The following is a 144,179-nucleotide window of genomic DNA, read 5'->3' as shown; positions in this document are numbered from 1 at the left end:
TTCTTAAGCAGCAACATCAGAAAAGGAACATAAGAGGGATAAGAGAAGAGTCAAAGGGATAATGCTATAGGGTTTAAAAAGAAAAGATGGCAAGGAGCGAGCGACAATGTCACAAAAGGATGGATTGGAGAGAAAGAAAAAGAAGAGAGTGTGTAGAGAGAGCCCTCCCACAGCTCTACCTGTGGTGGAACAGATTGGACCCGCCGCAGAGCGTTCTGATTGCCGTGGCGACCAAGCGTCAGCTGACAGATGGCTGCCTCCAAGCGTAGGGCACCGGGCCGTCCGCAGCTTCCACTGATTGGAAGTCCATGCACACACAACACTCCTCACACCCACATGCACAGACTGGTGGCCTATGAAAAGGGAGAGGGAGAATGGAGGACATGGTTGTTTTGATCTCAGAGGTGTCAGGCATTTCGACTGTTGCTTTATCCCTTAGACGATGACTGGCCAGCTCTTAAATAAACGTATCCAATCTGGGTCACATCCATGTTCACCATCATGAGTGTGTGTATATATATATATATATATATATATATATATATATATATATATATATATATATACCGGCCACTTTATTAGGTACACCATGCTAGTACTGGGTTGGACCCTGTTTTGCCTCCAGAACTGCCTTAATCCTTCGTGGCATAGATTCGAAAAGGTACTGGAAACATTCCTCAGAGAGTTTGGTCCATATTGACATGATAGCTTCATACAGTTGCTGCAGAGTAGTCGCTGCACATTCATGATTCCACCACATCCCAAAGGTGCTCTATTGGATTGATATCTGATGACTGTGGAGGCCGTTTGAGTACAGTGAACTCATTGTCATGTTCAAGAAACCAATCTGAGATGATTCAAGCTTTATGACATGACATACAAGGCAGGATGGATCCATGCTTTCATGTTGTTGACGCCAAATTCTGACCCTACCATCTGAATGTCGCAGCAGAAATCGAGACTCATCAGACCAGGCAACGTTTTTCCCATCTTCTATTGTCCAATTTTGGTGAGCCTGTGTGAATTGTAGCCTCAGTTTCCTGTTCTTAGCTGACAGGAGTGGTGTGCGGTGTGGTCTTCTGCTGCTGTAGCCCATTTGCCTCAAGGTTTGTGTTGTGCCTTCAGAGATGCTCTTCTGCATACCTCAGTTGTAACGAGTGGTTATTTGAGTTGCTGTTGCCTTTCTATCAGCTCGAACCAGTCTGGCCATTCTCCTCTGACCTCTGGCATCAACAAGGCATTTTCACCCACAGAACTGCCACTCACTATATATTTTCCCTTTTTCGGACCATTCTCTGTAAACCCTGGAGATGGTTGTGCGTGAAAATCCCACTAGATCAGCAGTTTCTGAAATACTCAGACCAGCCCGTCTGGCACCAACAAACATGCCAAATTCAAAGTCACTTAAATCACCTTTCTTCCCCATTCGGATGCTCGGTTTGAACTGCAGCAGATCATGTCTACATGCCTAAATGCATTGAGTTGCTGCCATGTGATTGGCTGATCAGAAATTTGTGTTAACGAGTTGGACAGGTGTACCTAATAAAGTGACCAGTGAGTGTATATATAGAAATAGATATAGATTATAGATATAGATATAGATATAGATATAGATATAGATATAGATATAGATACATACACACGCATCAGACAAAGGACACCAGAGTTTGAGATTTGGCTGCAGGAATAATAAACAACCACAGATCCAAACCAATCCTGGCATGAAAGTTAGAGGGAAAAAAGTTTCAGAAGACAGTCAAACGACAATCTCTCAAACACTTTCTCCGCACTCCTGTGCCTGTGTGTCTCTGTGTGCATCCTGTCCCTCTCCTGCGAGCTCGCAACATTCCCCAATAACATACCTGCTACTATAACATACGTAGATGTAGATGATCAAGATTATCTGCAAGCCACATGAGCTTTAAACCAATCACAAGCCACGCCTTTGAATGATCTTACCTTCATTCCTCAACTTAGACATGCCCCTGTTAAAAACACCCTCAAACAATCCAGTCAGCAAACTCACACAACTGTGAAATAGACAATAATATAGCATATCGCAGCAGCCATTTCCCTAGACAATTCACTTTCTTTCTGCACCATTTACTCCCTCTCTCTCTCTCTCACACACACACACACACACACACACACACACTAACACTGGCATTGGATCTCTGAGGCAAATGGGTTGCATGTGTCTCATGCCTCTCCTACACCTCCTGTTGCCATAAATATCTTGTTATGAAAGGCAGGTAATGAAAAGCGCTGCCTTGGTAATCCGTGACGGAAGGCAGTTTCATGCTAGTTTAGCTTCCATCACCTCCCTTGCTCCCTCCGCTGCCCCAATGAGACAAGCCCTCGTCTCCGGTATATTTGTCCTCCATCATCTCCTCGTCTTTGTCACTTTGCTGAGAAACTGCACGGGTCATCTGCAGAAACATTCACCCATATGTGTGCTCTTGGTTTGCTTTTATTCTGTTTTTCTAAGGTTGGTCCAGCCATCTGTCCAACACGGTCCACTGCCATGAAATTTAGAATGAATATTTTTGGTCCCCATAGGATGATTCCTAATGAGATTTGAGTTTATATACCATAAAAAAAATAAAGAATGCATTTATTATTTTGGCAGAATTATGACTCAGCCATGTGCACTTTGATTAAACTGTGCTATAAAACACGGTGTGTAAAGCTTAAAGAGCATGAGTTTATGGTTTGGCTGCTCATGCACACATATTATTAAAGAAAGTCCAATGCAGGTGTTCATGTATAGAGCACAAACTTCCACCTGAACAAGGGGCCCACAAAGCTGACAAACGAGGAACTGCAACATGTAAACCTAATCTCTTTGATCTCATATTAATGCTGTTGACGAAAAATGCTCCTCTTTTCACCTTGCTTCCTCTGCCCCTCAGTGAGAGAGTTGGCTTATCACAGAGCGAGCCATTGATCAGGGTGGATTGCAGGAGACAGCAGCTCAGAGCTGTGGCCCTCAGAGGAAGACCCTCTCACACATTCTGGCAGCCCTTCCAACAGAATAGATAATTCTGGAACAGCAGCTCCCACTTCACCTCGTGCCAACAAATTTACAATTCAAACATGGACCAAGGTGTTGAAGAGGAATGTTAGAAACACTCTGATCTGTTTTTATAAGAGATTTGACAGGTCGTATACACGGAAACCCCTACAGTGATGCTCTTGAAAGGAATATAAATTGCTTTTCTCAAGATTTTACTTTCTTCTTGTGTGGTGATTTTCATTTATGTCTATAGTTTTTATGGAGTGCTGATATAATATATGCCAAGTCCAAAAGTGAGTATAGCGTAATGAAACTGTGGTTATGTATCAAATCTCATATATTGTTTAAAAGTCAATACTGTCATTCTAATTTAACTGCTACAATTATAAGTTAATTATTAAAAACTCATAAACTAACCACTTGTTTAATTGCACATCTAAATGTTTTATCTTTTCTTAGAATTGTACAGTGCAGCATCACAGTACCTCTTCCAACCCTGGGAATCAATATTAAAGAACACAATATGGATACCTGTTTTGTCAGTTGCAGCTTAATTTTAAAAAAATAGAAAAAAATACATTCCTGGTGGCTGAAAAATATTGGAATAAGCAAGATTCACAGTCAAATTAAAAGTACATACTTAGACACTGGAGCACAATATCTTATTTTCCATGTTTTTCTCACATGCCCCTTGTCCATAGGGTTTTCATATAGGATTATCTTTGTTCCAGAGGCTGAAAATGAGTTAGTGCTGGGACTTTAAACTGCAGTATTGTGTTACAGTCCCAGGGAGATTGGCAGAAAAGACAATGGTACCGTACAGGCTGCTGTGGATACAAAACAGGGACAAGCAGATTGCACGTCCACACAGCTACTGGAAAATAAACGCTTTTGTGCCTTTGGTGCTTGAGTATTTGCAGGCTTTGTTTTCTTCTCACCACTTATGGATATATTACAGTTTATCTTTCTGAATCTTAATAATATTTGTTTATGGTCAAACCTCTGTAAGTCTGTTTAGATGTTGCTGTAGTCAGACTGCATCGTCCAGTTCTAGTGTTTGTATGCATATAGGCACCCACTCTTTCCAGACTATGTTTATCTCTTACTATGTGCCTAACAGCCTTAAGGCATGAGAGCTCAGGTTCCACTGCCCTCCCCAAAACTGAAAAGCTCATCAAGAGATAATTCTAGGAGCTTCAACAATGCCAGCTACGTGCCACTGTCACCTTATCTTCCAGGCCTTTTGCGCCCTGCTGCTCCTGCCCGTGCCCTGGGGAAGACAGCTTAGTACCCATTCTAGCTACAGCGGCAGAGGAGAGCAGGGCAGTAGAGATCACTCATTTTAATAGGCCTGTCACATCTGTTTTTAGAACCTGCGGAGGTCTCCTGCTGCTGGCCTCTGAATGAAGTGACCCCAAAATGATGTGACAAGCTGTGATGAGCTTGGGGAGGGGAGGCCAGAGGAGCAGCGGAAGGCATTAGATACAGGACGAAAAAGTGAAGAGATTACATTAAAGTCATAAAATCTATTTTCAGTGCACTGTGAATAATTATGAGTTATAATTTTTCTGTGTATTTTCATAAACTTAACTTACTTGCTTTTGTTAAGGAATTACATACTGTAGATTTATCATTATAGTCTCCATTCTTCTTAATAATATTTGGAGTTTGCTAATCGGGTCTAAAACCTTTATACAAAAAGTTATTTTACAATGTCAGTAAGACTTCATGTGGGATAATTAATGTTTGCCATTTGTAAGTACTATAGATGTTTTTAGATAAGACAACGATGCTGCACCTTGTTCCTCAGATGTATACGTTTATTAACCTGTATACATGTGAAGTTGCTGGACAAGGAGTTGCCTGATTAACAGCTTCATGCATCAGTTATGTGAGCATTTATACATTTTTGAACCTTGGGAGGACATGTTGTGAAGACGTCACTACTAACTTTGCATTCTGGTGAAGAATGGGATGTGAATGCTCTTATTATGCTACGTTTTCAGGATATTATCCTCAATCTGACAGCAAAAAATGACATTGATGTTCCACGTTAAAGCATCTGAACTGAAGAAACAACAGGAGCACGCTCAGGGTGACCAGCTTCATCAAAACACAATATACAATATACACGTGTATTCATTAATGTATGTATGTGCTGTTGGTCTGATTACAATTCCAATGCAGCTAGATACTATAGTGCTGATTTTAGTTTATTTTGGGGAGTTCACTTTGTCAAACAAATAAAAGTCAAGGGTGTTAACATCCCTAACTTTAACTCTAGTTGACCAAATATTGTAAACTGTCTATGCGCTCAGATATCGCTGTGGTTGAAGTGAAATGAATTCAGGGCTGAGCTGTATTACTCCACCCTCTCATGTCCACTGTTCTGATCACTGATCGTGTTTTGGCAGTATATTCCGCTAAGTAATGGATGCCTGAGCAATCCAGGAAATTTGTAGCCGTCTCCTTTACAAGGGCTTCTCATTCCAATCAGCAAGTGTCAGCTCACTTTGCTTTGTAATTAATAACTACTGACTGGCCACTAATGGTCCAATAAGTCTACCCTGTATAGGTCAAGGCAGCAAAGCCTGCAGAAAAAGAGAAGACTTGAAATGTTGATATAAGACAAATGATTAACTGCCAACAGTATTTTTCGGTGTGTATTTAGTCTTTTTATTACTTTGTTTTTCAGAGGAGAATGAAATCGCTACTGTATGCTTCAGCCCTCTACTCCTGTACTCCCCCTACTCCCCCATCATGGCCATATAATTCATTTGAATCCACCAAAGTAAAAATTTTACTTTCAAACAATAACAAACACTGTTGAAAGTCAGAATACTGAATACTTAGACAAAGAAAATGACAAAATACATGAGTACTGAAAATACATCTTGTACACTGCACATGTACAAGCACATGTCTGATGTGGTGTAACGTTATGATAGAGGAGGTAGCATACACTTCCTTCCCAGCCTGTGGCAGGTAGTCATTATCTTTTTTTTTTCCTTCTCACTTACGTGATACTTATGATACATGGTCAGGTGGTTTGATAGAAATGCATTCTTTATGTGATACAGGTGCAATATATACATATATCCATCCTTTACCATTTCAAAATAAATGGTTGCTTTTTCACAGCATCTCCTTTTTTTTTTAAATCCACTGCAGCCTCTTTGTTCTGTGTTTCCCTGAACTCATAGCATCTAAAGATTTTCAGGTTGTTGTGAGTGCGCCCACATTAGTGCATGTCCTCAAAACATCAATAAGGGTGCTCTTATCTTTGTAGGGTTAGGAAAAGTGCACACAAACATGTCTGTGCAGGTAGAGTGCTCTCAAGCATGCAGAAAGCAGCACAATGAGTGAACGAGTACCATGTACAGACAAATGCAGTCAGGATGTAACAAACTGACAATATGAACAACACAATGATGAGTGCAATTATTCATGTCAGACTTAAGGCTCTTGCCAGCATTATTAAATGCCATTCTGCATCTTTAATAGTGGAGCATTTTGATGCGTATCGCACATTAAAGCCACTATCATGTTATAATGGCATATTTGCCACAGAAGCATGGGAGTGGAAGGAAAAGCTTGTCAAATAGCTATTCTAACTTCACTGCACACTCCAACAACTCCTCCAACTAAACTTTACTCTATATGATTTTTCATTGCAATCGAAATGACACATGTTTTTCTTTCAGGCAGTGCCCTCCCAAACTGTTCTCAGTTTGCAAACATCTGACTTTTCCAAAAACTATTAATATGACTGTTTGCTCATATGCTAAGTTGTTAAGATTTGACTAAGTTTAGTCACAAAACCTACTTGGTTATGATTACTGATTTTGATTTTTTTTTTTTTTTTAATTGTTGCTTAACTACGTTTTTTCCGCCTTAACTTTGGACAGAAAGTCTTAACATGGCCACTAGAGATAAATGTAAGCATAAATTGTATTACACATTTGGAAAAAAAAACAACAACAACAAACGCTGTTGTTTTTCTCGTGAGCACAGTATTGCATATACATATAGAAATCTTTAAAACAATAAAATGACTTATAACAAGAAACCGAAATGGACTACGCCTAAAAGATCATTTCTCATGCTTATAAGGAAAATATACCTTCTTTTTGTTTTAGGAAATTTATTTAATTTAGCTCACACAACAGAAATATATGACAGTACTCTTATATCACTGACTTTAAGACAAATAAAACTGGATGAGACCAGCTGCAGCCACATGTACTGTCAATGTCCTTGAACAGAACACTGAACAGGCTCACTCAACTGTGAGCCACTTTAGAAAAGAGCATCTGCTAAATGCCTACAACATCAATGGCTTGTTAAGATGGACATTTTATGCTGCATACCATGCCTCTTGGTGATCTATCCATTCAACTGGAAGGACAAAGTTATCAATCATGCGTTGAAACCATCGGCACAGCATATTCATATGCGTACCTGTGCTGGCAATTATGTGGGAGAGTGTGTGGTCTGCTTCTTTCAGGGTCAAGTAAGCAGCCATCTGATAAAGGCAGCCACTATTTTTGTATCATCAGCAGACAAGTGGCAAAACAACTTTTGTTTAATCATAGAAAACAAAACATGAGGGGAAGGGAATGACTACTGATGATCTCTGTGCAACAAGCACATATCCAAGGGCAACGGTTCATTTACATCTAAGCCTGGGATTTGACAACAGTAAGACACATTCCAAACATCGTTGTACCATTTTTGGTTAGCACTGTTTTAGGGTGTGAGCAGCAATGAAATGATGCTTGTTTGCCAGTTCATCTGTCAGAGGTGAACGATGGAGGGTGGCGGCCTTATCTGTCACAAAGTGTGAAGTGTGTCTGATCCTTTGGAAAAGCTAGCTAATTGGAGTCTGGGGGCATGCCATTCTAAAACAGTTGCAACATTTGGTGCAGGATTTCTATTAGGTAAAAGATATAAAACCAGGTTTCAAGTACTTAAGCAGGTAATGTCTGCAACTAAAAATTCTTTTCATAACTGATAAATCAACTGATAGTTTTGTCTGTAAAACTCACAAAACAGTGAGAAATTCCTATCACAACAATCCAAAACCCAAGACTCAATTGACTGTCGCAAATTCTCACACCTGAAAAAATGACTTAAAATGATTAATCGCTTATCAAAACAGTTGGCAATAAATTTTCTGCTTATCAGTTACCTGACCATCAGTTGTAGCTCAGCAAAATACATTACAAAACCTAGTGGCTCTGTAAACCTGTACTTGTACTTGTACTACCTGTACAGTACTTTGAGCCAAATGCTAATGACAGCATGCTAACATACTCACAATGACAATGCTACCATGTTGATATTTATCAGGTATAATGTTCACCATGTTCAGTATCTTAAATTATTGTATTGTATCGTGTATATTATTACTATTTGCACCTATTTCTTTTTGCATTTATGCTCTACTTAAATCCTATATGATCACCAAGGATCTATGTTAATGCCAGGTGTACTAAAGTTTCAGAATACAAAAAGATCTCATTAGTCATTACTCCAAGGTAATACTGCAGTGAATCACTTGAATTAATACTTTTTAGCAACTGATTGTTCTTGCAGTTTGTCCAACAAACCAATATTTGTTAAAAACTCTGAAGTGCTCTGGGATTAATTTAGCATCCACTAATATTAGAGGTTTTATCTTGGCAATCAAATGCATTTTATATGTAACCAGTAGGTACAAACATCTGGAATTGATAAGCGGAATATAAGGTATGTTTTACTAATCGCTTATAAATTTAGAACTGGTTCCAACTCAGAACTGGTTCTCGATACCCAACCCTGGTGGCAAGTCCAGGCTTGAATTCCTGAAGGCAATCTAATCTGGGTGGTGAAGACGAGACAGATGAGAAGAATTTACAGACCAAAGTGGGAGGTGACCAGTTTGTTTAAGGATTGTAAAATTCATCTTTCATCAAGGTTAATACCATGACTACTTTAAAAACAGAAGAAACTAATGTTGTGCAATCACATCAACCTAAAATTGAACCACATTAAGATGCATTTCACTTTAGTTTAGTTGCATTAATTAAAAACTTTAATGGAGTTTAATGGATAACCAACTGACCATTTTCTAAACAAAAATCTGAGATAGCTAACTCATTTTCTAAGTTATCTTTGTGAGTTATCACTGAAATTCTGAAGTGATGCATGTAAAAAGTCAAACACAAAACTGAAGTTTTAATAAATGATGACAAGCACTAGGGTTTAGGTTTTCCTGAATATCAAAAGGACTGGCACTCTTTTAAGATGCAATGTTCAATGACTTTTTACTTTGTTACTTCTGTGTATAACATCTCATATTCACAACTGTGCAGACTCTCCACTATATGTTAATATGAAGTGTGCTGCTGTTGCACCGCTCAGACAATATACGTACCAAAGAATGAGAAAGCCCCTGTAGTTTGTACTTCCTGTGCGAGCAAAAGGAGGCTCAAGATAGCAGGAAGAGGTAGGTTGTGACAGCAAGGAGAGGGGCCTTCCCTGCTTTGTGTAACCTGTGGTTACAGTGGTTCTGACATGACAGGACTGAACATGGAGCTGGTGCAAACTACATAATTAACTAGGAAAGAGCCATCGCATTTCACAAGACTGACTCTACCTGGCTTTATTGCTTATATTTTTGTCTCTCTCTTTCTCTTACACCTGCAGGAAAATGTTACCTACAAGTAACAAATGCTGCTGCCTGGACTTGCCAATGAGTCCAGAAAATATAGTTGTGGAGGTCTAATTTATAGCCACTCCTTTTTTCCAGGAGTATTCTCCTTTTCTTCATTAGGCATAAACACACAGACCAATACATATGGGCCCTTCCTTAAAGCTGTTTTCCTTTCAACTCTGTTTTGGTCACCACCTACTTCTGGGGGACATTACCTAAATGGTCCACTATGTCCATCACATAACTGCTAACTTGGTCTGTCTACCATTTGGTGCTGAGCATGTTTTTGCTGAAATGCTGGTGAAAGTGTTAATAGTAAACACTGAAGCTGCAGGAGGGACAACCAAAACAATGAGCCAAAACAGGCTGCTGAGTAGGGTGGATTGGAAGAGGTGGATATGAGATGTTGTCATTGCAGTGTATTTAAAGTGGGCTTGGTATTGAATAATATAGTCCTGATTTGATTTCAATTTGTGGTGAGCTCTTGTTTTCCAAAAAATACTAAGATCCTACCTTGATCTTGGCAAGAAAAAGAAGAAGTACAAATGCAGCTGAAAATGAACAACGTAATCTAACAAAATGAACAAAAGAAATCCACAAATACAGTCTAAGAGATCTCATGAGGGTCACTGGAGGCAAATCTCAATTCCATTATCAAAAGTAACACATACATACAGTGTAGGTACGTTCACAACTGCACAGTTCATGTAACACACACACCTACTACACAGACACACAGCTTAATCCATGCAAACAGACTTAAATGTATTCTCTCTGAATCTAAATCAGTGTTCCTCCACTGATGTTTTCACACCCTCAAATTAATGCTTAGATGCACTTTAGTCACCATATTAACCTGACCTGCCCCCCACTAACAGCAATATGCACTTCTTCACCCAGGGAAGAGATACTTTTCCAGTGACAAATCAATTTCTTACACTCCCTGTCAGCTCTCTCCTCCAAACAGGCACCGGTTTTATAAAAGGGATTTCCTATAATCCACAGATATCTGGATGCCTGCTATCTTCACATATTCCACTCAGTCCCCAAAGCTCCAGTGGTGCTGAGAGGCGACCAGAAGACACTTCCAATCCCTCCTTGCTGTCTAATGATGATGAGCTAAACTAACAAATGGTAATCCAAGTAAACGTGACTTTGGAGTCCCAAATGCACATGTTATTGCTTTCTGAATGCACACTGTAGCTATACTGAGTTGGTATTCAAATTTTCACCTGTAAAATATCTCGAATTCTGGGATTTAATTAGACAAAAGTACAGCATATGGAGTAACTAATGCTACAATATTTCTTCCAGGTCAATGCATCAATAATGTAGGGCCGAAAGGAGACCACTTGCCACAGTGAGTGCTTTATTTATACTTCTTGTGCAAATTAATTCACTCGCGCTGACTTTAACCGCCCAAGTAAAACAAAACGTGTGCTGTTTAATTCATACTTGCTCTTTGAATTAAACAGCAAGCTCAATTCAGAGCTTTAAAATTTTCCATTGTGCTATTTCTACTGTTAAAAGATTCAATATGTCCTCTCCTTGCTAAAAAGCTGCCCAGCCATTAATGCTAAATATACCAGAGGTTGAATCAGGACTGCTTGAAATGTCAATTTTACCTGAGGGGTTCAGGGGTTGAGGGGTGTATTTTGCAGGAGTGCGACCAGTAGCTGCAAGGGAACAGGGTTTCCAGTAGTGTATTACAGTAAGAGTCCCAGCTAACATCAGAAAAAAATATTACAGTTTTGTGAATCTTTAGGGGGCTCAAATTCAGACTGCAAGTGTGACATACTGAAGGAGCGTCTCGACGAGTTATACTACCATCTAGTACCTAAATGGCTCATAAGACAAGATGTGTCTGGCTCAGTGGATGACACTGATCAATACGTCATATTTTCCTCACTTTGCAGTAATTATCTAGAGCAGCATGAAGCAATTTTGGAGGAAAAAACTTTTTTAATGTTTATAATTTGGGAAAAGGCAAGGCAAATGGCTCAATCAGTCCCAGTCAGGTGGGTAAGTGAAAGGGAAAACTCATGAAAGGAAAGACACAAGGCAGCACTTACAACCACTAACCAATTTCCTGGGGGGAAATCCTGCAGTATATTTTAGAGGACAGCTATTTACAGAAAAGTCACCATGTCAAAATCTGACACCAAACATAGGACTGAAATCATTTTACTAAAAAGGAAAATAATTCTGTTACCACAGTGTCCACGGCTACATAATTCTATGTGCAGTAACATAGCAGTTCACTGCACAATACAGCAGTCTCTTCCAAAATAACAATGACAGGCTAGAAATGACCAATTTGAAAATATCAAACCACATTCATAATGCTGATCAGCTGACTGATTAACAAGCATGAAATAACATAACAGTTATGTCAGGTTCAACTCCCAACACTTGTATCAAAATCTGCACACAAAGAAGACACAGAGAATTGAGTATATTTTACTTGCAAGGAGAGTGACAGGAGACTGCTCAGTTACAATCCTCCAAACTCACTCTTTCTTCCTCTTCCTGCAAGCATAGTAAATACACACATACACACAATATGCAGAGCAATAGTCTAACTACAGAAATAGATGAGTATATAGTAAAGAGTAGAATAACTTATGTACAATTTCTCTAACATTTCCCTCCTGTTTATTCACTTTGCACTATATCTCATTATCGTCTAATAACTGCTTCTTCTCAGATTTTCAGTTATAGAGTCATGTTATAGCATCAGTGTTACACTCAGAGGTCAGTGTCATCATCGTCTGGTTCACCATAGTCACCTGGATTAGGAAACAAATCTGGAAAACGTAAGGAAGCATCATCATCATCATCATCTTTCTGAGCTTCACCATTTGGGGTAAGAAGTGCATACATTTCTGATACCTCTGTCTTAACTGGCTGGATTGCAGTGGTAATCATTCTGGTGCATAATGCTCTAATGCAGGGAATACAACAACATCCACATAAGGTGAGGATAGCTGTAAATACAGCGATAAACATTAGAATAGACAACACCAGCTGTTTATATCTACCAAACATGTCTCCAAACTTATCCCACATTGATGTGTCAACTCCAGAGTGGTCTTTCATTTTGCTGTTGAGGGACCTGAGTCCTTCTAACGCCTTGGTGAGACTCCCGTCGGCTGCTGTATTGTTAGGGATGAATGTACAGCACTGATCACCAAATATGGCGCAGACTCCTCCTTTCTCTGCTAACAGCATGTCAACAGCAATTCTGTTTTGGAAAGCCATAAGAGAGGTAGCTGACAACTGCTCGTGGATGGCTGAGAAGCCTTTTTCAGTATTGTTGCCTAGTCTCTGCACGTTATAGTGGATGTAGTTGATTCTGTCTACATTTTTGTTTATAGTGCACCACCAACAGAGGATAGATTCAAAACCTGCTGCTACTTGATCTGCTAATTTGTACTCGTCGGGAACTCCTCTTGGTACCCCAATACTGTCTATGTAAGTGGGGTCATTGTCACTCCATCAGTAGTATTGCAGGGGTTTTTTAACTTTTTTTTTTTTAATATCTGCTCCCAATGGGGGTGCTGTTGGCATCACTATGCCTACTCCTCCTGTGAGACGTTTTTGTATACTGAGGTTTTCCCACAGCAACAGTGATATTACTATTATTACTACTATCAATCCACCTACTGCCACCATTTTCCTGTGCGTCGGAGTGAGCATCTTGCCTGTAGGCCTGAAACCCCTCCTAGCACTTCCAGAGTTGTGGACAATCTTCACTGGGTTTGAGACGACTGCAAACTGTAATTGCAGCCCCCTTTGTAGCCAGACTTCCTCTGGAAGCTTGTTAAGGAGTTACAGTACTACAGCAGACACCACAATGCCAGTATTGTGACGCAGATGAGGACGGTTACAGTGTATGCTAGGATAGAAATAGCTATTTTAGTCATAATTAATCACTTTCTTACAGTGTGTCAAATGGACCCATGTGTTTCGTTCTGATTTGTCAGTTGTTTTTGTTGTTGTTGTAGCATTTTTCTCATATAATCAGCTAAGGTACTTTCATCATCAGTTTCCCATATGTTCTTAAAGAATGGTAATCTGTAAGGTCTGCCAAATATTACTTCATATGGTGTTAACCCATTTGAACTGGTGATATTAATGTATAGTTTTACTAAATCTAAACATTTAGTCCATGGTCTTTTAGTTTCTTCCATACACTTCCTGAGTCTATTTTTTATAGTTCCATTCATTCTTTCCACTAGTCCTGCACTTTGTGGGTGATAGGCACAGTGATGTTTTAGGTCTATATGAAATGCTTGACCTATTTTAGTTATTATTTGATTTACAAAATGTGAACCATTATCACTGTAGATCTTTTCTGGAATCCCATAACGTGGAATTATGTCTTGGCATAAAGCTTTAGCTACTGTTAGCGCATCTGGGTGTTTTGTAGGAAAAAGCTCTATCCATTTTGAGAATGAATCTATTATCACTAAACAGAACTTCTTCCCTTCACTATTGTTAAGTTCTATAAAATCCATATGTATGTGTTGGAATGGATAATCTGGTTTTGGAAACTGTCCTCTCTTTGGTCTTAAATTACCCTGAGCATTATGTTTTGCACACACCAAACATGCTCTACAAAAATTTTTTGAATAGGAATTAAAGCCATAGGTAGCATATATTTGATTTATCAATCCCACCATCCCTCCTGTTGAGACATGTGTCTTCCCATGGCATGTGTCTTCCCATGGCTCAATATTGCAGCCCATTTGTATAGATTTGGTAGGATTGGTTTATCTTCTGGTCATCTATAGATTCCATCTTTTAGTTGTGCTCCTTCTCTTTTCCAGAGTTCTTGCTCTGGTTTAGGTGATTGCTGTTGCATGTCCTGTAATATTTTGTCATTTAAAGCAGTTTCTGTTAGGCTTAGAACTTTTATTTCTCCTTGTGCAGCTTGTTTTGCTATTTTATCTGCAAATGCATTGCCCTTTGAAACTGGGTTTGTTTCTGGAGTGTGGGCCGCACATTTGCATATGGCTAACTGTCTTGGCAGCTGCACCGCTTGTAGTAATTCTGTTAACAATTTTGCATGTGTTACTGGTTTTCCTGTTGATGTTATCATGCCTCTATTTTTCCAATGCTGTGCAAACGTATGAGTTGTTGCATAGGCATACTGGCTATCTGTATATATTGTCGCTACTTTATCTTTCATAAGCTTGCATGCTTCTGTGAGAGCCACTAACTCTGCAGCTTGTGCTGAAAAATGTTGAGGCAACGCTTCTGCTTTTAAAATTTTATCATGTGTTACTACAGCATAGCCTGTTCTTGTTTTTCCTGTTTCATCTTTTTTTAGAGGAACCATCTACAAACAGGGTTTGTCCTTCTTCTAAAGGAGTGTCTTTTAAATCTGCTCTGCTTTTTGCCGTCTGCTCTGCTAGTGCTTCACAATCATGAGTTTCACCTTCATCCTCTGTGGGAACCAGTGTCGCTGGGTTAAGTACTGTGCATCGTTCTATTTTTAGATGAGGCTGGGACAGTAGTATTGACATGCAAGATAAATGTCTTGCTGGGGACAGGAAACTCATTTTTGTTTGTAAAAGCAGAGCTGACACTGCATGAGGGACTTTTAGTACTAGAGGGTGGAAGAGTACTATGTCTGCGCTCGAGGTTACAGCTAATGATGCAGCAATTACTGCTCTTACACAATGCGGTAGGGCGCATGCTACAGCATCCATTTTAGTTGAGTAGTAAGCTACAGGTCTAAGCTTATTACCATGCATTTGTGTCAAAACTGAGGTCATAAAATGTCCTTTGAAGTCTACCATTTGTACAAATTCCTTTTGGTAATCAGGTAACGCCAGTGTACAGCTACTAACCATAGCTTGCTTTAATTTGCATAGAGCTTCTTCTGCTTCAGATGTCCATTTTAAGTTGTCAGACATTTTCAGTTCTTCTTTGTACATGAGAGACTGCAATGGCGCTGTTAACTCTGCATAATTAGGTACCCAACTTCTGCAATAATTTGTGAGTCCTAAAAAAGACATCATTTGTTTCTTTGTCAGTGGTTTGGGTGCCTGTAGTATGGCTGTTTTTCTTTCCTCTAGAATAGTTCTTCCTCCTGCACTTAGCTGATGACCTAGATACTTTACTTTTTCTTGACAGAATTGCAACTTGTTTTTGCTTACTTTGTGACCTTCTTCAGCTAGGTGTTTTAACAATGCTATTGTGTCTATTTCACATCCTTCCTTGGTTTCTGATGCTACTAATATGTCATCTACATAAGTTAGTAGTTGGCTTTTATTTGGAGGCTCGAAGGTAGATAGACTTGATGCAATCACTTGAGAGTAAATTGTTGGACTTTCACAATACCCTTGAGGTAATCTGGTATAAGTATATCTTTTTCTTTTAAACGTAAATGCAAACCAGAATTGACTGTCTTTATGCACTGGTACTGAGAAGAATGCATTACTTATGTCCACTACTGTGAAATACTTAGCTTTTGGGTTCAGAGAATTTAATAGCGTGTGTGGATCTGCCACACATGGAGATCTCTGTATTACTGCATTATTTACCGCTATCAAATCTTGAACCATCCTCCATCCTGTTGATGGGGGTGCCTTTTTTCCATAAATAAAGTTCACAAACATTCATGTGGTTATATACTCATCTGATTTTCTTTTATGAATGTTCGGTTCTTTGTTTTCCTTATTCTTGGATGTTCTTGTTTTATTCATTTTTACAATTTATTTTAATTTATCAGTTTTCTGCTTATCAGAAAGGCTTGATTTCCTATTAGAAAAACTTTGAACAAGGGATTTATACTATTTGTCTTTCATAGTACATTTGTCTGATTATGCAATCCTACATACTTATTATACTTATTTTTTTATGAGTTTACAGGCCTCAATTAGTGCCACTAATTTTGCAGTGTTTTGTGCTGAAATTTGTATGGGTCTTTATTGTGTTTTTCTCTCTTATGTTTGTACTGTCAATACGTATTGTTATTCTTACGGTATGTATATTAATCATCTTCTGTTAATATTGTCCTGTTTTCCTATTTTTCTACTTCTTTCCTTTTTGTACTTTGCTTAAATCGTTCATCTTTTCTTCTATCACTTATTTGTCATTCATTTTCAACTTTTCTCATACTTATCTCATTCGCTTTTTGCCCTGTTCCTTTGCTTTTACACCTACTTTTCCTGTTCCTTTTTCTTAACCGTTATTTTTCCAACCTTTTGATTTTTGCTTAGTTTAACATTTCACCTACCTTCCTGATTCTCCTGATTTTGATGCCCTTCTAGAGGACTTATTTTCACATTCTCTAGCTAAATGACCTTCCTTTCTCATTTTATTGTCTTTTTGTTTACATTTATCCCTTATTTTTTGTTGTAATTCTCTAATGCCTGCTGTGGATAATTTTCCATTAAAGTCATATTGTTTTATCCAATAACATAGGGGTTCTACCGCTGAGGCATTTTGTTTTAAAACGACCTTCCAATCTTTGCATGGAAGTTCTTCGAGGATTTTTTCTCTTTCTTTACTTTGTCCCTTTCCCATTTTGAACTAAATTTGGATCCAGTGGTTTTTAACACCTACTGTATTCTAACACTGGATTTGTCTTTCAACAAGATGGTGATAAATAACCTTTTGTGGTAAAACTCGCTTCGACCTTTTCAGGTGGAGTTTTCTTGCCTACATGCATCCACAAAGGCTCACCATTTGTTCCTTGTTGCTTTGGTATGAAATACAATTACCTAGTGGTAATAGTATTTTCTTTCACACACACTTTCACACCTTTTTGTCTTATAACACGCAGAAAAGACTTTCGTAAACAGAGAGGACTCCCTTGGTCCTTTCACTTCAAAGACCTCTAGTCTTTCTTCACTTTAGAACTCCCTTGGTTCTATTTTATGACAAACTCCGTCTATTCTTTCTCCTTTCTACGGACCTGTTTGCTGAGACTTTCGTCACTCTTTTCTTTACCTGATAGTGTCTAGAATTGTCAGGGTTTTGATTTAACTCTGTTTACTTTTTCACATACATTCCCTTTTAAACAAAAAGTTCTACTCACAATTCTCTGAGTCCTTGGATTTTCCGTCAACCCTTGGATCCCAGCCCGCGAGGGAGGGACCAGTCCCGGAAAGGGTCTTAGTGCTGTGGCCACAGTCTTGTCTGGATCTCACTCGCGCGCTGGGATCGTCAGGTATCTTGGAATCCGGCTCGAAGGACCATGTAAATGTCAGGTTCAACCCCCAACACTTGTATCAAAATCTGCACACAAAGAAGACACAGAGAATTGAGTATATTTTACTTGCAAGGAGAGTGACAGGAGACTGCTCAGTTACAATCCTCCAAACTCACTCTTTCTTCCTCTTCCTGCAAGCATAGTAAATACACACATACACACAATATGCAGAGCAATAGTCTAACTACAGAAATAGATGAGTATATAGTAAAGAGTAGAATAACTTATGTACAATTTCTCTAACAAGTTATAGTTAATCTCGGTCATTATAAGTGTACACTCTATGGCTAACAACGCATTGTGTATAAGGTAGATTTAGGATAGACAGTGCTGTGTACAGCTAACATCAAGCTCCTCTTTGTGTTGTGGTTTTGATGACAGTTCAAGGTGTTGGCTAAAGCAGAGCTGTTAGGAGAACTGTCATCTTGGGGACAATAGAACTATAAGACTCAAACCAATTCTCTCAGCACGAGAACAAATCTTTGCCTGTCAGAGAGATGCAGGGAATAAAACTTCATCCAGCTGACGGCCAGAGTGCTCCTTAATGGCTCTGTCCTGGTTGAAGAAGGCAGAATAAAAATACAAGGGCTGTTCTATTGTTCAAGCATCCTGCTCAGATAAACTTGAGTGTCTGCTTTTAAGAAACAGAGCCTTGAACATGCACCTGTGTCCACCGACCTAAATATCAATTCTCCTGTCAGTTTCACATGTCTCACTGACCTGAGAAACAGCTGAAACTGGAACTGTTGCATCCTATTTATTGTGAAATACAAATTATGTTTGATCGATTGATCATGGAAAGGCAGCTCCTGATAAAAAACTCATGCAAAACAAATCTAGTGACAGTTCTTAAGATAACAACCTGAATTCTGCATATGCATGAAAATACTATGTAGCTGTATAGCTGTATATTGCAAGCAGACACAATATTATGTTAGTAGAATTAGAATGGAAATGTTGTATCACATTATATTAAACCTTATTATCGAACATTTGCTCAGGGCTGATTCAAATTACATCAAACTGTTGAAAGCATAAAAATATATCTAAAGGTAACGTATTGTGTATCCAAAATGAATCAAATCTGTCTCAGTGGGTGAGACATACACAAAATAACTTCAAAAACAGTCAGTCCTAATGGTTTGCCACAACAATACCAATAGCCAAATGGAATTAAGAGAACATGGAAACATTTAAAGAGTTTTTTTAAGGTTTTGGCTGAAAATGCCTTGGGACTAAAAGCTATTAGAGCCTGAGGGAAACAATTTTGCCAACTTCCGCTTCTAGTTTGTGCATGATTGATGACCACATAATTTAACAATAAGAGCTTTAACCCAGTTTCTCCCAAGAATGCCTTAATTCCCTCATAAAGCTGCAAAAGTAGTGAAAATGTAAAATTTTGAGAGTGTTCTTAAATATCCAAGATGGCTTTCCACTACACCTTGTTTTCACCGCTACCTGAGGAGTAGTGAGGAAAGAGGTTGAGAAAGGGTCGGGATTGACATACAAAACTGCAAATTCATAGCAATTGGAAAACAATGTGGTTTTTAAATGGTCGGTTGAATTATATCAAAAGAAGAGAACAGTGTCAAGAATATGTCAAAACTGCTGAAAAGGAAAACCATACATATTATCAACAGAAACCACTGATATATTCATGATGTACCCTCAGTTTCTAAGGAAATATGGTCCAATGCTGTTTCACCTTCAATTTCAGACTAATCATCCAAAAAAAGCAAAAGGATTAGAGTGAAATCCCAGGGAGAGCAACACCACGTATGCAAAACGCCATTCCAGGAAAGAATAACTTCATTGAAAGCCAGAAAAAGGGAGCAGTGAAACATGGAGAAAAGTATACAGGCACACTTAATCACCCTCTTCCTGTTGAAACCACTAATAACATCTAAGATACTCACACGGCATGAAACCCACCCAACTCTCCAAAAAGAAGGAAACGAGACCCAAAGTGTGATTGCTTTGCGCATGCAGCATAAGTAGCAATGCACTTTCCATTAGTACACTTAAATTCTCACACAAATCTGAATTTCTTATGGAAGCCAAGTGGGACAAGGACCATTATCATGAAGTCCCTGAAGAATTGTCACAGCCTCATCATACCAAGCACCACTTTAAGTATATGTATTTTCCTTTTTTTAATAAGGACTATTGGGACCATTTTTCCATAACATAGTAATTCCAGTAAAAACTGTCCTCAGTGGTGTCTGCGGATTATCCAAACTAACTGCGACACTGTTTTTAAGACACTTTGTTGCCGGTTTCAACAAATGTAATTCACTACAAAACAAATTCCATAAAATCTATATAACTTTCAGATGCAGTCTGTTAAAGAGGAAGTAAAGAAAATATAAATGCAAAACAAGTCCCTTCCATGAAAAGAGAATACTAGGCAGTGTGTAACTAAATTAGCAAATGATTAACAAGCTGTTTATAATTAACTTAGTCTCGGGGCTTCTAAAAGACCTCAACTTGCAGATATGTTACATCTGTGCACCACAATGTCATTTTGGCAATAATTAGTTAAGTGAATATTTTGCTGCATTTATGCATGGCATTAACAATTCCTTAAATTGCAGTCATTTGTCACTGGTTATACACTAAACTGCACTGGATGGTTATTGACACTAGTAACAACCTTCATAAATGGTCTGAATTTCAGCCAAGCATGCCACATAAAATACAATTTTTAGTCACTCTCCGTATGATGCCATTTAACAGATGACTTTAGAGTATGGTCCTCATTGTTGAGGAGCAAAAGCAAGCCGACATGGGACAATAACAGCTGCCTTGACAAAATGTAAGCCATATAAACCCTACAGTAAAATACCAAAACGAACAATGATTTGTAAAATGCATCATTTGAGCTCACTCTCTGAGAAACCACCCCCTCACATACAATCATGTTGGGATGGTCCCAATTCTCCATGTGATAGAGTCTCCCTGAAGAGTCCTGATATTTATATCCGTTGTCAGTGCAGAGCTGGAGAGCCTTGCTGGCTCATAAATCTGGCCGTGCTTAGCAAGCACAAATTTCCCCCTCATTAGAGCTCCACACCCTGTGGAGGGACCTGAAAATACACACGTGTGTCAAACTAATGCCAATCAACCAAGAGTAAGAGCCATAAGAGAAGCTGGGGGCTTTGACCTTACACAGGTCTAACTTGAATATGTCATTTGCATACAACGCTATTTAACTGAACATTCAATGATCTCAGGATAACATGAGGGCAGAAGTAACTACCACTGCATTCGGTGTGTTTTTAAATTAACCTGTAATCATGCATTTGTCCATTAAAACAAACAAACATGCCAGAGATGGTAGACGCAGCTAATACTAATTAGCTGAAATTAAGCCTGAGAGACAATGGAAATATAATGTAACACTATGGAGTTTTTGGATTGTGTATTGATTTACATGTAAATTGTCCTACTATGCATACTCATATTGTCTCTCTCACATCAAAAAGAAACAGCCCAAAATTAGTGATCATGTTCTGAGGAAGATCTGCACACCACAGTAAGCAGTTGTTCTTACTATCAATATCAATGGTGGATGAAGGATTCAGAAAAATGATTTACATCCTCAACACTGGTTACAATCTTCCCTCAAGGGCCCATTTCACCAAACTGATGGAGAGGAAGAACAAGGAGACATTTCAGGACATGAAGAAGGCCACCAACAGCAAAACTGTTCTGACTTTTGATGTATGGACAAGTGTAGTCACTGAAGCCCACCTAAGCATTACATGCCATTACTTTAGAGACGACTGGAACGTGGTATGTGGTAAATGTGCCTTACCACCATGCCAGGGGAAGACAGACATACAGCATCCAACATTGCAGAGTGGTTGGAGGAGGTAGCAGTCAGGTTTGAAATTCCTCCCTGCAAAATTATCGCCTTTGTGCAATAGTGCTAATATTAAAAAAAAATGGAGAAGCATGGGTGGTCCGGCACTGGCCACACCTTGCAACTGGTGATCAATTCTGCATTGAAGCACTCAAGCACTGAAAAAGCTATTGGGGCTGCATATTAGGCCACATGTCTTGTGGAACATTTCAACAAAGCTAGCGTCCAACAAGCTGAGACAAAAATAGTAACATATGAGCTGGAACAGCACATACTTTATGATTAGCTGACAGCTTGAGCAAAGGTGGCTAGTAACAGAAATGCTGTCAGACTCAACTGTCACTGTGTTTCACTGTTAAAAGCCAACCAGTGGAGCCTGCTGGAAGAGCTTTTCACAGCCGCTAAATGTTTAGGGACCCTATTTTTCCATGTGTTTGAGTCCAAGTGTCTAGTGAGTGTATGTCCCCTAAAATACACTTCATTCAAACTTGACAGAAACAAAACAAAACAAAACTCACCAAAGCTATCTTGGTTCATCACTGGACAGATTTACCCGGTAAAAAATGGTAACTACCAGATGAATGATTTGACAGGTAGCTGTAATGTAGCGTTGGTTTGTGAGAGCTGTCTAACAGTTTGTGGTCAGAGCTACCCTGTCTTCCATGGCTAGCTTGACTTTTAGCTCAGCCCTAAAAAAGTTCCAAAATTATAGTTTTTGCATTTTTGATGAATTGATGTGTTGTTTTTTCAATTTGTTTGAAATACCATTGCACAAGCTAATGTTTTGTTCTTTGTATAAAATGCTGGTAATAATAACATTTTGCTTTTCATCAGATTAATAATTGATTAATTAAGTAATAATCAGCAGTTTATTTCATTATCAAAATAGTTGTTAGTTGCAGCCATAGAATATTCTGATATATATTCCAATCAACAGTGAACATCCAGCTACATCTTAATGACTTTCTTCTGGTATCCATTTATATAAATTTAAACACATTTAAGGACTGTGAAAAATTCACAGCTCTGTGATGTCCACTTTGGTTACCACACCCCCTTTTGGCTTTTTCCTGTGCTAATGTTGCCCTGTGGGTGGATACACCTCATCTTTGAAGCCCAAACTAGAGCCACAGGGAGGTCTGGTATAAAATAGGCTCAATCTGTCTCCCCCTCTCCACCTCCCACACCAAGCCTTAGCCCTTCACTCAAGCTTCACTCTCTTCTCTCGGGGGAAACATGTATGTCAGAGACAGCAGGTGTGAAGTGAGATTAGAAAGCACAGGAAGAGGAGGAGGGGGGGAAGGATGATAATGGGAAGGGAAGGGAAGGAAAAACACAAGGATAGTGTTGTACTGAAGTGGTGTATTTGCTGGTGTCTCACTTTGTATGCAAGCAAGTTATGTTTAAGTTAATTCTGTATGCTTGTGCAGCAGCTGTGCACATACACTGCTAATAGCCTTTGTTTCTCCTCAGAGAATGTCAGTCATCAGGCCCATATGATGGACAGCTTGGTGGCTGGCACCAGTAGATGAAGAAAGCTCCAAGGCCAGCCACTCCTCAGAGAAGCAATTATCTCCTAGCCTCAGCCCCACACCATGGGCCTGCATGAGAATGAGCCCAAGGCCATGCCTCAATGTCTGGCATTCTCTCTTCGGAGATGCAGACCACATACACATACAACACAGATAGTGAAGGATGCACAGCCCAGCTCACACATACAAAAAGCAGGGAGGCAGTCAGACTATAGGATACTGGTACTGTCCTCCAATGTTGTAGGTTGAAACTGACCTGCTAAATGCATGAGAAATACAGTGTGTCAGCACAGGTTTACAGCGGGAGGCCTGGGGCTAGAACTGAAACTACAGAAATTGACAGGTGAAGCCCTATGGCCAAGAGCAAGACCAGGTAGGCATTTCTGTAGCAGCCTGAGGGTAAAATGAATGCAAAATATATATGTCTGGGAAGTTTTCATATAGAAAATTAGCGTGGCCTAATAAGCATTGTCTGGTTGTTAAACTCCTCAGGCCATAGCAGCTCAAGAAGAATCCCTGATGCCTGTATATGAACACAAAAAGCAGCATTGACTCCTGCTTAGTAACACTCAGTAACACATCAGATGACAATTTTGTTGAGAACATTTTTAGGTAATTCATTATATTAATCAACAATAACATTGGCACGATTCAGGCTTTGGTGATAAAATTGAAAACTTTTGATGGAAAAAAAACTATATACACAAAATCTGAGATAAGTCTTGTTTTGCATGAACAGCAGGCACATATGGCACATACCAACAAACATAAAGCTATAGTCAATATTAGCCTGTTTGTTTATTTGCTTGCCTAGGCCATCACTTACATTGGTGTTTTGTGCCTGTGCCCAGAACAAACAGTATTTCAATAGAATGCGTCTCAACCAGCTGAAGACGCTTGTACTTCCCGCCCATTTCTCTTGAGACAGAACTGCAAACATTTTCACAGCTGCTCTCTCCATCTCTTCCAACTGAGAGTGAACAGCAAAGTTCTCCAGAGCTGCTATTCTTCCTATAATATGAATGAAAGCAGCTGGATACAAGGTGTTGGGTATCATGGCAAAGTAACCAAGCAACAAAACATTGACAGGTGTACATTTGATTCATATCTATTCATGAAACCTATTCATTCTAGTGTTGTTTGTATTACCACAGAGCACACGGACAAAAAATAAACTAAAACTGTATTGCCATCTGTACAAGGGTTAAGCGATATCTTTTTCCAACCAGCTGCCGTCAGCCAAATTATCAGTGCTTTCTTAGTCTAATAAACAAACGAAATAATCTCAAACCCAATTTTTTCTCTTTCAGCAAACTAACATTAATTACTTAATTGCCAAGTTAAACACAATTCAGTCAAACTCGACAGAAATAAAAGAAAAGAAAAATCACCAAAACCATGTTGGTTAGTCTTTCGACTGTTCCAGCAATGAAACGAATCCTTAAACTCAACAATGCCAACAATCACACCCATGGCACATTTGACTTTTTTGTAAATTGCCGCCCCGATTCCAAAAATATTTAGGATGCTGATGACAGAACTCAGTCATTTACAAACAAACTGTGTTCACTGACCACAGTTTTGTTCCTGAGCCCATGTATTCATCTCCCTTATACAATCACGTGTTCACAAAGTGGTGAACCTCGCTCCATCCTCGCTTGTGAACCACTGAGCCTTTCCAGGACGCTCCTTTCAAACCCAATCATGATACTATCACCTGTTACCTATCAACCTGTTTACCTGTGGAATGTTCCAACAGGTGTTTTTGGAGAATTCCACATCTTTCCCAGTCTTTTGTTGCTCCTGTCCCAACTTGTTTGAAACACATTGGTGACATCACACTCGGAATAAACAGATATTCACAAAAATCAAAGTTTATGAGGTCAGACATTAAATATACTGTCTTTGTGTTTTTTTCCACTGAGTATATGTCAACAAGGATTAGCAAATCATCCCATTCTGTTTTATTGATATTTTGCACAGTGTCTCAATTTTTTGGAATTGGGGTTATTGACAGGTCTTGTAAATAAGAGTTTTAAAAATAGGAATGTTATATCAGCCATTTTTTTATAAGCACACAAGATAATTAAAGGCTTTCAGTGAGGATCCCTCAAATTTGTTTTTCAAATAACTATTACCAAGATATGTATTGAGCAGGACATTTTACTGTTGAACTAGAAGAGCGCACAATAGAGTACTGATCTCGCCATTCTTACATTCAAGATGGTGGCAAATATTACAAAAACAGGGATTATTAATCTTATTGTGCCTATTGTGCTGGAATTGCCTTTTACTACATTGTCCTTTACAGAAACTAGATTTAAAATTGAAGCCGTTGTTGATCACTTGCAGCCCCTACTGGCTTACCAGAATATGAAGTACTGCAGACCAGAACATTGTAACGAAATAAAGTACGTATGCGAAGTAAGTAGTAATAACAGTGTTCAAGATGAAATGAAATTCATCTTGAACACTGAATTCTGAAATTCTTATAATCATTAGCAGTCACAAATATAAGCTTAGTAACAATTACGCTATAACAAGTCATTAATAAACTGCATAAATGAGCTCTATCATCAAAATTGTATTCACCAATTTCAAAAGCGACTTTTTACGAATGGGCAATAACATACTGACAGTCATGATTCAAGGTAGACTGTTTCCTTTAACACCTGATGTTTGACTTGCCACTAAACAAACGTCTCCTCAGAGGTGAGTAAACAAAGCCATTTCAACGTTTGTCATGGCAAATTACCAGAGAACATACAGTACCGTATGGAGAATCAGCTATCAGCGAGTCCTTGACTTTGCTGATGAACTGTCGGTCAGTGACTTGTTGCCCAAAATCTTCAACAGTTGAGCAGAAGCTGCAAAGAGAGCTTTTGTCTACACAGTGGCAGCGCTGGTCTTGTTTATGTAGGCTACCATGTGACTTCTAGGAACAGACTGTTGGCAGAATAAATTGACTTTTCTCAACAAAGCAAAGATGTTAGCATTTTTTTGTGTTAAGCCTGTTAGCATAGGATTGCACTGGGAAGATAAAATGTTCAACAGCTGCGTTGATTTGTCACAATAAGTGTAAGGCAAAATAGACATAGCACAGATAATGGCAGGAATATGTGACTAACACTGATTGCAGCAGAAAGAAAACAGCTAATAATAGAAAAATGGTATGTCTTTCTTTGTCAAACAAGGAACTGCATCAGGCCAGAATGAGCCGAATTCCTTTCTCTTTGTTCTTTCTTCCCCTTTCTTTGTCACCGCCAACTTTATTGTTGCTGCTGTGTACTGTGTAGACATAGCTGACAGAGAGACGACACTTAGCACACAGATACACACATAGCAACTCCTGCTTCTCTGTGTGCTCTGCTAATATTTACACTGCCAGGCTGAACACTGCCACTATTGAGTTTGGCCATTCAAAATAATGTTTGACTAGTATTAGAACAACAGTGAGGGAACAGTGTCTGGGCAATAAGGCCACTACCCCTCAGGTTGCGGCCCAGATAGAAAGGGGAAGACTGAGGGTGTGGATTGATGTCATCTTTTCACACTAGTTAAACATTTAGTGAGTCAGTGTTTTCTGTGTTGTTGGTTTTTCTTTGTTCCGGCCTTTTGTGTGTGTGGAGGTGTGAGGATTGACTAATGTTATGCGTTGATATAGTATCTGACATTTGCTTTGTTCCTTGTTCGTCATGAGCAAAACAAAGTTGTGAATGCTAAAAGACAAAGTCAGAAGAACTGGTAACTATCAGATTTACATATCTCGGGTATTATTCACAGAGTAGGTTTACAAATGCGAAGGCTATAGCAAAGCCCTGTGTTTGTGAGGAACACATTTCATCGGCTTAAAGAAGACCAGCGTTGGGGGTGAGCACTCCTGCTGATTGGAAAAGTGAGATTTTGTGGAACAACTCAATCAAGAGGAATTCCTCTGACTTTGTGAAACATTAGCCTGATTTTGTGTTAGTTCAGGTTAAGTGTTTGCAGTCTTTGATAGCCAGCCGGCGGAGTTCACTGTCCATAGGTCTGTCATCATCATCACTAGAGCAGGTCGTAAAAGCTCGCAAACAGGTTAATCAGTGTCTAGTGCTTAAGTGTGACGCCAACACAGTGTGTCCCTGTAACATCCATGTACTAAAACACAGAAACCTGCTCATTTTTCAACATACTGCACACACTGTATAATGACAGCTAGGATGGATAAAGAAAGACTGAAAATGCAGCTGATGTACAGACAGATCAAAGGAAAAAAGCACGGTGTGTTTTTAATATAGATGAGAGAGGAACAGCGGTGGGGGTGGGGCAGGGCAGGTACACAGCATCAGCTACCAAAGTGAGCATCTTTCATGGTTAGTACTGCCATCTCCTGGTGATAGATATTCAGTATTCATAAGAGCTTTGCACAGTATGTCAGTAATTATGTTTTTTTTCCCAGATTTACCTGAATGAAATATTCAAACTGACATTTAGGGGATTTTATCAAATATCTGTAGGATTTCACTTTGGTAAGGGTGTGTGATGTTCATTTAAAAAAAAAGATAAAAAGATAATCCCTGATAAAAAGGCACTGGTGTCGGCTAAATGTCTGCCAGCGCAAGACTATAGTGACACATGTTTCTCTGAAGTTCTGAAATGTTCAGAGACAACACTTTTATTAAAAAACACATACTGTATTGGATGTTAGTGTATGTACTGAAATCAGCTGAACTAACAGGTGAGAATTAAGAGGTGAAAACAGGTAGGCGAACAGTTGTTGTCTAAGCCAGTTGACGGGTCAGCTTCTCCACACCTCACAGGTTTTTGACGTCATTTAGATTTTGACAACCAATGCAATGGTTTGCTGACATTACCAGCTGCTTTTTAAAGAGTGCTCAGGGTCACCTTAAACTTCTATTTATTGACCAGGAGGAATTTTTTGCTTGTACTCTTGAAAAGTTCAGTCTCACTTTCCTCTGACTCTTCCTGCACCTTTTATCATTCAGCCCTCTTTCATCATGTTGGCCACAGACGGTCTGGGTTAAACAGATTTACGTATCTTACCTGAGGGTCAGCTTCAATCTGTTTGGCAGGTGACTAAAGGTGCTCTCTCTTTGGTATTTGAGCAACATTTGATCCCAGACCAATTGTTTGCTTGCTGCCACATTCTGAGAGCTCAGCTACAAAGCCGTGGGCCATGAACATCACAGTAACATTTGGTTTTGTAGAAACATGAACACAGATCTCTCTGAGTGGACGCTAGGCCTTGATAATTGGTTGTAATATTATATCTCACATCTCTCCTTCTTTTCCATGTCCCTTGTTGTAGACAGTAGAGAATTAGCTGTTTTCTGTACTCAAAAGTGGTAGAAAAAGTGGTGTTTATAATGTGAGCCATGTGAGGTAATGAGAACTATCTGATTACGGACAAAATATTTCTAACTCCTAGGAGGTGGTAATGATATTGATGATCCAGTGATTTTCTAGGTGAACTAGGGCATAATTAAAAAACTGCAAGAATGCATATATTTATCAGGGATGTGCAAGAAGTCTGATAAACAGGAGGACTATCTGGGGAACTGTCATCAAATATGTACTCGCTCTAGCAATTAAAATTCCCTGCATCAACTTTAAGGTGTTTTTGAGGGCCTCTGCCAAATTCAACCTGGTCAGTAACGACAATGTCACTGCTCAACATCACTTCCTCATATTAGCTGAGGCAATTATCCCTCTTTGGCACACAGCATGGCGGTTAACATTTTATTGTTGGCGGAGTCCTTTTTTTTTTAAGACAATACCACCACACCATCTTACTGTTTTCAACCTGCTACTGCCAATAAAATGGTAGACTAATATTTGCTTTGGCAGGACATGACAGCCTATCAGAACAGGGAAAGTCATTGGCCATATTAAATGGTTTATAGATTCAACAACTGAATGGAAAGAAAACAGACAAAGGGCACAGAAGAGAAGGGGAGGTTCCTTGGAGGGTGGAGTACACTGTTCACTGTTAAAATGTGTTTCAGCAAATAAAGGTAATTCAGGACAAACATGGGCACTGAGAAAGTTAGGCTGGCAAATCTCGCATCTATAAAACAACCTGGAAATTAGGATTTTTTCAAAAACATATCACACAGTTACCAGCGAGTACACAGTATTAATAGGACGTGCTGAACATTTATTTGAGTTTTAGTTTGGCTAAAAGTGGGTCAGATGAGGTGAGAAACACGTCAGTCAGATGAACAGACATATTGAGAACAAATTTGCCAAGCTTATTTTGAAGAGTAAACAAAGCCAAACAACAAAGTTGTCATGCAGTTACTTTGTAAGAATGCAACACATTTTACAGACCAACATACTGTGGGAACTTCACCTACTGTACTTCAGTAGTTAAGATGGCACTTCTTAACTACATTCATTTTGCAGGAAATTTTTGTGTGCACTCGGTGTTTTCCTGTGCCAGGAGGGAGTATCACCTGCGTTACAGGTGTGCTCCCTTTCAGTTTTACCAACAAAGTCGCACCCACGCTGGGAAAACTATTGGCTTGTTTACCATTTGTCTGATCTTACAACCACTCATGTTTCTTGTCTCCTGCTGAAACTCTTGAAGTGAAGTGAATTGATGTTATTGCATTTCAAGTTTTTAATAATTACTTTGGTAAATGACAGAACTGACTGCCAGAGATTCAAAATTAAAACTCAAGTTGCTGTACGATTCCTTAAAGGAGGCATTAATGAAAGAACCACAATTCCATGTCATCATAGAAGATCGGTTGTGCTCAGAGTTGCAGTCCTCTCTTCTATTCCCATCTGAAAAATGACTGTAGCGCATACAAACTTCTGCTAGCAAGAAAATAAATACACATGTTAGCATTCACACAGAGCCTGTGATGTCTGACTAATGTGGCTTCCAGCCTAACGAGAGAAAAGGTGAAAATGGCTCCTTTCATTTCACAACTAACAGATGTATGATAAGAGCTTTGAAACAAAGCACCTTACATGAGTCAGTGCTAGAGGACCAAAATGGTTCCTCCTCAGAGATCTTACGTCTGTCTTAAAGAGCGACGGTATTTGTTCAAACTTGAAGATACGATTGTAAGGATCTTAAGTATCTGAAACACAATAGAATTTATTTCTGTAGCTTTCACTGGACAAGAACTATCATCAGCTCTAGAAATATATATTTTTAAATTCAATTGCAAATGTTGTCTTAGAAAAAGTAGCATCTGACATGAAAGCTATGTCATTGTCAATAGCTAATAATAGGGGTTATTGTGTGATTTCTGCTAATTACATTCAATGTGACAATGTCAGCTTTGTTAAAAAGAGCTTCTCTAAAATACGCACATACACACGCACACACGCACACACACACACACACACACACACACAAAACAAAAGACTCAGTATGCTATTTTCTTGTAACCAGTGTGAGCTCAGTTGAAAAGGAAAGCAATTATGTCTCTTTTGAAAAGCCACTTGGACAGCTCTTGTGGCAGCCTGTGAGTAGCCCCACTCATACATGACTCATTTCTACTCATTTTCATCCAGTGACTGAAAATGCACCACACTCCACTGCTCCTGCCAGCTTTTGGTGCAATTATGCCCGGGCTCCTCCGCACACTTATCTTCTCCATCTGAGGTCAACTCAGGCCCTAATAACCACATGTTTTAGAATCCAGTGTCTTGAAATAGTCTAGTGCATTTCAATAAAAAAACAGCGCTCTTATTGGGGATGTAAATTTCAGACCAGGTCCTTGCCTGATCAATCTTAACCTGATAGATGCATGCCATGCCTGTCACACAAACTAGCAACATGTAAAAATGGCTAATTCTAGACTGAAATTTAGCAAAAAAGTACCTTTTTTACAACCAATTTTAGATCCCAGTGGACAGCAACACATCTAACAAAATTATCTACAAAACAGGCAAGGTAAGGAGGATCTGAATGCAAAAATGCACAGTCTGGTTGGGTGATCAAACACTGTGCACATATAAACACCTACTGTGTCTCTTTTTCCTCATCCTACAGTAAATGACACCAGCAGTTAATAAGAGCAAAGGTGCAGAGGGCCTTCATTTGCAGCAGTTTCCAAGAGGTGAGTTAAACATTAATATCAGCTATGGCAGTGTTATCTTGGCCAAATGACTTATGATCCTGCCTTACGCTGTAAGATAGGCCAGTCTCAAAGACGGATAAGGGGGTTATTAAGAACATGAAGGTATTTAATAGGGATGTTAAACAATACACTGGAGAGGAAAGCAAACAGTGGTACATGAAATACCAAAGTACAGGAGTGTCCTGTCTACACCAACAGGTGGTTCAGCCATGAAAACAGGTTTCTTGAAAAAAAAGGGGGAAATACAAATTAAAAAACTGATATAGTTGTCAAAAACAATTAGGGGAACAAGCCCTGAGCTGGTCATATTTTCTGTACTAGCACACTAGCTTATTTGGTAAGTAAGAAAAAGCAATAGCGCAGAGGCAAAGCAAACAAACGTTTATGACACACCAACACTTCACTAATTTCTTCTAAATGCTAGATAGTCAAAGCCTTCCCAGTATCCTGACCTTGTACATATCTTCACTTTTATTAGCTAACCAACAAAAGGGAAATGATAAATAAGTGACTTATTCTATAATTACACAGATGTTGGCACATTTTAGCCTTTTTCAGAGACATAAGCCACATCAAACACTGTGAAACACAGACACGGAGTATATTATCTTGAGCTGTTTTAGTGGCTACAGCTAAACTTCTTGAGGATCAGACAATGGCTGAAATGTCAATGGGTGTCTGCTTAATTCAGAAGTGTTGCAGTTGAGTCTAAACTCATCACTGCAGCAAAGGGTGTCCGACAGTGTGCCTTGTATTTGCAATTATGTAATTTAACTTCTAGCAAGACCTAACCTTCTTAACCCCTACTTCTGGCAATACTCAATACTTTCACAGATAAAACGATAAACTACTCTTGATGACTAAGACAATGACAAGCCATTTCAACTTGGAAACGAAAATGCTCCTCTCGCTTCACAGCCAAACAATTCACACCAAGAATGGTGTTTTTCTACATCTAAAAAAACAAGCTTCATACCGTCTGAATCTGAAAATATTGACAAGGAGAACAAAGTCTTTCTAAAATCTTGTGTAGCATACATGAGTCATCATAGACGTGTAGCAGTTGGGCACGTTAAGAAGACGTCTTCATGCAGCTTACAACTCTTCAATGTATGTCTATCTCACAATACAGGCCTCATCAAGCTTTACTGTTGTCGTAAAAGCATAACACTGTTATTTGATCAACAGTCACAATGCAGCAGCTATCAATGTAAGCAGCACCAGCTTCTTGTTGATATAACCTAGAATGTAATCACCAAAGGTAGGTTTCAAAGTAATTCTGCCAAACAGAAACAGCTGACACACACACACACACACACACACACACACACACACACACACACACACACACACAGTCAAAAACTAGGACAGCAACAGTGTTTACTATCCTGTAAAGCCCATAAAATACACCTCAAAATCAACACCACCTCTCACATGACATGATCGACAAACCACAGGCTTCTTTTTTAATATCGACCCTTTATGTTTTGTTGCAAAAATATATTCCAAAATTTGTCTGTTTATTATACTATTTTTCAGAATTAGTGAAGCTGGGACACTGTCACCCTTACCGTTGTTGTGCGTGTGTGTTTGCACATGTCTCTTAATTTTTCATTAAATCAACTATGTGGTGTAATTACAGAGCATCATTATCACTGCAATCAAAAATGATTAAAACACAACAATCATTCTGTCATCTCTGCAACCAAAACTGGTGGGTGGCTGCCAGTCTGGCATTAATTTCTATCAGCTACTTTTGGGACCTGGAACATTTAGCACAAAGCCTTTAGCCATTTTCTCAATATCAGGAAAAACCTGGAGCATAGTAAGTACTGTCACTGTATTGCTTCTTTCTACAGAGTGCCTTTTCTTTAATGTGTCTCTCATTGCTGTTTTAACATAACAGAGCCAAAGACAAGACCTAAGAATGGTAACACTTCCCTTAACACTGTGTCCTAAGTAGAGTCATGGTTGCAAGTGCTGAGTGACGTTACAGTAAAAATGGTTGAAGCTTCTTCTGTGTGTAGTGATGCAGATGGATAATTTGCATTAATATAGTGTCAGTAGATGTAAAAATCAGGGCATGACTTCTAAATTACTTGCCACAACAGCATAGTAAAAAAAACTCACAAGCTAAAAGCAAAAAGAGCCTGGGAGTTTAAAACAAGGATGATGAAGAGAGAGAGAGAGCGATAGAAAACCATGCATACGAGACCTTAATGAGTGTGGGTGGATGGAGATCAGTCTCAACATTGTCATCACAAAGACAACCACAGCCAGTAAAAAGTCAGCCTGGGATTCACAGCGCCTTAGCAAAACCACACCACTGACAGCTGCAGAAACTGAGGGCTGTGCCAGGAACACAAGGAAAACATCCAACCCACTTTGGCTGAGAGTGTTTATCCCTCAACAATGCCTTCCAATATTTTTTGTGGATGCAAAAACCCAGAGCTTTCATTGTTCTTGGCAGGGACCTTCATGTCCTGGTTGGTGTTGACGAGGAACCAGCTTAACGGTAATCACTTGCAAATGTATTTATCTTTTATAGCTCATGATTGCAACTGTTTTCCGCCAAGGCTGAAGCCAGGGAGTGTGAGTTAAGGCCTTTATTTGGGATTCCTACAGGACAATTAATTTCACTTCCATCTTATCTGTTTATGCTTTAACATGGTTGGAAACGGGTAACAACCCAGGTGACCCAGTGCATTACAATGAGCTATTTTAGCAGTTGCTGTGCTTTTGAGCCAGGGAGTCATTACCCTAAGACAGAGCAATGGGATGACAAATGAGGCCTCTAAGTGAAACAAACCCAGATTAGCACATTTCTCTCCTATGAATAAATACAGAGAGCATCTTTTTGTGTGGATAAAGGGTACGGCCTCCTGTAATCTATTTATAGTATTTGCTTGTATTATGTTTGTGCTGTGGCAGATGGTATAGTCCTGCTCGGCAGTAGCATTCCTGAATGGGATTTTGTACAGTCAAATTCAAAGTTATGGATATGGTATTACGACTGTGCCACAAGCGGATGCATTTTAGAGTAGCTTGTATTTCATAATGCTACCAATATGGTAGTGTATAAACCACAGCACATTCAGTAATGTTGGGGATTATGGCTGCAGCAAGGTTATGCATAAATCCAAGGATGGAAAATACTGTCTCAGTTTACCTTTCTGTGTTTTGCTCTTAGCCTGAGCTGCTGGTCCCACTAACATTTTGACATGATCGTGGAGCCAAATGAAAAGTCAGGGGATCATCCATTATTGCAATTCAACCTGAGGCTGCTGAAACATTCCACTCAAGGCTGCTGAAACATTCCACTCAAAACAAAAATGTCAACCTCACGGTGGCGATAGATGGAAAGTCAGGGGATACATATCATTAGGATTCATCCTCCAGCCTCCAAGGATGTCTGTGCCAAATTTCATGGCACTGTATTTGTTGAGATATGTGAGACGGGACCATAGTAGTGGATTGACAGACCGACCGACCGAGTGATCGAGTGACCGATCGAGTGATCATGGGTAAAAAGTTCAAATTGAAAGGAGGCATCGTGGCCCATGATTATCCAAGATTAACCACTTGAAAAGCACATTCATCCCTTGGCTGTATTGTGTCCTTTCTCAGATTAATATGAGACTTTCCTACTAACAGACAAGCAAAATTATGAATATCCAGCCCAAGAAGAACTTTCTCCTGGGGCTGCTTGATTATGGCAAAATCAACATCATGACTATTTTGGTCAATATTGTGATAATGGTTATTTTTCATGATTACTCACTGACTTCGGAAACATCATGCATTTATTTTACTTTTTTCTTTAAATTGTCAGTTAAGCTGTCATGTGCATAGGCATCATCTACTAACTTATTTGTTTCTGGACTGCCACAGTGCATAGTGACCATCGCTGGCTGCTGTCCCAACACAAGTTCACCGTGTATGCGTGTGTGTGTGCTTGCTGTGTGCACCCACGCGCCATGTGATATCTTCCTCTCTATCAGGTGAATTGGGTTTACCTTTCTTGTTGAACAAAGACTCTCTCTCCGTCACCTTGGCTCAAGCTGAACTAAACATGCCACAGCCTGGCAGAGAGTGAGTTTGGACTTTTAGGGAGGGGCGAAAGCACACAGCTGTAAAGGAAGGCAAAACGAGAGCATCATTGCAAAACACAATGTGGCCCAATAATCATTTTATCTCGATTATCTTATTTTCATAATCATTGGAAGTCAAAATCATAACTGAAAATAAAATTTGATTAATCGCCCAGCCCTACTTGCTCCTCTGTGTTAAATGACAATGCTCTAATTGCTGGAGCTTATCTGCATCCTAATGCCCCCCATTCCAACACATTAGCTCCCAGACAGCTGTAGTCCTGACATATTGAGATGTAGTGCAAGAACTGTGCTCTGGGCACCAGACGATGTGCAGCTAATGCACTTTGCTAATGTATTATTTAGAAAGTAGCCCTGCTAATTGAGTTTTAATGTCAGTGGCCGCTCTCCCACATGTGTTTGACCAAGCACAGGGGAAAGTTTAGATGTTGATAAATTACAGCTGGCGAATGGTGGCAGCTCCAAAGGTCATGGGCAATGCTGGGACGACCACCACGACCTCAGCTGTTTTTAAAGGAAACCTTCCTGCTTTATTCATACCTATGACTATTTTACTTGTGTTTAAAAATGCATTAATTATTAAACAAGTCCCCCACTTGATAAAACAAAGTGTGTTATATGAAAAACACCTTTAACTGTGCCTATTTATAGCTATGTTTAACCCAGCACAGACTAGGATGCCTCAGAGATAATTCAGGCATCAAGTAAATGGGAAGGCTTCAAATAAGATAATCCACAAACACACAAACCACCCAAAAATATTAAAGTGTTACCGCAATCACTGACGGCACATATGTGGAAAATATGAAATGCTCATTCAGAGAAATGATGATTATAATGTCATTAACAGAAAGAAATGAAAATGGCAAAAGCACCTCTGCAGGGCTAGAGGAAACTGGTAAATGTTAGTGAGCTAAACTGAATGTAGGTTGAGAAATAGCATAAGGTTTGCAAGTTGGAATTTGAATATGCTCCTTGAATAAACAAGGATAAATTTGCATTTTAAACACCAACACATTATGCGCTGCAGCTTTGTGGAAATCATTAGTTACACACTTCCTTGCAATTATTTTGCAAGTTCACCCCACACGTTGCCTATGATAGGAAGGCACAGAGAAAAGCTCTAGTCTTTATGAGAATCACTCACCCACAGCACAAGATAAAGCAGAGCAATAACTTATTTCAAAAAATCCCAACTGGCTAATTAACATTGTGAATTCAACCAGAAAGTCAGTATTCCTCTGACGAGTTTAATTGCATTGATGTGTGAGCCACAATTTAACGGCTCAAATAGAGAGCTGCTTTGGCTTCCATAAATGACGGTATTTCCTCACCTCAAAGGCTGTAACAGGATTTTTTTTTTTTGTAACATAATCAAGTTTAGCTTTACCTGAGCTCATTTGATGATTTAATAGACTTAAATGAGTTTTCCTCCCAAGGTTAATTATGAAGCACCGAATTAAATTTCCCACTGTGCGATTGCTTATTTATAAAAATGTCTTCAGTTCTGCTCGGTGGTAATGTGATTATTGGATTGGACTGAATACCAGCCAAATCGTGTTGTGTGCTTAAGCTTGCTGATGAGTTTGAAGGGTCACTGAAAATAACAGCCTAGCAGGCTGCAACAAACAAGATCAGATAAAACTTTTGGTCTTACCACTACATTATAAACTTTTAAAGGTTTCATGGAAAAACATGAATCAAAATTCTATTCATTACAAAAGGTTCAGTCGCTGTTTAAACTGTGTAAAGAATTAATCAATGTGTAATCGGTTGCTAAGCTATGATTAGCTAAACTTGGCACAGCAGGCCTGTCAAGCTTTGGATATCTTCGCATATCAAAGTGGTGTGCATGGGGATGTAGCAAGAGCAATACTCCGCATTTGAAGAGTTTGAGGGGTGATGTCTTTTCTTTAGTCTTTCCAAAACCAAAAACAAAGGAGAAAAAGTGTAAGTAGTGGACTAAACAGTGCACTTATCCGCTCTTAAAATAAGCTGCAAATGTTAACGTGTCTTGTTAATAGCTTACTACCTACAATAGTAACCAAGCGTTACTTCCAAGGTCAAGACGCACATCATTAACTAACTAGGTTATATTGGTTCGTTACGTTAAAAGTTCCCCATTCAACACTGGCACATCCACTGTGTTACATTTTCCCACTGCGGGGAAGCTGGTCCTGGATGCGATCAAAGCCTAGGGTAACGTTAGCAGCTCTGTCCTGCTCTTTATTTTTATTTAGGGAAATCCACACTCCAACAACCCCAGCCACATTACCCAAGATAGTGTTTGCCAAACTCATCTATTAGTACTAAGGATAACTTCTGAATTTTCGGCTGGGACATGAAGCTTCAGCCACAGTCATTTAGTAGAATATCATGTATCAAGTGTTAACTAGCTTATATTTAAGACTCTCGTTAAAATGAGAACTGAATTTATGAGGCTAATGCTATCTTAATTAACTATTTAGCTAAAGCAGAAAAGAAATCTGCCAACAACAGTTCATATTTCAGCCAGCAAGAAATGAGAAGCCTGCTTTGGTCTATCTCTGTCTGAAATCAAGGGGTAATTGTTTCAAAAATTACCAGAATATGGATTGGTTTTGCCACTGTTATGTTAGCTACATATGTGCCATGCAGGAACATGAAGCTAGCCATAGCAACAGCAAGGGGACAGGGTTTATTGAATAGTAAATTGGATTAAAAGAATAAACTAAAATAATAACCAAAGAAGCCAAGTTAGCTATCTATGTACCAACAAGACCTATTGCAGATGCAAAAGCTCAACTGCTTACACTCCTTTCTATGACAGCTTGACTAAAATTAGATTTCAATCTCCCCACTTATCCTCGCCATCCCTTTTATCAACATCTTCTCTTTCAGCCAAACAGGGCTTTATCTGTCTCTCGGTGATGGATTTTTTTTTTTTTTAATCTTGGGAGTTTTATAACACCTCTAACATTGTGAAGCACTGCTCACAAAGGCCACCGTGGTGCAGAGAACAAGTGATTATATTATGGTGCAGCTCATCAAACACTACATGGTCAAAAAGCAGAGCACTTGATATCTCAGACAAGTGAGTTTAATGGCTGCCAGTGCTTGACCTTCTCCACAGGGCCTCCATGTTAGTCACTCTCCAGCAATTCCAAATTAAAACAGAACTATAGCAGCTACTGAATATGTGCAGAGAAGGGAGAAATAGAAAGCACGAATGAGAGAGAGGAAACACTTTGACAATATACTTCATCCACTCCCTTAGAGTCTCTCTCTTCAGTCTATCCCTGGTATAGTCGACTGACTTGGGACTGGGTGTCCCAACAGGGTGTGACAGTCTCTCTCTGAGTATTTCACACAGCAGTGTTTGTGGGTACAAGGAAAGACTGCAGACCACCTCAATCAGGGTTTGTCTGAAGGCTCCCTCAACCGTGGCCAGCCTCAGTGCTGAGGCTTTTCGCTATCCGGGGCACGGGTGTTGCTGGAGATTGGGCTTTGATGTTCACAGTGACAGCGCATCAGAGCAAAGCAGCAGGTGAAAATAATCTATCTTCCAGTCTGTGATTTATGGATGTAATTCCTCTGGTTTGACACCAGTTGCATTATCACCCTTGGAGTAATCTGTTGGGGATAATAGACTTTGGAGGAGGACCAGAAAAATGAAAATGTTGACGCGTATACCTCATGGCCTTTTTGACAGTTTAGCATGAGCCTTTAGAACTACATTGCAAAGAAAATAATGAATGTTTTAGGCCTAATGAGTTTAATAAAATCTAAATAGAATGCTGTTTAGCCTACAGAATATTAAACACGTCATCTCATTAAATGCTCATTCAAAGTGAACCTCCATCTACTTCTCATCATCACAGTAACCCCCTCACCCTGAACGACCTGCGATTACCCTCATTCTCCTCGTGGCCAACCTGATGTTCATAAACGAATCTATGGATGATTACAATTATGGAGAGTGACTGAGCTCATCCCTCAAGTTCTAGCACCTGCTCCTGAAACATGCAGCAGGTTCTGCAAATGGAACAATTAAGATAATTGACTGTACAGGCCCCATTAACAAAGCCTGCTTTCAGCTCAGAGCTGCAATTAGATTAATTCTCATAATGGAGAAGCCCTTGTTCCTCGATTGTTCTCCATTTGCCCTCTTCAGTCCAGGTGCCAGTCACATCCTGTGAGTAGGGTTTCATGTTATACTGGGATCATGATGTTTTATTGGACATCAAGGTGAAGGACAGCAGATCAAATCTATGTAAAGGTGACTGGGAGAGGCACAGAGGATGTCTCAGGCCTTGTTCAGACTGCTAGCCCAAATCTGTTTTTTGGTATATTAAGATTGTATCCAGATTTATTTCAGACAGTTTGGACAGCAAAAAACCACATGAACTGCTATTCTTGCAAATCGTCTCAAAGCCATATTTGGACGTGATTTGATATGCAATTCCAATCGGATTTCTACAGATGTGTCTCCGTCTGGACACTTTGGCCACTCAAATTGGATTTCAAAGTGTTGACGTCAACGTCAAATCCGGAGTGATGGAAGTGCATCACAGTGGCTGAGCAGAATCCATGCTGCTACAAAAAGAGCAGTATGGTGCAACAGAAGAGTTCCCTACCACAACTTGATAGCATGATTGTTTGAGATGATGGATCTCCATTCCTCATGCTTCCGTGTTGGAGAGCTGCATCACCAGCATGCATAGTTACTGACCCCTACGTCGTTACCACAGCAACCCATGCAGCTCGGTCGATGATGTCTGGACACACAAATCCAATCTGATCACGTGCAAATAACAGAACAGACAGTCTGTCTTAGAAATGAGATTTGAGGAACAAATCTGATTTGCCTGCAGCAAAGCCTCACTGTCAAATCGGATGTGCCTTGACTAAACAAATCATTTTAGCAATACTACAGCAACAACTGCATGACTCTGGGTTGGACTTTATTTCCACTATCAAATACTACGAAGTTTATCGTGTCGTCAAAAAGGTTTTCTGCACATAACAACAACAACCTTTTAAGGTGAGCAACCACCCAAAACAGTCATGACTAGCCTTAATGGATACAAAAAATACCCCTACAATCCTGCTTTGTTGAGAAGGTGGACAAGCTCTATAACTAAGGAAAAAAAAAAAAAAGGCATGGAGGTGGCAAGTGTGTCCTGATGGTAAGGACAAAAACCCTCTTGAAAAGGTTTCGACTCTGCTGCCACATTGAGATAGATATTCTGGTTGGGTTGGTTGCAAGACTCATTTAACTTAAGTTCTATTTGGTTTAAAGGTATCCTGCCAAAACATGAAAAATAGAATGTATAAAATTAATGCTGCTCTTCTGACATGCATGATCAATCCTGACTTAACGGCTGCTCTGGCTCAGTGACTCAATTTAATAAAAGCCCATATTAATAATAATGATAATAGTGAAGTCAGATTGTGCAAAGTTAATTAACTATCTATGTGGTTGATTCACCAGCTATGACAAAAACTAGACTTCCTTGGCAGCGCTTAAATATTTGCTCCATTTCTACTGAGTGGCAATACTAACTTTCTAAGCCAGCCAGGTAATATCTATAGACTGCTTATCTCAGTACTGTAGTACCCAAAATCAGCACTGGATTATTCACATGATGTACACCTATATAAACTTCACAAAACGAAAAAAAAAAAAACCCAAAACCTGCAACTTTAAGATGTTCCATATAAAATGTCATAACGTGATATATGCGGTGTTTGTTAAGACTTGTGTCGCCTTTTTCGCCGACTTAACTAATAAAAATTCATTATAGGATTCCATAAGAGTGACTCAGCATTAATGTAATAATATAAAACGGTAAACCAAACAGTTTATCTTACATTCTGTGATATCAGGGTGCAACACATTTATAGTACAGCAGTGCCCTACACAAGCATCAAGTAACTAATGCAAGGATGAGATGATGGGGGTGTATGTCACGAGTGACTCTTTTCATGTCTTACATCTGCATCTTGTGTTTCTAGTGATGCACTTAGGTTACAAAGAGTCAATCACGGCCTGTGTGAGTGGGGGGTCATTATCTTAGTAATATGAGCTGTGTGTGTGTTTGTGTGCACTTCACCGGGAGGGGAACTAATTCTGTCATGCTAGTTCCTATACCTTTCTTTTCATTTAGTGTTAGACTCAAAGTTTTATGTTACAAGCGCTACACATACACATACCCACTATGGGTCCCTGTGTGTTAGGCCACCCAGAATATCTGTATGGTAGTTCTACACCCTTGAATACCATTGCCTCTCAAGGCCTGGCACACATCTCTCTTATGTGGATGGAGGATGGAGGTTCGGACTGAAGCTTCTGCTATTAAATTTTCCTTTTCTTCAGATGTTATTCTACAGAACACCAGGCTCTCGTTTCTGCGGTCATTGCCTGTCCAATTCATTCAAGAATGATATGCATTCTTCAGCCGCTTACAACCAGCCGCACTCCAACAGCTCAGGGCCAGGCAGGACAGGTTGCACTGCCAAAAGCAAGATGGCTAGTAAAGCAGTTATTGGACTCTGGCTTAGTGAAAATAAAGATAAAAAAGCCATATAAAACACAATACCACAGTAGCAAATTATAAAGCATATTACTTGGCAGACAGACAACTATATTTTTTTCTTTCTGAGGAAACAAGAGTACACAGCTGCTTCAGGTTTGTCCTATTTCTGACCATCTGCAGTAAGAGCCCCTTCATAATGTCTGTAACAGAAGACAAACCAAATACCTTCTGAGTCAACACAACCCTGATCCCTCCTGCAGTTGGAAAACAAATAAACATGGGCTCACGCTAGGCAGCCCTGGCGAATCCACTCAGGAATTTCAAATACTCTTGAATTTATTTTCCATGAGGTCTTTGGAGCAATCTTTGCAATCAAAGAGGTCAATTTTGCTTGGAAAGAGAAAAATATTAGGTAAATATTTTCAGGGAAACCAGTCATATTTGAAATGGAATGGCTTCCCTCACCGCCTGCCCCTCGCTTTCCAAACACATAAAGTGTACAAACGCAAACACACACCTTCATTCTGAACATATACACCAAGTTACGCTGGAGACACAGATGCACACACAAATGGCTTTTCTTCAGACACAGTCCAGTTTTTTTGGACTGATCAGTGCTGCTCTCCTGCCGCCAGACCGACTGACACGCTTGTTTATTTTTCCCATGCCCACTTTAAATTCCGACATTTCCCCCCAACTGAAAAGGCCTGTGTGTGCCTGGCCAGCAGCACAAAAAAGGTAGGAAAATATCAACAAGTCGTCATTTACATCAGAACAAAAACAAACAAACCTAGGAGAAAGGAGCTGCTAAGGAGGTCCAAGGCTTTTTTGCACCAGAAATCCTTCTCATGTGGCTTCAGGCAGCCTGCCAGCCAAATCTAATATGGATTTATATACAAAGAAAGTGCTTAGTTTAACATAATGAATATTTAATCATGCATGGACCCTGTAAAGCAATTTTGCAGAAATAATTGAAAGCAGACTTTGTCTCGGGGCTTGGAAAAAAAAAGCAGCAGCTAAACTGTTGACCCAAAGGAGCACAAAAATCTCACGCTGGATTAAATGTTTACACTGCTGGCATACACTCTGATAAATGAGGTTAGGAATCTGGGGTGGAATCAACGGGTGTTAAATCTGCTGATTCTGTCAGGGCGAGAGAACACACAGATGCCTGGTTTTGCACATAACACATGCACTTGTTGGGCAGCTCGATCTCACATCCCCCAGCTGTCTTTCTAACACTTTGACTATTTTACACTGTAACTGTTCGATACTCCTTCATTCAGTGGGAATGAGTCACCACCTGGGTGAAATTCAAATTAACGCTGGGGCTGTACTGTGACAGAATAAGAGCTTCAGATACTCTGTTTTTTAACACCGTCTATACAGCCTTATTTTAATAAAGCACACAATAAACAAAGGTAATCGTTGCCTGCCACTCAGCCCAAGCTCCACCAGACAAGTGAACAATTTTCATTGGGAGAGCAAAGCACAAGTCTATCATATAAGCAATATTACATCATAAGAAACACTGTCCACAAGCATGACTTGTGCCATTCATTTGTAAATTATTAGCTCTCATAATAGTATTAACAAAGAGACTGTGACAACAAGGCTGCACGGCCTCAGGTCACAGGAAAATACAAGAAATAGCTAAACGTATAAAAAAAAGTGGGGGGGCAACATAAGCGGATTTGAGGGAAAGTGTTCACTTATGCAAAATAAAACAGGTTATCAGGTCTATTTGGTGATTCTCTGGCACCCTTAATAAATCAGCTTAGGGTGCGGCCTAACGGCTTCATTCGCCCCACAAATCTCTGCACTGCAATAACATGCGCCAGCGAGCACAGATTAATTTAATAACTCTTTAATATTCTCCATGAAAAAGAACAGGAGACTAGCGAGTCCGGAGCATATGGGTTGGTGGTGAAGGGGGCTATCTGTGGAATAGGATATTGCTGCAGCAACAGATTGAATATTACATAATGATGTCATTTATATTCCATTCGAAGTACTAGCTTCCCAGACTGGGGACTCAAACAGAGCTGGGGATTTGTCTGTGATAGAGAGCAATAGGGAGAGAAAAAGTTTGTGGGTATAGATGGCATGAGTAAGGACGAAGGTGAGCAGAAAGTGTTGCAGTGCAAACATTGTCTGTCTCACATGTGAATGTGCCGGACCTGAGATGTAAACGCCTAACTAAAAATGTCAAAAGTATACATACTGTTTACTGTATGAGTCTGCCATTATATAATTATACCAGAGTACAGTAGGTGTGCATACATTCACCTTGATAAAATAATGCGTTGAGCAAATGATTTACTACTTCAAAAACAATATATCAGATCTTTTCTGGAACAATGTTTAGTTTGCTCTAGCAGTTACGTCCACTTGTTTGCTCACAATCCACTCTTGTAGCTGTAGACTCCTACAACTATGCAGCATCGCTGTCCAGTGAAAACCCTAGTTGTGTTTCCATCAATATATTTTTATGCGCATTTTGAAGTACTACAATAGAAAAGGTTGATGGAAAGTGCAAAAATTGTAAATAGACAATTTCTCAAAACTCAATTTCGCAAAAAATCTTTGAGGTGGTTTTTGCCTTTTTTAAAAGAGTTAATGCACTTTACTAAGAGATGAAAACATCTTTTCCAAGTAAGTTCTGACTAAGCAAACACTTTAACCAATTTGACCAATATGAAGCAATATCTCCCCTTCATTTAGGGGTTTCATGTTTATATGAGCAGTCCAGTCCAGAAAAATGATTTCCCCCTCTCAGTTTAATCTGAATCTTTTACGGTCTGAAAGGGTAAGACAACAGTGTTTTACAAGAAAGAAAATAAATAATATTGTGCAGCAGAATTTTGTCTTATCCTTTTGCCTACCTTTGCCTACAACACCTGGAAGTGGTCTCGACCATCCAGTTGGGAACCACAGCCTAAGCAAAACAAACCGCTTAATAACACAATGGATTAGTTAAGACATGCATTGTCATGATGAAAAACAGGGTTGTTTTCTTGGCTCACGAAAAGCTGGTTGTTTTGAATCTGCATGGTTTTCACAGGACAGCTGCACAGGTCACTGTAAGCAGCCCTAGAGAAAAATGATGTCTTATGTCTGTTTCTCATTTTGTACTAAGGATGATAAATATCCTGTAATCAGCAAAACAAGACATATCAAACTGACACGTCTGCATCGGAAACAAGTGTTGAACACATCAGATGGCAAAATGGTGGGAGGGGTGGAGGTGAAGCTTGGAGAGAATAAACAGAGCTTGCAGACGTTGTAATGAGAATTTGCTCCATTTGGCAGTAGCCCGCAGCAAAGGTCTCCCATCTGTTTCTTATTGGAAAGGGAGTCAACAGTTTGGAGGGGGAAGGATGAAAAGGGAAATGCAAGAATGAACGGACCACAGTGACATCTTACGGCAGCAGCTGATAACACAGGGGAGGGTGTGCGTGGATGTGTGCATGTATAGACTTCAGTTCATGTTAAATTAATCAATTGGTGATGCAGTTCCTTCTTGATACTTTAACAAATTAATCAATTAATTTGCATCTTGTTTCAGCTTTGCTTGTGTTCATATAACAGGGTAATGAACGGGCATCTAAGTGGAATGTGCATGCTGTATGAGTCCCTGAGATCACAACACTTGGGTAGAATATGCGGGCATTTTTAACAGAAAATGACAGACAGATAAATAAGAAGATATATATCTAAATGTCTCTTGGAAGAGAGATGTAAATGTTCCTTGTTACATTGGAAAACACTGCAAGGAGATTAAATGTTGCAACAGCATATTCAAGCAAACAGGGCAACTTTACTTTTCTCTGCCTCTCAGCCTCTCCTTTGCTCATATCTCTTATGTACAGCTTTCTAACAACAAAGCTTCTAACACCACCCTCAGGCTGACCTCAACCCCAAAAATAATTCAAAAATGAAAAAGGGAAAGCAAAAGACAAAAAAATCTGAATGACTGAGGTAGAACCTGTTCAAATGTGTGTAATGTTTGATGAAAAACATATGAATTATTCTAAAATGAACTTGACTCTTATGAAAATTCTGGCCCTGCTGTTTTTAGTTGACAAATAACTCCAACAGAGAGTCACACAATAACTTCTATTGGCTTTTGAGTCTAATATTTTAATTATCTCAGGGCACACAATAGCTTTGTCCTTGTGTTCACCTTCTGAAAAGAACATGGGAGTTGGCTGACAGTGACAAAAGATTTGTTTGCATATCAAGTGACGGCCGTTTGTGCAGGAAGATTAAACACTAAGGTCAATGTTGAACCTGTAAAAGCACTTGACAAAGAATGGCATTACAGTTGTTATTAATGTGTGTGTTTTAACTGGGTACACACACTCGTGTTTAGTGTGTGTGTGTGTGTGTTTGTGTGAGAGAGAGAGAGAGAGAGTGTGTGTGTATTAAGCGGGTGTGAGAGGCTTTTAGCAAGATCAACAGGCTAGGCAGGTAAACAGGTTCAACAGTGGCTATCACCTGTGGAGGATGTTATAGCTTTGCCTAGCACACAAGCCCTGCCTTTAATTTTCAAACTGTGAAAGCAAGCCACTGGGGGGTTTTCACAGGCCACATGAAGCCTTATCTTGGCTACTGTCACAACAACATACACACACATACAGACAGGTGACAAATAAAGGAATGAATAAATGAGTGGAGAAACATAATGAATACAGATGCTTGTGGTCGCTTTAATCCTATGATGAAACATTCATACTCTGGTGGGAGTGGTCTCTTCCAGGATGACAATAGCGCCATCCACAGGGCAAGAGGGGTCACTGAATGATTTGACGAGTATGAAAATGATATGAATCATGTGCTATAGCCAGATCTCAACCCAAATGAATACCTATGGGAGATGTTGGGGAAACATCTTAGACAGTAACCTGATGCGCCAGATGGTTTGTTACACAGACCCATCTGGGAAATCATCTTTTGAAACTGTTTTTGAAATTTTCACAAAATCCTTGGCAGGTGACTGGACAACCATCCATTATGTCTATCATGGCCTAACTTCAACCAATCAGATCAATGAACCATGTGGCTTAAATCAAACTCTTGCCAAAGCCAGTTGGGATTAGGGAGAAAACATATTTTCCACTGAGAAAAGGCTTCAGTACCGTTCTTTCTTTCAATTAAGAAATGCTCTACCGGTACTGATATAAGTGATGCTGAAGCAGCATCTAGGCTAAACTCTTTTTCTTGGCTTGCGTGATCTAGTGATCTTGTGAATCCAGCTGCCTCGCAAAGCAAGTCGGCCAGCGCTCTCCACCACTATCATTAAAACACAGAATGAGGGAATATATTTTGGAAAAATGGTGTTCCATCCCTCCGGTAGAGTTCCTGAGACTTGTAGGATTAATGCATTTGGTGCATTGAAACCATTCTGGCAGCACAAGGTGACGCAACACCATACTAAGACACTTTATGCTGGTTTTTCCTTTCATTCATCACCTGTCTATATCAAACCTTGTGGGTCAGATATATCACAACACCAGAAACTGCTGCTCACAGAAAAACCCTGGTCATTGGCAGCAGCCAGACTGGGTTTTGTTATGCATCAAGCTGTCTAAAAGGAGTTTGGCTGTGATAACACTGACAACTGATACATACATACAGTATATGCATTCCTAGACATAAATTCTTGTGAAAAGCTGATTTTGATTTATAAACAGTCAGTAAGAAAATTTATGGAAATGATCCAGAACTACCTGACAAGAAGGCAGATTTGATAATTCCTTCACTAACATCAGTCAATGCTTTTCAACAAAATCTCTTCATTATTCAGGTCAGAAATGAATTACTACACTAACAACCATTAACAACTGGGTCTTGTCGTTCTGCAACCACTTGTCCTAGAAATTACATTCATATTCTAACCATTTTCAACAGCAAACACTTTTCACATATGATGCATTTCATTTGTTTCACTTACAGTTTTGCTGATGTCAACTAAAGCATAATTAACATTTTAAAGGATACTAATATATCTAGGTTAAACTTGGAGGAATATCATCACCTTAGTTAAACATTGAAAAAGTCGACAGTAACACGAGAGAGTAGGACTAGAAGAAACTACAGTCTATGGTGTCAAAGTCATGTTCATTGTATACCCACCATTCCCTTTACTACATTCCAACTACTTCTGTGTGATACAAGAATGTAGTACTATTTGCCAGTGACTGTAATGCATGAGACAAAATCATTTAGTAGTCTATAAACATAATTTTTAGGAGACAGAGTTGTATTTTGAGGTCATTCCTCAAAAAGCCTTTCTTCAACTGTGTTGACAGTTACTGAACAAGGTAAGGTCTAAGGCAATATGTATAGACACCTGAGGTGCGACCTGAAAATTAAATGGGAAACAAGAAAATTCAGTACAGCTTCAAACCACCATTGTTTACTCTGAACACTCACACACACACCAGGTTGTGTTTCCATCTCTACAGAGGACATTACATTGACTTACATTAATTTCCTGGAGACTTACCCTAATCATAACCATAACCACTACTAGCCAAACTCTAACCCTTCCCCTAATCTTCACCATAAAATATTAATTTAATGATTTACGTTATTGGGACTTGTGTTTTGATCCGATAAGGAAGGCCAGTCCCCACAATGTGACCGTGTAAACAGATTTATGCCCCCACAACATGAGTAATACACATACACACGGCTGTACAAACACTGTTTGTTGACTCGAGAGGGGACACAGCAGGTAGGTGGAAAGGAGGAGGGGTGATGTAGAGGAGGGCTGTCATTTATTTCCTAAGACAATGGTGGCAGAATGTGTAATTCAGAAAGACTAGAGGGTTCAATCTACATATTTAGTCGTGACAACAATTTTTCATCACAGTGCAAAAAAATTGCCTTTGTTAAATACAAACACAATGGCAACTGACACCGGTATCTAACACACTGGCCACATCTATAGATGGTTATATCTACATCGACAACTGTATAAAGCCAAAGATGAAAGAAAAATGTCCCTTATCAGCACAAAACAATAGAGTACTTATCAGCCAGAGCTACCTAATTTACCCTCACCATTGTGTTCACAAGACAAAGCTAAAGCACAATAAAGGAACAATTGACAAGCCACGATTCAAAGGAAAATCTTTCAGAGCATTCAGATCAAAAATAGCCCTGCATTAAATAACACAGGGGCTGCAATGGTGTGGGCATGTTGCTACAGGTACCAGTGGGAAGATGAAATACGATCACGAAATATAATACGAAGGAGGAAGGATTTTACAAAGGTAAAGTTATCACAGCAACAATCGTTTTATCCTGTGTTGCTATGCTCGCAAAGTAAACAGCAGAACTATGCCGTACACATAACAAAATAATCTCCCAGGAATGTGCTCTTGTTGGTTCTTGATTGATCATCATTGTCAGATATCACCGCATTGTGTTGCGACAAAAGTTGAGCCAGGTTCAACTTCTTTGCTAGAGACCTCTGTGTCGGCACCCACACTGTTCCAAAGCAGTACACCAAGCACACGAAGCATAACCAACAACTAAGCAAATCTGAATGTGACCCATGGCTTCATCAGGAAACCAGAGACATTTGTGCTCCTTGTCTACAGGCCGCCTGGCTGTTTGACACCCTGTGTCAAATGGCTCACAGAAAAAGTGTACAAAAAATAAAATAAAGTCAGATATGAGAGGAAAAGGGTCTTCAAGTTCATTTTGGATAAATGTGTTGTTTTTCTGCATTCTGGTAAACAGGTTGGTTGGACAAAATAATTTCTTGCTCCAAAGACATCTGGCTCAAAGCAAAGTCATTGATAGGGTTAGGGCTAGGGTTTACACGCATACTTCCTGGTTTAACAACAGTCTCTAAAAAATGGAGTCAAATTTGCCAGACTTCATAATATCGTTCTACAACGTGTATGTCATTATGGTTGCGAAAAGTTTCATTCGTCTTCAAGCCTGTTGGTCAGTTTGCTAGTGATACAGTGTGTATCTAGCAATATTATTTTAGACATGGAGGCCTGATTTCTGGAGCATTTGGCCATAAGGGTTTCTGATTGTCTGTGTCCATTAAGCTGCTAACAGTAAGTTAGCTAATAATGATACCACGAATTTAAATCACTACATACTGTACCTACCTTCAGCTGTCTTCAGTAAACATCATTAGATGGTGGGCGGGGATCAGGTACTTAAGTCTGTAGATGTTTCTGGCGGTCATCTGCTTCTAAACATTGTTTACTTGGCCTGAAAGTAACAGATAATCTCATTGGAACTCATGAAATGTCATACTCATCCTGCTTAAAGGCACATTTGTGTACTCAGTGCTTCATATTGCTGAGGTCTCAATCCCACCACCACTGCACTAACAGCTAGTTAGACTTCCAAACGGCATTTTATTCCAGAGAATGTAAACCCAATGTCCTCAAATCGCTGTACGCCAACTGCTTGAAGCGTAGCTAGCTAGTTTACGAGATAACCTGAGTGACCTGACGTTAGCCGTACAATTTACCCACCACAACAAATCAGCGAAGTTAGCTAACGTTACCACGAAGCAGTCGACTGTTATCTGTACATTAACAAAATCACCTTTTCTGTCAGAAATGTGTCGCCTGTTGCTCTCCTGTAACGTCACTTTTTTCTTTCTCTCGTCCTAATGTATTATTGTTTTAACAACCTGACGGGACTTCGTTCTCTTGGAAACTTTACAGACATTATTTGTGCTAGCCATGATCTTGACCGTTGCCAAACTAGCGCAGGTGCGGACTAAACCATTTCCGCCGTAATTGGGGGGGGGGGGGGTCTGTGACACATTAGAAATACAGTTTTAAGGTGGGATTGGCCCATATCATATTCAGAAGCACATGCAAAACACTTAGTTGCTATCACTGGAAGCCAAACTCCTGCAATAGTTGCCAAATTATTGAAAGTTAGTGAGTGGACCTTGAGTTAAGATTTTTTTTAAAATAAAAGTTCAGATAATAGCCAGTGGTCCCAGCCACTGGTGGAATGTAACAAACTAAATAACTAACCCAAGTACCACACACAAGTACAAATTCAAGGTACTTATTGCTATTTCCTGTTTTATGAAACTTTATACTTCTACGCCACTACTTCTCAAAGGCAAATATACTTTTTATGCCACCACATTTGCCTGACAGGTATAGTTACCAGTTACTTTTCAGATTACTATTTTTCATACCCTTCTATTGAAAACTATGCATCTCCAAATTTGGTGTTCGAATTTGATTTTTTTCTGATGTACCAGAGAATTAAGTGTTCCTTTATTGGTTGAGAAAATTCTCCTACTTCTTGAGATAAATAAACTGTTTACATTAAGGATGAAAAATACATAATCATAAAGCTGAAAACAGGCTGTTTCTGAGCTCCTGAAAAGACTCTTTGGAGATACATGGTTGTCACAAGACAGCGACGCTACAAATGTGATGTATTGCTGTAATTTAGGCAACCCAACAGTATATAAATGGTTAAAATGTGCTCAAATACCTACAGCAGTTAAATGCAACATATACATTAATACAGCAGTAATATTAACCCAAAAATATTATACACAAGAGTAAAGCACTGACATGAACCATTTTATTGCATTTTACTTTAGGTAAATCTTGCTGATACTTGCATACTTTTGCTGAAGTAAGGTTTTGAATGCAGGACCTTCAATGGAGTATTTTTGCAGTATTATTATCTATCTAAATACTTCTTCCACCACTGTCCATAACATAACGGTATCCATATAACATATAACTTATCCGAAAGCTTTCTGTGTTTCCACTAACATCATATACTCAATATTGTATCAATGCTAACTGCAAATCATGCTACAGCCAAATCTTGCAATATTTACACAACCATATAATTCATCCTATTAATAAAGTCAACCGGTTGTAGTCATTTCCACTGGTGTGACAGAAAGTCTACATGTAGAAAAAAGGCAAATAAGGCATATAAACCAAGTTTGATTATTTTTTGTTTTGTATATTGAGTCTCCCCAGCTACAACCTCTACTGAACAGCATGCTTGTTTTTCCACCTTTTTGTTGACTTGTACATCAGCACGTCTTTGTGTGTGTACACAGGCCAACAAAAGCCACCCAGCGCTGTGTATCCACATCATATTTGTGTCACACCGGAAAGAAAATTACCCTGAAAGTTAAAGGTTCAAACATCAAACACTGTGTTTTGTAATCTCTCACTTTCGCACTCAGCAGTACACAAAAAGGTGACCGATCTAATACAATGTACTGAAGCAAACACAAAGTCCACAGCGGATAAGAGGAGCCGTGTTTAAGCAGCCATTAGCGAGTGTTTGAGCTAAAGAAGCCATTTAGTAAAGCAGTGCTGTCATGTGGTATTTGCTCCGACACTGCTTAAAGGCTGGCTAGTTAAACAGGCAGGGAAGGAAGGGTCAATATTTTCATAGGCGAGCCTGGAGACACAAGAGTTGAGATTGGCTGACAGCCATTTCCCACCACTTCCAACCAGCACTCAAACTGGTTGGGCCTCAAGACAGGATGGACATCCTGCGGACAACAGAAATCATCACAGGATGAAATGGCCATTAGCCTTGTCACCAATTTTTAATTCCCATCTTTGCAGTGGTGTGTCAAAAGCCCTGTTAACAAACTGTGAGCCAAGGATTGATGAATCTATTTATTGAGCACCTGTCTATATCTTTATTAGTCTAAATGCACAATGCTCTCAACTGGGGATAGAACATATTGGTTTTGTTTTCCATGTTTGTTCAAAAATTGGACCAACAATGAGTTATGACAATATTATGGTGTAGAATAAAATACAATGCCATTGCAAAGGCAGTTTAGCTAAGATGCAGTATAATCCATTCAATATTTATTGCAGCTTTGACTTGTATATAAACATAGTTTGTTTTTTAATACATTTGTTGTATATGTCCAATGCTATGTATATATATATGTGTGTGTGTGTGTATATTCATATACGCATCTCTTTTTTCTACCTACTAGAAACAAACCATATGAATAAACATACTGTACTTGACCAGTAAAGATGAGTCTCATTTTGAACAAATTTGTCTACGTAATCCCATATAAAAATGGCCCTTTTAATATCTGAGGACACATAAATGTTTCATGACAGGTGCACATAGGGAACAGCATAGTGTTTACTATGTGTGTATGACTTCATGTTCAGCAGAAAGGAAGGGAAAAAAAACAGCTCATATATCTGATCAACCAGTTCTGGTAGCCTAATTTCCTTTGATAGTCAATTAGCCATGTGCACATTGCCCATTACCACGCATACTTTCCAGCTTCATTTGCTGTGAAGTGAAAATGTGGCAATTTCAATCTAAGGGGGGCATTAACGACAGCTCATCATCCAGGCAGAAAGTAGTTCAGCAAATCAGTGACCTGATCATCCTGGTTGTCCAGGCAGTCACTGTGAAATGATACCAGTGAGGCAGCAGGGCATCCTGGGTAAAACAAACTGTTTAGAGTCAGTGGCAGTGACTGAGTGGGTGGCATTACACCTCCATAAATGGACTGCTGTCAAACTCAATGTAATCTGAGGTCATTTCAGGTCTGGAAAGTAACTTGTTGAAAGGAAAGCTGATTATAAAGCCAGATTTGTTAAATATCATATCAGATTTAACCTCAAGAAGATGCAAGTCCAAATCTATGGTGTTTTGAAGGAGACGTGAAGCACGCATTCCTCAATGATTTGGAAATGTGTGCCTACCAAGGGTATTTAGTTCCACCTGCTGTTCACATTGTCAACTACAAGTTTTCTGTTCCCTATGCTGTATGTGTGCATGGCAATCACTTAAGCCTGACTACACAGTGGATTTCACATATAGTCCTTATGTTAAACTCACTGCATACACACTATACAACTCCATTCAGCTCAATATCATCATTAAATTGTGCAAACACCCGAACAAATTAACTGTGAAACGTGAGGTTTCTGCTTAGATTCATTAGTGTTGAGGTATTTTTTAAGAACATGACTTTACTCTCTCGCGTATTCATTCAGATTTAATGCTTAGTATTGTATGAAGGATGACACACTGCTCCCAGAAGCTGATGCTACAACAATCTGTCATTCAACATTTGTCCTAAACACCCACATCCTCAAAGCATTTTAAACATGTTGGTTGAATTTCACACAGCCTGAACGCAGAGATCCAGTCCACAGGATTTCAGGAATGGTGAGAACAGACCTGCTAGTGTATGTTTCTACACGTTTGTGCAGTTTGGTTTGACATTTCTCACCTGTTGACAGGCCAAACATGTTGCACAAACAGGGATAAAGTGTCTGCTTGTCAGCAAGGCAAACTGTGTGCTTCACCTTCAAGTGAGCCTTTGACTTCAGGCTGAGTGGGTCATTGTGACTTTGACAAAATGTCGGAGGAAATGTGTGTGTTTGACCTCCAGCATGTGGAGTTCAGTCTCTCACTGTACAGCTTATTGAGAGGTCCCATTGCCATTCTGATGAATTTAAAAAGGTATAATTTCCAGCATGTGTACAATTAATTTCTTCATGCTATCAAACACTATCAGAATTAAGAATTTATAATAAGTTCTTCTAAAAATGCATTTCTAAGCCAATGTGCATTTTAAACAATTCTGATCACATACTTCCAACCTTCCAAGGCTTTGTTCAAAGCCTTAGAGACACTTTAACTTTTCTGTCATCATGGATTAAGAAATCACTATGAAAGGACTTTGTGTTGGAATAAATTTAATGCCACCAAAAAAGTGTGCGCTACACATCTTAGGAGTTGCTTCAAAAAACAGACGTTATAATACGTATTTACAGCGAAAGATGGAGTCAAACAAAACCTCCTTAACATCTTAATATTTACAGTTAAAGTTCTAGACATTTCTAACAACAGTGTTCTGTTCTATTTTTTGTAATCAGCCATATGCATCCAATCACTGAACAACCGCTTGGGGAAAAAGCAAGCGATGACACTTAAAAGTAAAACGAAGCAAAAATTTTTTATTATTCTAAAGCTCAAATATTCTAATCTTTGGATCGCAGGCGGCAAATTTATCAGGGATTATTCCTATTGGGCTATTTAATATGCAAATATCTTTAAGAAGTAATAATTCCAGCATTTAAAAAGGAAGAAAAGCACACTAATCCAGCATATTACAAGTGACATAATCCAAATTGTTCAATAAATGTCATTGTGGTTATGATTAAATTATAATTGCACCCTAATAATTTGTAGTAAGATCAGATATAATACAAAAATGCTCTGACAGCCAAAAAGATGCATAGTTTAACATCGTGGTCCCTTCACTGTTCCGACAGCCAGGCAAAATCTTCATGTGTACAGCGACTTAAGGCTTTCTGCGTCTGCATGAAAGAAAAGAGAAAAGCACAAACTTTCATGACAATCGAAGGCAACAAGCTGTGAATGTGAATGTTGTCATCAATACAACACAGTCAACAGTGCATACACGCAAACGTGCACGCACAGGCTTTTATTTGCTTACTTTTGATACCCATGGCCTGCACTTGTGCCTGCCACTGGAGCCTAACAGAAGGAAAAGGTGACTGTAAATTACATGAATTAAATGTTAACTGAACACTAAAATGACCAGAAAGAATAAAAATAGTTTAACAGTAATTCTGTATTTTTCTGTTGCATCTTGGTTTAATTATGAATTTACCCGGTTTTCTATGTCCTCCATTGGAGCTGGTCCTTCTCCAGACCCTGATCGCCTCTTGCGACTGAAACAAAAAAGGCATTTTGTCAGTTCTCTGGACAAAACATAAAAAGGATTCCCCCACCTTGGACTTTATCTTACTAAAATGACTCAAAATAGATGTAATTAGATTTTGTTGATATTTATCATGTAGAGCTAAAGGCTACATTAATTATCGACTTTAAAATGTGGGTGTAAACATGAACTTTACAACATTTTACCAGTTCACTATCAGAAACCTTTAATTTCCAGTTAAAAAGGTTGGGCTGATTAACAAAAGCGAGAGAGACAAACAACCCTTTTTCCAGTTTCTTTCAATCTGTGCATTTCAGCTGCAGATGCTATTTTGTGCACTGTGCGAAATTTGTGTTTAAATAAATAAAAATAAAATTAAAAGCACATTTAAAAAAAAGTCTGTGCTAGACCGCTCTGCTAAAAGTTATTACACTGGCTCTGTGGCAGTGTTGTCAATAGTTTTGTTGTTGCTTTTGATTCTTCCCTATCTTCCTCCTGCTGAAAATTGTAAAAGTATGCAGTACTTCAACACATTTTTATAGTCATTCATTCACAAATACAATATACAAGTTGCTTTTAACTTTACATTTAAGGCATGGTTGGACTTCTAATCATGACATGATGCTGGCAAATATATTAAAACGACAAGAATCACTGAGTGACAGAATGAAAAACTGCTACTGTGATATAATTTCATATTGCTCTGTACACATACATAGCACAATATCACCACCTGTAGTATAAACACAAATACTTCACCTCGATGCTGTTGGGCACTCCTGTTTTAACGTCTCAATGTCTGTAAACTGCACAGCTTGTCCTCCGCCTCTCGTTTTAAAAACATTGCCCTAAGGGGAAAAAAAAAACCTCACACAAACGTCTTAAGGAAAATACAGGAAGACCCAATCAACACGGTAAAACTGTCCCATTAATATCTAAAACAGGACCCCAACGAGAAATCAAACAAAATGTGATTAAAAAACATATTCATGCAAGACCCTAAATGATCAGAAGTCTGAAATTGAGCAATTATGTAACTTTACCTTGATCAATTTGGTCTCGATCTCCCCGTCAGAGGCAAGCTCTTGATGTCTAAGCACATACTTGTGGCATTTAGAAAGAGCTTTCTCGTTCGGGGTCGACACCTTGATTGCATTGGGTATGATTGGCTGCATCACAGTGTCTAGGTCCAAATTAGAGTGTGGTTTGTGGTCTACCCATTTCTCCCCACCCGCAGAGTGTGAGCGCCTGTGCATTGGATGAACTGGCGGAGCCATCTGGTGATCCCGGTGTGAGAAAGACAAAGCAGGAAGTTATTCACATGTGACACCAGCAGGGATCATTCAAACTTTGTCAGGGTTAGCAGGTCGATCATTAAAGGGTGTTAGCTTGTATTGAAAATAAATGTACGACTGGAAGTCCGAGAGGGACACAGGGTGTGTCCCATGGAGAAGATTTTTTCTTTTTAATATTCCTTTTTACATTTCTGGGTAGAAGGTTTTTCTTATTTTCTTTTCTTTTCTCTATTTTAGTCCTCAAATAACATCCAATATTCTGGCCTTCCAGTAATACATATTTTCATGAAGTAACTAAAATACACTGCAGTGAGAACAGCCCAGTAGAGTGAGTAAGAATTAACATGCAAAGCAGGAAAAGTAGAGTTGAAATATGTATGGCAATCAAGGCAACATGCAAACGGAATACAGACGTGGTTTGTGAATCAGGTCTAAGGAGTGTTCAAAGCACATCTGACTGATAAAGGCTTTTAACATCTTTTTGTTTTTAAAATGCCAACTGATGGAATCAAGTCTTCACATCATCACAGAGCTCAAACTATTCTAAAATTATTTTGTTTGGTCCCAACATACTGACTTCAGGTCAATGAAGAACTCCACTATTATTCTATTACTTGATTATCAATTTAAACTTTTGGTCCATGGTCCACTGTGGATTGAAGATATCATTTCTGCACGGCAGTGATTAAAGCCTGATAATCAGACTGGATTACTGTTTCGTTTCACTTCATTAATCATAAATTATTTTAATTACTGAGGAAAAAACAAAATAAAATAAATCTGAGATGTTGGCTGCAATTCCAAAGTCTGGAACCAGGCTAGGTGAAAGTATAATTTTACACTGCAAATAAATCACAGGCCGGATTCAGACCGTGACTTAAAGACCAAACACTCGCACATGTGTCCATATTGCAAGAAGCCAAGTAGCTCCGTATGGAACGGCAGGTTTTAATTTGGTGGTTCAGTCCCCGTGTGTATATTCATTGTACTTCTAACTCTGGTCCAATGAGTCAAGTCAAGGTTGTAGTTCATTTGTACACTCTCATATGTGGGCACCCAAATCCCGGCGATATGTCTTTCAATCCCAGCTGCTAATTCTAAACAAATATGCATAACTATTCCTCTGTGGCACAAAGACAAGATGGTCAGTTTGCTTTTTGTGGGACACTCAAGATGCTTGTGCAAGTTGAATTTAACCATAATCATCCTTGTTGAGTGCCACATCAAATCACTCATATACAGACTAACAGCTGTAAGTTACGTCCAGTGATATTTTTAGTATCGTTATGTGTGTTTCCTTGTCCATTTCAGGTTTATTTTTTTACGTATACCTGTTTAAAAAATATGCAACATTCTACATCAGCCTTTTAAAATGTGCAATGCTGCTGCTGCTGCTGCTGCTGCTGTTTCTCCTACATGGCAGCTTTTGGTACAAACAGGTATTCGTGTGCATGTCTTTTTTAGTGGTCATAGTCCGTTTCTGTGATTGTAAGTGGTGCTACTGAAATGTGTGACGATAAACAAGGAAAAAACACATCTAGAGAGCACTAGAGAGCAAGAAGCAACAAAAAGAACTATGAACATGATGTAACTCATCGTAAGCGACAAGATGCAAAACAAGAGGATTCACAAGCATGACAGACCAGTCTGCCCTATAGTCTGGATAAGAGAAACTCCAGCCTACACTGATGTCGCACTTCTACTTGATGCATTTCTAAACAAGCAGACGTCTACCTATGACATTCTGAGTGAAGTTTTACACCAAAGCAAGGCTTACACTACAAGCTTGCAGAGAAAAACTAAAAATAATCTTAAGGGTCTAGGTTCTCACACACACTAACCCTTGTGTACACTAGGTCTAGCCCATAGACAAGAGTCGGAGCAGGGGCCTCAGTCTCTGGGGCCCAGCGCTGGCCTCTCCTGCGACCCACACTGCTGGTGCTGTGGCACGGGGCGGGAGTCCGGCTCCTGTGCTGGGGAGTCCCAGGTTGCCTAGCCTGGCTGCTTGAGCCAACAGGGAACCTCTGCTCCCAATCAGAGATGCAGGAGGCTACTGAAGGATAGGCTGAAGAGGAGGAGGGGGAGGAGGAGGTGGAGGTGGAGGTGGGGTAAGGGTCCTGAACTGCCCTAACACTGGCTTGATTTTGGTGGAAAGGAGTTTGGCTGAAGTCCTGAAAAGTGACGAGGGAATGAGGCCAAGCATTGTGGATGTTAGGGACTCCGGATGACCACAAATGCACAACAGGGTAATATCGTAAAGATGCTGCTGTGTACAGTAAGCACAGAAATCTTACAATTCATGTTTAAAATCATCAAAATAATAATTAGTAGCATGCAAAATTAATTTCCATGTTAAAGTTTCATGAGGGAGTGCACACTGATGGAGCAGGCAGGAACAGTTACAGAGTAAATAACTCACAGGGAGTGGCGACGGTGACGCAGACCTCTTCTGGGCGATGTTGCGATCTCTCTCCCTTGTGGGTCTCTCAGGCCTCTCTGGACGCTCAATGGGACAGCCGCTGCCCCCGGCGCCGCCACTGCTCTCTGTCACTATGGCCTTGAGCTGCTTCAACTTTTCATCCTTCACCCACAACTTGTTCTGCATCTCCAGCTGCTTGGCGTTCACTCGCCTCTCCTAATGAGAAAACACCAGCAGTAGACAATTTAAAGCAGACTCAGCATTTAATCCTACAAAATAAAGTTTTCAGAAGTATCGTGAATATTACCAAAAACACAGTTCTTGCACTATAGACAATATATGAATTATATCCGATGAAGGTTTGCGGAGCCAAAAATAGCAAATAGGGTACAAGGGTACATTAAATTCAGAATAAAGATATATTTACAGAAATCAATTAATGTGCAAGGACAAACATACATATACAGCTTCACTGACGTAAATCATTGAAGTGCAAGCCCTCGATATACAAAACAAATATTACCGAATAGTAGGGCCACTGTCAGTAACTCGACTTACACACTCCTTCTCCCACTTGAGTTTCGTGTCTGTCACCATGCCCTGCATGCGCTGCTCCATGCGCCTTCTCTCTGACAGCTCTCTCTGCAGCCTTTGCTCCCGAGTCTCCAGCTCCTGCTCAAGTGAGCGTTTGTCCTGCTCATACATGCCTGTTGTCTTTTGCAAGATATCGACCTGAAGATAAGAACCAGCAGTGTGAGGAAGAAAAGTGAATTCGCATATCTTTACTTTCAAAGGCGTCTTTAAAATGTTGTAAATCAAACGTAGAAAAGAGTAGGATAAGTGTGCGAAGTGACGGAGACAGCACCTTGTATTCCAGCGTTTTGGATTTTTTCTCTAATCGTTCTATCTCCATCTTCTGGTTGATGATGACTTTGTCTTTCTCGCTCAGTTTGCTTCGTTGATCGTGAAGGAAGGTCTCCTTTGCATTGAGCTGACTTTCACACTGCTGAAGCATGGACATCAGTGTGCTGGCTACATGAGGACAAACACATTAATGTAAGCTGTTAATCATTTGGCTTGAAATGTTGCTTTTCCCTGGAGACAAAAACAAAATACAACCAGTGACACACAAGCTAGCTAGCTAGCTAAATAAATAAATCACAATCTGTCAACTCCGTTAGAACAGGGGGTCAGCTGCCATTCTAAATAACTGAAAGGCTCACCAGCAGATGATAAGCTGATTTGAATAAATATTCCCTTTCAAAAATTAATGATGCATCATGTGCTGAATAAATTAAATAATTTATACCCATTCATACCTAAAATCAGTAATGAAGTAGGCTCTCTATACTTCAGATAACTATTTGTGGTATAGAAAGTGGGCCTGTACCAGTTTTGTTGAACTTCTCTGTCATCATCTGACGGATACGATGCCGCCTTTCCAGCACCTCAATCAGGCGGGGCAACGTCTGATCATCGGCTGGGTCCACCAGCTCACAGGGAGGCAGGGCTGGAAGGCTTTCTATGAGCTGATTCAGAACATCTGGGTCATCTAATACATGAATAAGTCAAGGAAAAGTTAGTGTGGAACTAGTAACATACAGAAAATAACAGCTACATTTCTGGATAATGTGCCAGGAGTACAAACTTGAGGTGATTTACCGGCATTAATTGGACCTGCTCGCTCTGCCAGGCGACGTGACAGCTCATCTTTGAAGGCCTGGTTCCTTTGTCTGCGTCCTGCAGCAAGGCCACAGATTGGCCGGTCGACCGGCCGTGCCACCTCCACCTCCTGGGTCATCTCTGCAAAGCGCATCACCAGCTGCACCACATACAGTGGAATACTGTTAGAAAAACACTCCCCAATTTCCTTATAGCACCCAGTAACACCAAATCAGATGCTGATGTTTTGAAACTCAGCTGTGAACTTGAGTTGAGTTTCAAAGAGTCACTAGTAATCTTGGAGGAAATCTGTGTATTTGGTGGATTTGACAACAAGCCAGCCAGCAGTTGCAATGACAGTTCAGACTTCACACAAAGGATAAGAGGATTCTTTCTGGGAAAGCAAGTGAGATTAAAGAAAGAAGATTTTATGTTCAAGCAAAATACAAAGTCTTACCATAGTTTCATCATAATCATCAGCCTTTGGGTTGACACATACAATCATCCTGACTTTTCCTTCTCCATCAAAGTAGTTTTTAAACAGATGTGTAACTTTAGAGTCCCTGTATGGCACCATCTGGAAGAAAATAAAGGCTCTGTGAAACTGCACCTACTGGAAAATTGACAGGAATGAATATTTATAATATTACTCTATGTAAAATGGAGCAACAGTAAAATATCAACCTTATTTGTTCCACACATCTGGTTTTCACGTAGGACTTCCATACACGTGCGCAGTGTCATCAGAGACTGGTTAATATTACCTGTCAATGAGACAATGCTAGAGATGTTTAGTGTCTCAACCAACATATTACTTAACACACTAAAAATCAACAAATCCACAAAAATGCCTGTAGATGGATTTAGAGAGGATCCGCAGTAAAAAAAATAAAAAAATAAAAAATGAACTGACCGGCTTCACGGAGGCGGCTTCCCTCTGCTCTGGTTCTGCTGGTGCGCTCACTGCCTGCCAGGTCTACCAGACACAGCTGGCTCACATTCACCTGGTTTTTGTCCTGCAATTCAATAACACACTGTTAGTATCACCAAACGTCGGCTTCTTCTTGGCACATGATGTGAACCTGCTTTTTGTCGCAGCCTGATAAGCATAAATTGAAAAGTAAATTCACTGCCTTTCTTTGAATAAATATTCATCATAAAAACAAACAGATTACACATTGTTACATGCAAAAAAAAAAGGAAAAAAAGACAAAACATTTATCAATATGTAACTTTGGGGCTGCGTGTCACCTGTAGAATGTGGTCCCCGTCAGCATCAAGTGGAGCCTGGGCCAACTTCACTGTGAACACACTGTGGGAGCGACTGGATTCACGGTTGAGTTGAGTATTCGCTATCCTCCTTTTCTTTTGTCCTGGAGACAGAGCAGAGCATCATTAATACATCGTGTATTAAATAATGGGAACTGGAAGCTACATCTCAAAGGTGGAGGTGAGGCGAGGGGTGTTCGGTTGGTTGCAATTTGCAACCTCACCACTAAATGCCACTAAATCCTATACACTGGTCCTTCAAAATATTTTGATGGTTTCCATAATGAGAGGATACAAATGTTCAGAATAAAAACACAGCTTAAATAGGTTTAAGAGCACACGTAATAACAGAAAGGAGAGAAAGACATTACCACTCACCCTTCCAAAACACTTCAAAAGCCTCCTCCGTCGATTTGACCTCGACTTCTGTGCATCCAGCCACATACATGTTATGATTCTGGTCCTCACGGAGAATCTTGGATTGAGGTGGTCTGAAACGAGTGGATGAAAACAAATCGATACACACCAACTATATAACACAATGTGTCACTTTAGTAAGACAAGCTGCAAACAAGCTGTTAAAATGACAAATAATTCATGTTAGCATCAAAGTTAAAATAAAATTCAATGTAGGGAGACTGACAAACACATTCAGGGGAACAGACACATGCACACAAACTTGAGCCATTCAGGGACATTAGTGCCTCCACAATAACAGCAGGAAGCCAATCCTTGAAGACGACAGCCACAAAAATGACACAAAGCTAATAAGCTACACCTATGCTAGTTGAGGGGCTTTGGATTAATGGGATGGAAATGCACTGATGACCTATGCACTATATAAGCTATGAATAAACAGAGGACTGTGAACTGTACTTTTACTGGTCACATACATGAACTCATTGTTCCGTACAGGCATGCCTCCACCAAGCCACCTAACAAAAACAGGATTTTTAAAAGTGCATCTTGTCAACACAGAAACAACTACAACGTAAACAAATTCTATATCTCATTGAACTTATTCGGGACATACATAGAACACAGGCAATGTGCTTGTATTTTAGTCGGGCGTGGTTTCTCATCTTCTGGAAAAACATTTGTAGTGCATATTAGTTGGGTGTAGCTGTGTGTGTGCGATTGGGTAGCTGCGCGACTCAATTTGTGGCACCACAAATAACCTAGACTCAAATAAGCTTTGGCCAGGCAACCCTTCAACACAACATTGTGTTTCAAAAAGAATAGACTGATTTGAAATCCTGTCTCTTACTTTGGTCTGATTGGGTCAAATGGAGCATCTTCGAGGAGATCATAGATATAGTTGTTATAGACCTCGATGTAGGACACAAAGATGCTGTAACAACAGTCTTCATCCACATTCTCAGATTTACACGCCTCCTCTGAGCTGATCATATCTGCAAACTCTGGGTCAGCCTTCAGTCTAAAACAAAAAGAAAAGGGAACATGACGAACAGCAGGGTAGGCACAATCATGAAATTTTAGCTAACAATTACCATGCAAATAATTGCAATTAACGATTTGTCCCTTTCTGTTAAATTTATGCAACTATTAGAGTAAAAGCCTAATCACAGTTTAATATACATAGACCATTTGAGGAAGAACAGCCATTTATTGTCATTGAACATTGGAACATGTAAATAAAAATAACATTTTTGTTTGCCTGTTATGATTTCTAAACCTCAAACTGTGGAAAATGACATGGAAATAGTTAAAGAAATAGAACATTTCTTCTGCTCTTTTTTACCAGTAAATGGAAGTTATCATAACAATTATGCAAAACAAGTGTGGTCAGCTCAAATAATCCTGACCAGGCGGCTACGCAATAACCGTGACAGGCTTAATGAACAGCAGTAAAAATGTGCTTTAAGTAGTACTTCTGAACACCATAGATAAAAAAGTGAAATAAAATTGCTCGTGGCTACCTGGAAGATGGCGTTTTAGGCACTGATTGCTGGCTGTCTCGCTTCTGTCTCTCCAGGAGAGCATCAACTTGACTCTGGATCTCCATCCCATTTTTATCATCGGGTTTAAACACCTGAAAAAGATTTAAAACATTTCAAGTAAATGTCCCACCGTTCTCCAAAAATATTATCCAGTGTTAGAGACCAATGAGTCAAAACATTAATAAAAATCTTACAAATCTTTTGGCCTGAAAGGGGCCGATGCTGTTGAAAAGCATGTCTAGAGAACGGGGGAGGAGTCCACCTTCCCCAGGTGAGCCAGTCATGGTGAAGGTCTTGCCACTTCCAGTAACACCATATGTAAACAGCAGACCTGTGAACAAGTAACATCACAATTACATCACCTCATTTCACACAGAGGATTAGAGTTGATCAGTCAGTGACATACAGTATTACATATAAGATTTGCGACCAACAGAAAAAAAATCCAAAGGCTTCAATGTAAAACCATATAAAAGCTACAGAAAAATGCCATTTTTACATCTGAGAATCTGGAATTTGAGACTGTTTGACATTTTTGCTTGTTTTCAACTAATTTTCTGTTTAGTAACTAATCCTTTCAGCACCAGAGTCAATAAATGGTCCATTTATAAAATTCTGCACATCATCACATCATAATTCATGGCTTGAAAACCCTTTAACTCACTTACCATTCTTACAGTGGATGAGGTCCTCTACCAGTGGCTTGGCAACATCCTCAAACAGCTCCATTTGAGTGGTATTAATACCAAATACTTTTTTAAAGGAGTACTGTGTCTAAAGGAACAACAATGAAAAAAACATAAGGTGAATGTGATGGCATTCAGTTGAAAATGGATAATCAGAGCTATTTTTATTACCATAATGTATTTCTGTTATTGTCTAAGTCTGACGTCTTTACAGAATATAACTAGGACCAAACCTCCTACATGGATTTCTTTTGTTCACTACTGCTGTGTGAGTTGTTTTCTTTGGTGAAAAACAACAGAAAATATATTACTGGTGGTGTCAGATATTTTTTTTCTGTTTACATGCTTGTTTGGAAAATAGCTCTTGAGCGAGATGTCAGGAGGGAACAAAAACAAAAGAGACGGTCAATTTGCTTTACATGATCCGCTAACCGCGACATACTCACCTCTTTGTATTCCCCATTGCGGTTGGCTTTAAGGCCATCAGGAGCATGTAACTGAATAGTGGAACTGCTGATCATCTCAATACAACACTCCTCATCTTCTGCTCCAAGTGGACGTATACGGCAGTATACCTGCATTGAGAAAATGCAATACGTTTTCTATCAGTTTGGGGCCACTTATCTGAATTTGAAGTCTGTCCATAAGACGTCACAGCTGGAGGACCTACATTCAAATAAACTTAAACTAAGTGCAACATCACAAAGACTATAAACCCAGTAATCATCATCATCCATCATTCAGCAATCATAGAAATTCGTAGAAAACCTTTTTGTACCTTGCAATTACCTTGATTCCTTTGCATTGTGCTAGTCTAGTGATTTTACATATTATTATTATGCTATTTACAACACAGGGTAGCACAATTAAATGCACAAGCTGGATTGCAATAAAAAAAAATGAGACGCTGTGTAAAACATAAATAAAACAAAATGTGATAATTTACTAATCCTTTTTGACATATACCCAATTGAAGATAGAGTTAATTTTTAAATGACTGCTTTGTTGGAATCAGGGTTGTAAGTCGTAGCTCCTTCATGTTACATGTAGATCATATGTACAAATACTTTAATTTAGAATACAATAAAATAAAACAATATACAGTTTCATTCAGTGGCATGGAAACGTTTGGGTAGCTTTGGTCAAAATTTACTGTGAATAATTAAGCAAGTGAAAGATGACCTGATTTCCAAACGTCATCACAGTTAAAGATGACACATTTCTTTAATATTGCAAGAGAGATTACTTTTTATTTTTATCTTTTATGGTTTCAAAACATCAAAAATGGAAAAGGGCCAGAAGCAAAAGTTTTGGCACCCTGTATGGTCAGTACCTATTAAAACTCCCTTTGGCAACTATCACAGCTTGTTAACTTTATATTTGTAGCCATCTAGGAGTCTTTCAATACTTGTTTGAATTTAGGCTTCTAGTTGTATGAGATTCTTGGGCCGTCTTGCATTCGCTGCTCTTTTGAGGTATATCTGAGAATTTCAATGATGTTTAGGTCGGGGGATCATGAGGGCCATGGTAAAACCTTCATCTTGTGCCACTTGAGGTAGTCCATTGTGGATTTTTGGGGTGTGTTAAGGATCATCTTCAGCTTTTTTTTTTTTTTTTTTTTTAAACAGATGGTGTGATGTTTGCTCCCAGAATTTGACGGTATTTAACTGAATCCATTCTTCCCTCTTCCAGTGAAACATTCCCCATGCCACTGGCTGCTACACAACAATCAACCCCTGGACTTTACAGATGAAGAGATATTCTTTTCATGAAGCTCTGCACCCTATTTTCTCCAAACATAACTGTGCTCATTGCAGTCAGAAAGTTCTATTTCAATTCAATCTGCTTTGCGGAGCAGCTGCTGATTGTTGGGGCAAGGTTTGAGGAGTCACAGTATATAACAAGCTAACAAGTTTGCTTCACCTGGCCTCTCCTAATGATGAGCAAACCATAGCCCTAACAAACTAATCAAGGTCTGAGACCTTGGTAGAGGTTATTTTGGACTCCATAACTTTTTTGTTCAAAATTGCACAAAACAAAAATAATACACTGATCTTGCTTACAAAGTTGAACATCTTTATGACTTATGGAGATCAGTACATCTTCTACTCACTAAACCATTTACAGTAACAGAATTTTTTCATGCCACTGTATAAACATATGTACACACCCAGAAAGTAATAATTGTGCGGTGTAATTTTTGAATTTGTATCTGGGGGAATGCAAACAACAGCGACAAGAGGCATCTTAGCATTGAAAAAATGGCATCTGGGAAAGATTATCCATTAGCTTTGACTACGTTTGAGCACCAAGCATCACTGATGATTAAATGCAGCTGTGGAGTGATATTGTTTCAGTTTAAAGAATACCAAGTAAAATTTTTAACTTACTCCAACAGGATCTTTCTCTATGTTGGATGCCTTTTTTGGGCCGGGCCTCCGAGGAGTCTTCCCTTTGCTGAGTGATAAAGCAATGGAGAATCAATGTCAAACACACAAAAAGAATTTGCATTTTTACATGCCACTTAACAACCAAGATAATTCACCCAAGTAACACTACACAACACCTGAACATCATCTGGCTCACACTCTGAGGTCAAATTCATCAACAAGGTGTTGGGTGGTGTTGAGGTCAGGGCTGTGTGAAAGTCAGTCAAGCTCATCAAAACCAAACTTTCTTTATGTGAATTGTCAGGTAGAGACAGCAAAGGCCTTTCCTTAAAATTGGAAACAGACATCTGGTCTTAAATGGAGCTGAGGGTCCAAGGCCAAACTGTGAAAGACACCAAATCAGACCAAGAGTACGTGCGCGTATACACAACTATATGGCAAAAGTGTCTCCATTATTTTGGTATATAGTGTATTTTTCTCTGATGCAGTATCTGCCTAATCCCCTCTGTAGCTTAACCTCAGGTACGCTAACTAATGTTAGCTACATTAGCTCAGGTATCACTTGCTAACGTCAAATCACAGGTGAGTGACAACAAAAATATGAACTTAACATTGTATTTGCTAGCTGACGTTAGACTCACCAAATTTATTACGTTATTGTCGTTTTCACAGAGAAATGACGTTAACACCGATCTGTGATAGCTTTAGTTGAACCGTTAAAAAGGAACTCCAACACCAGTACTAACCAGGTAAGCAGCGTTCGCTGGCTAAAAGCTAACGTTAGCCAACCAACCGTAGGTTAACGTTACGAACGTAAGCCTCCTCCTTATCTTGACTCGTCTTTTTTTAGGGAACATCCGCTAGCAGGTTGCGGTAGTTGAATTGGTCATTTTCTTAAGTTCTAACACACGTTGTTAGTAAGTGTAAAAGTCGGTAATACTCACCCGGGTCTCTGCATTGTTGGTGTTGTTACACTCCTCTGCACCGCACACAAGAGCGCCTCTTCTCGATTTGAAAAATTCCCTCTTGTGAAACGTTTTTCCGACTTCCTGATATTTCAACCAATCACAGTGCAGACACGGTGTTCAGACGCGGAAGTCCCGCCCCCAGCACCTCATTCTGTGTTTTATAGTCAGTGGAGATAACTGCCTGGATCAGGCCTCTGAGTTTACACCGTAAACTCTGCAATATATCCTCTAAACAATGTTCTGGAAATATTAAGGCGAGTAGTACTGCTCATGCTGTGGTCTAAACAAAGAAGCAATATTTTAAATGAACGTTAATTCCTTACCTTTGATAAAATAACTCAGGGATAGAATAACTGAAGGTCCACTAATTGGTATTATTAGTGTCCACTACTAGTTATGTTAGTAAGCTACTCAGATATTTAAATTATGTTATCTTATCTTTATGAAAATATTATTTAGGGCAGCTGGTAAAGCGATTATGCTGTATGTCTGATATTTGACAATGGACTGCAGTGTAATGAATTCAACTGAGTATTTTCGGCAAATTCTAGAGAAAACTGGTCAGAAACAAATCTTACCTTTAGTCTGTCTAAATGATATTCTTAATGTAGCTAAACTGGCAAATAAAAAGGCACTTCAAAGAAGTGAAATTTGCCTCCATTTTTTCCTTGTCTCATATTTCAATTTATAAACAGTGCCTTGCATTATCCTGTATCATTATAAATTATGATAGAAATTCATGGCACTATGTTCCTCTTCTTGTTCTTATACATGTATATGATACATTGTGCATTTATGTTCATGACTGCTTTAATTGACTTTAACAATGAATTGATACTGTTACAAGACAAAACCTAAATTAATTAGCTGGATTGTTTTAATCTTTAAAAATGGTTTAAAGAAACTGGACATACTTGATCATTTACACAGTAGCTCCTACTAAGATTTAGAATGACATGTGGGCAGATTTGGTTAATATTTATTTGAAAAATCAGAATAAATAACATTGTACATAAATACTCAGTTTGCATCACGGGAACGGAGTGATGTGTCACACAGGTCAACCGGAACAGAAACAGCATCCTTTTAAGGGAAATACATGATTCTGAAAATGTTTCACCTGTATTGCATAACTTATATTAAGAGTAACTGAACTTGCCATTACGCAGGCAGCTCAAACTCATGAGCAAAACATTTTTCTTCCCTTATAACTCTTTTGTCTTGACATGTTTGATGTGAGTGATGTACAGTCCCACGGCTTTTACTGAACATGAGCAATCCAATAGGCTGTGTGAAAGCACTCTCGAAACGCAGCACTACAATTTCAAATTGAACATGAAATCAGCATTTTGAATTGTACAGTTTTTGGTTCCCTGCAGCTCTTCATACCCCACATGTGTGGAAATCAGAATTGAGCAAAAGATAGTTTCATAAATACATAAAGCACTGTCCCATCATGTAGCTAACCCGCTACATTCGTAGCTTTTTGCAGGAACAAGTTTCCTCAGAAACATTTAGATTCATTACATATTATGGTAACAAACATTTTGTTTAATTTCCATTGTATGTTAGTGCAATGTGTGCCCTTATTTTCAGTGTACCCACAGATTTAACAGCAGTCATCACAGTGATGTCTGAAGGCCAAAAACCACCATGAGTTCAGTGCAGACTGCAAGTTATGATTCACTTCAACATTACTTCAGCTCCTTGTAGCTCAGGAGTGGTCATTACAATGTTTCTGTATCACCCATAACACACTCTTTTTATATCTCTGTATTGTGACCAGCTGGGATCCCTCAGCTGTGACTTATGAAGCCAGAGATTTAGCAGTGGGGGCAGACTTTGGGTAAGGTTTTCTTTGGACCTTTATCATTTTTCTTTTCTGGGTAGACTGGGGCAAAGAGAAGAGGTAGACTGAAGAGCAGGATGATAATCAAATTCACCACCACACAAAGCATCGCTGCACCCACTGAGTTGGCAAAGGTGATGGATATGGAGCGCTCGAGGAGCCACGAGCGCCGCGTCACCATGTCCTGTTCAATGGCCTTCATCTGGAAGTGGGTGCCGAGGATGCCGCACACATGGAAGAGTTGATGGCTGTGACCTGCAGAGGGAGCAGTCGAGTTGTGTTTGAGCTCGGGCAGAAGTCACGTGTCACAGTGGAAAAAGAAGGAGTACATTCAAGCCCTCATAATTGAGCGAATGAGTCACACTGCCAGATGAATTAAACAGGATGGGAAAACTTTGGTGGCGGTTATGCATTAGCTTCATTTCACAATGGTTAACTCAAATGAGAATACGCTAACTGTTATTGTGAATCCAGTGTTTATTTGCAGGAGTCTAAGATGTGAAATGTGACGTCCAACAGTGAGCTGTAAAAAAACACTGCATTTACAAGTCAACTTATTGATCAGGAAATATTTTTTCCCCAATACTGTAGGTGCACTTGAATGCATCATTATGGCAAACCTTTCACTGCTCCACTTTTTTTAATTAGTTGCAGCATTCTTTACAGAAATATGAAAGTTTTCAGCACACATTTTGTACATAAGTATACAACATAAGTATATTGATATCATCTTTCAGCCATCTTTGAACTCAGTGTTTCTCTCAGTTTTATCCCAAATGGTGAAAGAGACCTATTCATTGCATATAATGAGGGTGTAAGGTTGGTGCTGAGTAGTCTGTGATATCTTGGCCTCTCTCTTCTGAAGCTTACACTGCATATTGTACTACATCATTTTATTCAATAAGTCACCACTAATTTGTTATAAGTAGGTAATTGGGTGTCATTTAAGGCATGTTTGTGAGGAAGAAATGCAAAATGAATGAAACTGTACATAAAATCCGTATTCAGCATGACTGCAACATAACTGACTTTACAATATAGCAGCCACTCAAAGACTTTGCTAAATTTACTGGTACTTGCAAAAATTGAGAAAACTCTGCAGAACTGAGGGGAACAGCAGAGTTAGGTGATAATTCTCTGTAGGTTCTGGTCGGCACACTGGCCAATCAAACCACTGCTTAACATGCTAATGACAACAGCAGCTACTCCTCGGCCCAGTCTTACCTATGTAGTCGAAGCTGCCAGGTGCCAGGCGCTCAGGTAAATGTGTGGCAAACAGAAAGCCTGTGAGGAAAGCCAAGGCGATGTGGTTGTAGTGGAGGACGTTGGTATCATTGTCTGTACAGCCTTCCCCTACACAAAGAAACACCTGCGGATACGACACACAGAACAACTTCAATAGATTATACTGCTTTCACTTCACCTTCAAATTTCTTCATGAGGCATGAACTTCTTTACTGAGGGTCTGTTAGTGTAGCTGCTGGGTGACTCCAACATGAGACTGTGGTTTCAGTCTCAAGAGTGAATGTGTAAACTTTTTTTAATGTAAGATTTTAACAACAGGACATCTGTAGCTTGGAAAAACCTCTCTGCATAAATCAAGGTCAAAAAAGTCATAGGGGATCGGCCAAACTGTACATCCAAAAGTTTTGTTCACCTTTTAAAAGAAAGTCTTTGATGCATCCTGCTGTAAACCCAGTGCTTCATCATAAATCTGTTCTCCACCTTCAATAAAATGATTCATTTCTTTTATGATATAATAAAATGTTTTGTAACTCTCAATCTTACAGCACAGGTGATTTGATCCTGTTTAACGTTTGACACTTCATTTTCTTTTTCCTTTTTTTTTTTTTTTAAAAGGTGCATTAGAGGAGGAAACACTGACTGGTTCATCGTCATGTGTCTTCAGTAGAAAACTGACCTTTTATAAATAAACTGCTAAACGTTTCTTATTATGTAACAAGTATGTTCAGAAATTAACTTAATATATCATTTAGCTGCCATTTCTAGAAACAAATTCAGGTGAGAAGTCCTTTGTGCATCAACTGCTTTTGTCTGTATGTACCGCACACCACATTCACCTCCTACAGAAACAAAGCAAAAGCTGGATCATATCGTATCAAAACTTGTGTAACGTTTACAACGTGCATTTAAAAGACATGCTTAACAACTGTTTATTATTACTCTCAATCATATCAGAGCTGAGATAACCCTCGTCACAGACAGTAACGCAAAGTAATATTTCTGAAAGTGTGAGCAATATATTCAGTGTTATCTCTTTTTACTTCTTAGGACACTCACACACACTCACACACTCTTCTGTGACCTTTCAGTTGTGTCTTATGTGAAGACACAGATGTGTGAAGGGCACAGACGGAGCCCTACCCGGTAGAACAGAGGAATGTTGTCGAACAGGTAGGGGTAGGCAAAGGCAAGAACACGGAGATATTTGCTGTACTTTGGACTTTGGCATTCAGGAAATCTGAAATAAAAGCAGCAAGGCGATACTTTCAATAATGACAAACAATATTTACAGTATTTTGACTGAATATTCTTACACCGTAACACACCTGTGGATGAAGATATGTGGAAACTTATTCTATAGCATCGCCACTGGTAATGCCATGATTGTGTAAGAGATTATGTGAATAATTTAATACCACACTACCATAACATTGACATACTAACAGAATTATAATTGAATTACAAGCCACACGTGTGTAGTAATCCACGTGGGTACTGTTTAAATGTCATGTCATCGTTAATCAGCACAGTGTACCTGCTGAAAATCGAGTGTGCCAGAGCACTTCAGCTTTGATTTCATTTTCTGAGTTAAAGTGAGAGAGTCTGATTGTTACACAACATGTTCTGCCACTCTTTGTCCACTCCTCTAACCTGCTCAGCTGAAACTACAATCAGAGTAAATCACTGTTTAGGGTTGGTCCCTGCAGTCACAGTAAGGTAACACCCATTGTATTAAACAGCGAGTTGCTCAATTCTGCTTTAAAATCCCAGTCACCAGTGTGTGTAGGTGAAGTCTGTCTGAAGGCTTTCAAAGGAAAATCACCCATTTTTAAAGGATTAAATTGCTTTCATCTCTTGCTACCATCATGTGAGGCACAATAAACATAATTTCAGATTGAATAGGGAAGCTGATTTGGAGGCGAAATAAACATAATGTTAGATGAAGTGAAGCAATAGAGAGACAGATTCAGAGCAAACACGGTCTTTACCTCTTTGCGATGTCACTATTATATTGCTGAAATGGTAAGCCAAGCCTTAGCAGAGGGGAGAGATGAGTGAAAGAACAAAAATTAGCCACACCAAGCCGACATTAACCCGGTACACGAAGAGATAACGGCGCTAACAATATGACAACTGTTGTAAATGTAAGCGGTGGGACAGTGCTGCATTGATACAGATCCGGTTCTAAAGCTGTTTCTCCTCAAGGACAAAGGTCAAACAAACTTTTAAGACGTCTCATTTCACTTTATTGGCTCACTGGATGATTCAGATTTTTCTGAAAACCTCGCCCCCCCATTGTGCTCACTGTACATGCCGACCAGTTATCAGGCTGTTCGGCAGGATTTATTGTGCACATTACAAATCTCACACTGTCATGGATCAGGACTAGACTCTTTATTACCAGGTTAAACCGTGATGTGGGAATAAAAGCAGCACAGAACAGATACAGTTAGTTATTTCGTAGAAATTGAAATATTTGCTCTGGAAAGGATTTATACTGTACATTACATGTACTGCACATACATTTAGTTTTAGCTGGGAGAAATGAATTTTATCAGCGTACCTGGAGTAGCAGGCCACGGCGGTGCAGATGACAGTGTTGAGCACAGCGATGGGGATGTAGCACTCGTGGAAGAAGCTGTCCACCCACTTGTCCGGGAAAACATAAGCTGAGTAGCTGACTGCTGACCCTGCAGCAGGACACAGACGATGCAAAGCTGTAAACTTTGGACAAACCCCTGCCAATATAATGCCATCCAATACAACGACTGCCGCAAAGATCACAACAAAGAGTCAATCAGTACCTAAAGCTGAACATCAAAGCGTCACAAACAGAATTTACTGCAGGGCTGTCTTATTTCATAGAGTCAGATTGTGAACAATTACAGAAGAACATATCATAATATTATAAACAGTCACATGCAAAGTGTCATTGAAGCTGTAGGATTAATTCAAGTCAGTCTGATGTCACATTATCTTTATTATTACTTTTTCTTCACTTTATTTATAATAGATTCAGTTAAATGTATTGTTGGTTGCAACCCTATACAACACATTTTTAAAACACTCCTTTTTTGCATGAGTGCATCATGCACACTCACCCAGGCTGTAGAGACTGAGGGCGCCGTAGTCGAAGAAGAAGCAGATGTGGCGTGCCCGGGGTGACATGCTGCTGAAGGTGTGAGCGCAGCTCGATGCCAGCGGATAAACGCAGCAGGACAGCAGGAAGACCACCAGAGGCCAGGTGAAGGAGTCCTGCCATGCTGTCTGAATCAGCACCACTGTCACTAGCTTCCAAAGGAAGTACCTGCCCGGAGAAACGGTTCATGCTGAGTTGATTCGACTGGAGTCGACGCAGCAGTGCATTTGATAATATTTTCTGCTGAATAACGAGATCAGAGTTAAGTTGAGTCATCTAATAAAAGAGGGTAACACAACTGGAATTAATTACTCTAATTAGCAGAGTCTTCAGTCACACTTCATAATCTGAATCACTTAGTCTTGGAGCCTGATCACTATATCAACAGTAAAATAAATGGCACCACACAGAAGAAGGAGCAGCAGAAGAGAGTCTAAACATACAGAGGGCGTGTCTGAAGTGTCAAAACACACAGATACTTCCACACAGAACATGAATGTATAAAGTTAGCATAAATCACATGCTTTGACCTTCCCAGTCTTCACGTATCATGACTGAACACCTTTGAGATCTTTATGTCGCTTTTTCTTTTAAATGATCACCCATCTGTACTTTTATACAGTTAAAGTGAACATATGTAGCCTCTAAGCAACATTAATAATTATGTGTTAGTAAAAAATAGGAACATCTTTACAAGGGGTGGATGGAAGAGGAAGACACTGTTCAGTGGACCGACAAAACACCGCTTCAGTACGGAGTTACTGCATTTTCTAGCAGCCAAAGCTAAAATGAGCAGACATCTCAGCAGTTAAGGAGCAAGATAATAATATAGATAAGGTTATTAACAAATTTTAGCTTTATTGATAGGCATGTTTCTAACCTATGGACAGAGCCATACCAGATGCCCCCCCGTTACCAGTCTGTATGCTAAGCTAACTGCTGCCTCCCAGCTCCAGCTCTGTATTTCATGCAGACATTAGCATCATGCAGCTCAGTAGGAATGCAAACAAGCATATTTCCCAAAATGTCAGGTTTTTTTAACTAATGAAAACTACCTGGAACATGTGAACAGCTCCATTCTGTGACGTGAAAAATAACACAGAAAGAGACGTATGAGAAAAACCTGAAAGTAACAGAAATGCATAAAACCTCCTGTTATCATGCAAACATTGTGATAGAGATGTTTCTCTATATACAGTATATCTATCTCTGTACACACACACAGAGATATAAAGAGCTCATTCTAAGGTAGCCAAAAAACCTCCACAACAATTCTTATTTCCAGGTGATTATACACTAATGAAAACATAATGAGTATTATTTTCCATTTCTGCTAATAGATCTCCCTAAATCCTTCACACTGCACCTTTAAAAAGACACGCTCTGGGCTGGGCTCGTCATCCTTGTACCTTTCAGTGCCTGTCAGTGTAGGCAAAATCAAGATGTTCACGGTCAAGTATCCTGTTCATTTTCACTCAATTAAATCATGTATTTATCACCAACTGTCAGTTACATAACAGCTGTGCACAAAAAGCTTAATCTTATCAGGAGCAGGTAGTTTGCAGTTTGTATCTGTGAATCAGGTCCACCGTTTCCACGTCTCAGTGCACCTCATTAACTAATAAACATTATTTGTGCTTTTCCCCGTCACTGAGCAGTTTACTAATTGCAGCAGCTCCTACAATATGTACGCTTAAGCACAGATCTGCTCATTAGCGGCTGCCCTGCAGTTCTGTGCCAGGCCCCATGACTCAAACACCCATGTGCCCTTAGCATATCTTCAACACACACACACACACACACACTTGCTCCCTGGGCTGTGCAGTCAAAGCAATCTCAGCAGGGAGGAAGTGCAGCGTGGCTAGTGGGAGCAGTAACCTCTGGAGTAACTTCAAATCCAGACACAAACTCGCATGAACACAACACAATGACTGCATCGGTTACAGAGCCCTCACCAGTCCTGGACAGATTTAACCTGCACCAACCTACACTGCAAAATGAAGAAATGAGGCAACAAGCTGCAAAGTTTCAACTCAGTTCAAAAAGTTGCTGTTTGTTGAACCAAACAGGTTGGTGGTTACATCACTTCCTTGCATCAACGTAAACTTTTCTGTTTAGATGACTTGAAAGTTTAAAAGTACACAGACTTAAGACTTTAAGTTGCTCCAACAAGTGTTTAGTCATGTTGTCAATAGTTGTTAGACCAGATTTCCAGTTTGTTTGTAAAGCAGTGTCAGCTTTGATTCCCCCACGCACGGCATAGCACGCATGAGGCTGAAATCTGTTCCAGAACTTTCCTCAAATTAGCAAAAACAAGGCTTTCTGGAGATTTTTAAAGCAAATATAACACATGTTTGGCCGTGTGCTAGTAAGCTAAAAAAAAAAAAAAAAAGTTACTGCACCTAACCAATCAGCTGCATCAAATAATCAGTTTTATCAGGACAAAGCAGAGTGTAGAGTATGACGTGAATAAAGGATAAATTAGAGGAGTGCACTCAGTGGACTGAAGATCTCCAACAGGTGTGTCTGGAGCTTGTGGGTGGGGAAAAGGCCGTGCAGGGCAGGCTGTGTGTCCAGTGTTTGCATGACAATTATGGAATAAAGTGGAGGCAATATGCAGCTTACACAACACCAGCAATGCAAAATGTCACACCACGCAGCACAAACACAATTCCAAGGAGGAGCCAGTGAAGAGCCTTCAATGAAAAAGCTTTTTCAAAAACTGTGAATCACTGCAACCATGAGAGGTCCTCAAGCATACAGTCAGAAATGAGTAGAGAAAATATTAGGCCGATGGGTGCAGTAGGATGTGAGATGAGCTGAGGACAGACACGACCAAACGCACCAAAAGCCACAGGGTTAGGAACCGTACTGTACCATCAGGTGGACTCTTGCCTTGTAAAAGGCCTTTGGCAGGGAGATGCTGTGAGACTGCAGGAGGTCTGTGAGACCAACGTGGTTGCTGGGATGTACGACTTCAAAACAAACCTGTGTCTATGTGCAGTCCTTCTCGTGTTACTACAGTCAGTGCAGACTGATGGCTGTGAGTGAGTGATTTGGCCCACAGTATCCTGTGCCAACTCCACAACACCTTTATTACAATATAAAGTCCACTGCTCTCCTGGCTTCTATTTAACTCCTCGAGGAATGCATCTATGGTCATAAATATACACTGGGATGTATCCACTGACGTATAGTATGAATACTAAGCAGACAGATCCTGTAACTGTGGATATAAACAGTAAAAGTTAATGGAAGTCTTTAGTCATTAATGTGCCAGAACTGGCATAAATCCTCAGCCTGCGTGTGATAATAGATATAGAGCTCCAGCTTCAGAAAATGTCAGCCTGAAACACAACAACACAATGAAATTCTGGATTACTCTCTGACCTACAAGCTACACAAGCTGTGCAAGATTCCTTTTAACATCAAGTTGGCAAAAGAATGCTTATTAAGAAGCTGGCTGTGTTTGGTGAGGACAGATCCGAAATATCAGAAGATGTGAGAACTGAAGTTACTCGCTATGCTTCTGGAGTTGTGGTGCATGAGGTGCTGAGCCTTTTCCCTGAGTGAAATAAGACTGTGCTCGGTTGCTCAGCTGTGACCTCTTGCACATATCAAACCACTCGTCTCCAAAAACAACGGCATGTAAAGTCCTTCAGGTGTGTCACACCTAACACATGACAGGTAGCGAGCACGTGTTTACAATTCCTAAAACTGTGATTCATGGCAGCAAAAAAAAAAAAAAAAAAAAAAAAAAGAACGGCTTACCAGGTGGGCAGAAAGTGGGTCCAGATGTTGAGCGTCTCATTGGTCAGCTGGAAGAGGCTCAGGATGCAGTCAGTGGCCGAGCTGCGGGGGTGTCGGTAGCCGGAGATGATGCTGTCCTCATGGAAAACCTTGAGAGAGAGAAAGCTCAGCTTGAAAAGTTTGTGAAACCTTTTTTTCTCCTTTTGAACAAAGTAATAAAATGCACAAGACTCAGATTTTCAGTGGACCAAATGTTTCATGTAAAAACCTGTAGGCTTGTGACTCCGTGCACAAAATGAACACACTTTCCTTGACGTTTGCCTTCTTTAAAATAAGCAGGGGCGCTTTTAAAAACTTCCTGCCCAACACTCACCCTCCTGAGTGCAGCTCAGTCTGACTGTGTCGAAGCTCAAATGTCCCAAATGTGCAGAAAAGATCTATCTTACTTACTTTGGGCACTTGATTGATGGTGAAGACTCGTGGTAGTCTGAGGCTGAGCATGACTACGGCAAGGTGCTGCTGCTGCTGTCTGGGAGGAGAGCTCAACTGAGGCCGGCAGGGTGTGCCTCCGTCTTTATAAGGCTTGTGTTGCCATGCTGTCCTCAAGGTTTCTCCCCTTCACCTCCTCCCTCTTCATGCCCGGCGAGAATATCTAGCGTACCTGTGCCACTCCCCCTCCTGTCTCTCTGGAAGTGAGCGTATGTGCACACAGGTGTTTTCTCACACACACACAAAAGGCATGCACAATCACACACACACCAGGCGCTTGGCCACAACAAGATTTGTCTGTAAAGGAAGACTCGTTTTTCAAGATCAGACCAGAATCATGGCCACTCCTCCTGCATTCAGACTCAATCACAACATCTTAACATTCAAAGAAAAAGACAGCTGTTTCCAAAACAAAGCTCTTACTCCTGCAAACTGCATGTTGGTCTCACAAAGAAACGACGGTAAAGCGAATAAGGCCGTTTTCAGGAAAAAGAAATCTCCCTTAAATAACAAAAAAACAGCTGTGATAATCAGTAATGATCTGCAACTGCGCCCGTCTTAGCCATTTTCCTGCCAGAAACTGAGCTCAGAACTGAACTCAAGTGCTGCCTGACTCTCGGCCGGTCCAGATTAGGCTGACATCATGAATGAAGGGTGTGAATCGGCCCGGGTGAAAGGTCAACAGAGTTGGCCTCCTGGTTGAACTGACTTGTCACCGTCTGCCCTCAGAACGACGGCAGCCGTCACACCCCGCAGAGACGGGCGAGCCCGGTCGGCCAGAGCTCGCCGGGCTCGTTATCTTGTTTAAACTCTGAAGCAACGACAGCAAACACGGCTCACTGCAACCACAGAATGAGGACGGAGAAGTGCGAGAGGTTATTTGTGGTTTGACAGTTTGCTCCTGTTACAAATAAAAGAACAAGTCGACTGCGTTTTGCCGGTGTGATGTATTTTTGTAGTGTCGAGCTCAGCGGCCTGTAGCAAAACACCATGCTTGCTTGAGTTTAAACACAAAAGTTAATACTTCATCTCAAAGGCTTGATGGAAAACCCAAAGTGTTCGGGCTTTAAATGCCTGCTGCACAGTGCCAAGCTTCTGTTCACCTGTCTATTCAAATTAGACCAGGCATCATTAAAACATGCATCATGACCTTTTAACTCTCATTCTGTTCAAGTGCAATCTGCAAACCATCAGGCTTCGCTTTCATTACACCCACTTTCAGTAATCCACCATGTTGCATCGCGAACTGCAGTCACAACAGCTCAGTGTGATGAACTCGTACATGAGCTGCAGCAGAGCACCTGGGGATCTCATTGGGCTTTCTCCCAGAGGAGCAGCGCTGCAGTCAGAGTCAGAGCAACAAGGCGGGTTCACAGTCAGAAAGGAACAAAAGCAAACAGGGGATGCGTGTCTGACTGCAGGTCAGTTTGGTTTGGCTTGGAGTCAGTTAGCACAGTTAGCATGTGAGTGAATGTTTAAGTCATTAAGACCTGCCAGGTGCTGGGGGTTATGCCCCAAGAGAGGCGCAGGATAGAAAACAAGGTCAAGTGGCAACAAGTTATTTTTATATGATGAAAAAAAAGACAGGGGAGATGCAGCAGTCTCTGTCGAGTAGTTTTATAGTCAAACTTTAACTTTTCTTGTCTGCTTTAATATGTTGGTGGTGCCATTTATACTCAGCACAGGAGTAACTGAGCAGCAGGGTTAGGGTTTTCACCATCACTGCCACATCTCCAACTAATCTAACCGTGCTTGTTAACTGTTTGTCAGCCACAGGTCCATCTTATCTGCCCGGTTTGTTTGTGCCTTGCATGACGTCTCATTCTGGTTCAAGTAAAACCAGCAAAAGTGCTGGTGAGTTGAGTTATTGTTTATTGGTTCAGTTCTGCGTTCCAGTTAAGTTAATTATTTCCTGTCTTTGCTACTCACCATCCCCACTGTGTGCTCCACAGACCAGAGGAGGAGGAGCCAACCACTTCCTGTATTTATACACTGGGTGGTCATCAGTGATGTCACCAGGTGGGAGGGGTCAGTTAGGTAAAGTTATTTCTCTTGATTAGCTCTTCCTTCACTCCTGTGTTGTTTGACAGCGGTGTGGAATAATGCACCATGTTATATGTTTGCATTGTGATGAAGCTGCTATTTGTATGTTAAAATATAATACACAAAATAACTGGTAACTAAAGCTCTGCAATAAATGTAGTGGAGTAAAAGGTGAAATGTTGTGGACTAGAAGTGTTTTAAAGCCCAGACTGATTCAACTGTTTCAGGGTTATCACCTGATCAAATCCATTACACATAATCAACAGTAACTAGGAATTAATCTACATTCATATAAAATATTGACCAGCATCAATATGATGTTGATTGACCAGTTTAATGTCTACATGAGACATAAAGTAGCTGAGGACAAACCTGAATCAATGTTTGGACAGACATCATGAATGCAGATGTTTCTATACTGGACACAGCTGTGTTTCATGCAAATGATTCAAGTTCACAGACTTGGAGGATCTTCAACAAAGTGGATGAACATTATTAAAGGACACTTTTGTTAGTTTTTCTTTAATTTGTCACCGAGCTGTGTATTTCTGATGCAGCACCTTGTACCATTTAATCTCACCACCAGGTGGCAGTGCTTGCAAACAGAAGCCGCACAGGTCTGGGCGTGAACAGGTACTACAGTGGATAATGAAGATGTATGAGGAGTCAAACCACTGAAAGGTTTTTGTTCATGCTGTTCATTCATTCAGCCTGAATGGTTTTTTCAAGCTTTGTCCTCACATTTTATGTTTTGCCTTTGTTTTTTTGATGAATTCATTTATCACTCAGTGACCTTCGACGACAAAGCTGCGTCTTCTGTAACATCGCAGGAATGAAAGTGCATCACTGCAGGGACAGAAGGGTTTGTGCGCTTCTTTTATGGAGTTTTAATGAGAAAAAGTAACGAGTGTGCTTCAGGCCAAAGCCGTCCTCCTCCCTCAATGCAAGCCGAACGGAGCCTCCTGTGGGAAGCCCTGAATGTTTGTGTAACATCAGCACAACTTCTCACATTAAGCATTCATTGAGTCATTGTTGCGTATGCTTTTACACTGAAAGAACTTTGTTTTTGTTCACTTCAGATGGTCCAAAGGCTTACAACACAAATACAACATTTTGACCTCTAGCTCTGATTGAAAAACACAACAAATACATATTTTTACTTTACATATATGCAGTGGTGCATGTACTTAATAGTACTCTACACTTACTCTGCTATATTTCAGAGGAAAATATAGCATTTCTTACTCCACTACATTTACTTGACAGCCATTACTTCAGATTTTACTGACAAAATAAAGAATGATGCACTTTTACCTGATGCACTGTATATATATACTGTGTAGTATATAAGGTAAATATGGTCCACCTCAACCACCCACAACATTAAATGCTTCTTGCACATTGCTGCGTCAATATTAACGATCCAATAATGATGGAAAAGGGGGGGAAATATTCAGATCCTTTACTCAGTAAAAGTAGCCACATTGCAATATAAATATACTCCAACAATCCTGGAGCGGAAATGCCAGATTATGTTGGAGCAGTATCTTTAATTCAGAAAGTTTAGGCACTCCTGGTCAAATTTTTATGTGACATTGAATGATTGAGTGAGTGAAAGATGGCCTGATTTCCAAATGGTATAAAGTTAAAGATGACACATTTCTTTAATATTTCAAGTGAGATTACTTTTTTTATTTCCATCTTCTACAGTTTTAAAATAACAATAAAGGAAAAGCTTTGGGCACCCTGCATCATCAGTATCAGTATCACAGCTTGTAAAGGCTGTTTGTAGACATCTGAGAGTCTTTCAGTTCTTGTTTGGGGGATTTTCATCCATTCTTACCTGCAAAAGGCTTCTAGTTGCTATTCTTTGGCTGTCTTGCTCTGCTGAGGTCTATCCACTGAGTTCTGATGATGTTTAGTTTGGGGGACTGTGAAGGCCACTGCAAAACCTTCAGCTTGAGCCTGAGAGGCAGCCCTTTGTGGAATTTGAGGTGTGTTTAGGATCATTATCCTGCTGTAGAAGCCATCCTCTTGCCATCTTCAGCTTTTTTTTACAGACAGAGTGATGCTTGATTGCAGAATTTGCTGGTATTTAACTGAATCCATTCTCCCCTCCCTGCGCCGCTGGCTGCAACACAAGCCCGAAGCATGATCGATCCACCCCCATGATTAACATTTGGAGGGGTGTTCTTTTCAAGAAACCGCTGCACAGTCAAACAGCGCACCACCACCTCAGAGTCTGCTAAATCTTCCTGAAGGTCATTTGCATTCAGTAATCAACGTAATCAACAGTAACTAGGAATTAATCAACATTCATATAAAATAATTTCTAATTACATAAAAAACGCATGGGGTTTGGTGCTGTTTTAAAGTACTGTAACTGACATCATATTGACCAGCATCAATATGAGTTTAATGTCTACATGAGACACAAAGGTGCTGAGGACAAACCTGAATCAATGTGTGGACAGACATCATGAATGCAGATGTTTCTATACAAGACACAGCTGTGTTTGATGCAAATGATGTGACTCAAATGCAACATGAGGGATTATCTTTTGGAAAACGGGGGGTTTAATTTATTTGCCTTTCCAGCACGACCAGGCCTCTCGGAAAGTTTTCTTGGTCCTGCAGACCTGAACCTGATCTCCTGCCATTTCTACATTACAGCTACCTGGACACGCTTTGTGAGTCTCCTCATAGCCTTCTCCTGCTTTGTGGGCATCAATTTCTTTAATTTTGTAATTCTCAGAGTGCTGGCCAGCAAGATTTGAGAAGTCAGAGTATTTATGAAGTCTAGAAATTGCATCATCAGCTATCTATCTGGACAGAATAGCAACGACGTGCTGGGTTTGTGATGTGTTTCTGGCGGCTGTGTGTGGTTACACGGGGACAGATGGGTGGTCGACTTCACTGAACCAGGCTGCTGTGCTGCAGCTGCTGGTGCCTCCCTGGTGTTTTGGTTGATGAGGTGTAGTTTGTGTCTCCAAATGAGGAGTGTGTGTGGCAGACGCCCCTCTGATACATTATTAATAGCTGTTACACTCCAGGCGCTGTTCTTTTTCTCTCTGTTGAATTTCAGTTTTTCTCTTTCACTCAATCTAGAAATCCCCCCGTTACAGCCTTGCTTTCTTTCCTGTACGTCTCTGTATCATTTTCCACTTGCTCGACGCCCTGCTGCTGCTCCGTCTCCTCATTGTTCTCTTCCAGCACCATCGGCATCTCTGACTCGGCCGGCTATCGCACCGTTGACGACTTTTATCCTCTGTGCCACGACGACCAAAGAGTGCCAGCTGCTCGCGAATGAGCAAAATGCAGTGATTACCTGGTTTGGAGACGGAGACGGCAGATTTATTTTATTTCAGTTTAATAGCCTTTTCTCTGTCTCTGGTGTTCATTTAGAAGAGGGAATGAGACTGAGCTGAATTTGATAACGCTGTTTTCTCAGTAGCTTGCACAAATGAAACAAGATAAGAAGTGAAGTTTGAAAGTGATTTGGCAGAAAACGGGGAGAAATGGATTCTCTGATGATTTAGTGAAGCTTTGCGGCGGGCTGCTGAGGTTTGCTGCAAAACGAGGACAGAGTTGGATGAGAAGATCGATATCACTCTCATATCTGTCGGTTAAATGTGGAGTTATAGCCAGCGGCCAATTAGCTTAGCTTAGCACAAAAACAGTAAACGGGGGAAACAGACGGCCGAGCTTTGTCCGAACTTGACAGAATTCACCTACCAGCACCTCTGAAGCTCCTTAATTAATGTGAGATTTTGTCTTGAAGGCTTTTTGTTGGAAGCTAAGAGTCTTTCAGTTCCCATTATGGGGATTTTCACCCATTCTTAGCTACAAAAGGCTTCTAGTTGAGATGATACATGATAAAGTTCCAGATGTTGGCGCATAAATGTCGACCAGTTTCCATCTCATCATCATCATCATCCCATAATATCAAAAAGTAACCACTATAATATTGTCACTGGCCTTAATGCTGCTTTCTGCTGTTCCCTGTTTTCCAGCATCTCTGTGACGCTGAATGTGACACATCAGTTAAAAAAAACAGAGGCAAACTTGTCAACTGACAGTGGGAAAGGAATAAATCACCTATATTTAGCAAAAACCTGCATATATGTACTAATTTTGGTGTGAAAGAGGAATTAGTAAGCTATCGAGGTGCTGGTCAGGCAATCGCTTTGCTCTTTGTGTAGGTTTTAGTGGCATCTAGTGGTGAGGTTGCAGATTGCAACCAATTCACCCCTCCCTTTTCTCCCTTTTCCAAGCATGTAGGAGAACCAACAGGGGCCACGGAAAACAAGAAAGGTGCCCTCTGGAGTCGGTGTTTGGTTTGTCTGTTCTGGGCTACTGTGGAAACACGGTGGTGCAACATGGCGGACTTCGTGGAGCAGGACCTGCTCATTCAAAAACACAACCATTCTTATTTTCACACTAACGGAAACATACTCATCAATATTATATTCCCCTCAATCCTTTACACTGGTCTTTAACTGTATATTTACAGACAGATATGAGAGTTGTATTGATTTTCTCATCTTCAACTTACTGCCAGAAAGCAATAAAAGTGTATCTCCCCAAATATCAAACTGCTTTTAGACTCAGACTTTGGAAGAAAGTCACTGATCAAGGTGAAAAGATCTCCCACCTCAAAAACCGTGAGTACGTAAATTGTCAAGTTGGACTCTTAAATAGTGCAGCAGGTGTCTTGTCTCTGTTTTCTTTTCACTGGATGCTTCCACATCCAATTTCTCTTTTCCCACCTCCTCCGAGACCCCCACACAACACACAAACAAATCCAATAAAGCAGGGTTCAGCGGAGTGTTAATTTCATCAAGTGGGTAAATTTATGGACAGCATAAAGCCCGTGGGCCCCCGGACGCCGCAGTCCCAGCGATTCACTGTAATGTTATCGCGGCCATCTCAAAGGCGTCTGAATGGCAGCAGAGAGGCTGAAGAGGCCATGATGAGACTGAGCATATCGAGTCTATGCAGGGCTAATCACAGGCCTGGGAGACAGACGCGCTGTCAGGAGGGACAGTAATATCATTAATGTTGAGAGGAGGGGAGGAATGAGCTGCGTGGGGTGACGTGTGTGGCTGTGAGGGAGAAATTATGGCGGGGTTGTATAAATGCCAGAAGGTAATGAAAAATGCAAGCGGGTGGCAGGAGATACAGTCCTTCTCAGGTGTCTGCGCTCCTCTCTGGATCAGAATAGCCTAATTAGGATAAATTATTAATCAGGATTGTTTTTCTTCTCAGCAGTTTCACAGAGATGACGTTCAGCATGAACAAACTGTTTCAGTCACGGAGCTGCTTTTCAACGGACACGAGCAGCCGAACCACAGTGAATGATTCTACGTACGACGCCACCAGAAATACAGAATTATATACTTTTAATATATATGACTCAACCTTGTCTTCAAAATTTAAAGGCAGCGTTAATGAAATTCTGGAGACAGAGAACTTCTCAAAGACGAAATGGTTTGATCGTGGGTTTTATCTCGAGCAGACGGACATAACAAACGTCATTTGTCATCCTTCATTGCATGACCGCAATGAAAGGATTACATGGATGATTAAATCAATAAATTTGTCATTCCACTGATTAATATCAACTTGTTTTCGTATTGGAAATACCTTTTTATTGTATGTTTCTTGTTTCATTATCATCTTTAAATATATAGCGTATATGTGTATGTATGTATGCGTTTGTATGTGGAAGATTGCAGAAATAGTTTAAAATGTTGTGGCCTCTTCCAAGAAAATTAGTGTAAAACTACAATATATCTTAAAAAAAAATTATGGAATAAGACTGCAAGTAGTGGATGTTGTCAGTATCGATTAATCTGATAAATTCTCCATTAATCAATTAACTGTTTTGTCTATAAAATAGTGAAAAATGCTTTCGTCGTATAACTCATTTTGTATTCAGTTTTTGATCACATAAGACAAAGAAATGATGGAAACAATAAATGTTTTGTATATTCTCTTGACAAATAGCTAAAACCACTTATTGATTCTAAAATGACTGCAGATTAATTTTCTATCGATTGAATTGATGACTTGTATCAGCTCTAAAATGGACATGAAGGATGATGAGCCAGCCACACATCTGTATTAGAAAGAGATTGGACCAGACGTTTAACAAAAATGCATTTATTTTTTTTTTTACACCTTTAAAAAGCAAAATTTTTAAAGCACAAAGATTTACTCTGTATATAAACAACTCTCTTCCTTGGACTAAAAAATGGTAGCATTTGCACATTGTGCTTTGATTGCAAAGTCTGTACAACCGCTCTGGGTTTCCTGTGGTGTCACAACCCCAGTAAACATTTTATTGCATAAATCACATTTGACCTCAGTGGTCATATGCTGAAGTCTTTCATGAATAGTGTGGAAAATAGAAAAAAAAAATACCACTAAGATGAGAGAAAAGAAGTTCTCATACCTGTAACACAGTGAACAATAATAGCAGCTTCATTAAATGAAGGCGTTGAAAAGAAAATACAACCGAAAAGATGTGACAACAAACGGCAGTTGTGCTTTTGTCTAACTAGCAAAACACCTCACTCTGCAAATCATTCCAACAAATGACGAAATGGTACGAGCGCACGCTCCAAAACAAACAAAAAAAAGAAGGAAAAAGCAGGAGAATTTGCAGCTATTGGCCCATTTGCCTTCAGAACAGTAGCTGACTAAATGCTAATCTCTAGTTGCACACATCCCCTTCACGATAAGCAAGTTTTACACATCTTATTTTTGCTATTAGCTATTCACCCTACATTTGAAAAACTAGCATTTCCCAAAAGGCAGTGTCTCTCTGTGGCGTCTCCGAGGAGACCTGACGTCATTAAATGCTGAATGGAGATCGGTTCGCACAAAAATATACAAATTCAAATATACTTGAATCGATGACTTTGGTATAAACAAAATGGACATAAAACTTCCAGTCCTGAATGTTCCCTTTAAACTACATATTCCTACGTGTCCTGTCAACACGGCAAAGTCTGGTTCACGCACGTGTTCATGGGGAGGAAATGCCACCAGGAAAATGAGCAAAGCAAAGATCAGCAAGCATCCGAAAAAAAAGTGCACTCACACCTCTTCTCTGGGAAAACATTTTCTCTTTCAACAAAAAAAAAAACAAAATCCACAGGATAAACCTCTAAGACGGAGGACTGGGGCCACTGCTTTGAAAAAACGCTAACATTTCAAGAATAAAGTCAAAATATATTCTTTAAAAAAGGTCATATTTTGAGAAAAAAAAGTTGCAATGTTACAAGAAAAACAAAGTCATTATCAGAATAAAGTCATATTTTATGGGGAGGTTGCTACGAGGACAAAAAGCTGGGAGGGTGGATCACATGTGACTGCTGCATCTTTTCCTCCAACTGTACAAAACAGTGTAATAACACAACACGTACTGTACTGCACAGTTTGGACTTTTCCTCGCTTCTCTTATAAATCTTAATATTCTGATTTTACTCTTAAAATATTCTATTTCTTTTCTCCAAATCTTTCTGAAGTTGCCCCCAGCACTCTGCTCTAAATACTCACTTAGTTTCTGGATGCAAGAAGTTGAGTTACGGATGACGCCGTGAGGTCGGGAAGATGTACTTCTTTTGATTTGGCCTTAAAAGCTCGCAGCTTTGAAAGCGGACTGCGTGGGAAAAAGGTTTTTCATCGCAAAGTTCAAAGTTCAAAGCCAGTTTTCTGAAGATGACCACCGACACCTTCAGAAGAACAAAGCAGCGCGATTCTCCCGCGTCCCATTAATAATCTTTAAAGCAGATCGATGAAAGCCTCATTAATGCTGAGGGCTCCACTTTGTTTTCTTTGTGAGTGAGTGCTGACTCATCCCCGACTAGCGACTGTACTGCGTGCAGGCTCTCCAGCCTATTAGCCGGGTGAATTGTGAGTGTCTTGGCGAGCCGGTTTCTCCTCGTACAGCGGTCAACAGGGCAGCGCTGAGATTAAAAACGCTGAGTTCATGCACCCGCGACAGCTGAGAGGAGCAGCGAGAGCCTGCTGGGACTGACAGCCTCTTTATGTTTGTCAAGAATTTACCTCGACCTTCAGCACTCCTGGCATTGTCTATTTAAATGTTGTAAATTGACAGTGAAGCGTCTGCTGCCCACACATCTATCCACCCGAATACACAACACATACATCTACACCACCTACACTTGTATCCTGCAATTATCATCTGCAAGTACGAGTCATAGAAGAAGGGCTTTTCAGACGAGTTTCCAAGCAAGTAACAATCTAAAAAAAAAGGTCAAAAGGGCATAAAATGTAGCTACAACTAATGGCGCTGGTGTTCAGACCACATAAAGGTTTTTAAAGATTTTAACAATGGAAAGTTCAGGGACTCGTCTGAGCATTGGTTTAAAAAGTGTCCTGTGTACATTGGCTGAGAGGAGCTTACAATGACGCTGCAGGGACTATTCAGACTGATCTGCACGAAGCTTTTGTGTCTTATTTATTAGGGGCGAGCACATTAATCAACTTTAATCAAAACTCTATTCTAATCTGTAGTTCCTTGTCAGAATAGTCGCAAAGATCTGAAGAAATGATTTACTATGAGAGGCGTCTCACATGTGCGGTATAGTCTGCACACTGGGATCAAGTGATCACGCTCATGAACAAGTTAAATGCATGTCAGTCAGAATCTGAATCTGTTTTCCAGCTTCATCCAAACTGAGCGAATGTGAAGAACAAGGCGACGCTGACTGGATCAGGAGACAATCCAGGATCTCTGATGTGGAAAATTTACGCTCTACAAACTGAGCTGAACTCGAAATGTTGCACGACTTTTTGTAGCTGTCTGCACCGGCACGTGAATTATTAAGTTTTTCTGCGACCGGCCGACAGACTTCAGTGGGTTTTGGTTGCAGCTGAGAACGCTGGCACAGATCTACTGGACCTCAAACTTCACATAAAGGTACCAGCATTAGACAAGCTTCAGCGCGGACGGCTAATTAGGATGAATTATTAATCTGGATGTTTTTAAAGATTGCTGTGGGCCTGATGGGTTTATCTCAGGGAATGTGGCGGCGTGCTACCTGCAGTCTTCCGTGTCTCAACTGAAACACAGGTGTAAGTCAGACCACGTGCGTCTGCACAGGAGCCGAACACAGTGGAATTGTGGGTAGGAAGCACAGAGAGCCTCTGGTAGTGGAGCCGGCTTAACCACGGAACATCAAACATGATGGTTTGAGGTGTTTATTCCTCAGAGCTAATTTCAAGCGGCCTGACAGACTAATCCACGACTTAATATTTATTATAAGAAAAAAATATTTAAAGGAGTTAAGCCCAATAAAGACATAACAATATAATCCCCCCCAAAATAATTTGTGACTATTTTACTGTGTTTCAGGGCCTCAGAAAAGAAGTGGAAGCTGGCGGTTTGGAAGCATTAAGCGTGTGACTCTTCAGCAGCCAAATTAATTAACCTCACCTAACATCTTCAATATGGTCCACTTAAAAAAATCGCCTCGATTTCAAACTTGAAGGTTTTGAGGATTGTGGGGGAAAAAAAGTGGCAGCGGAGAAATAAAATCAAGAATGTTTATATTGTACTTTATATTGATAAAAGTATATTTTTGGTAGCATTCTTCTCAAAATAATTTATAATATATTCTACTTCTTTTTACAGTTTATTTGTGTCAATAAAGTTTGCAAATCTGGCTAAAATGGTAAAAAAAAATACAACCGGAGAAGAGACTTGTGGTGGATGCATCGACGAATGTAGTTTAGTTTCACAATTCAATTCTCTAACATCATATATTGTCACTTTAAACACACACACGCGCGCGCACACACACACGCACCTCTCTGAAACTAGGTCTGTGCATAATTACAAACACTAGCTCAAGGAAAAAACAGGCGAGGAGAGCTACAGTCAGTGCTGCAGAAAATATAAAACCTGCAACAGAGCACACGAGAAACGTTTAGTGTTGAGAGCTGCAGCTCAATAAACTCATACTTTAGATAATGAACCTCGACCAGGACTGGGACGCACACAGACACACAGACACACACACACAGACACACACACACAGACACACACACAGACACACAGACACACACACACACACACACACACACACACACATACACACACACACAATGTGAGCATCCGCCTCACATTCAGTCATCAAGGTCTCACACATGAAGGATAATCAAGCGTTCAGTCGTCAGCTCAGCTGTATTCTATACGTGGGTTACTGCTCGTCTAGTTGTGCTTGGCACGGATCCCTTTTAAGTAGTTTTTCCAGCGCTTGACCACATCCTTGAAGATGGGAGAGCTGTCTATGGATGCCACCAGCTGCAGCTGGTTAATGTGCGTGGTGTGATAGTCCCAGCGGGCCAGGTTGGGCGCGGTGCCCAGCATGAAGTGGCGCAGGTCGTAGATGCTCCCGGACCCGGTGTCAAAGAGCGGCAGCATGGCCTTCAGCGACTCCATGCCACGGCTGAACAGCTGCCCGGCCTCCCTGCCGAGCTTCTCTCCGGCGGTCTCAGTCAAGTCAAAGAGTCCCAGCAGGGAGTAGATGAAACCGTTGAGAACAAAGGAGCTGGGCGTGGTGGGGTATTCTTCATACCAGTCGTATTTGTTCATGAACACGGCTTTGACCCCGTGCTGCGCTGAAGGCACCTTGTAGGGTCCTACTGCCTTGAGGGCAGCGTTGAGGTAAGCCTGGTCCTTGGTGAGGAGGTAGGCTCTCACCAGGGTGGACATGGCCTGGCCCTGAGCCATGGCCGAGTACCAGCCGGGCTCCAGAGGCCGGAAGCCTTCGCCCAGTTTACGGGTGACCATGATGGGCCAGCCACCCCGTTCGTCCTGGTTGCGAAGCAGCCAGTCGCTGGCGGCAAAGAAGGCGGCCATGTGGGCAGTGGTGGAGATAGTAACGTTGTCAACAAAGCCACGCCCATGTAGGACGAGTCGCACCACCCGCCTGGGCATGATCTGAGGAGGACACGAAGGTAGACAAAATAATGAATGGAATTAGGATTATCATCTCTACATGTAAGTATTTCAGTTCTAATAATGACATAACCTGCTTCAAAGCTCTCATGATGAATACATCCAAACATGAACTTTATTAAACTCGACATTTAATTGACAAATTTGATAAAAAATCTGTTTAAAATGATGCTACAATAGTTATTGAGCTGATAGTTTTGATCATACCACTAAGTCAAATGCAGCTTTAAGATCAGAAATCAAATATGATTCATTATGTTCTGTCCAGTTTTAGGCCTGTAACCAACGATGATTTTCATCATTGATGAATCTGTTGATTATGTTCTTGATTAATCAATAAACCAGCTCTCAGTTTCAGCTCTTGTCCAGTTTCAAACCTGATTCTGAAAGAGTTGGGATGCTGGGACACAAATAAAACAGAATGTGAAATGAATGAATGTCAAATGAAAACAACACAAAGACAATCTGTTTAATGTCTGACCTCATCAGCTTCATTGATTTTTGTAAATATCTGCTTATTCTGAATCTGATGCAGCAACATGTTTCAAACCAGTTGGGACAGGACCAACAAAAGACTGAACGCTCCAAGAACACCTGTTTGGATCATTCCACAGGTAAACAGGTGGATTGTATGAAACGAGCATCCTGAAAGGGTCACATGATTGTATAAATGATGTCACCACATCGACTCAGGAACACTTTGTAAAACTGTTGTCAGTTTCCATCATGTCCCAACTTTTTTTGTTGTACATAGTTATTAGAACACAGGCGTTTCATCAAAGGCACCAACCTTTGTGGCCTTCACAGCCTTGGTGTTGGACAGACCGACGCCCTTCCTGAGGTCGGTGAGCAGGTCTCGGGTCAGAGTGCTCCAGGCGGTCCGTGAACCGACGCCGTAGGTGATGTCGCGGTCTTTGAAGGCGATGAGCTGCGTGTTGGTCACGTAGTGGATGGTGAAGGGCGGACCCTTCTCTGTGGTTTCCAGGACTACGGACACACTGCCGTTGGAGACGAACTTGACGTCCAGGCTGAGGATGAAGTCTTTGGAGTTGCCCAGCTGGAGGGACACGCCTTCTGAGGACTCTGTGGTGGTGGGGGGAGGAGGGTGGGTGCGGCAGATAAATGGGGGAGGTGTTAAAAATGTGTATAATGAATAGAAACTGTCGGAGAAAGAAGTTTTACTCCATTTCTTCAACTGCATTTGGTCAGAAACAAACAACTAACCTCATTTGACTGATTTTCTGAACTTCTGACGATAAGCAGATCGTCTATTTTTGGCAGACTGACTGGAAGCCTTTCCAGTGTGTCTGTCTCCTTTAACACACTCGCCTTTGATGGCGTGTTTCTATGATAGCTTGTCTTTTTTCTCGTGCTCCAAAGACACATTCGATACTCGCATTTTCGAATGATCAATAACAGTCTGATACCTTCAGAAAAATCCTGCCATTAAAACCGTTCTCTTTATTACCGAGGATGCTTGTCTTGTTGTCATCCCTGTGAAGAGACGAGCTTTGTGTGTGCGTGTAGGCGAGAGTCTGAAACGCTCACACAGGGACAAGCTCCTCATGGGATGTACAGTACAGATGTGTCACTGCACACTGAGCTTAATTAGAAGGAGCACAGACGGGAGGAAAGAGGGGGAGGAGAAGAACAGTCGCAGGGAGACGGAACGAGAGAGCGAAAGAAGTTGTTGATGCACTGCGGTAACTTTTCAATTTGCATCTCCACATCTCATCCCTACAAAGCTCACCAAAGATGCGAACTCAGAGGATATTCAGCTTCCACTGTGCCACCGCTCCTCTTCCATTATATCAGCTCTGTGCCAGGCACTTCAGTTACTGTTCTGAATTCATTTCAAAGCCCTAAAGCGCTAACAGCCTCCAGAATGATCTCTCCTTTGGCCTTGTTACTCGGCCTGCACAGCAAAAAAACAAACAAACAAACCAAAAACAAAAAACAAAAAAACCTCTTCTCATCAAGGCTCCCCAAAGCATAAAGAGAGGACAGAGTGTAGGAGTCAGGAAAATGGAGGGTAATGGAATGATGGGCCCTTAAAGCCAGCCTGAGACTGAAGAGAGTGAAAATGAGCCAATAGCGAGAAGACAATTGAGAATCAGAGACAGAGAGACGTCACGTGACACGAGCTGAGAAAGCAGAGGCAGGCGAAGCCGTCTGAGACACAAAGGCAGTCGATCAGGAGGAGAATGAAGGAGAGAGCCAGCCTGGCAGGGGCCTCTGGATGACTACGGCTCTTTAATGCACTCATAAATCCATTACTTAAGGCAATGCAGAGAGTAAGTGGATTTGTACTCTGGCCCCGTGATTACTCTGGCATCAATAAAGGATGGGCAGGGAATATAGACGAGATTCCACCTCCTCTGCTCTGCTTTGCTTCCTGGCTGTTTAGCAATGAGGCAGGAGGCCGAGACGACACGCAGCATGAAATATATCAGCACCAGCACCCCGCCTGTACACATGGGTGGGCATGTTAAAGGAACACTGGAAAACACATGTATGCTATGTGTTGTGCATGCAGGGATACAAAAGACCCCGGCGACAGGACGACAGTCAGGGCACGTGTGATTGTTCATCCACATCCCACACCAGAGCGGCGGCGCGGGACACACACTGCGTATAAAAAGTACTCACCGTCTCGGGAGGTGTTTTAGGGCTGCAAATAACAATTATTTTCATTATCGATTAATCAGCCAATTATTTTCTTGATCAATCTATTCCATCGTCCGTGAAATGATGGAAAATAGTGAAACACGCACATTATAATTTCCCGGAGCTCAAGTTGACTAATTAAAATTGTTTAAAATAGTCAACAGTCCAAAACTTATTCAATTTACGATCATGTATGACAAAGATATAGACAAATCCCCACATTTCACAAGCTGAAACCATCCAATTGTTGGCATTTCTGTTTAAAAAAATGACAGAATAGATTAAACGATTATCAAATTAGATGCTGGTAAATTTCTTTTGATTGACTCCATTAATCGTTTCATCTCTACATGTTTTATTGTCTCCACCGCTGAATCAAAGTAGATTTAATGTGGCTTTTGACGCCACTGTACATCAAAAGTCCCTTTAAAAGTGACAGAAATTCATGACAAATATAGAATACAAAACACATGCTCGCGTTAGTGTTCAATGTATTTACATTCAGTAATAATCTCTCTCTATGGTGGTTTGTATTGATAGCTGTGGAGTCCTCATTTCTGCAGTGGATTCAGATTGCCTACTTATCACGTCACCACGGTTAGCCTCGTCAGCGATGTTTATGAAAAATGCGTCGTCAGCAGTCATTTTGGTTTTGATGAGCGAGGTAATAGCAGCAATTGCAGGTTAAACAAAAAGGATCTTACTCTTCAACAAAAAGATCTCTGTTGGGATCATTTCCACGTTCTCATATGCTTACAATAACAATCGAGGCCCGTCAGCGGCAAAAACGCTCTTTTAGTGGACGTATATTGATGGGATGCGACCTGTTTCACGGCCGCTGGCTGCAGGGCTCTCGCTCAATACTGGGCCAGTTTAAAAAAATTGTCTCCATTAGCCACTGACACCACTTTTAAACACAATTAGTGGATATATGCAGGTTTTTAAATGAGGGTAAACCTGCTAAAAATAGGCGATTGACAGAAGACAAATTTGCCTGGAAAATAGGGAACAATGGAAATCAGCATGGAGGCCGTTGGTGACGTTTCTGGTTATATCTTTTACCGAGCTGACAATTTTATAGCCAGATATCAGGCAATATTTAGGCACTGATGTCCAGAGCTTCAACATGCCTCACCATTGCGCCGGAAATAAGGTAAAAATCTGCCTGCATCGTGCGGAGCTGGAGCTGCTAAATATTCAAGACTACTGCAGAGTGATTTGACCTGCCAATGAATGCCAATGGCACCTTTTGTTTTCCTATTGAACACAAAAGCCAGATATTAGTAGGTGTTAGTGTGCTTTTTGTCCAGTGGGAGAGAGGCCTTAGACACAAAAACATGGAACAACCATGTCCAGGTTCAGGTGGTGACAGCTGTCTAATTCTGCCGGGGTTTGGTTCGTGCAAGCTGCATTTCTGAACTATCGGCCGACCACCAGGGGATGTAGAACATAAAGGCGCTCAGTGGCGGGCAGTGTTCGCACAGCAGTGTGCAGATGGTAGATGGTAGGTTATTATCAGGGGACAGACGATTGATCCACTTGTCAGAGCATTTGAGAGGCTGTTCAACACCGGTGCCCCAGATTCAGTAAGGAGGAAGAAAAAGACCCAAACAGAAAGGAGGAGGAGAAGGAGGATGAAGTGGAGGGAGGAAAAGACAGAAAGAGAAAGTGACAGCAGAGGAAGAAAACGAGAAAAGTTTGGATGAGAGAGCAGAATGAGGTGTTAAAATGGAAAGAGGTAATATGACTGCAATGTCTGGGAAGCACAAGAGGGTTGAGGGGTGATAAATGGGTGGAAGCGAGTAAATAGAGGTAGAAGACTGACCGAAATCTGGGGAAAGACGCAGAAGATTAATGGAGAATGAAGAGTGCCGAGGGAGGGCTGAGGAGTGATGATGAAAACATGATGATGTCAGTGAAAGAGAGCGCTATGATGGCGAGTCGAAGCCGTGAGGCAAGGTGAGCGAGGAGCAGAGAGAGGGAGAGAGGGGGGGGGGGGGTGTAGAGCGGTGGAATGAAAAGAAATTGTTGATGATGAGGTGTTGAAAACGGAGGAATTAGGAGGAGGTGAAAATTACAGCAGCAGCCCAACAGAGGACAGAGAGAGAGAGAGTCCTGGAAATCTCAGCAGGAGATCAAAGGAGAATAAAAGACAGCTCACAGTCAGCACTGAGTAAAACATTTTGACTTCTCCTTCCAAAAATAACCGCCAACTATCTCATGGCCTCGGTCATTTTGCAGCTGTAAAACTGGGCCAGTTTTCTAATCTCTTTTACAACAAATAGTCAGATTTGATTTAGAGCTTAGACATTTGGGACATTCAGAGATCTGCATCGCCACTGCATTTCTTTTGTTCTACAATTATACAATCTGTACATTACTCCAGTGCTGAAGAATTGAAGTAAAACTATTTAATTGTAATTTTTCTGACCAATATTGCACTTGAACTTGCAATTATTTTCTAAGATTCTAGCTACAGGCATGTTTTTGTGGTCTACATTGCATACAAGCATAATCACAAAATTATCGTTTCCACCTGAACAGAATCATAAAATATTGCTGTTGCTTGTTGCTCAGGTCCTCCCAGGTTCAGCTCATTTAGGGAAAAGTGCTGCAAACTTCTGCATGTCTACTTTACTGTGGCAGGGTTTGGATATTTCTTAATGCACCCAGAAATCCAGACCTTTAAAGTCTCAAGCTTCTAAAAGACAAACCGTACAAGCAGTCAACGCCATGGCTGAACATTTCCACCGTAGAACTGCAGGGGACCAATGAGAGTCTCACAGATTACTTAAGGAACTAGGCCCATCGACCTGCAGGGTGGAGCTACTGTGAAATGACGTGTATCAGAGAATGCCAGGTGTAGTGACGTATCGGGATTTTGCAAGCTAAGTTTCACTATTTTCACAACGATGACAGAGACAAGAAATATTAAGCCTTGTATCACCAAAGGATCTGAAAACCCGAGAGTCTGCAGGAGCCTTTTTCCACGGCTCTGTTTTGCTATGAAACTTATAATGAAGCCCGACGCTGTTCCATCCTTTTACCCTGGGGACACTGCGAGAACAAGTCAGCACGTCGGTCGACCAGTAGGTTTATTTGATTTGTGTTTTATCTGTTGACTGCGTCCAAACAAACCTGCGGCGTGCTAGATAATGTTAGCCGACGTTAGCCCGCCAAGTAGCATGATGACTCACGTCAGATGCTGACGGGACATTTTTTATAGGGGGTGTTGATGAAGAAAGTTACAGCAAACGTTACTCAAAACAGCTCGTCAGATAGCTAAGCTGCTGATGAGGTTTGTGTGTTTGAAGAGTCGAAGCTGCAGCTGGGCGGTGGTGGGTTGGGTGGAGATAGAGGTGGGAACTGCTTATATCCGGTCATGCTACAGGAAGGCAAAGGTGTAGAGTCACATCTAAGCCTATGTAAGGCATGAAGACATTTTTTTTGTGATGGAAAACTTGCAAATATGTAATTTTGGTGAACAGAGATGAGTTTTTAGGGGTTTATCAATACCTGAACTTATTTATCAACTGCTGAGCTACGTGCTAGCTAGTGTGAAACGGACGTGAGGCAACCAGCACAAAAAAAAAAGGTCACAGCAAAAAGATAAAACACACTGCCTTGTTTTGTTTTTTCAAATACCAAAAATGAGACAGAGTGCTGTTTCTTCTTCCACAAACAGACTCTGGCCAAGTGTAAATCTACAGACACCAGCGTGCACAGAGTGAGCACATCACCCCGGCAGCAGCCAAGGTTTCTTTGTTTCTTTGTTCTTGAACCAACTCAGCTGAAACTTTATCTCGCTCTTGTGATTTGAAAATTGCACTCTTTCAAATCATATCTGATCAGACTGCATCATTCCCACCAACTACTGCAGCCCTGAACACAATTCTGTTTGTGTTCTTTCATAGTTTCACTCTTTATAGATCAATTTTTAGATGCATAAGGGAACAGGCTGCACACAATAAACTACTATACTGCACAGGCTGAAGGGAGGCTGGAGCAGACTTTCCTCAGTGTTATATGAACCTTTGATACAAAGCGAGTGAGGAGAATTAAAGTAGATTGTTGAAGCACTGCAAAATGTCACCAAGGACAGTGCGACTCTTCAGTTTTATTGTGAGGGGCAAGAATCCTCATTTTCTGAAGGCCTCTTAACGGTGCACAATTAAACAGATATTATGGTGACAAATTTAATTTGTAGGGTTTTTACTGCAATATTCAAATCTCACCAAATCCCTGTAAAACAACAACAAAATTTCATTTTTGTGATGTCCACTCAATGCCTGACTCATCAGAGGAGGATTAAAATAAAGATGTGGTTTGTTTCATATCACACTGCTGGTAATAGTGATAAAATTACAAATAAAACACTTTGGATAATGTTAAAGCTGATGACAATTGACCGATGACCACCAAACAAAACTGTTGAGTGCTCTCCACGGGAGCAGAATGAGCTAACATTAGCTTCACAGACAGACAGGGAGAGCTGTCTCACAGCTCTGAATCCTGGAGAACCTGACACAGTAAGACCAAAACTGACAATTAACTTATCTTATGGATACAAAACCTGATATATCTCATTCCTCTGGCCCAAATCAATGCATATAAACATGGAGGATGTCACAGCTCCTAAAAAATAAAGTCAAAGTATCTCGCGCCCCCTGGTGGCTGGCTGCAGTATAGATCATAAATCCAGCCCCAAAGATGGTTCCTGTCATTTTAGTCAATTGTTATAACTTTGATTTTAATTAGTTAGTTGATGCTATGAAAAGAGGGTGTGACATCATGATTGACGGCTAACACTAACTAGTGATTGAGATGAGGGATTGTATGGGCGGGACCTCCATACCATGGCTCCATCCTGCGATCACCACTGCGCAGACTCCAAATGACGTCCCCAGAGCAAGATGGCAGCGCCCATATCCGCAACGTTTTGCCTTCAGTTTTGTACAGTACAAGGAAGTGGAGACCATGTGTCCTCCATATTCCTTTACAGTCATTGTCTAGACCTTCATTGTTGTCCACAAACAACTAAAAACACATATCAACTAGACAGTTTCACTGAAGAGACACTGAAGAGATCACTTTGTTGGTAGTTAACTATCTTTCTTTTAAGCTCGTATGGGCACGTACAACGGCTTGCAAAGGACAATGTAGCCAGACAACAGCCTGGAGCTATATTTAGTGCTGTGACCAGCAAGCAAAATTAAGGTTAATTGGCTCCAGCTGATAACATCTGATCACAGTTATCATTTCAACCACTGACATTCACACTCTGATAAAAAGAAAACTTTAGCGAAAAGGATGTTGACTAGAGGAGCAATTTTCACAATGCATTGTGTGCATGAATGTCACAATATCTGACGAAGTGAATAAAACAGGATGAAATGTGCGATGTTGTGTCTGCTGGTTCTCAAATCATCATAATTTTTAGTAATCTGTCATCATGCGGTGGGTCCACTGTCAACCGACACAGCCTGCCGGTATTCTTGCACTGTGGCTGTGACTCACCGCAGACTATCATCCTGTCCTGAGGGTGTAGTTGCATATCGAGCCTCCTACAGCCACAGTTAACAGGAGATAAGCTCCTTGCCCTGAGGCCATCTGGGCTCATGGGAGGCCGGCATACCTGGAGCACTGAACTGACGCACGGAGGTAGCTCGGGACTTGTCGTGCACGCGGCTGAGACTGCAACCTTTCGGCACACTCCAGGGCGCTGAGCTGGCCCGGCTGTCTCTCTCCTCGGCTGTGTCGTAGACCTCTACGTGGGGAGGGCGCTCGGTCAGGTTTTTGCTGTAATGGCTCAGGCCATACTGAGCAATCTGGATGGCGTAGAAGTAGCCCTGAGGGCCCCACTGGGTGGACAGAGGCACGCCTGGGTGGAAAAGAGGGAGGTAGAGAAGGAAGATAAGGACAATGATACTGAATAAATATAGAAAATGACCTCCTCATATGCAGGGGATCATAGACATCGCTTGCTTACGCTTCTGTAATTGCTTGTTTTTTTCTGTTACTTTTATAGTGTAATGAAATGCTTTTAAATCTTCTGCTTACATGAGCATACCGTTTATGTAAAGGTTTTTATTTTTAAGCACTTTGCTGTCTATTTCAAGCAAATGTCCCTTTTCAGATGTCAGTTGTCGTAACAGGTTTGGGGTTGTTTTGGCTTGAGGAAAGACTGGATCTGTTAAGTGCAGTGTCACATCGACTACGTTCACATGCACACTAATATTCCACTTTTATTCCAAACATGACAATATTCTGAATTTGATATGGGTCATGTAGACAGCATGTGATGTTTGGATATTTTTAATTAGGCTTTGTTCTGAATGGAGCATTTTCTGATTATGACGTAGGATATGCTGCTAATCTTTGGGTTTTAGGAGCAGGACATGTGTGCAGCACATACATATATTTGTGTCTCAAATGGGGTTTTTACAGCAGTTTGTGGCACACGGCCTCTTGCCTGTTGATAGTCAGCTCTGTGCCTTACAGTTCCCAAGGTTGGTGTAGATGTAGAGGAACAAAAGAAGAAGCCTACATTTCTAGTCGGATGAAGAAAAACACAGACTTTTAAACATTATGAAACACTGGATATCAACAGCTTTTTGCACATGCACAAATATTGCAACAACAACCTTTTCAAGAAGGTGGTTGAACGAATGAAAGCGTGAGGCTGTGTTTTCTGTGTGTTCTCATTAGTCATGTTAAGAGCTTAGTGGGAATATTGCCCTTCTCAGAATAAGGGCAAAAACTAATTAGTGATACCAAACATTAAAATTTAAAAAATGTTCACGAACTGGATGAGGCAGACTATGGCAAGAACAAAGGTTCAAATCTGGGCACAAACACAGAAGACAACAGAACCCAAAACAAGCAGAGAAAAGTGACAAAAAACCCCACCACCAGCAATGGTAAAAGGTTGAACCGTGTGCTGAAATTAAAGCTACGATACTGCATTTCACTGCAGCATCTCTGTTCACGCAGCCGGAAATAGCTCAGGCAGGAGAATCAGTCTGATTAAGAGATAGTTCACTTAAAGACCTCGTGACAGAGAGAGCACATGTGCAACCCAAACCCCATCCTTCTGAGAACAACCACAATATACTCAGATTAGAGCTGGGTGGTAATGTGCCTCCTCCTTTCAAACTAATCATCCACTGCATACGCAGCTGATCACTTCTCTTCTACTTCAGCTCCAGTGTGTACTCAAATAAATGATTGGTTATTACAAGATATTGTTTGTATGTGTCATGGAAAATGAATTAAAATAATTATCCATGACATAGACAGTGCAAGTCTGGTGTGCAATATGCATGTTTGAAATCCTGTGAATGATTAGCAGCAATCACTGTGTGGCCTGCTTCATGGCACAAAAGTAGCACATCTGAAATGTGTATTTTCTTCAGTTTTATTACAACTACTAACAGGGATGAATTTCTGCCCCGTTTTTATGTTTATTCTTAAAAGGGAAAAGTACATAGCATGGACCAATGCCACATATCACATTTAAGTAGTAAAGTCACAAACAACTCGTGATGAAAACCGCTACATTTGATTAATGTGTTCATAAAAGAGTATGAAAAAAGAAACACACATACGCGCACACACACGCGCACACACACGCATTTTCCAATCCCTTGGCAGACTTTTCTTCATGCCTGTCTTGTTAACTGCCATCTCCCTTGACAACTTAAGTCAAATGACTGTCAAAATCCAAACACTGTAACACTGTGCTACTCACTGAATAACACTAAGTAATCCATGTGGAATTGACTGTTAAGCCTCCACATATTTTCATGACTCGAGAGAGTGGACTTTCAAGAAATCTGAAAAAAAATAAGTCTTCTGCAATTACAGTAGGCTCTAAGCCTACTGAAGTTAATATAGCAGCAAAAGTGCTGCACCATCTCCCTTTTCTTCTTTTTTGACCTCTAGCAGGTCAGCAAAACTGAGACATCTGGATGAATGTGAGCAGACATTAAAGCCCCATTAAGCAATATGTTTAGTAGTAACATTAAAGCAAATGACCGTAATGTGTCACGTGAAAAGGCTGATTGTTGTGCTGAACCCGCTGAGAATTAAGACCCAACACTCACTGAACCAAAGCAAACTTTTGGAGAAAGTTCAGCACATTGCTGCTAAAGGCCCAGGTGTTTTCCTCAGGAGTTGGTGGAGACCAGAGCAGAGATAAAGGGCTGGTGAATATTAGACTGACATATGTTCTTGTTGCTCTGTGTTAGAGATTGTTGGCTGACACATTAGCCATAAATTGAAAATAAGTTGAAAACCAATGGTCCATCTAGGATGAGTTGTTTTGTAGCCTTTCTGCCTTCTAGTGGCCAAAATAGCTTAATGCAGCTTTAATATTTGCACTACACATGGGTATCCCTGTGACCTGACGCATCACATGGGTCGTTACATCTATGCTAACCTCTTTAGGAGCCATCATTGTTGATTTCAAGCAAAAACAACGCCTGCTGCAGGCTGCAAGTCGTTTCTCATAGGACTGATTGGGCTGCACCACTGTGGTTTGACCACAAACTCATAACTTGAAGCCTGTCAAGAAGGATTCAGGGATCGCATGATCTCGTGATTTATGCATTCAGCTGCCTCGCAAGGTAAGTATGCCCGCTGGGTTCAACATGAAAGGCGATACCTATTTAGCTGGATACACCACTTTCTGCTACGAAATGTTTACAGAACACAGCTGTTGGAACAGTGTAATTACATGCAAATCATATGTTGTAGGTGAAAGGCTACTGGAAAACAGCACAGATGAAAAGAGCCGGCTGGCACTCTGACTCTAAACCAAACATTTTTATTTCATTTTTGGCATGACACAGCTTGGAGCCATTGTAACCTGGCTGTAACCACAACTGGTTGCAACAGTGTCCTGGATTCTACTCAGAGCCTATTCATCCAAGTCCACCTCAGTCTTCACTTGAACGCGCTGTATCCATCTTAGTCGGCAAGTTGAGTGCGCACAGGTGTTAGGCTAAGAGGCATCACCTATGTGTCTGCACAGAGAGTATAAGTGAGAGTATGTGCGTTTTATCAAGCACTTCAGAGGTTATAAGGCCTAGTTTAGGACTGTGTGTGTACGTGTTTGTCGAATGTTGAAGCGATAGTGGTCTACAATAGAACAGGGAGTGAAGATAAAGATGGCTCAAGAAAAAGCGAGATACACACAAAAACGAGACAGATCGTGATGTAAGAGAGGATTAACTACTTCCGCTAATGATAGCGGCCTGGCGGCTGGAGCTTCATTATTCTTAACTTTTGTTCTTTGTCTCATGGAGGCTCTGGTAAAGGAAAAGCAAGACCTCGATTTCTAACCCTTGACTGTAAAACCACAAGCTCTGCAGGAGATGTAAGAGCACATAAAAGTGCTGTGTTTGTAGGACTCTGTCGACTAATTACAGCATTGAGAGCATATATTAACATTCAAAGACTAATTTATCTGAAATGCTCTCAATCTAAAGATTTTCTCCTCCCAGTGGTATCACAATTCAAGCTTGAGCTTGAAATATTAGTACAAATGCCAGACTTTGACTCCTGACACAAATTACATCCCAACAGAATACGCCAGAAGCTAGAGTGATGTAAAAGGACCATCGCAACATTGACTGAATATTGCTGAGGGTCCTGTTAAATAACTTCTCCATGGGCAGCAGGGCGCGCTGGGGAAGAAATGCTCCCATGACCTTGTTTAAGCCCTGCGGTACCTCGGACTGTGACAGGCTAATTAATGAACTGCTATTTTCACCTATAAAAATATGCTAAGTTGAAGAGAGGTGTGTTTGCATGTGCCTGTGGAGTGTTAAATAGCAAGGAGCCTTTGGCTTAATTAATGGACCTTGGTAAATTGTGTGTGTGTATGTGTGTGTGTGAGAGTGTGTGTGGGTATGGGGGTGTAGATGTGTTTCCTCTATTCTGTACTAAAAGACACGGTCTGCAGGAAATGGCAGAGTGAGAATAACTTGGCTCCCTGCTGCTCAGCCCAGAGGTACTAACAGATTTGGTCCGATTCCTGTCTGACCCATTTTCCAATATATATGTTCCCTCCCCTAGTACATGTGTTGCAGTGGGGTATAATTTTGGTAAGGGTAGCATAATTTGTCATCCAAAAAGGTCTTTAGATGGGGCTGTGGTTGAGACAAAAACAAAAACAAAGAGAACTACAAAAAGAAAATAATTTAATATACTGAAAATCAACTGAACTCATTGGAACTTATCAACCAAATGTGTCATCAGGCTTTCTGAAATTCCTCATGAGTCAGTGTTCACTGCATCCGAGCAAGCACTGCAGCCTCTGAAATGCCAGCCACACATGCTTCTTGCGAATTTTACTATAAAGAAAACTACTGTGTTTGTTCTGTTTGTGTGACGAACAGAAAAGCAGATTTGTGTCACCACGTTAAAGAAGGAATGCCAATGTGGGATATTGCACTATCCATCTCTGCAAAAATACGTATTTACTGCTGGCAAATTGCTTTTACAGACACTGGCTGTCATTATTCATCAAGCTAACCTCTGCAACTGACACTTTGCCTGTGAATATACCATCTTTTATTACATCTCCCCATCTAAACAAAAGCTTGCTTCTTGAGTAGAAAAGGACTCAGGGCTGTGGTCACACCCTCGTCTACCTTTATCATCTTCACTGATAACAATGATATGTTTGAACTGATAAGGAACTTTTTGGGGGACTTGAAACAACTGCTATCTTTAGAGTTCCTGCTGTGATGATATTCCTTTTCTTTTTAGTGGTGGCTCAAGTGATTCGACCATAAAAGAAGAATAATGAATATCTACTTTGTGATTTCAGGCAAGTACGCAGGGCCTCTTCTTCAAGTGAGTGGGGCACGGAACTGTATTGATAATATATGTGGCCTTTTTAAATGAGCTATTTATATAATTCCTGGTGGTGTTTTAAAAGGAACCTTGAAAACAATTTTGATGATGGACTCGAAGTGTAGAATAGACTCACATAACAGACATCTATCCAAAGAAATGCTGACAGACAATGTCCGAGCGAAGAAAAGATCATTTTCTAATTGAAAATCACATTTGGTGTCGTCAGTGTTAGAGAAAGGCTAATAACATCTGGGAATGGGTGGCAGAGATTGAGTAGGTGGTTCTGAAATCTGATCTTTCTTGTTAATCAAGTCTCGACTCACGTTCTCACAGATAAAACTTCAGAGACTTCATGATGCGCCACTCTGCTTAAACGGGGCCTCATTAAGTTATCTATACATTTCTCAGTGATGTGAGGTTTATTATGCACCTAAATAGGAAACAAAGTTCATCATCAAAGTTAATCCAAACTGAATGAGAAATGTACCTGTTTAAAAGCATTGCATTCTTGTACTGTACACTGACTGTGTGTATTTGCAAATGCTCTAGCATTATATTTCATAGGAAGTGCAGAGGCGCTTGAGATGCAAAAAGAATCAGTTTTTTACTTGAGCAAAAGGTGACATGATGTGAAAAATTTGATTTGATTTTATGTACCTCAAACTGGAAGCATCACTGTGTGAAATTTAAGATCTGACATGAGGTGTGCATTCCCAAAAATCCCCGAGATGAAAAAAAACCCATTACTGAGTCTTACCTTCCACCCCACTTATACACTTGACACGATCACGGACTTCCACATTGTATCCCTCAAATGACATGAAGACCCCGTCGGGGTGGTAGGGCTCACGCTGTGCATAAACCTTTGAGTAGCTGTGCTGGAACTCAAACCGATCGTAGCCGTCGTACTGCACCACTTTGCCGTACACCTCAAAGTATTTTTCCATCCAGCTGAAGGGCAGGTAGATCTCTCCCCCCTCTCGACGGCCTTTGATAGTAGATTCGTCATTGATCAGGCAGTCGATTTCTTCATACTTGATCCCGCTGGCAACCCCAACAACAGGCGGGGGCTCTGGAGGTTGTGGGGGGTGCTGCTGGCTGCTGATGCTTGCATCCCCCACCTTGGGACTTGGAGCCACCAAGGCAGCACGGGGCAGGAAGCGCAGGGAGGTGTCGCTGGAGCAGCGGTTCCATAGCAACACAGTGATGAGTGTGAAGAGGGCGCAGATAACGATGAGGGTCTTGTAGTTCACCCGAGCAGCCAGGCAGCGCATGGTCACAACTTGCCTGCATGACACAAACACAAGGGATGCATTAGAAACATGCATGATTGATAATCTGCAGAGAAACGGTCAGGCCAATAACAAGTCATCTGGTATCGGCATGTGAAGAAATTTACGCCCTACAAATCTCTGCACCGTAGACTGACAGCCTGCTGTGAAATACCACTGGATCAATATTATTAGAGAGCAAAGGATAATGTGAAAAACATGCAAATCCGCATACAGTGACATAAATTGAGTGCATAACATCTGAAGCAACTTTCATAACAGTGAGTAGATTTACAAGCATACAAGAGACCAGGTGACAGAGAGAAATCAGGTTACAGCACTGAAATATGAACTGCATTAACCTGGTTACTGTAAAACCTACCTTTATGCAGCAGGTCAGTAGAAAGATTTCTCCTCTACCCCTGATTTACAACCATGGATTTACAAGCGTTTGGACAGGGCAGTGAGGACAGTCTGAGTGTGCAGTGCAGCACGACAACAAGTCAAATGTTTAGAAATTGACTAATCTAGAGACTATTTAGTCTCATTTTAAGTTTCAGTCCTTGAATAAAATAATTTAGAATGATGTAATGATGTTTCATTTAAAGCTGCAGCACGTCTGTTACAGCAGTCCCTGTCTGATGTCTTTGTCTCATGTTTGCATTTAAAAAGCTGATTAGAAACCCAGTTACGATTATACATGACCAACACATCAGCTTTCCCCAGGAGAAGTGTGCCTGGGGAAATCTCTAATCCCCATAGCAAATGAAACCAGGTTTCTGGTCTGCACATGCACTGAGACACAAACAGTAAGTTTGATTTTCTAGATCTGTGAAAAGATGAGTTCCACATTGATTTACAGTACATCAACAGCGGTTACACCACATAGATCAGTTAAACAAGGTCAGTATCATTCCAAGATCATTTCAAGACAACCAAAAGGAACAGGAAAACATCTAATGCAAATTAGCTGCATGGTAACACTGTTACCCCCGAGAACGCTGCTTGGAACAACTTTCCCTGAACAGATGACAAGTTGTAATTTGTGTCAAACACACATTTTAGATCACTTTTGTTTGCTGAGGAGCCTGCCTGGCTGCGGATGAGTCAGAAGCAGGAGGACAGGGTTGATAAATGTAGAGTTGATTGGTAGACTCCAAACAAAACCAAACTGGTGTGGTCACACATGCAAAATGGTAGCTTTGTGACCACTAAGAATCTCTGGATTGCGCGTTGATTGCCAGTGTGTGCATGTGTGTCTCATTTGCAACCCAAATAAATTGTCTTCAGTCCATTTTTTGCAGTCTCGCAAATCTTTTGGTCAACTTGTCGACTAGGTTTGCTTCTTGTTTTGCGTAGCGCTCAAGTCATTTCTGTTCCTCTTTCCAACTGACAAACTCCTCTATCTGGCACAGCTGAAATTAAAAGAGTAGTTCAACATCTTGGGAAATGCATTTATTTGCTTTCTTGCAAGAGAGAAATGAGAACATTGCTACCACTGTCACATCTGTGTGGCAAGTATGCAGTTGGAGACGGTTAGCTTAGCCTAGCATAAAGACTGGAAATGTCCAAAGGTAACAAAATCCACCTATCAGAACCCCGAAAGCTCATGAAGTAACATCTCAGATATTGTTTGTTTAATCCTTATAAAAACCAAAGTGTAAAAAACAATTTGCCACTTTATGGGAGTATATGTGTCTGATGTCTTGACTAGGCGATGACCAAATATAATGTGTTAATTCGTGAGTTTCGGAGGAGCTGGTACGCAGATTTTAATCATTAACAGAGTCAGACTAGTTGCTTCCCCCTGTTTCCAGTCTTTATGTTAACCTGTGCTAAAAGTTAGCTGGGTGTAGCTAGAATCGTACTATGAGGACACAACAGCATTCTTCTCATCTTACTCTCGGCAAGAAAGCCACAAGTGTATTCGGAAAGACAAATCATATCTCCTAAATGCTGGCCTCCCATCATTGGCAACCAAACAGATCTTAAATTAATTTTATGGTGCTGTGTTTAATTTTGGAGCTTTGCATGGAATGGCAGCTGCTTTAACCTCTGACCGGGTCAGCCCATATTGCATCTTAGATCCTCCCAATTACCAGTTCAAATGGTTTACATTATTAATCACAATTAAGTTGTATATTGACATTTGCTGTCTTAAGAAAATGTTTTCTTACTTCGGTCCACATAAAGGTTATATTCAGTCTAGATCAGATTATGTTTTATGTGCCTTTCCAATTTCTACTTTGTTCATTGTAATTACATTCTGTACAGCACTTTGGGTCAACATTTGACTTGACTTGCTCACAGCAATGTTTTAATAGAAGTTCAGCAAGATTTGAGATTGGACAATAAGAATGGAGACCTTAAACAATGTACCGAGCAAATCAGGCATATTCACGAAGCCCGCGAGAAATCAATACACAGACTGAGGTCTCCTCCTCCACACTAATTACAGCTTACTGCTCATAGAATTTACCATTACAGTGACAGCAGTGTTAGGTCCTCTAATGACAGAGGAAGGAGAGGAGGAAAATCATTACTCCCCAAAGTTCCTTTCAATATTCCAGCCTAAACTAGACACTACTAAAGGTCAGCTCAATTAATGTGCAGTAATTGGACAATAGTAATGTGCTACATTGCAGTCAAATTATAGGACTTGCCATTTCTTCAACATAGTTTATGTCTTAGATGAGGATAGGAATACATAGGAAGTGGACTTCCAGAGTGCTTTAACAAGCAAATGTTGAGGGAGTGAAAGTTATAGAAGATGAAAATAGCCTTCCAATAAAAGACTTCTGCTATCAAACTTAAATAGCAAAAGACTGGATTTAGTGTAATAAATAACTGTGTAATAAAGGGTTTGAGAAATGTCGACTAAAATAGGCGCAGATCATCATTTTCTCCAGTATGACACTTCTCATTTTTGATCCATAAGAAAAGTTCTGGTTTAAAACTTTTTGCTGTTGTCTTTCAGTCAGTAGTGAAAAAAGCTGTGCCTGATAAATTATTGCCACACATAAAAACTATCATTGATATTTAGAGAAATGTCAGCCTGGTGCAGTGATGAAAGATTGGGCTGATGGGAGCTCTGACAATGCTGAAACTGCGAGGCAGCGGGCCCGGGGACCGCACCCTGAAAGATAAGTAGGACCGACCCTGTCAGGAACCGACTATAAATAATTTGCTTTTTATAGTGATTCGTCTCTAGTGTTGAGCTCAAGCTCAAGGTGGATAGACACTGGCTTAAGAACTGTAGCATGGAGAGCATCCTAATGCCTCATACTGACTGACGATTCGTGTGAAGCCATGTCAGTATCTTGAATGTAGTTTGAAGCCTGATGCAGCTTGAGAAATCATAAATGTTCTGAATCGGGTAATATCACTCTGTCTCAGCCACACCTGACAAACAAGTAAGTGCTTCCGGTGTGGCTGAAGCTATTGTAGCTCCAGAGCCTGAAACCAACCAGACCCTAACTGGAGAGATGAGACTGACAAAAATCAAGACAAAGAGACCAAGAAAGACAGCTGAGAGAGAGCGAGAGAGAAAAGCTAAACTAACCAGGAACCGAAACTTGCTTCTTCTATATTTCATTGCAAGAAATTAAAAATATTAGCAGATAAAACTCAACAACATTAAAAAAAAATGACGACACACTTTTGAAGTTTCACTTGTCAGAGAGCGACATATTTGGCGAGGCTTATTCCAAATATCAAGCATGTTTCATAATGACTGGACTCATTCAAGACACAGTTAAAAGAACATGAGGCCTCCAGGGGCAAGATGCTGACGGGGTTCTGTCAAAAAGGAACCCATCTCAGACCTGATCTGAACCAGTCCTGGCTCTTAATCACTGAATTAAATGCAGCTGAAGCTTGGATCAAGACTTCTTTTCTGCTGTCACTTATCCATGTTGGTTCATGCTCCATTGGATATGTAATACTGTTTATGGTGGAAAACGTGGAAAACAGATCCAGGGGCAGCACTGAGAGGAGGCTGTTGCAAGTAAATGGCAAACACACTCCTCCGTCTTTCTAAATACAAATAAACTGTATTCAAATCCCAATACAGAGTAGTATTATTTTGTGTGTATGTCCTCTCAACTGAGTCTCCACTGAGCATTTAGCAAGTGCTACAATGCTGTCAATGTCCTCCTCACTGTGTCGCCACAAATGAAGATGTTTGTTAAATCACATCTGCTGCTTTGCATGAGTTAATTACCAGGCAAACAAACAATATTTAGCTAGTGGCTCAGACAGTAGCTGCACTGTCTCTGTATTTTGACTCACATTCACTTACATGTATTTGGAGTCTGTGCACAGCAGTAAAACAACAGCACTGGTTGTTTATTCAACGACTTATGGGTTGTCCTGACAGTCACCTTCATCAGTTGTTCGAATAATGACTGTCCCTCAGCAGAGTTGCGTGGTGTTGTTATATGACCACTGACCATCCAATTTATTTATTTATTTACCATGAAGGCGATCTGTCCCTTTGGTGGAAGATTAAAAAAGCTTTTGTGAGTCATTTTTGGATCTTTTTTACTTTGTTTTTAGGTATGAGGACTTGTTTATAAAATAGACCTTTGTAATCCACTGGTTATCAGATCAACTCAGGAAGTGCTGCATAGATGTAATCCCTGAAAATAACACAGTTTTGATCTGGAAGGAAAACTACACCGACAAAAAATACATAAAAAAAAAAGACAGATGCAACTGGACAGGAGGTGGAAGACAATCCTGTTGGAGGATAAAACTCTTTCATGCTCGACAGATTAAGGAAAATGACACTAAAAAACAAAAGCAGATTTTCAGTTTGCATGCGCCCCATGTCTCGCCTCAGGAAATTGAAAAGTGCCTGAAATAACAGGCAGAGACTTGCTGATGCTCCATTTTTATATTATGGCATCATTCTTTATGAATACCTCAATGATCAAACTTGGCAGTTGGATGGCTTTTTTGTTTGTTTGGTTTTTTTTTCTAAATCAAATCCAGTTCCCCTTGTGCACCCAAACACCTATATTCAATTTACTGTTTCACAAACCACAAGGGCTGCAGTGTTTGTAAGGAGATGCAGTATTTCCAACAACAAAAATCCAAACACCCTCATCATTATACAGTACAGCAACTCTGGGGTCAACTGCCAAGAATTTTGTTGAATGAATTTGATGACACAATTTGCGAGGTTTTGTCATCATATAATGGCCACAACGTCATGGTCTCTGTGTTATTGTTGGTAATGGTGACTAAACCGTGGAGCTGTGCAACAATATAATGGGTGTCATTTTCTGCTGACTCAAGATAAGCAGGAAGAACTGGTAGGAGTGTTAATTATTTATTCCACATATAAACAATAGATCCATTTACAATTAGCACAAAATTAACATCGCTTTACATATTTACAGGCCTGTCACACTTTCTGTATGGTGCTATGCTTATCTTAACGCTGATAGAAGATTAAGGGAAAAAGCAGAAGTACTTTATTCCAAAGTAACCCTAATTTATCAGTAGAAAACACCCCAATTTCGCTATATACTGTAGCTGTTACGACAGAAGTGGTATATAGGGCTGAAAGAAGGAATTCATTCATAGATCATGTTATGATAATCTATTTTGATAATTGATGATTTGAGTAATTTTTGCCAAAAGTGCCAAACATTCGCTGGTAACAGCTCCATGTGATGATGAACGGAATATCGTTGAGTTTTGGGCTCCTGGTTGGACAAAACAAGGCATCTGAAGACGTCACCTGGATTGGCATTTTCTCACAGTTTTCTCATATTTTATATTCCAAATGATCAATCGATTGAGAAGGTAATTGTCAAATTCAACAATAATGACGAAAGTTACTGGCTGCAGTTGTTTTTCAATTTTCAGTAATTTCAAAAATAATTACCAGGGCATCATGAATAGCATTATATTTAACAAGTACGTAATGGTCCGCTTACAGCATGCTAACAATGACAAACCTTCATGTTATTGCTGACAGTTAACTGTCGCTTCTTGAGCAAATATCGTCTTCATAGGCTGACAGGACGAGCAACTTCACCGTCTTTAATTGCTGAGGTCCCGGTGTGCTCACATGTCCGACAATGCACGACTTTTCTGCTGCTTCTGCAGCTCATCAAAAGGCTTTGGAGCTTGTGCCTTTCAGATGATGCACTATAACATGAGGTATATGTGGTTGCTTCATCACGAGCAGCAAGCGATTGCCTTTCTTAAAACTATGGGTATTAATTCTGCCTGACTTTTTTTTGACATATGCAAATATTTGGATGTCTTTATCCCCCAAATCCCCGGTAACAAGGCTGGGAAAACTGTAGCAGAGGCCTAATACTATGATTGTTTGTTAACAATGAGAAAGGGTGAGTTGTTTTTTAAAAATCTTGTGAAATCAAAGCAGCGAAAAAAACACTGCGACTTCAAGTCAAACTAGCTGCTAATCTCCGTCCGGGACCCCAGTGCACAAAGTACAACGTTTACAACATGTCAGACCTGCTGCAGCAGTGAGCATAGGGATGGGTGAATGGAGTTGTTTTTCTTCTCCTGCTGTCCTCTGGCGCAAAAATCACAAGCAGTCATCACAGCAGTAAAAGCTGAGTGGTCGTGAGCCACCCTTGGGGAGCTACTGGAGCAGAAGCCCGGAGTATGTGTGAGATGCAGGTGTTGTAGCCCTAACTAAACTCCTGACATTTTCACTGCTCTCCTCCATGGGTGAAGTGAGGTAGAGGTTTGAGACTGCCTGTAAATTATCAGCTTATGCTGAAGCTCGGAGGCATGTTAGTTCCTGTGGAGCTGGACGGTGTGTGTGTGTGCATTGTGGGTGTCTGTTGTGTGTCTGAGCCTTATTATGACACTGTGTCGGCATCAGGATGAATTCAAGGCAATAACTGACAGGAAAAAAATTGCTTGCCTCTTTATTCCAAAACCGTTTGGATTGTGAGTAGAGCTCCTATAAATGTCTGTTTTGACCTGCTGCAACGCTCACATTCTAGTGAGCAACACCAAAATACAATGACTTCCTGAATTTCAGTGGGATCACAGGAATACAAAAATCATTAGCACTTGTTTCATCAAGGGCTGTAATCTTTGTGGTTGTGCCACAAATATCAGAGCCAACACTGATCTGAGGTCAGTTATCAGGTCGTTAACATTTACATTCAAGATGCAGCTGATGAACCTTTAAAGGAGTGCAACTGTAAGTCACGTCAGATTGTGCAATATGACAATAAGAGTGTAAGGAAAAAAAGATGGCAAGGTTAACTGGACCTTCCTCTTCCAAGTAACCTGAACAGTTAACTACAAAGGTGCAGAATCTGCAGTTACCTGGTTTCCGGCTGGCCACGGTGTCTCCAGGCCTTCTCTCTCACTGGCTGCAGCTGAAGCCACAGAGCTGCAGCCACAGCGAGCAGAGAGGTCTGCATATGCATGAGGCAGCACTGAGGACTCACTTCAAGGAAAACTGCCGGCCGTTCTGTCGCTAATGTCGGCCACTAGATCTGTTACAGGGTTGTTGTTAAAATAAGCTAAAAGCGTTTTGAAAGTATGCAAATCTAGTGACAACAAGGCTGCAACTAACCCTTTTTCCATAGTAATTTAATCTTCTGACTATCTTGATTAGGTCCATAAAAGTTTGGAAAAAATCACAATTTCCTTTAGGCCAACATGGCGTCTACACATGATTTGTTGCCGAACTAAAAAAAATAAAAATATTCACCCTCTACTATCACATAAGACAAAGAAAACCAGCAAATCCTCACACTTGAAACTGGAACCAGACCATGTGTGCTTGAAAATAACAGAAAATGATTAACCAATAATGCAAATACACTCCAATTAATTTTCTGTCAGTCGAATAATTGACTATTTGTCACAGCTCTGGGTGACACAGTTGCAGATCTGGCAACACTGCAGTGGTTTCGAGTGTGATCCATCTGGTCGCCATTAAACTGTAAAACATGCACTTGAGACCAAAACCTTGGTGCTACTCCAAGCCTGCAAATAAGGTACGGCCACCGGACAGACAAACCTACACCAACACAACAGACTAGTAAACTTGCAGCACTACTCAATAATAAGGCTTTGTTTAGAGGCATCCGATTAGTGAGCTTTGAAGTTAATGCGCCTGTGTGTTTTATCTCCAGTAGGAGGATTAAGCAAGTCATTACCAAAAAGCTTATAACTGAGCCCTACTGAGGGATTAAACAAACTCCTAATCAAATGGAGGGGAGACAAAGAGAAAAATATATAAGCAAGACTTTAATGCATCATTTTAGAGGCAGGTCATGCCAGCTGCTTGTCCTACAACATCACAGAAACAAATGTGGATCTCAGGAACGGGGAGTGGCAAGGGAAAGGATTTTAAAAGCTAAGAAACAGATCATGCTATGGTAGGATTCAGTGCACATGGTCTGCAAGTGCTGCAGCAAGAATCTGAACCATGGAAACTCTAACAGTCAGGGGGGGAAATGGTACCGTAAATCGGTTGTGGATATAAAGGTTTTATAGTCCTTGTATGCCAACTGTTTTAGCTCAGACTGAAAAAAACAAAAAACAAACAAAACACTTAATTCCAGTTACCTTTAATTAAAAATTGAGTGTTTGAAGTGTATTCAACAAACTGACTAACTTTAAGGGTAATGTTGGTGATCTGACAAATATCACCTGTCTGAAAGCAAACATTTGCCAGCTATCCACCTGTATGTATCTGTGTATTTATTGTTTTCTTGGGGCTTGGGCAACATGATCTTGTTGTCAGATGTTAATGGTTTCTAGGTCCTAATGACACTGCCTCTCATGTTTTTGTCAGTTAATGAGGAAGACAGGAAGCCTGCAGCATAATCACTTTGAGTACTATTGAACAAACCGTGAAGCCAAAACAAAACACAACACAAAATGATTCAAGTATCTTCAAGTTAGAAGAAATGTACACCACCATATTTTGTCATCTTTTTCTTTTCCTCACAGTGAAAGTAAGAGTAGGGAAGCTTGAAAGATGCTGGAATCCACAGACAACAACTAACAAATTGTGCAACTAGCAAAACAGCATCATTAGCATTGCTGAAACATATGTGAACATCCCATAACTGCACAAATGATTATATCACAATGCCCGTGTGACATAACTGTCTCAAATACTGGCTGTGGTATGGAGTGGTGTGTCATTATCCAGAGATTATAACAGTGCTGCATGGAGGTGTGTGTCAGTGTCTCAAGTCCAGCAGTTTCTCTTCATGCAGACGCACAATTACCCGTGTTATACAAGCTAATGAACCCACAGTTAGTTCAAAGGGCTCCATCTCTCCTTATGCTATCAAAGATGACTCAGTGATGAAGAGCAGGGATGCAGAGCTTAGCTGGACTTGTAACAGCTCTGCTTAATCATTTCATCATACGAGCAAGACTGTGGCGTTTTTCACAGTAGTTATGAGATCATGCAGAAATGTACAATTTCATTTGTCCGTGTAATGAAGTCGAAGACAAATTAGCATGTAGAAGAGGTTGCACTGCATGTACAGTGTGCTTTCTAATTTCACATGCAGTTAGTTTATTTCATAAAACAATGTTTCAGCTTGGCCGTGATTCAGTTTCTGCTAATTGGGACCTGAGGACCTTGGACATGAGGGTGTGCAGCCCTAAACTGAGGACTGTTATGACATTCATACTGACCTCTAATCCATTCACAAAGAAACGGCCAACTGGCTGGACATCCTGTTGACTTTCACCGCGGAGTCTTTCCACAGCTGGTTCTTCAGGTCCTTTCTGCTAACAGTTGCCTCACAGCACCTACACAAGACAGAGGAGAAAGTGGAATTCAATTATTGTGGCTTACAATTATCTTTAAAGGTACAGTGCATAAACATGCATACAAATCTGTAATTTTGCATGCTTGACGTACAACAGCATAACTGCAGGTCTGTCTGAATATGAACATACACAGACATGCACATACGCATAGATGTTGCTGTTTCCTGGTTTTGCTCATGCCATTTAAATTTTTGAGTGCCTCTTTTCCTGTTTCCTGTGAAAGATGTGCATCTGTAATCATATATGTGCTGTCCTTTTTACTTTAATTTAAATTGATGAGATACTCTACCCTTATCATGTGCTGGTAAAGAAGACTAAAAGTCTAAAAGCCCAGCTAGCAGCCCCTAGAACAGTCCTTCCTTTTGTTGCTTTTTTTCTTAATTCGAGGACATATCAAGCTTGTGCCTCCTTGTCGCAAGTTGCATGTTCATGAGTTGTGAGCTGATGAATCGAGAAATCGTGTTCCCTTCTTCACTTGTTTCCTTTATCTATTGTGTTAAATAAAAAATAACAGCAGAATGCTATTATTATTTCCCACCACTAGTGGGACCACATCACTTTCCATCAGTTTTAAAATAATTACTTAAGGCTACTCAGGGTCACATCAGGGCGGAGAATTGCAGGTTTAGCTCGTATTAGTTACAGTAACTGATTGTTTGAGAATCACGCAGAAGAATGAATTTTATTCTGCATCTTGGTCTAAACATTCTCACATGAGAAAAAATTAAAAGGCTAAATGTTTCTGGAGGTAAATTATGATTGATTGCTCCTGCTCACTAAGCAGGCTTTTCAATGTAAACTATTCTGAGGGAAACAAAATTATTAACTGTTGTAATTCTTTTTCACTGTGGCTAATTATAACCTTAAATCAATGCCCCATAGACTTTGACGCTGATACTCTATAAATTAAGATAAGGAAACAAACACATATTTGTAATTGCAGCCATGATGAATTTATAGGCTTTCCGACAGCAGGGTTATTAATGTAAAGCCAATCTATCAGTGCAAATATGCAGAGAGTGACATGGATACTTTACTCTGCAATTAATCTCACCAATGTATTTCTAGCCCCTGTTGAAACAGGCCATTAAACTAAAGAAGGTGCCGAATTGCCATTTCAAAGAGAGCATATTGATTTTTTGTATGAAATGTGCTTATTGACAAAGCAATTAAGTTAGATATTGTAGGAATAAAACCCGCTCGGCTCCTTCTGTCATTGCATGGCCCACTGCAGTTTTACAATGCATGAAGAGAGAAGAGACAGAGGAAAGAAGGCTAAGAGAATGTGAAATGGACCAAACAACAGGAACATATCACATTAACATGCAATCCAATTAGGGATAATTTGAATGAGTCAAAAGCATAATTCATCGCCACTGTAATTAATCCTAAATCAATATGTAAACCGCATGTTCCTCTTTCTCAAGCACAGGTTGAAGATGGATCTGAAGAACGTAACAATGGAAGATTACAGAGTGCCGATGCCCAGCTGAACCAAAGCTGTCTATCCATCATTAACAGACTACAGCCTGTCTGCTATAAACAGGTATCAAGTATCAGAAGAGGCAGACAGACCAGCTTTCCAACCTTTTTTCTGTTGCCAGATTTACTGCCCTTCAACGCTGTTGAAAGGAGCAAAATTCTACTACTTAAGGTAATTTATCTTAAAAACGTGTAGCTACAACCTGCATATATGATCTATACCGTATAAGGTCTGAGAAACATTAACAAATGAATTTTTTATTCAATATTGCTGACGTAATTATGCTCTGATGAGAAAATGGGAGGGTATGTTTCTTAAGTGAGTGTGTAACCTGCCTTGATCTGAAAGATGGCACATGTTGTACCCAGACAGAGTGAAAAGGAAGCAGAAATGTCAGTAGTCTTAATCAATATTCCCTGGCTGCTGTATGGGCGTACTGATGCCTTTTGAAGCAGGTGTGCTGCAGGCAGATGGTGAGAATTAGAAAATGAGAGCAAACGACAGCCTGGAGCAGCTCATTCTTCCTGGAGCTCATCCTGCACCACTCATACCATCTAGGCATTTTCCAGGCAATTCATTCTAGATATCTCCTCTCTGAACATCTGGATATAGTGTTGTCTTAGCTAGGACACTGCACAGGCATCCTCTTATACAGAAGCCAAAGTCAGATGATCAAAAAAAGTCAAACAGACACCTCTCTAAAACAGTTCCAACATTACAGCCTTCATGAATGTTGGGTTAACTGCAGGACTGTTGTGTTAGACTGCATTAGATTTTAGCAAAGTGCAAAGAAAAAACAGGCAACTGAGTGTAATATTAAACTTATTAAGCTTCAGGAAATACAAGCTGTAGCGCCTCATCACGCAGCAAAGGCCATGTATTTAATAAATGACTATTTAGACCGTCATCTGGTAACTACACTGACAATGAGTCACAATACATCAGGACGTGTCTGATTCAGCTCAGCAGGTGATTGATTAGCAGCTCTGCTAACCAATGTCCTGGAGGAAACCCTGAATATTGATATATCTTTCAAAACAATGACTGAATTGAAAAATGGGATTACCTTTGTCGGTTTATTGTATTTTTATTTGATCAAGACAATGCGTAAAAGATGTTTCATTTCATTCAAATCATTCCTTATCGTCAAATGGTGTTTATTCAAACACAGGTGTTGTTAAAAATGGACCGTGAGTGAGGGGTCCTGATAACAGACATATAAAGCCATCTTATCTGCAATAAGACTGATATTGCTTCCGTGGTATAAGCTATAGTTAACACTACACTCACTACAACAGAAAAAAAAACAACTTATTTGCTGAAATATAATAAGAAATAAGAAATAAACTGCAATTACATCTGACTGGATCGTGAAAAAGCTTCTGCTTCTGAAGAAGTTTAATTATAAAGTTGAAGTCGAACCAGGCCAAAGTATGAGTTATGAATATAATCTCTTAAGGATGTGTAATCAAGGGCAATGAAAGCCAAGGAGAACTCCGGCTCCTCTTCAAGGTGGCTTAGCATGAGCTCTCAAAGCTTAGCACTGCACTGACACCATTTTCATAGCCTTTACATATTGTCCCATTTAATCGACCTTTCTTAAGCAAGGGGTTGACACCTCGCCTATGAATCATGAACATCAACTTTATGGCTCTCTCCTGTGAATACATTTTGAACATTAGGCTGAGGATATTTCTTTTACGGCGGCTTGACTGAGAATTATATTAGGTCATTAAATATTTTAGTCGCTCCTCATTTGCTGCCATCCTGACACAAGCAGCCATCTATCAGGACTCCTAGCCGGGGTAAAAAGAGAGATGGTTACCCATCTGTTGGGCATTCATAATACATCCATTTTCTCTGGGGAGTCAATGGCTGGCCAAACATTGAATGATCACACCACTGATGCCACCATGGTGCCAGCCATCATTGACCATCTGATGCCCAGAGCAATATCCAAGAATTCTGAGTCTGCAAAGTGAAGGGCTTGTTTAATTGCGATTTGTTCTTGCAGAGATGGAGCTAACTGATTAAATGTGATCACTTCTTATTAGACATTACATCAACTCTGCTTCTTCACACACACACACACACAAACCAGATGCATTGTGATGCACATTTTCAGATTCACCACATCAAGCAGTTCTAAGGTTCACTTCAGTCAGAGTTGAGGGCTGCAGCTAATTATCATATTTAATATTGTATAATCTGCTGCTTTTTCTCAATTACTCAATTGTCTAGTGTATAAAGTGTTAAAAACAATTGTGAAGATATGAACAATTTGTCCAACTAACAGTCAATCAAACAGCCTAAAATCAATTAATCAACAAATTGCTGCAGTTCTATTCCAGTTTAGTACAGTTTGTTTCTTTTCCTGGTGCCGTCTTCCTCCATGTAGTATTATAAAATTAGTGTTTGAAAGACACATATCTGTATGCAAACTCTAATATGAACGGTCCATTCTGTTATATGTGAGAACAAAGAGATATAGAAACAAAATGCCACTTTTAGAAGATTCAATCTGTCATTGGATGGGACACAAAAGAGCAAGTGTCTCTTTTCAGGCTAATTTACATTATGTATGTTTCATATCAAAAGGTTAAATAAAACATGCACTCTTGAAAAGGAAATTGAAACTCTAGCTCATCACCTATTAATGGCCTGTCAAAAGCGATAAAAATGAGGTGATCTGGGGTACATTTAATGGACTGCAAAGAAGGAATACAATGCTTCTACATTAATAATGGCCTAATTAAATAAAAAATTGCATCCCCAAAAATCAAGACATGGCCAAAAATAAGGTCTTAACTCCATTCCCCCAAAAAGCCAGGTGCCGATCTTTGCTTTCCGAACCTCTTATCACAACCAACGTGATTCTTTTACCAGTTCAATCAATGAGCACACTTAAAAAGCCACAAACCTCGGGGCCCAAGCTAGTCACCAAAGCAAGGCTTACTCTCCTAAAGTATGGGCCCCATGCCAACCTCTTCCAACTCTCAAAACATTAGGGTAATTTTCACACTGGATTTAGCCAACAAAGAGGGTTTCAGTGGCCCTGCATCACATGCTGAGAGATGCGTTGTGGCTGTCACAAGTGTTCAGGGATACAGACAGTAAATTCTGATGTTATTTAGTGGTGCTTTGCATACATTTAGGGGCTCTGTCGCTCCCTTTTTGTGCCTGAAAAAACGCTGGATTGTTGCAGTGAATTACACCCAGACTGGGTGCAGCTGTTCACCCACTGGAAAACACTCTTTCTTTCCCATGCACAAACAATGTTCCATTTGCGAACTCCCCAAAAACTAGACACTTCAACACTTCACCTGTAGCCCCAAAAGACAGCTACCCTTTAAATAAAAATACACCCAAAGATTCTTTCTGCATTCAGCCATTAGATCACAGTAATATCAGTGTTGGAGTGACACAGTTGAAGGCTGAGGCAACAAGCACCAACACGCTCTGGGGAGACAGGTGGAGTCAGCGTGCAAACACAGTTCAAAACAGAGAAACCTAAAAAAAATGAAGCGTCTCTGAGAGCCACTCCTGCTTTGCACTCCAACTCTAAACGGAAACAGGATGAGAGGATAAGACTTGGAGTGGGAGGCAGCAAAGGCAAGCTTGCGAGAGGAAGCCATGATGAAAGTAAATAAGAGTTTGGAAGTTTTTTGGAAGCTGAGTAAATACCCTTGGTGCCTGTCAAGACTCTGCGGTGCTCTTTGCAGTGAACTCTGCCTTCATGCTGGTAAGCAAAAGCTGGTGATAGAAAGACTATACCATCATATTCCAGCAATGAGTCAGAGAGGCAGCAAAGAAATATAAACACACAGCAACCTTCAGCAACAGCAATAAATCAGCTAAGGCACAGGAATTATTCATTATCTCATTAAGTATGCAAAAGATGAAATCTTAAACTTAGGAACACCAAAGTAGTCCCAATGTGAGACTTCATTTTCCACAGACGTGTTATTTTGCTGCCAACCTTGAGCTGAAGCTCATCATGTTGTGTGTGGTTAATAAATGGAGTCGGGCTGCAGCCGACGATTATCTTTGTTACTGATTAATCCGCAAAGTTAGATTTTCTTGAGTAGTCGATCGTTCAATCTACAGAATGTCAAAAACATCACTTTTGCTTGAAAAATGACAGAAACTATTAATCACGTAACCAAGTAGCTGCCAATTACTTGTCTGTTAATTATCTAATCGACTGATCAACCAAATGTTCTGCCTATAAAACGGATCTGATCTGTGGACGTTCCTTTAAACTGAAGTTTAAACTTTGGTTTGTCGACTAGTATAAAAGTAAGAAAACACTCAGAAAACAGTCAAAATTGAGCCCAAATTAATCTATACGTTGTGCGAAAAAATACTGCATATATTACAAGAGCCATTAGAAAACATTAATCATGTTATCCAATCACCAAATCCTATTTTAAAGGCTTCTGAAACATGTGGGACTTTGCATCGTGCATCATAAATATTGCACCTCATCCAGTATCTAATGTGTGCATTAATAATAATATAAAGTAGAAACATCTTATTGGGGTCTGTCTGGGTCAAACTAATCACTATAAGCAGATGAATATGATATCCAGCCTTTTTTCTCTCTTTTTTTTTATTATACTCTATATACAGTCTACCGTTCTGCTCCCCCAGTCCAGTGAGTGGTGGTAAAACAGTATGGCTGGACACAAATGACTGATTTTTAGTAGTTTTTTTTAGTTACTATGACCAGACACCACCAAACACCAGAGCCGCTGTGTATGGGACATTAAGCAAAATGCTCCTTTTAGTGCTTCGGAGCAAGCTATGTTAAAGCTAATGTTGTTACCTGCTATGCAACGTCTAAAAAGCTAAATTAACCCTCTTGGGTCTTTCTGCCTTCTTTTTCTTATCATGTTTTCAATGTGTGCATGCAGCATCAGCCTCAGGTAGCCAGCCAGAAGCAGACATGTTGCTGTGAACCAGAGTACAGCATCATGGGAGTAAATTAAAAACGTAGAATTATTGTAGTTTTAATGTTTTTTCCATATGCTGTCATGCATGAAAAGAGTCAAAATGAACACTGTAAGCAGACCACTTGGTAACTATGGGCAGATCATTTAAACAACATTTGTATATGTATGCTTCTGTCCCAAGCTTTTGGATCCATATAAGCGGTTATGTAACTGTGATCTCTATAAGTGGTAACTCTGTAATGGTAAGTTAAACCGACTGGCAATGTTTAATTGATTAGTTGACTAATCGTGCACATCTCTGGTTCAAACCAAGAACCATTTTATAACAAATTTTCTCCTGAAAGAGTAATACCTTGAGTGCAGGAAAACATATATTGTCTTTCAAAGGACAGAGGGAGGGAAGTCTTGCAGACAAAGTACAGAAAGACAGCTGACACGAGAACATGTCCTACCGGCCTCTGCGTATCTGACGAACAGCTTTGAACTTGTTAGTGGCACAGACACCTCAGTGTGAGCCCTGAAAAAGCAGAGGGCTGTGCCCCAGCTGCCTTTCACATGAAGACAAGACTTGCATCTTCAGAACCTTGTTAGTTCTCTGAAAAGGCCACCGACTAGTTTGGAATATTAAGCAGCTCATGCTGTCGGAAATCAAAAGGATTTTGGAAGAGAGTGGGAAGCTTCAAAAAGGCTTTGATGGTATATATCGCTCAATCTCCAGCAGATATGACGGAATGAAGAAATAAAGACATGGGAACAAAGGGCTTCTGAGAGAGGAGTGTGGCGGAGGTTATTCTCTCCTCTCTGAATTCTGCATATATCATTATTCCTCAATCAGAGAGTCTTGCTCTTAAAATGTCAAGACTTCTGACTGAAAAGAAAGATAGCACGAGAGGGACAGAAATAGAAAACAAGAGGAAAGTGGGACACCAAAATGTTTCAGGTCATTGATCATAACAGGCACACTCAAGTAAGGCAAAAGCGGTTGTCTCACTTCCAGTAATGTCCAAATGCAAACTACATTTAGTGCATTAATAAGTAAGTTACATGTCCAAACTGCTCTGTGCTATAACGGCGGGCACCACTGTTTCTTTACTCTGTTTGGAAAAGGAAGCAACTGTTGTCAGGGCAATCCAAATGAATACTGAAATTTCGGATGACTCGTGATCAGGGCTGCAAAATTCCCAGAATTTTTATGGGAAGTTAAGCCCAATTAAGCCCAATTTCAATATAACAATCATATCTTTTAATAGTGAATTTGGTTTGGGTTAAAAGTATGCCCATTTAATTGAATTGTGGCCATGCACTGCATTCATCAGCACGCTCTGCCATCACATGTGCAGATAATTTTTCAGCTCCTATTAAATAGGAATTCAGTAAAATTACAACCCTCTGCATGGACAGCGCAGCCCACACTACTGCGAAAACTACTGCACTGTCTGGTTATATGACTTCGGTGAATATGTTTGATATTTTTTATGATATTTCAGTAAACCAGCAGATCATAGCCTAAAGCAAAGTACACAGTTTATAGCTTGTTCACACCTCCCGCTAGTTTTTGCTATCTAGCAGATAGCATGTGGGCTGTAGCTTGACTGAGCATGCTAAACTTCCACTTATTCTTAAATAGTTAAATAGTTTTTTATAAATTAGTTGTTCACTTTAAACCCTGAGGTTACACGTAGCAGGGTGGGGGGTCATAGGAAATGTTTCTTGCTGTTGCTCAAAGTTCAATACAACGTTAAAAGAGTCAACTAATTTAATTAAAATTCAGATCAACTTAATTGGTGATATTTTAATCCGCGTATGCTATGGTAATGCACAGGCACGACATGGTAATATATATATTTCCATTTATTCATGTTATTTCCTGTCAATTCCTGTTAATCCCCATGGAAAGTTCCACCTTGAATATTCCTGGAATTTTGCAAACCTACTCTAGATTCACTTTTTGTTTCCTGTTTGTCCTCTGATGGGAGGGGAACAGCAATGAGGGGATGGAAGGACATGGTTTCTGTATGAGGAAGCGAGGGGACAGATGCAGGATGCAGAGCAGAAATCCGTGCAATGAGTCTGTGTGGGTGAGGACACATTTCATTCAATTCTCTCTAGAGGAATCTAAGGTCAGGTTTCTAATGAAATGATTAGATCACCAGCAGTCTTTGCTGGAATAATTACAGAAGCGGCAAGTTCCCGCTGAAAGACTTAAAGACACAAGGGCATGCTGTGTTTTTTCTTGCTGGGACTCTTAGACAAACATGTTGATTTAATTACAGCACTCCTGTTGCAGTAAGAAATCAACCATCACTTTGCAAAGAAATTAGATTTAGCATGCTAACACATCTCCTGCAATACATCCTTTCTCAGAAAGGATGTATTGGATGTATTTCTCTGTCAGAAAAAAATAGGTTGTTGACCTTGAGGGAGGCTTTAATCCCGTCTTTGGTTAAAACATATCTGACGTCCATCTTCATCTTGAGACATAGTCCTTAAAAGTCACTGTAGAGATAATCAAGAGTCCGTTGTGAAATTTAATATGTGGCTCACCAAGCTAAAGAATTTCCCAGAAATGTCAAGAGTCTGTAGACGATCCAGCAACAATATTGCATATGTCTGGCAACGGGAAAGGTAAAAGCCTTGAGGTGATGTAAAAAATGGCTCTTTCTAGCAGCCCTTGTCTTTGCTATATTCTGCAGGGTTACCAATAAGTGGCCTTTCCAAGCAAATTATTACTCCAGTCAGGGCGGCAGTGTCCTGTCAATCTTGTTTTCTCTCTTCCCTGTAATTGCTCTGGGATAAATCCCTTCAACCTCTCTCTGCAGCTCTAAGGCCATTTCTTTCCCTCTCAGTCCGTCTTCACATCATGTGTTTACATGGCCACACAGGAATATGGTGAGAGAATTAAGGCAATTATGCTACTGTTTACTTGTAATTTCAGTGAATTAGGAATGTAATCTTCATGGTTTACAGATTGCACACAGCCATTTTGTGTTAATCGTGATGGAGATGCGAGTCAAACTGGTAAAAATACACGACAGAAAAGCCAGATGCATAAAACTCTGGAGGTTCATGACTGAAACTGTGCATGCCCAAAGGACAGAAATAAACATATGCATTCCTGTCAGATTTATAAAGCTTTAACGTACGCATGATTGTATTCTATCAATATCAGTCATTGTGGAACTGGTCCCATGTGTGGGGGCCAGATTTCCTCTCCCACGATGCAGGCACAACCTGTCACATGTTTGCACATCCATACATCTGCCTGCTCCACCAAACTTTGAATAAATGAAAAGTACAGCAAAATAAGCAGCGATAATTCACCAATTATGTCGTATTGGTGAGGTTCTCAAATAATACTGAAGCAGCTGTCATTACCAATGAACGTGGCCATTTATAGCACATTGTCATTAAATCATCACATGTACAATTAAGCACAGTGACAGCTCAGTCAAACATTAAACGGTAATCAATGGTGTAATTTACAAAGTGCTTCATTATTAAGGTGAAATTATTTCCACTTTATCATTTCACCTCTTGATAAACGTGTGAACACAGTGTGCTTGTTTATACATCTGGCCACGAGTGTGCGTTAATCTCGGCTCAGACGTAGTTCTTTTCTCCGATCTCGTGGCTGGTGGACACTAACACAGTGATAGGATTGAAGTCAACGCCATTCTTCATTGTGTGGTTTATTTTGGACTTATGAGGACAGAGCTAAAGTCAAAAACAAATCACAGGTTGTGTCCAAAATCACTCAAAATACCAATTAACCTATTAACTAAATACTCCTCATGTACAATCTAAGGCAACCCAATACTGCCATACAGTCTATTTGTTTTTATTCTACTTCTATGTTTTTATTTCATGTATGTCAAGGACAACCCCACCTTTAACTATGACCTCAGTAATTTACATGTAACTGAATTTACACATTTCCAACAATGTCAACAAAATGCAAACATTGTTAACTTCCTAAAGGTGGAATTTACAGCAGAACTGTAGTATTGAATTGCAAAAGACTGCACAGATGTACCCAATGAAGTGGCCACTGAGTGAACAGTACATTATATTTACCCTCCTCCAATATGTTTGACTGGCCAAATCCGAGTGTGATGTTTATGCTCATTGAACTCCCTCTGTGCAACAAAAAAGTAGTGTCCATGGCATCCACTAACAATCCCACAATGCATTGCATTTTTGCAACACTACACTTGTCAGCGTCCAAAATCTCAATTTACTGCTCACTATACACTAAACTGACAAGTGTATATAATATATATAAAGTAGCTAGAGAGCTACAGAGTGGTGCCGTATGCCTTTCTTTCCTGCAGGTGGAAACACTAATGACCTCATTCACCATCTGTAGACAGAAACCTGCCACTAAAGTAGGTAATGATGTTAAAGCAAGAAATGACTCCAAAGGTCCATTAAACTAAAACCTAAACAACAAACAACAAAGCACACCTTGAAATTTACTGACAACTGTGCTTGATTACTTTTCCTTACTTATAGATGCCTATATCTATGACAACCAATCTATATATATATATAGTATCATCTCATTTTATCATCCCACAAAAACAAGGCTCTTCCATGGCAGAGCCCCTCTTACAGTAGACGGATAAAGCTGGCTGGAGATATGACATTGAGATAGCCATGGTCCATCAAATTCGTCATTGCTAACAGGGCTGTCAGAGCTGAGCTGAATAGCAAATGTGCTGCTCACGCATGGGTACGGGTATACAGTACAGTGTGGAGCAGCAGAGGAGAGGAGACATGCCTGTACTCTGATAGTACAGCAAAGCCTATTTATTCAGCTGCACTTCTTCATATGTGGCGCTCCACAGAGACAGCTAATTCACTCCCTTTTCTCCAGTAAGCATTCCCGGGGCTTATAGACTTCAGCAGCATTTATAATGAGAAGGCAGATGTTAAAAAAATATAAAAGAAAAGACAGGAATCATTAAGCTCCCGTGCAAAAAAAATGACAAACAGCTGATATAGTCTCCTGGCTCAACATTCAAATTACCACAGGATCACAAGCATAAGAGGGCAAATAGGGGAGTAAATGTTATCTAACAGAAATTGTACATACTTCTGCTTGCAGATTAGACCAAACATTACATGGGACTTTACAAGTGAATTTTGAGTTTTGACCAATCAAATGAGGAATTACACAATCGCTCTCAGCCATCCAAATTCTGATGTAGGAGAAATTTGAAGCCTTTGTTCATCTCTTTTGAAGCCAATCTCTTTGTGTTTGCCTTATCAACTGAAGCCTGCTCAAAACTTTGACAACAAAGGCACTCTTACATCTCATCTCTCAGCCAGAGCTGATCTCCTCTACCATGCACTAGCCAGCCCTGATTTACAGCATTCATCTGGGACTCTGCTGAGACATGCAAGATGAATATCACTTTAATAACTCACTGACTGTTTGATTCTTGTGAGGGGCATCTACAGGCAATCTTAGGCCCTGTGAGATCTCCTTTAGTTTTTTCCCAAATTATTTTTTCTAAATTCCGTGTTTTACGATTTAAAAGCGTCTAATCGTGTGGTGGATGAGTAAAATCTCAACAATTCATAAAACAATACTGGAATGAATAACTTGAATTGGTATCAATGGATCTGATGGAACACAACATTGTACTTTTTCTTATCAAACGGATCTTCTGCAGGACAGCCGCCATATGCAGCTCCAACACAGCAGGTAAGTGGGTCTGACAGGGGCTACTCTCACATTCAGTCAACCCTCCTCCTCCTCATTTACAATGCTTGACCAGAAACGGATGAAGCTTTTACATTATTTCCCAACAGAATATCTGACTACGTGCAAACAGCCACAAAGCCAACAACGAACTTGCATCTTTCATCTGCCGATGTGTTTGCACTTCTTAGAGTTAATTGAAGAGAAGAGGCCTCGTTAGCGTACTGCTTCTCTCTCAGAGGACCACTTTGACATGACCAAAATGAAGCTGCATACTTTTATTTCTGTTCATTCATCTTAAGCACAGAGAAAAATGCTTATAATGGTAGCGAAAACCTTGCTCATTTTTATTAATTGCATCCACATTTGGGCAATTTCTGCAATACTCTGCGTTTTACATTTGATTCAAGGTCTGAGATTCCTTCCATGTTTTCTGCATTGCAGAAATCGTAGGCGCCTGCAAGAGTTTCCAGTTCACCTAACCTGCATGTCTTTGGACTGTGAGAGGAGAGCCAGTCGTGGGGAGAGGAAGCAAACTCCACACAGAAAGGCCAGCAGATTTTAGCTGCCCTGCCTTGTTGTAAATGACATTTTGATTTTGTGGAAATATTTGAACAAAGTCATCTGAATTTGAACCAGTTAGCTCAAACTTAAATCCTCTTTGACCTGCCAGTTTGAGCAGAAGCTCATTAACAGAGAAGCTGCTGAAATTATAAATAAAATGTCCCGCTCATTTGTGGGTGGGAAGTGAGCAATGGATAGCAAATTAGCAAGAGTAGAGCTAATGCACACATTGGAGAAAAGTAAATAAATAGTTAGTCCAGACATTTTACAGACACTAGATAATATCAAATCAACTGATAAATGGGGGCTATTTTTCATTACACGTAGTTTATCCCAACTATTGGATGCTACCAAGTGTCCAGGCACGAGGCTACAAAAGAGTCATGAAGAAAGGCTAATGACACTAAGACACTGCTGGGACTTCTTGCTGGCTTAATATGTCCAGCTAGTCCAATAAAGACTTAACAGGTCTCTGGGGCCAAGGTCAAACCTCCTACCTTAAAAGAAGGAAAACTTCATTTGCAAGCCTAATCAAGTGTGAATGTCACAGAGGCACAGCAAAGACTGGTCGTGGAAGGCTAATTTTGTTCAGGGAAGATGAGAGAGCTTCAGAGTCTCCCAGTTTTGCAATATTGGATGGCGCTGAGTTGTAAAGATGGCTATTAAAACAATTAACTAAGACATTCTTTATCCGCATTGGGTTGTAAGAGTGGATGGCTGTTATGAGACTGACGTAAAATGGCAGCCCAGAGACATTTCACTACACTAAGTTTCAGGCACGGAGCTCTTCAAACTGGATGGAAAAGAGCTCATTTATAAATACAATATCATTTGAGGGCTTAAATTATTCTCCTTGCCAGCAACCTTTGTGCTTGGACAAAGAATTAAAAAAAAAATCAGTAGATGTGCAATACACATTTTTCCTTCTTGGAATCATGGCCAAAGCTGTGACCGGCCTCAACTGAGCTGAACTCATATCACGGTCAACTGCTCAAACGTGCAGGTGTTCAGTCATTTTGCAGCTGCTACATAATGCAGGAGTCACAGTCGTTTGGAGACTTTTGCTTTTCTGCTCCTATTTTTAATGTGGGTCTTATTTCAGTCGACGGCCTGTCTGAATGGGTCAACACAAGTCATCTGGCACCATAGAGTACTTTGAATTATTATCTATTGGAGTAAAATATTACAGTGCCAATACACTTTCATGTGTTGCCCTCACCACATTTTACTTAATCAGTTTTGTTTTGTCTCTTTAGCACTGAAGGAAAATTCCAGTATTTTAAAACCTGGGTTTCCTTCTCTTAATTGTGGCCATCCTGAGTATGGGCCATGCTAACTTTGCACAACTGCCACAGCTAACCAGCAAAATTGCCCCTGAGGTAGATCCCTATGCATTTACCTAAATTAGCTAATTCATGGGGGCTGCTTTCTGTCAGAGATGAGCATTTGAAGTAATGTATCTAAGACTGAAGCTGCCTGCCCAGATATACTCTGTTGTTTTGCTGTAGTCCATGTTTCAAAAATCTCTCCAGCAGAGGAGGGGAACGCACGGGCAGCATGACCCACAACGGCTGCAATTTTGAGAATAAGAACTCGGTAGGATCAAGAATTGTACTTTAAATGCAAAATGAACACAAGCAGCTGAAAAAAAAACAACAACAAAACAATGAAAAGTCAACATACACACAGACCATTGGCACGAATGCCAACAACCAAGGACAGGATGGACAAACATGCTGTTTGTGTAGCTAGTGCCAGGTTTTTTTAACCTCAATTCCACTAGAGATTACAACTGTTTGAACAAGCGAATGACACAGGAAGTCTGTCGTGAGCGGAAAAAAATGAAGTGAGAAGCATTCAGCCTGTCAGTATAACACAAGGGGCGTTATTAACTTTGGTTGCACAGAACACACGCTGAGAGACAACACAGTGGCATCTCTATTCACCGCCACTGAATAGACACTCGCAAGCCAGACTGCAGCAAAAGTCAGTTGTGGCAGAGAAGAACAGCACTACATTACTGGCTTGTGTGCAGTTAATTCACGTGTATGAAAGGGCAGGTCGGTGGGGTTCTTGGGTTTGGGTACTGATGCTGTGACAGATAGGACAGACGGCAAAGGCACAAGTACCCAACACATGATCTGGAGCCAGCCAACCAGAGCATCTCGCTCCCCGTGGAGTGTTACAATTCCTTGGAAAGCCTGTTTGGACCTACCGGCTCTTAATCCTGGTTACATGCACGAAACAAGATGAGCTTTAAACACATTTTTCTGAAGGACTTGTTCACTGAAAGCCAAAAAGTATGGTGCATAATGAGACTGGAGCACAGGCATGGATCTGTTGTGTGCGCGCCTGAGGGCAACTGGGGCTATTTTCTTTTGTTGTACGGGTTGGTTGGTATTTCACACGGGGGGGGAGGTTTGCGCCTGGGGTAGGGTTATGGCTCCAAAGTACGCAGACATAAGCTGTCTGCGTGCTGCCTTTGAAGCAGACTATGGTTGGCTGTACTGTGTGGGTCACAGGGCAAGGGGGTTTACAACAGCAGTGTCCCACAGAGAGCATGGACTCATCAACCCCCCCTCAGCCCACTGCCAAATATTAACAAAGAATAGAGACTAGAAAAGAAACATGTAGAATAAATGTTCGCAAAAGCAGCCATTATGATGTGCTTGTTGGGTTGTGAATTTTTGTGTCTTCAACCAAAAACATAAGAAGGCAGGCCTAAACTTCAGTCTACATGTCAAATGCAATTTTTAGCAACTGTAGCCTAAAAAATAAGGATATGCTGTGAGTGGCCGACAATGTGCCTAAAAACATCAAACTGTTACTTGCTGGAGGAAAAGAAAATCTACCCTCAAGGCCTGTAACACACACACAGGGCTCACTACTGTGTCACGGACACCTGCAATCGACATCCTGACAAAAACAAAAACATCTCACCTGGTTCGACTGATTCTACAACATGTTTCATGACATTTACCCAAAAGAACACACAGTGCCAACCAGCTTCCAAGTGTAAATATGACAACACTTGCTTTGCTTATAATGTTGAATTCTTTTACAGTCGACCATGGACTTCATAGAGAAGACAAATGATCCTCCACCTGCCTGCTCATTAACACCAATGTTAGATAGGTACTAATTATAGAGACTGTAACAGTTACAGCGGCCTGGGTTCCTGTGCTTCACGAGTTTAGGCTTTAGGAAGTGTTGTGCATGCAGCCAAAACAGAGCAGACCTTTGTCCATTAGCCTATTATTAAGCACAGGAACAAACTGGCTTTTGGCTGCATTACTGACAAAAATCTCAGCATGAGCAAGCTCAAGCAGCTACAGCAGTGAGGCAGACACAAAGTGACTGCTGGCATCCGGTAGGAGAGACATTAATGACATTTAAGCAAGCTGAAGGAAGATGGTATAACGGCTTGAGGTCGGCAACTTAGGTCCACAATAGCTTTAAACTATTCTTTAAAATAGTTGCTATTCTGATTGAACACAACGAACACAACGTTCTTCTTCTCTTTTTCTCCTCAGCTGCCTTTGTGCTCTCCACATTTCTTCCTCAACACATTAATAATTTGCTCTGCAGGATGTGTAAGGCTATGCATGGTGAATTAAACTCAAGATAGCACTTTATTTTCAATGGCAGGGGTGTCAAGAAAAAGGGGACGTTGACACCCAGCAGGTCCAAGATGGGAGTGGTGTAGTGCCCGATGAGAGAAAACACCAGGCACTCTTTATTATACGGTGTGGATAATAGAGGCAACGACAGTGTGGCCTCAAAAAGAGAGTCAAACTATTTGCATTTGAGACTTGCATTACTTTATCCTTATGTTGGAATTTCATTTCAGTGATTTACACGAGCATTTTACCTCTGCGTTTATGCAAAAGAGTTTTCTGCAGTGGTGCTACTCTATAAGCTAATATATACTGTAAAATAAAAGAGTACAATCTTTATTCATGCTGTTACAGTTGTCATAACATCACAAACATCTGAGCTCTGGATATATAACTAGGCTGCTTTATTAATGTCTAACATCCACTCAGGAGGCTATTCAAGTTATTATGACAAAAAGAAACCAACATACACAAGAGAGCAGGTATGAGGATGGTAGCATGTAAGGAGCAAGAAAAATGGCTTATTTAAATTGGATTTTCTGGTCAACAAGAAAAGAAGTATCAACAGTAGAACAGCCATCTGCCATCTTAGTCACAAACAACCCACATCTGATAATCCCTCATCTGCCACGAGGTGTGGGCAATTTGGATCATTTTGGGTATATGTGATTTATACCACAGTAGCAATATACTGTATATGGGGATATACTGTACAGTCTCTCAGACATGTCTGGAAACTCAAATGAGAGAACAATTACAAAAACAGGTGGGAATGTCTGTTTTGGCTAATTCTGTGAACACCTGACAAATCACGGTACTTCTTCACACGGACACAAGGAACGCCTGTATGCAAATATTGCAATAAAGCAATGTTGCTCATTGATTTGCAAAATTGCCCAAGCCAAAAAGACATTAAAAAGTATGACTAGTTTGGTAGAAAGGTTATGTTAAAATCTGTAGTGGATGAAAATTCCTCATAGTGTCGTGGCATTTCATTTAACATTTCATCAAACCCCAGAAAACCCCAGCACGTCATTACAAAACTGGAACAACAGTGGCGAGGTAAATTTAGATTTAGATTATTTAGACTGTTTGTGGCAGCACATGTAAGAATACAGATCTCTGCACTAACGATGGTTGCTTTTTTCACACTGCTAACTTAAAACTGAATGCCGAGGACTCCAGAGAACAACAAAAAGAAGGATAATTTAAGATATTTAAATATCTTCTGCTGATAATTAGTCAGCATTATCTCTTTTTGGGCTGCTGGTAGAAAACAGATGGGAAAGCCCTGAGAGTGTGAGAAAAGACTCAGACCTTTCCTTTAAAGCTTAATTAAGATGATAAACACACTCCAAAAAGAGGTCTTGTAAACACAGATGAAAATAAGTGTCACATTTGCTTTCTATTTCCAGATTAGAAAAAATGCTTCGGCATCCAAAATTTATAATTAGTTGTTAATAATAGACAGAAAATGACACTTTTTTAAGGCCTGTCAGGGAATTTGAAATATACAGAAAATCACATAATAAGGAGGAAAAAATTAACTATATCAGCTGGCATCTTAATGCACTCAAAGAGCCAAGCACAGAATATGATAACTGTTATTACATTGGTACCATCGGCTGGCTGCAGCAGGGGAGGACTCTTACAGGAGCTGGACCAAAACCCTGAAATCAGTTGTTGCTCAGAAGACAAATCCACCACACAGTGATCAGTTCTTTAGAAATCTGACCTACAGGCAGACGACTGTCATGCACACGCTAAAATACGGAATCGGACCTGGACATCTGCTGCTGATTCTTGACGAGAACACACATGCTTAGACTTGGCAAAAACCTTCACAGTCTAATAATAAGGTGATATTCTTTTATAGGCAACTGCATAATTCAGAGACCTGGCGGATCAAAGACAACGGGCAATAGTCCGAGGTTTAAGGCGAGTAGTTACCACATTTTACACAGAAAAGGACTGGACATGCTATAGGTTGCATATCTTGTTTTCTACTTGGCTCCCACCCTGCAGTACATGTGCCACAGAAAAGGGGTGAGTTCAGTTCTTTATGTCACTTCTCAATGTTCTAAATAGACCACGCATTTGAAGAAGGGAGAACTTGAGCTACAAGGACACTTGACTGTTTCGTGCAGTGCGGTGAAATGTGCTGATTAAGGGCGCTCATCAGAGAAGAGACTGAAATGGCTTTGGAAGGACATACATCAACAATAAATCAAAGAAGAGCGACATAAAACTGCACTCTGCCAAATCCAGCAGATATCACTAGAAAGGGCCCGATGATTAATATTTACAGGAGATGACAAACTGAAAGGTGCAATATGGGTTTACACAGCTACAACTGTGACATGTTAAATACCACAGTCATGAGAATTTGCTTACAAGTCGACTCTGCCATTGAAAGACACAGAAACAGCGATATGCTCAGAGATCAGAGCTGCATCTACAGGGTGGTGTGACTATGCCTGTGTCCACATGAGTGCATGCATAATTTATAATATGTATGTGACAGGAAGTCCGTATAAAAGGTGTTATGGAATGGACAGTCAGTGTTTGTGAGAGACTCTGTAAGACTAAATCGAAGTACTGTGTGTCTTTACCCACAAACATAAAAATCAGAACAGGCAGTGAAATCCTAATATAATAAAGTATATGAAACAGAGCTGTAGTGTGAAAAGTGGATAAAAACATCATCTTGCTGCGTGGTGTTTTCTGCTGGTGGGGGAACTTTTGAAAAGGTACATTTTGCACCATAGCAGGAAATGGCCATAATACATCTTGGAGAAGCTGTTGATCAATGCCAGTGACTAAAGGATTACTAGGCCAGGTGCTGAGATTTATGGATTTCAAGGGTATTTGTTTGGGCCTAAATTGTTTTCATTCAAAATCTCTTCTCTTCCAAATAAAGTATTATAAAGTATTAGCTATTCTTCAGTGTTCACCAATACAATATTTCACAGAGTGATATGCTGTATTCTGTCTTCCCTAGGCATTTCTATCAACTCTGTGTTCTGATTAGCTGACTGCCTAATTAGCAAGCTGCCAACTTCTCCCAGTGTCACTGCAATCTGCCACCACTCAAAAATAGTTCAAATACACACTCCATGGAAGACGGTTTTGTGTGCAAGTCTTTGTTAGCAGACTTCCGCGCATCCTCACTGGCTCTGAAACCATATATGAAACCATAAACCACATAAAAACATCTTCTTACCTCTATTAATTGTCACCACTTCTGTTTTCTGCATTTTATATACATTCTTTCATTGTTCTCACTAGCCTGCTGGTACACAATGGTGCACCAGTTAGTTTTAAGCAGCTTTAGTCAGTAAGTAGTTTAAATCAGTAATTCTGCAAAATCAGGCTTTAAAAGATGCAAAGAAACAAGCAAAAATGGTGCTGGGGCACCCGATACCACTTTACACCAATGTGGCGCTAACCTCCGTCAGCTGAGCAGGTAGGCGGAGGAGGACCAATGTCGGCAGTTTGGAGATATTTTAGGATAAATGATGATAACAAATGTAGAGCAGTCTGCAAACTATGCTCTGCTAAACTGACAAGAGGGAGGTTGAAAAGCAGCTCCTTTAACAAGCAAGTTGATAAAACTCCTAAAGAGCCAACACAGTGCAGAGTTCAAGGAGTTTGCTAATGCTAGCAGCTGAAAACAGCGATGATCAACGCTGTAAGAAGCGAGAGAAAATGTCCAGAGACAACCCACGGCCAGTAAAAATAACAGAAGCTCTTACCCAGTAGATTGCTTGGGATGACCCACAGTTTCAGCTGAAGATAATATGTAATTTTGTTGTCTTCTCTGGGAAGTGAAGCTGAGATTCTCAGCTGTCACTACATCACTGAAACCGTATTACCAAACAGTCTCTCATCGAGCAGAAGCGAGCTCTGGGATTATTTATTTGGGTACGAACATGAGCTCACCACTCACCAGTGGAGTCATGGCATCAGATGTGATTCCCACTGTCAGCGTCCTTCAGAGACTTCTGACCAAAGAAACAGACGAAGACATCGAAACAATGAAGGGAACCTTTGCTGCAGCCGTCCCGAGACACTTCACTGAAAAAACCCTACTGTACTGCATCACAACTGTGTGTGTGTGTGTGTGTGTGTGTGTGTGTGTATGCTGAGCATGTTAGAATTATAATGGTATTGTGAAGTACTCGGTATTAGCAAGCACCAAAATTTAAGTACTTGGTCTGGGAAAAAAGCCGTATCTGTGCATCTCTACCTATCAAGGTAAAGGTATTTATGCACAAAACACTCATTATTACACTGTTCCATGTCAAATCTGAATAAAATAAAATAAATCTCAAAAGAAACAGCTAATTTAAATTGTTTACACAATTCACAGTGACATGAATGACTTGAATTTATTTGATTATTGTGTTTGTGTCTTGAGGGGTGTGTGGCAGCCAGCAGAGAACATACTGAAAGCACCATAAAATATGAAGAGCAATACCTAATCTAAATACCGTGCGTGAAAATCCATTTTTAGTCACACCACGAAAACTACCGCTCTTCACTTGCATCTCTAAAATGTCAGTATCTTCCTCCTCACTTTCCACTAGGGGAAAAACTGCTTTGCATCCGCTTCACTCCACTGCCTTTCTGGTTCATGTGTAAATTCAGAGCACCAAATGAGACCAGGCAGCGCCCGACAGCAAGTTTTAGAAATGGTAGCCAGGCTGCTTGCCAGGGATCAATGTTGGTTGCCAAAGTTGACAGAATGTCTGCATAATGTCATAGATTACAACTGGAGCAATAATGGTTCTGGATAATTACACCCCATATTTCAGTTTAACTTTTAAGTAAAGCTTACTAAAACTTAGCTGCATGGCCATCCAAGGTCAGGAATAAACTTCTGCACTCAAATTAAACTTAATGGGTAAATTTCCTTCTGCAAAGCCATTTTTGAAGTTTCGACGTGAAGGTGTGGTGCACAAAGAAAGACTAAACAAGTTTTTTTCCTCTCTTTTTCCAAATGTAGTAAATGCTTTTGAAAGGTTTTGCCAAAATTGTCCAACTAGCAATGTTCAACGATTGAAGGGGTGATGGATGATTGTTTTTTCCTGCACCAATATTACGGCAATTTTAACCAACTTACTATCAGAACTAAGATCTTCTAAAAATAATCTCTAGAATCTGGGCCCTATTATGCATTTAGAGATGTTGCTGGTGGAACAGCATGTCCGCCCACCGAGCCCCGTTACTCAGCTGGAGTGACGAGCGAATGTAAAATCCTTAGTTACAAACAGTTTGTCATCTGTTTTCAATAGATCTGATGTGTAAAACTCACTTAAACTTCGCTCTGTGCTCCATAAGAGCAGGTAGCATTATAGATATGATTTGGCTCGCGATAATAAAGATAATAACAGAACATGATGCTGTGATATTTTCACACAATTCCCCCCAACCCCCTCCTACTCCCACACCTACTTTGATATTCACTATATCTGACAGATTAAATCAGCGTTAACAACGGCACTTTTATTTGTCTGGGTATAAATCCACACCCACACTGGGAGATTTAAAAGGTTTTTAACACACCAAAAGTGGTTGTCAACAGCATCACCCAGACTAAATAAAAGGACTGATGTGGTTGAAATTTGTCAGCTGTTAGTCTTGACCCCTGCCAGACGTTTACATGCTGAAATAAACTCAATGACTAAGCAAAAATCCAGGTGGGTTAATGGAGTTGTGCTTGCAACGATTATCAGTGCATCACAGCTCAAATATGGAATCAGACTATGCATATACATATATACATGACAATTTCTATAGTCAGAGTATTACCGTAACCTAATTGATTATAATCAAATTATGATTGTGCATATACACGAGCCACATGTATAAAGGGAAGGCAGGCATGTGATTAGTGAAATGGAATTTAAGAAACATTTCAACATGTTGCAACTGGCTCTTGAGCCAAATGTGAAGTATTTAAGGTGTTTGGTAGACAGCCGCTGGAATAAAATACTACTTGCTATAGCCTGTGGTGTAGTTTGACATATGAAATCCAAATCATAGCCGTTTGCAGAAAGACCTAGTGTATAACATTCATCATTACAATCTGAAACTGGCCCTCACTAAACCAGCCATAAAAGTGAAGCTGTTCGCTCACTCCTTTCATTCAAGTGGCTATTTGTCTGAGGTTATATGCGGTGTTGAGGACGCACAATGAGCCACAGACACTCTTCAAAACTGCCACTTACGAGGAATTCACAGACTCAGAGATCATGCATTTAACAAGGTGCAGGGCTGCAGAGACAATGAATATCATGTCGCACAACTGTCCTCCCATATTGTCTATTTCCACCACATGTTTTCAGCTACATAGCATTTATTACAAAAAAAGCTTTTACAGGAATAAACACAGTATGTGAAATGTGTAATGTTGCCTGTGTACATTGCAGTATTGAAATAACAAAGTAGGTCTGGATTAATTTAGAAAGAACTGGGCAATATACCGTTATCATTTTTTCAGCTTTTTTTTCTTAAGGCAACAATTTTCCAATATTTATATCGGCCACAAAATGCAGTATTGGTCAGGCATTAAATAAGACATCTTGTATACACCTAGAAAATGTTGAGCAGTGGCAAATGTTCAAATAACGTCTTCTGTTCGAAAGTATGATGATGGAGATTTTGTGAAACATCTTAGCCAAACTGTTTATGACCCTGTTGTGGCTCTCTCCCCCCTTTATGCCTGTCTGGGTGAACGCTGAAGCACCTTCAGCAACAGAATGACACAACCGAGGAGCACCATTGAATGCTGCAAGAGATCCTTCCTCCCACTGGTCTCTAGTATGTACAACACCTCTTTCATTGCTGGACACTGGCATGGCAAAACCTCCAATTCAATTCACTGATTCTGTTCCTATTTCAGCTATTTTCAATTCCAATTTCCACTTTCCTACAGCTCTTTTTTCCATTTTCAATTGGTACTATATACTATGACACCTCTCTACACAGTTTAGTCATTGCTTGTCATTTTCAAACATTGTAATCAATACCCCAACCTTCAATTAATGCACAACCCCCTTTATTTTCACTGCACCTCTTTCCATTTTTTTTTATGTAGACGTGCATGCACATTTTATTTTACTATGTATGCACATATAGCACATTCAAACTAAGCATGTGCTTAATTAACCATGTCTATCAGGTATCACAGCCACAAAAACTTCTATCAGCATGAATGCAGTTGTACCACATCTTCTTTGGTGGACATTGAGGAAGGTATGAGCACAAAACTAAATGTCAGTATCCTGAAAATAGCCTAATTCCCACTAAAGCAGATCCTCGACAAGGCACAGTGCAAACAGCTATTTTGTAACCAAAACATAGAAGGGACTGCACCGAAAAGGACTGGTATGAATAGACAGTTCAAGATGTGCGTTCAAGGACAGCACTGACCACGAAAAAAGTAAAGCTGGTGTCATGACATTTCTGATGCCGTCTTGCCAGAAGCGCAGTTGCACAGAAGTGGCATTTTACCAACAGTCTGTAACAACAGGGTGCAGGTGAAAATACAACTCTTTGATGGACAAGTCGCTGCACATTAGAAAGAGACACTGTCCGCTAAACACCGAGGAGTGTCGGAGTCAACTAGCAATGAAAAGCAGCTATTCTGTTGCAACGGTTTGCGGGTGAAAACACATCTTTCCCGGGAACCAACAGCAAAACTGTCGTTAAAAACCAAAGATGAATGGACGTTAGCTTACCGGTGGCACAAGTTAAGTTTGTCAGTTTCTGGTCCATTCACAAAAAAAGAAAGGAAAAAAAGCCTGCTGTCATGGCTTCCTCGCGTAGCCGCTTCATCAAAACCACTCCGAAAGGACAACACTGTAAAACGCTGATATTTTTGTGTAGCGCTGGCAGGCGACCTAGCCGGCTAGCTAGTGAGCCAGCCAAGAGCTACTTTATACTAAGCAGATGTATCGTTAGCCTACAAGCTAACAGGGGTATGCATTCCAGAGAGAGTCAGCAGTGAGCTTTGAAGTTCCTACATTCCCCCTGTGGTTCAACAATCACAAGCCGATAAGCTGAAGGTTGTATTACAGACTTGGCGGTCAAGTGTTACACGAAGATAAGATGTGACAGGAAAGGAAACGGAGACAGGTGGGATTTAAATGTTGCTTTGCTGATGTGAAACTGAACAGAGAAAATACCAGCTAGCACTGCATATGAGTGTCTGGACAGAGGGAGCCAACAAGACGGAACGTTAGCAGCCTTACCTGAAGGATTAAACGTGTCGTGCAGAGCCGGAGTTTGTTCGCGGACACCGGTAATAGTTGTTTTCGGTTGGTCGGTTAGTTTAAAAGAGTCCTGTTTTACCTCAGGCTCTGTAGCGGCTCAGCCAACGAGAGTGGCTGAGTACGCTGCTTCCCAGCCACAACAGCAACTGAATACACTTTTGGATCTGCTTCTCACTCGGAAGGATCTTCAATATCGCGAGATAGGACGAGAGCTCGGGGATATCGACGAACCAATCAAATTAGGCGGCCGGTGCCAAGCTTTTGTTTTTTGTGGGTAAGAGCGAGCAGAGCCTCTGTGATTTTTAAAATAAGATAAAAATATAGGCTAAAATTAGATGAAGCGTTTTTATCAATGTATAGAATGATGTTTATAAAATAAAATTAAATTTAAAACATGATTATGTCCAAACTATTAGTTAAAATAATTATAGCCTAATTTGTACTGTAAGAAAGAACACATCTGAATAGTATGCTGAGTTTACATCATAAAAACAACACAACTTTTTTTTTTTTTTTAATGTAGCAAGCAGTAATAACATAAAATAATCATGGAATTAGAATTTCATCAAAAAAATAAATCTCTAAATGTAAATTTAGGGATTATAAGAGTGTTGTGTCAGGTTCTGCTGTAAATTATTCCATTAAAGTGGGGCATCATATCTGATAGTAGACTTTCCATTCTCATTGTTTACTGCAGCTGAAGTCTGTGGATTGTGTTCGATAAATTACAAATCTACAGGTGGTAAATGAAAAGTATATGAGATTAAATTAGAATTCTAGCAGTTTTTGTGCACTTAAATGTATTTTTCCTGTACTTAAAATTCCCTTTAATCTTGTGTCAAAAGTACACTTACAAATTCTGTTTTGTTTTAAATAGAATGGCAGATACAAAAATAAAAGTGATTGTCTGCATGTGTGTGTGTGCTTTTGTTGAGTTCAGTGATTAATCTTAATGACACAAGTCGTATAGACCGGACTATGTGATTGTATGAACAGACTGTGAGAGCAAAACGACTTAATATAGCTTCTGCTGGCACATGGAGATGAAAACAATCCTGTTATCTAAATGAGTCATTCACTTCCTCATTGGTCTTTGAGAGGCTTCACATTTCTTGGGTGGAGTTCTGATACTATTTCACATATTGCTTCACATCTCACCCTGTTGCCTGTCAGTATAATGCATTATTCACTTTGTTCAGGCCTTGCTCATTGTATCTCTCCAGTTCAAAAGACTCACCATATCAGACTTGATTCTGATGTGGCAAGGTGATAAACTAAGGCTGTTCTTGACACCCAGCTACATAATTGTAAATCCTGCAATGGGAAGAGAGCTCCCAACATTCCTCCCGCACCCTATGTCTGACTTTGATCCCTGCCTTGCAATGCATTTTACCCCAATCCCTCCTGTTCATCCCTTTAATTTTCACATCCTCCATTTGATGAGCGCAGCTTTCATGTCATCTGCATGTTTGTGTGGGCTTCCTCGCAGTGTTTTGTTTTCTCCATCCACATACTGTACGCTTGTGCTTGCTCGTCTTTGTTTCGCTTTGTTGTTCTTGTTATAGCTGTGTGTCTCTGCGTATCTTCCTGTACATTTGTTCTTGGCACTGTGTGTAAGAACACTCAGAGCCGATGGAAACTGGAGTCAAACATACAGTACTTGGCCAATATGGCTTATTCTGAGAAGAATTTATCCTTGGTTATGATTTTAAATGTGGAATCAGCCCTGTGACAGACTGATGACCAGCCATGAAGCTCTTCTCCTTTCTGTTCAATGCATCCCACTCCTCCCTGCAACCATGAAAAATAATACGAGAAATAAATGCACTTGTCCCACGTTATTGTGAATGATTCAGGCAGAGTGCACTGCGGTATTTTTGACAGGAATGAGGAAAGTCTGTTGAAATTCTCAAATGTGTTACATAAAGTGCAATTTCAAGCTTTTCTTTAAGCTCAAATGTATTTTGCACAAGGCTGCATCAGGGTATTCCAGCAAAGACTTAAATAAATGAGACATTCCCCTCTTTTGAGTACACATGCTGATGCCAAGTCTTATGAAATACACCATGACAAAGAGTAAAGGAAGATGATATCATCACAGGGAAAAAGACCTCAGGGTACAGCACGTGCATGATGCAAGACAGCAACATCTCGCCTTTGAAAAACCTGTGTAAGTGCTCTTACGCTTTCGCTTTGAATTGACGGCCAGTTAAGCTGTCATGGAAGCTATAGAGGTCCCAGTGGAAGACGCTTGTGTTCTTATGGGAACAGCAAAGTTGCAAACCTTTCTTCTCTTTGTGCTGTACATGCCCTGCAAAAGAAATGACTGACTTTCCAATCAAAATATAGCAAAGCTATGACGAGCTAATTCAGGTGTAATTTAGACTCTCAGTCAGATATTATGTGTATTGATGAGTTTTAGCCATATGGCTGCACAGCTCGAGGGAGAGCAATGTTGGTTTGGTGGCCAGTCCACCAGACCACTTTGGTCCAGATTGAAATATCTCAGCAGATATTGAATGCATTGCTATAACATTTTGTACAGACATTGAGGGTCCACAGAGAATGAATCCTTGTCTTTTGCGATTCCTGACCTTTCCTGTAGCGCCACCAGCAGGTCAAAGTTCTGACCTCTTCAAGGAAATATCTCAACATCTACTTGATGGATGGACACCATCTAACTTTTCATTTAGTGTCACCACATGGCTTTGAGTGAAATGTCAGCTATGGAATGGATAGCCATGACAATCGGCAATCCACCGACTGTTCGTGTTCCCCCAAAGATGAACTGTAATGATTGGAGATCCATTAACTTTTCAGCTAGCGCCATCCTCAGGTCAAATTTTTAATTTGTTTAATACTTTGATTTATGACCAAATATCTCTGCAACTATTCCCATCAGCCACCGCTGTACTTTGTGTTTAGCTCTAATTAGCAAATGTTAGCATGCCAACACGCTAAATTAAGATGGCGAACAAGGTAAACATTATACCTGCTATACATGAGCCAT

At 40.3% G+C, this 144,179-nt stretch overlaps 3 protein-coding genes across 6 annotated transcripts; all 3 read right to left on the bottom strand.

Annotated features, from left to right (window-relative positions):
* Window positions 1-54,793: 54,793 nt before the first annotated feature.
* On the bottom strand, window positions 54,794-68,470 carry LOC121606818 (kinesin-like protein KIF23). Of its 3 annotated transcripts, XM_041937384.1 has the most exons (23): window positions 68,419-68,470; window positions 67,475-67,541; window positions 65,531-65,659; window positions 65,067-65,172; window positions 64,593-64,729; window positions 64,378-64,490; window positions 63,705-63,875; window positions 62,816-62,928; window positions 62,420-62,541; window positions 62,082-62,184; window positions 61,853-61,932; window positions 61,626-61,745; window positions 61,169-61,328; window positions 60,897-61,058; window positions 60,372-60,538; window positions 60,065-60,238; window positions 59,507-59,722; window positions 58,929-59,258; window positions 56,836-57,069; window positions 56,552-56,640; window positions 55,742-55,802; window positions 55,565-55,605; window positions 54,794-55,424 (listed from the first exon to the last, which is right to left on the bottom strand). In XM_041937384.1, the coding sequence occupies exons 1-23, from the start codon at window positions 68,430-68,432 to the stop codon at window positions 55,409-55,411; spliced, it is 2,925 nt and encodes a 974-aa protein (XP_041793318.1). In that variant the 5' UTR covers window positions 68,433-68,470; the 3' UTR covers window positions 54,794-55,408. The 3 variants fall into 3 exon arrangements, with proteins under 3 accessions (XP_041793318.1, XP_041793328.1, XP_041793336.1); XM_041937394.1 differs by lacking the exon at window positions 58,929-59,258; XM_041937402.1 differs by lacking the exons at window positions 56,836-57,069; window positions 58,929-59,258.
* Window positions 68,471-69,375: 905 nt separating this feature from the next.
* paqr5b (progestin and adipoQ receptor family member Vb) lies at window positions 69,376-79,124 on the bottom strand. 2 transcript variants are annotated; one of them, XM_041937561.1, is made up of 8 exons: window positions 78,876-79,117; window positions 78,447-78,574; window positions 74,638-74,843; window positions 74,100-74,226; window positions 73,525-73,569; window positions 72,677-72,773; window positions 71,516-71,660; window positions 69,378-70,546 (listed from the first exon to the last, which is right to left on the bottom strand). In XM_041937561.1, the coding sequence occupies exons 1-8, from the start codon at window positions 78,924-78,926 to the stop codon at window positions 70,266-70,268; spliced, it is 1,080 nt and encodes a 359-aa protein (XP_041793495.1). In that variant the 5' UTR covers window positions 78,927-79,117; the 3' UTR covers window positions 69,378-70,265. The 2 variants fall into 2 exon arrangements, with proteins under 2 accessions (XP_041793505.1, XP_041793495.1); XM_041937571.1 differs by lacking the exon at window positions 73,525-73,569 and having other exon boundaries at window positions 69,376-70,546; window positions 78,876-79,124.
* Window positions 79,125-87,125: 8,001 nt separating this feature from the next.
* On the bottom strand, window positions 87,126-141,299 carry glceb (glucuronic acid epimerase b). The gene is made up of 6 exons (XM_041937492.1): window positions 141,149-141,299; window positions 116,427-116,543; window positions 106,244-106,773; window positions 100,256-100,501; window positions 92,744-93,036; window positions 87,126-91,935 (listed from the first exon to the last, which is right to left on the bottom strand). The coding sequence occupies exons 3-6, from the start codon at window positions 106,758-106,760 to the stop codon at window positions 91,204-91,206; spliced, it is 1,788 nt and encodes a 595-aa protein (XP_041793426.1). The 5' UTR covers window positions 106,761-106,773; window positions 116,427-116,543; window positions 141,149-141,299; the 3' UTR covers window positions 87,126-91,203.
* Between the last annotated feature and the right edge of the window lie 2,880 nt (window positions 141,300-144,179).

The sequence above is a fragment of the Chelmon rostratus genome, chromosome 1 (genome assembly GCF_017976325.1).
Source record: "Chelmon rostratus isolate fCheRos1 chromosome 1, fCheRos1.pri, whole genome shotgun sequence".
In the NCBI taxonomy this organism is placed as follows: domain Eukaryota; kingdom Metazoa; phylum Chordata; class Actinopteri; order Chaetodontiformes; family Chaetodontidae; genus Chelmon; species Chelmon rostratus.
Note: the sequence above shows the minus strand (reverse complement) of the source record. Positions and strands in the feature narration are given on the sequence as shown.

Excerpts from the sequence above, each read along its gene's own strand:
- LOC121606818 (XM_041937384.1), bottom strand. Across the intron at positions 64,491-64,592 it reads CCTTTCAGGCCAAAAGATTT|GTGTTTAAACCCGATGATAA; the intron begins GTAAGATTTTTA and ends AATCTTTTTCAG. Across the intron at positions 61,746-61,852 it reads AGATGTGTGGAACAAATAAG|ATGGTGCCATACAGGGACTC; the intron begins GTTGATATTTTA and ends ATTTTCTTCCAG.
- paqr5b (XM_041937561.1), bottom strand. The coding sequence starts at position 78,926 with ATGCTCAGCCTCAGACTACCACGAGTCTTCACCATCAATCAAGTGCCC. Across the intron at positions 78,575-78,875 it reads CCATCAATCAAGTGCCCAAA|GTTTTCCATGAGGACAGCAT; the intron begins GTAAGTAAGATA and ends CTCTCTCTCAAG. Across the intron at positions 72,774-73,524 it reads AATAGTGACATCGCAAAGAG|ATTTCCTGAATGCCAAAGTC; the intron begins GTAAAGACCGTG and ends CTTTTATTTCAG.
- glceb (XM_041937492.1), bottom strand. The coding sequence starts at position 106,760 with ATGCGCTGCCTGGCTGCTCGGGTGAACTACAAGACCCTCATCGTTATC. Across the intron at positions 100,502-106,243 it reads GTGTATAAGTGGGGTGGAAG|GCGTGCCTCTGTCCACCCAG; the intron begins GTAAGACTCAGT and ends TTTTCCACCCAG. Across the intron at positions 93,037-100,255 it reads GCGTCAGTTCAGTGCTCCAG|AGTCCTCAGAAGGCGTGTCC; the intron begins GTATGCCGGCCT and ends CCACCACCACAG.